A 121,713-nucleotide genomic window follows, 5' to 3' on the forward strand; every position below is an offset into this window, starting at 1 on the left:
TCTCTTTCAGCGCTGGGAAACAACCAATGGCTTTTATTGGATATATTGCCTCAGTGGGGAAAAGTAAATGAAAAAGACCACCAGTTGATTACAGATGCACTTGGTGCTGCCCAAAATAATGCTTCTCTAGCTCTTAGTTGTACCCAAGCTCAGCTGTGGATACAGTCTGTAATTTCTGCAGGTGTACAAGAAGGTGAGGGAGGCACCCTGCCCACTGAAATTCGAAAAATAATTTGGGATAATGCAACTAAATTTGAGAAAAAATTCCAGTGCTGGTGGTATCCAGTTAATTTCACCTATAATCCTACTGATGGCAAAACCACAGCTTTTGTGTTGACAGTACACAATGCTTTGGTATATACCATGTATCTAATCATTACGCTGGGATTAAATCACAATGGGGCCATACTCTACCCATTAGAACATCGAGCATGGGCCCAATGAAGAGCAGACAAATGGGAAACCCTTGATGTTGCTGCATGTGTTGTGCAGGAGCAGCAAGGATTCATTTGTGAGAGCAACACCATCAAAGCCCAAGACATTTGTCTTGACACTGAACAAAACATCTGCCATTTCGAAATACACCCCGATGAAGCCCCTGAAACTGTACTTGTATATATTGGGAAAGGATGTGCTTGTATTAGAACCCTTTGTGATTCTATAGTCGTAGACAGCATCACTGTAGATACTTATAATCACTCTAATATTTGTGTTTGTAACCTTACTAACATAATGGGATGTCACTTCAATTATTCAGCTCCCATCACACCCTACCAATTGCTACAATCTAAATACATGTCCTATCAAGACTTGCTACCTACCCCCATTGGAGTGAATCTCACATTGGTGAAAAAACTTGCAAAATGATGATCTGAACCAGTTGCTAGAAAGAATTCAGAACAACAGAAAAGAAACTCTAATTACTGTCCATCATGATGCAGAGGAGATACACCATGTCTTAAAAAGAGTGAAGAAGGATGAAGAACACTACTGGTGGGACACTTTATTTGGATGGTCACCGACCGCAACAGGAATTTTCAACAAGGTGCTGCACCCTGTCGTAATTTTACTAATACAAGGGAGGAACTCCTGCCCTTAGTTTGCTAAATCTCCAGCAATTTCCAGTCCAACCAGACCTTGTCCAGGAGCAACTGATACTGTGAAAGGCAGCCTCCTCCCTAACCTACAATCTTTCCGTTCAGGCAAAAGACACATTTCTCAGCCTATCCTGTTGCAACAAGTATTCAACAATACACACACTAATAATAACAAAAAAATGTTCCTGAAACAAGGCCCTCCAAGACACACTTGTTCTCCCAGGCAGAGAGGATGAGAGAGCTAAGACCACATGGCTGGTGTTACTGAAGGTGTTCAGCGATGACTGTGGTACACAAACGCACATAAAATAGAAACCACCCAGCTGACAATACTCTGATGTACTTTTATTCTCTCTAGGTTGTTACACTCTCACCAGTCCTCCAGTACCTCCCGCTTTCCTCATTTTGTCCCATTTGCCTCAGAATTCAGAGAAGCCGGTTACCTAGGCATGGGTTATATTGACCTTGTGAGATTGAGTTTTCAGGCATTTCAATTTTGTGATCACCTGTGCAGGTCTGATCCTGATCTTCTCTAGTAATTCTATTTTCTCCCTTGGGAAATTTCTGCCATCTGTCCCCTTATCCTCAGTAAATGCTTTTACTTTCTCTCACAGGCCCCATCATTCCTTTCAGTAGCCTGTTATTCCAAATGTACTGCAAGCAAATACATTTAATTCCTTTAAAAGTGAGCAAAGGTTTCAATTACCAGTTTTGTTCTTGCCCACTGCATATATTTATTTCAAACATTTATGCACGTTTCCTTTCATTCTCCATCTGTCTTTTTTATTTCCATTCATTCTTTCTGTTGTGGATTGTCATCTAATGTAGAGCATTGTAATGGAAGTCAGGTCTTCTAATTCAGCTGTTCATCTCTCAGACTTGTGGTGTGACCCCGTGTGTGTCATTAAGCCTCAATAAGCCCCAGCTTCATACCTTTACAAAGGATGTTGTCTGTTTGAACTATTATATTAAAATTGTTTAAATGAATCAGAATAATACTACTTTATAAATGCTAAGTACTATTTCTATTTCATGCCAATCATGCCATTCACATTAATAAACTCCTTTGTGTTTACCTCTGGGCTGATACATTTGCCATAATCGATTTTCAGGCTCTGGGTTCACAGTGAATAGATAAATTTAAGTCTGTGGAGGTCTCCCTTGCTCCTGAACCCAGTCCCCCACCATGTGACTTTCTTCCAAAAGTGCTTCACAAAAACATGCAGAGAAAACCTGTTAAAGAGAAACTGAATTTTTAAGCTGAGCAACAGATAATGCAAACAGCGTGGTCCCCTATACTGCTAATTGTTCTTTAGAGGTTTCAGTAAAGAGCATCTGAACACATGCATTTGCCCAAAGCATTTTCAACACAATGCAGTCACATTGAAATGAGGAAGGAGAATTTAGTACACATAACAGGGGGATGGATCCCGTCTATTTATTTGTGGCTCAGAGAGATGCAGAAAGCACATAACACTCAAATAATGTTAACAAAATAAAAATTGATACAATGTGTTTTGCTTTGGTTTAGTTGGGGTTTTGTTTGAGGGTTTTTTTTAACTTCAGTATGATATTATTCAAATTAATTGACAGAGATAGGCTACTTTTATTTTAGTTTTGAATGGTCTCATTAACATTCAGCTCCATAAATTCTACTGTTTCTTTTAGAAAAGCAAAAACATCATACTGAGAGCAACTGAACAAACCCTCATTGGGTTACTGCCACTGGAACCCTTCTAGCCACAAGTCTAGGAGGCCTTTGTGCTCCGTGCAATAATTTGCTAACACCTTTTACATGTTGCACCTTAGCTGCATTTCCCACGTGCCCAAAACTCTTCTCAACATTATCCGCACATAAGAATATTAAAGAAATGCAGGATCAGACCCAAGGATAGCAGAGGATGTGTTGTACAATTTATTGGGATAGAAACATCTCAGTCATCATTTGTCCTTGCTTATAGGAGGTTACATTACCTCTTCAGCTCTGGTTGCTCTAGCAGAGAGAATTGCCTATCAGTTGCTTTCTATGATAATCACAGAATCACAGAATCACAGGTTGGAAGGGACCTCAGGGATCATCTAGTCCAACCTTTCTAGGACAAGCACAGTCTAAACAAGATGGCCCAGCACCCTGTCCAGACGACTCTTGAAGGTGTCCAACTTGGCCGAGTCAACCACTTCCCTGGGGAGATTATTCCAATGTCAGATAGTGTCCAATGTCAGATAGCGTCTGCTCTGGGCACCTTCAGTAACATCAGTGGGAGACAGTGCATAAGAGAAAGAGTGTGAGGATTTTCATTATTCTTTTGAAATATGAAGGCTTGATCAATGGCTTGATCCTAGCCATTGAGAGGACTGGAGCAGAGCTGAGTGCCTATTTCATGTCTGGTATTTCTCTCCTCTGACCACATAAAAAAAGATAGGGAGAAAATGCAGCCATAATGCTCTGCCTCAGCAAACCTGTCAGACCCACAGCAGGAGCACTCCAGGAAACTCTGAACTTTTGCAAACCACAACTTTTTCTCTAAGATGCACTTCACCTCTTTTTTTAGTGATTTTTTTAGTGATACCTGACTAGGCTGTTACAAAGCTTAGCATGTGTTCATAGTTTCCATATATGCCTCCACAAGGATGCCACTTTTGTGCCCTGGCCCCTTAGACATTTCCTGCTACCCAACATTCACAATTTTTTTCTTGGATTTTGTTTTCTGAAACTTCTCCCTCCAGCAGCAAAGTTATCTACTTTTCAGGTCACTTGGTGCCTCAAGTGCTCACCACTAGTTTCTCCCTGTCTGATTGTCTAAACCTCCTGCAGAGATCTCTGCCTCTCATCCCATTAACCAGTACTAAAGAGTAGGTAGGGGCTGCAGAAGATGCTGACTTCTCAGGAACCACTTTGTTTGTTCTCAAAGACTAAATGACTACTATTTCTCATTCATCATCCAAAGATAATCATATGCATTTAACAGCAAGAAGAGTACTGCTACTCAAATATAAGTGTAATGTTACACAAACTGTTACATCTATCCAAGATGGATACCATTTCACTGTTGCCTTCTGCAAGCCTCTTTGACTTCAGGCCTTATTTTTATCTTCTTCCCTACATGAGGATATTTCCCTCCGTGCTCTGTTTCACAACAATGCAGCACTTTCCAAGAGATTAAAGATTGATTTGGCAACATCAGGCTCTTCCACCCCATCTTCCCCACTGGTTCCTTATCCCTAGAGCTCAGTCCTCAGCCAACAACCTGCTGAGACTTTCACACTGCAGGCTGCTCCATCTTCAGCCCATTTAGCTGGCTTCTGCTCTCCATACCTCTACCTGAGAAGTGCTAAGTAGCACAACTTGCTTGTACCTCTCACCTTTGTATTCATGCAGGTTTGGAGGCCTGGTCCCAAGGCACTTCCTCCTGCTGTGCAATATCCACCCCCTTCAGGCTCACACCTTGCAGACCTCCCTCTCAGAAAAAAAGGGAAAGGGCTTGTCTCCCCTACAGACCTTACAGGCTCAGCTGATCCTCTGGTAGAGGAAAATATCTAGAATATATATTGCTGCCATAAATTGTAGATAGTTAAAAGAAAAGGAACCCTGTGGAGATATCTGAAATCTAAACTCAGAGAGGCGGCAATCTAAAATAAACCACAGCCGGTGTTTCAGCTTTGATTCTGCTGCTACCAAAGGCAAATGGCAAAATTCCCATTGATTCCAATTAAATCATACACTAGATCCTCTTCTTACTCATCTTTCTTTTTTAGATGTCTCTATTTGCTTTTCAGTAGTAAGTTTTCCTGCAATATAGTGTGAGTCTCATGACCATGAAAATTTTTCAGAGAAATCCATAGAAGTATAAACCTTTGTATTATTTTTTTATAAAGTAGGTAAGACTTTTAAATCCCCTAATTAGTGGCATGGAAGAAAAAGCAGCATGGTTTCATGCTCATGGCTTCATTGGTTTCAGTTTGCTCCATAATCCATCCTAAAATCCAACATACTTTCTACACATCTCTCTACTTAAGAAAAAAAACATTCTTTCACGACACTAAGTAGTGACATAGCATAAACGCTAAAACGCAACTGTCACCTATTTTGCTGTGAGATGGGTATTTAACCCTTACACATCTAGCTTGACCTTGACATGCATTATCTCAAAGCAGAACCAACCCCCACACATTTTTAGGCTGCGCTTTGCAAGCATGCATACAAAGGAAGCTGTGCTGATGTGCAACATCCTTGCGTTGGTGCTGCCGTTCTTGTGGTAGTTGCATCGGCACAAGCCATGCAGCTCTTTTTGCTTCACTCTCCATTCCTACAAGGACAGCAAGAGGGTCTCCTGGTCTACATTTCAACCGTGACACAGAGCATGATACTGAACCTATGCTGTGGGCAGTTCAGTTTCAGCTGTTTTGAGACATTTGGAGGTAAAGTTTCAGAGTTGTCAGCTCCTATGCTTCGCTGGGCTCACAGTCCTCTTTCCTGGAGGTTACTACCTGCTGTCCTTGAAACTCTGGCCTTCCCAGCTGCAGAGAAAAGCCTGAAAACATGGAATCTTACAGTATGTTGAAGTGTGACTCATGACTTTTTACCATGAAGGGCACATGCTGTTGCCTCCTTTCAACTTCCCTTTGTCTCTTTGCATGCAGCCGCACCTGCAGATGTTCAGGGAGGAGTGCTTGCACTCATGCACCCTAAAAGCAGCTTCTGTGTATGCAAAAGTCAGCACCCGCGTGCACAGGTGTCACTATTCCCAACGGGCGGGTGCAGGGGTTCTGCTTGACAGGGCCGCATGTGTATGAGCAGTTGCCCCTTTGGGCAAACTAGTCTCTAAATATCACATTTTAGCGAAGTAGCATAGCTTCTTCCATGTGTTCCTTCCACAGCACATTTCTGAAGGTAGTTTTATAGTATTAGATATACAGACGTCTATCTTGGACACTTTTTTTTTTCCCACTTGTACTATCTGATGCTACTATGCAGAGCTTATGGTTTTATGCCACTGATGGGTCCTGGGATGAATTTACTCTCTTTTGCTCATCAGAGTTCTTAAAATAGTCAATGCAAGTTGTAAATTTTTAGGACAAGATTAGATCCATTTCCTGCATGTGTACCCAAGCAGGGCACAGGGTACAAAGAGACGAATTACTGTCTGTCAGGCACAGAACAAGATGTAAATAACAAAACATCATTGTCTATCATCCCTTCAAGATCCTCACTTCTCTCCTTGGTTCATTTCTGCCTCTTTTTTTGTGTGTATTATTTTATTTCTCATATACCACCCTCCATGATCAGGCCAGCCGCTATCTTTTCACATTTCCTTCTCTTTTGTATCTTCTGCCAATCTCCCCAGTACACAGCTTTCCCCTGAAGAAGAGGATGGGAGGGAGGATGACCCCTGTTTGACTCTGTGAATGCGACTCTGATAGCAAAGGGAAACAAGGACCATAATACAAGCCAACCTTCTCTCTGTATCCTGCCTGAGAGGCTGTGCCTCAGAGAGTGGCCATCTTGGGGCAGGAGATGCCTCGGTGTTTTTGATCCACACAGCACCATCAGCACCAGATCTCAGAAAAAAAAAAAAAAAGTTGCATAATTCTGAGATTTTGGCAGAGAGAAGGAGGATAGAGGATGCCAAGGTGGGCTCGTACATGATCCTAACAGCACAGGGCAGGGGGCAGGTAGCCCTTGCTCAGCTCCTTGGGGAGCTGCTGCCACAAGCCCCAGTCGCAGAGCCCCTTCACTCCCTCTGTATCTCAACCCTGCACACCTACCCCGGGTGGCACCTCTGGAAATGACAACTGTAATTGGTGCTCAGGCTATCTGTCATGCATAAACAATGCTGTTGATGAGGGTAATTTTCAGATGAGTTGAGATAAGTATGTTGTGTTTTACTCTGACCTTCACAGTTATTTCACACAAAGCCTAGAGCTCAGTTAACTGTTTCTAATGTTTGCTGCTGAGAGTGCTCAGTGCACAGAGGAAGAACGAGCCCAAGAAATGGCCAGGGAGGGAGGGCTTAGAAGTGCTTGTCCTCGTTACCACCAGTACCACCTCAGCTTCCTCCGAGCTCTCAAGGGTTGAGGGACCCATGGCCTTTGCCCCATACCCGATGTGGCTGGAATGCTGGCAGGACAGATGAGGACCAGGCAACTGTGCCCTGCAGACCCTCCCAAAAGAACGGCCCTCCTGACTTCACAGCATGACGGCATCATGTAGCAACACGCCACCAAAAACCTTCTTATTTTAGTTTTGTCTTAAGACGGATTTTTAAAAGATGTACCAACAAAAATGTCAAAGAGCACTATCGTTTTGCCTCAGAGGTGGCAGAATGGGTTTGCTCTTTCTCCACATCGAAAGGCAGGAGCTCTGTCCCTCCAGGTCAGGGTCACATCCTGGGACTCTGCTGGCAGAAGACCTTCTGCAAGCTGGCAACAAGTTTTTTATATCACGCAAAACACCCTTGCTGTTTTCAGAGCAGTACAGAGGGAGCACAGATCCTCATTTCTGTTTATACTCCTTGGATCGTTTCATCAAGAAATGACACTAGATAGAGACACCAGCTCTACAGCAGCCCCAGGGGAACCTGCCCAGAATGGCTTCAGCCACCTTCAGCATGAAGCTGCCCAAAGAAATCATCGCTCCAGATACCTTTAATAACAACAACTATGACTCAGATAGCACTTCTCATCAGTAAACGTCAAAGATAGCTAAGCATCATTACCCCATACAGATGGGGAAAACCAGACCCGCTGGGCCAAGTGATTTGCCTGCAGCCCCGTAGCACCTGGCAGACCTCAGAGCAGAAACCAGGGCCAGGGCCATGTTGTGCTAATTCACAGCAGAGAGCCAGTGCATCTTACCTGCCTCAGAGGAGTTACAGCCGGCTTGCTCCTCTGCATGCATGAGCTGAGTGTGACCCCACAAACTCTTTTGCCTGAAGACAGGATGAAATATAAATATAACTGGTTATTTTTGCCATTAAATGCATTCCACCAACCTAGTCCCACCATAGAGTATACATGAACACAAAGTAAAACAGAATGTTAAAAATTAAAGTGTAAGTAAGTGGCTGAATTCAGTAAAACCAGTAGTTGCACTCAATAAAGTAGCATATTTGTGATTATGGAGTTTTGTTAGAGACATTTTTAAGATAGCATCTTATTTGTACAATGTAGTTAAAATGAATGGTTAGGCTAATCAGTGAAAGGGTTTAAATAGTCTTAAGTACATTAGCGTAGTCATTCATGAAGCAAATGTAATTTATAAATGAATTAACAGCTACAACTTAAAGAAGAAATGTCTGCTTTTTTAAAGCATCTGCCCAATTTAAAGGGGGAAAAAAAAAAAGGAAAGTTGGGCATTCTGATTTTCAAATGCTTTCAGCCTGTGCACTGTGGAAATGCCTGCTTGTGCCCTTTGCTCCTCAGCCTGCCTGTCCCCCATGGGGCTTCAGGGGCAGCTCAGAGAAGGTGGGATTCCATGCATGAATGAAGCTTTTCAGACCCCAGTCCTGAACACTAATCAGTTCTACCTCACTCAAATTCAAGATTTTTTATGTTATGTTGTGTTGGAGTTAAACTGTTCTAGGTTTTTAAAGTACTTGTACCTTCCCAGAATTTAGAAAAGGTATATTTTTATTAATAGATTGATTTTACAGACCTATTGAGTCTTCTGAAGTGGGCAGGATGCATGGTTCCCAACCTGTGCTCCCTCTTCCCTACACCTCTTTCGCATGCTTTAAGCAAATGAGAATGATTTCTTCACTGTTCCCTGAGGTCAGACACCTAAACCAACCCGACCGCCCATTCCCCTTGGAGCTGAGGAAGACAAGTGCCTATATGACTGCTCTGCAGTCAAGGAAGGAGGCACTTTAAGCCTATGCTGAAGAAATCTCTGCTGGAAAGACCCTCTGCAGCCCCATATCGCAGCCTCCATTTAGCATGCAAAGGGGCACACATGATGGGTGTTCAGATTTTTCATTTTCTGGAATAGAAAATTAAGGGGTATGATTCCTGCAAAAAGTGACATAGAAAAGGTGAATAAGAAACGCTTACTGAGAATGAGGGACACAAAACAGAAATCAGGAGACAGAGCCAAAACTAGGAGAGGTACTTCTCAACAGAACTGGTAGCTAAATGGAGGAGCTCCTTGCCAAATGATATTGTGAATAGTACATGGTCTCAAGATACAGTTACACAAATTCACAAAACAGGCATCCACTGGGGTACTAGACCCAGACTTCTGTGGCTTAGGAAGGAAGGAAATTTATATGGAAATATTCCTGCATTTCCCCTGTATACTCTTCCCTAGGCATCTGCTTGACCATTATCAAAAGACACAACTGGACCAGCCATTTTATGTTCTTGTATTTTTTACTCCTAACTGGCACAAGTGGGAGTCAAGAACTGCATTTTCCAAAAGGGAAAGCTAGGGGGAACATTTTACCCCAAGGAGGCAGGATGTTTCCTTAGCGGTTTGCTGCACAAGATCACTTGAACAAGCTCATTAACATTCCCTTCCTCAATATCCACCCCACCCACAAAACACACTGGCAATGGGTGTGTTGGGGCTGTGGTAAACACCTCTTGTCCCCTCCCTGTCCACCCCAGCCTGCGCACAGCCCTGATGGAGGAGACCAATGGGTTCATTAGTCATGCTTGTGCTACAGTTTAATTGTGGGTAATTGTCAACCACTGTGTGTAGAGCAAAAATTTAGTAAACATGTTGCCCTTTTGCCTATACTAATACCACTTCTTTTTTCTATGAAAAAAGATACTACTAGAGCATATTTAGTCCTTCACACAAACTAAGTCATCAAAGGTGAATTTGCCTTGCATTTTGGATGGATACATTTGTTTTCTTTATCTTCCTGACTGACTGGTAACCACTGCAAGGCAGGAATCGGGAGCCTTGCACTAGAAGTCCAACCTTCTGGCTGAACTCCCTAGTAAATTTCCTGCTATTTTCATCTTAGGCTAAGGGCAGCCCAGTCACCACTCACACTGAGAGGTATTAAAAATACTTCCCCCAGTTCTCAGAAAGAGAATAATCTATAGTCTCAAACTAACTGAACTGAAAAAGAAAAAAAAAAAGAAAAAAAGAAAAAAGAGGAACCCTTAACGTGAAGAGCTATTATTATGTCTTCTCACATTTTGCTGTAGCTAAAAGCATGAGTTGTATATATAACTAATGCACCACCCACCCAAGCAAAAAATACATGCTTGAAAAAGTAAAGGCATGCCTGTCAGAACTCATCCTCTTCCATTCAGTCTTCATTGTATATTTTTTTTCCGGTGACAAATTAGCCCACTACTTCTCAGGTGATTCTAGCATTTCAAATTTTAACACAGGACATACTAAAGTAAAATCGTCAGTGCTTTTTTAAATTCACTAGCAAGCTGAAAACACAGGGCATCTAGTACTGAGCAAAGCAAAACCGAAATGTGAAGGTAACGGGGTGAAAGTTTGAGGCCTGCCCTCCACTTGCACTCACTCACACACATAAATGTTTTCATCCTGGCAGCTATAAACACTGTTTACCATCAAACACCTGCAACCGATTTCCAATACTCTCATGCTTGCAGCCTAGGTTAGGATGTAATCTGTTTTGTATGCTAGTACATAGCAGAAACCTGAGATTGCCCTGGAGGGTTACAGTTTGTAGGTGGAGCTGCCTGGTCACATCCTTCTTCTTAGTATTCTCATTTCTTTCTTTGTCCTTCAAAACTCTAAATGTTCTTCTTACTGTCAGTGCTGACTTAAATTCTTTTTTCATTAAGCATAGCTAACCTCTACTTGAGTCTAAGCTGTAGTCATTTTCTGGTGTACGCAGGCAGACCTTCCATCCAGTGAAAAGGAACACAGAAAGATACACAGAGACACCTCTCAGTCAGTAAAATAGCATCTTTGCACCAGCATCTTGCAATTTTAGCTCTAGAACCATGCTTACAAATACGGAGAGCCAAACGAGGAGATTTAACTTTATCTTTTCATGGAAAGATGGCACAGTCTGTGAACAATTATACTTCTGGAAGGCAGTAGTGACAAATTCTTGGAATTTCTTTGAATAGTAAAACAAGGTTGAGAATTTCTAGACAAGACTCCAGACATTCAAAATATTTAGCAACTTCACAGGTGGTTTTACAAGGATATTTCAGTAGAGCTTGGACCTCTGCTGTGTACCATTACTAACATCAGGATAGAGAGCAGGTCTTCTCAGTAGTTCTGCTTTCAGAATCTCAAAATAAACTCAAGTTCGACACAGTTGGCCCAGCTTCTAACTTCCATGCAAAAGGAAACTATTATCCTGTCATATAATGTCCAGGGAAAACCATAATGTCATGCACTACTCCTGGACCAAGTCACCTCCCCAGTCATCATATGTTTCTCCATCATGCCCTTATAATGCACCCTAATTCCTCCTTAACAACCCACCACAGAAACCTGGGTAGAGTGGGCTGTGAAGCAATTGCATCATTTCTAGGGCAACTGTTCCTCCAGTATACCTGACATATAGAGCAAAGCTGCATGGGCTCCAAGGGAGAGTTTTAATAGGTATCTGGGCTGAGTTAGAAAAGGTATAAAATTTGGGAGCAAGATGCTCCCGCAAGCACCATTATGTACATATTTTGCAGCTTGTAGCTGAGGTCAGTATTAACATGTTGACATATATTAACTGCTGGCATGCAAGGACAAAATAAAACATTCCAGAAGATCTAATACTAAGATGAAGTATTTGAATCTTCTCTCTAGAGCTGCAAGGTATAATTGCATACATGTATTTATGAATTTCATGAAGTTCAAAGCCATTCCAAGCCCATGCTGGGTTACAAGCAGTGATGGATGTGTTCATACAGTAGAAGAAAACTCTGGTCCAAGCCTTGTGTACTAGGTTGGTCTGAAACCACAGACATAGCTCCGCTCAACATGGGAGGAGTCCCTAGGATTATTCCCTATGTATATTTTTCCCTACAAAGCTTATGTTTCCTAGATTTCGGATGCACAGGAAGGCCTATGTGCTACTGAGACCTTCAGAAGAGTGGGTTTTAGTTTCCCTATGCTGATTTTTCCACCCTTGTTATGATACTAGTTTAACACTTTTAAATCATGCAAATGTGTCTAGAGATTGCGATGGGTGTGTGTTTGAGAAATCCAAAAATAAAATAATGTAATGCAGCCAAATACTTAATTACCAACATGTGCATCTGTTGTCAAACCATACGCTAAGTGAGTGGCACTGCTCATTAGTTCTGCTTTCAGGAGCTACCAGGCATTCGTGTCATCACTACCAAGAGTCTTCTGAGTCTGAATCATCTCCGGAAGGGACAGATTCTGTCACTCATGCAGTCACTGTTAACAAGAATGCTGATGGCGTAGCAGGTGTTTCCTCCACTTCTCTAAACCTGGAAAGGTTCTGGCACAGCTTCCCTCCAATTTTCCCTCTTCAGAAAGGAAAAACAATCTTTCTCTCCCAGCTCACATGAATAGGCAGGCATGTTCCAGTAACTCAGGTATTGGATTCAATTGCTCCTGTCCTCTCTGTTGCCTACATTACTGTGTGATTATCGTGTGTGCTAGGTCCACAGGAAAGACTGCTGGTTTATCCAGTCCAATCCCTCTTCATGTAATAAAATTCCAGGCCCAGTGAAATAGAAGGGGGTCTGTGACCCACAACAATAAAAAATTCCGCTCATTGTTTACCTGACCGATTAATTCTGCAGCATGTCTGAAATGCTCTTGCAAAGTCACTGACTGATAAGCCCTTTCAAACCTTTAAGGACATCTGACATTCTGAAACGGACTTGGAGAACTTTCTGCGCTCTGTCCACATCAAGCAAATGGCAGCTGGAATCCAAAGAAAAGAGCAGAGCATCACTACCAAGAAAACAACACTCAAGCACCAAAGAATAGTAGTGGGGGAGAAAGGACCTGAGCAATCCCAAATATGGGTCACAGCCTGATGAAACATTACAGTAAAAGCTCTACAAAACTGGCTGCTCCTTGCAGCCTGAAAAATCCATGGCTTTGGATAAGGGGCAAGAGGCATTAATGAGCAGTAGAGACTGAATGTAGCACCTGCTTAGCCTTTGTGGTACTGAGGGACTAGGGCTCACCCACTCCCTTCTGGGAGTTCTCCAGAGATGGTGCTGACCCCCATGCATTGTGCAGTCAGTGTAGCCTCCTGTGGTTTAGGGTGGGCTGTAAGAAGGGCGCTGCTTGCCTCGCACCTCATTCTGGCTACTCTCCTTTGGCAGCTAGCCATCTACCATGGTGTGCTAGAGCTGATCCAGCCCACACTGGGGATGCAGCAGAGAACCAAGGAGCCATCGCTGGGCTTCATCCCAGATGGGGCTTTGCTAGATGCCAGTTAAATCCCAGCCCAGTTATACTCATCTGTCTGAGCCAGCAAGGCACAACTTCAGTCTCTTCCGTCACTCGTGAAATGCCTCATGGCCACACAGGTCTCTTTACTCAGGGAAAATCTCAGCAGTTGGCCAACACTGAATGTGGCCAAGACCAGGCTCAGACTGTGGCATTTGTGTGGGCACAGCAATTCCAGGTTGCACCCGGGTTGCTACTGTGGAACTGGAGAGGACAGGGATTCTCCCTCCCTCCCTCCGCCCCGCTTTTCTGTGCAACAAAAAGCCAAACCAAATCCTTTTTTTCAAACTGCTGAAGATCGCTCAGGCACTCTTTTTCACTCATAATCAAACACGCATTTTATTTTCAGTACAGTGGCTCCCATGAGCCAAAGTCTAAGCTGGAATATTGAAACTCACATGGCTTAAATCACCAGTGGGACACCTCTGGTGCTGATGCTGATGTATCCAGCTTGGACCTGTTCAGGGCTTGGACAGTACTGGACCCCCGTGCTCCAGAGCTCCCCTCTGCAAGCTTTCCTGTCCCTGCCAGGTGCAACAACCAACACTGCCTACAGTAAATGTGTCACATGTAGGTAGGTCACTAAATATGCCCAAATGCAACACAGGACCAGATGCCATTAAAAAAAAAATCCTGTTGATGTAAGCACTATGCTTTTACTTCCCCAAGTCTGACAAGCCTCCTACACAGCCAGCAGCAAGCAGCTATTTCCCTTGTAATATCATCAGCCTCCAGTAATGTTCACTTGCCTGTTTTTAATCCCCTCTGCAGCCCTTCCTACCATCCCTTGATAAATTCCTTCCCCTCTACCGTTTCATGACTGCCCAGATCTTTTCCTCTCTCTCCCCACCACATCTGGCTTCTAGACTGTTCTCCACTTTTCTGTTAATATTTTTGAAGTTTATCTAAGGCTCAACAGGCTTTTTTTCCCTTCTTGGTGGTGGAGGGAGGAGGAGGGGGAACCTGCTGCTCAGCTGGCTTTGGCAAGCCTGGACAGCTGCAGCTGAACTCCCCAGCCCTCTGCCAAGAAGAGTCTAAATAGGAGCACCAGAAACATCTTTTAATGTCATTTGTATTCATATTTTTGGAATCTTCACATGCCCACTTGAAATGGCTTTAAAAACATAAAAAAATAGAGGGAAAGGTTTGGCAACCATGTGAAGCTCAGACTGTATCAGTATGTGTACATTCCCTATGACAGTACCGCACTGTCACAGGGAAGTGGCTACAATAGGATGAGGGTCTAAGCCATTTGCATCAAAGCCCTGTTTTTCCATCACTTTATTTAATAAGGTTGTTCTTAAACCAACAAGATCGCTCTTAGTCTTTGGACAGAAGAAACCATTCCTGTCTTTGCTCATCCTAGCAAGGTCCATCGACAGTGTACACGTTCTTGAGGAGAAACAGACCCTGTCTCCTTGAGGTATGTCCAAAAGGAAAAAAGGCAAACCAGAGTGAAAGGGACCTATGTGCCTTTTCTGTCTCTAGATCCTTTCCTTACTCATCTGCTCACCCTGCCAGGGAAGCAGGGTGCGTCTCTGGAAGGCCCCTAGCTTGCTACCTACTCACATCATCAGGCCCAAAGAGCCCCTCAGAATTTCACACTGTGTGCCTTAACTTTGGTTCTGTAATCACCAGATAGTTCCTGTGTTCTCACTGGACCACCAGCTTTAACATCTTACAGGATCTGATAAAGGAGCACTTAGCCTGCTGTTTTAAGGAGAGTGAAAGCCAGCCAGATTCCTGGCACCTTCCTTCCTTCTCAACCTTTGGCCTCAGAGGGGTAGTAGAGCCAGCACTATGGGATAGATTCAAAAGATCACCTTTCAAGGAGCACAGTCTGGGTTTCAGGCTGGTTTTCTGATGTCCAAAGCAGAGTACAAGCCAGGCCATGAAAATTTCAGGTATGAAGGAACTGCAGACACTTCTCATGCTAGAGGTGGGGCCAGGCAGGGACAGGGGTTGTGAAGCCTTGGACCTACGGCACTGCATAGTTCACAAGTTCATGCCACTTTCCCCTTCTTCTTCCCATATATAATGCAGCAGAAAGACTTCAGCCAATGCTGCAAGAGGGTCACATAAGATCCCCAAAGAGGTAAACAAAATGCCCACCATCACAAAGCTCTGCCAGTGACTATCCACAGATTGGGTCTGTGTCACCCATCTCCATGCCTGAGCTCCAGCTGGGATACAGCAAGCAGGTCTACTTGGGACAGTCTCCACAGCAACTTGCAACCACAAGTGAAAAGCCTTCTTACAATAGCAAAATATAGGTTTTGAAGCATGAAAGGAAGCAAAATAATCTCTGTGAGCAATCTACATATATATGCACACTTTAGGAGGGAAAACAGATAAGAATCTTTCAGGTGAATTAGAGGGCATATACTCACAGAGAAATAATGCTTCTTGAGTCTACAATCATTTCATGATTACATCTGCTTCCCTGGCCAAGGAATGCTGGTTTCTATTTTTCCACAGCCCAACCCTTGTTCCTAGCATCTAGATGGGCTTTCGCATTTTAGTTATCCCAGTAGGAGACATCATACTCATTCCAGCTCATTTTGCATTTAACAGATTTCTCAGGCTCTTATTTGTCCCCTTAAATTTATTCTATCTCAATTAAAGATTACAAACAATTAAAAATTGCTAGATTTCTGCTAGACTTCTGATCATCTGTCTTTCAGTTGCTATTATCAATATGGATCACAGAACAATTTTGTTGTTACAGGCAGAAAAGAAAGAGTCTATGAATTTCACAATTATTTGGAAGTCCCCGAAAGCTTGAAAGAGAACTTGTCAAAGCCTTTTAAGTGTTCTGGCCTCATCTTGTGATTCCTCCTCTCTGAGGTTCTTGCAAGACTGAAAAGTTCCTTTTTCTTTCATCAAGGAGAACACCTTTCTTCTAATGAAAAACAAAAGTTGCCACACAACAAGTATTGTTATTTGAAGGTTGGTTTGGGATAATGCAAAACTTGCCTTTGGCTTCTGTGACAAAAGGCAGCCCAGTTCAGGAGATCAGTTAAGTGCGTGTCTCATTTATGCAGGTGACCTAATAATCTGCAGTACTGAAAAGCTTTTCTTGCTAAGAGAACAAAAAGGTTGAACACTCAGGCCTCCTCCCATACTTCATGGGAACTGAGAGAGCTTAAACAAAATGACATAATCTGCACTTTTCTAGAAAGCAATGGGGTTTGGGGTTTGGGGTTTTTTTTTTTCCATTTCGTTCTGCCATATGCTAAAAGTTACTATCATTTTACATTTATTATAATATTTTTAGTTGGTTTTATGCACTGTACATTCTTTCTTCTGCAAAACAAGATCTGTGCAGAAAATGTGATAAAGTCATTTTGTCTTCTATTCGTTGCTACTAATTTCACTTGCTGACAAATTAAACTCCAGTGATCTGAGTCAGCCTTTAATTTCAGATCACCATGCCGTTTTCCCAGTGTTTTGTCAAATAAATACACTTGTATGTGTAACTACACACAGAAACCTACAGATGATCTACATGACACACTCTAGCTTTGCAAATTAGAAGAAATTAGTTCTTCTAGAATAAGTTATTTAGGTTTCATAATCACTTTCTGTTCCACTATCCATTACCAAACTTCTCTTGCCTTCTGCATACAGAATACATTTTATCAGTTGAGACCCACTTCCTTGCTTCAAAGTTATTACAGCCTAAGAGCTTGGCAATGACTGGGAAATGACAGCTCAAAGAATTCCCCTGTGAATGCAGCAGTATCGTGGCCCATACATGGACTAGTGTGTTGAGGCAGGGCACTGACCCTTTTACTCTTCACGCACCATCCAGCCAAACATACAGCCCTGCGCTTCCCACCGTGCCAAAGGACTGCATGTCTCCCTCCGCTCACTAAGCAGCCAGCGATGGGCTGGGTGATCTGGCCCACTCCAGAAGGCAGTTCAGATCCTGGCAATGCTGTTCTGAGACAAATACAACAATAATTCAAGCCAAGAATTCAAAGGAAGGGTTGAAGGAACAGTAGGATGCAGCCGAGAGTCAGAGACATATGGGCTATCTGCACTAGGCAACCAAAGAGGGCCAGGGCATGGGCCCAAGGACTGGCACACCATCACCCCACTGCTCAACTGTCAGTGCAGTCCTTGGCATCGATGTCCCATGGCAACCAGCTCTCTCTCAATGTCTGGATGGTTTTCAGCAATAGCCAGGGACCATTCCCAATGCACAGCCTGGACGGGCCACCTTGTTGGGGTAGGAAAGGAACAGAATTTATGGTCAGAAGCTATGACACTCCAGATGGCCTTGGGGCCAGCGAACAGTTCCTTGGCCTATTTTATTTACTAGCGTAGAAGTAATCTTGAATAACACAATTCATTCAGCACAGAGAAGTTCCCAGAACAGGCACTGCCTCTTACTAGGGCTGCCTTACTGCTCCAACATAGCAAACTCAGTTTCTTTGTATTCTTTTATTCCCTGAGATATTTCTGTAGATTCTATTTAATCTCCCCAGTCTTCATGCATTGTCTGGGCTGATTTTTAATTGACCAGAAAATTAGATTAATGCATCTATTAGGCCAGAGCACTATTTCACCTTGATCTGGCCCTCAAACTGAGATTGTAGATTGCATCTCCAAGCAGCAATCTACTATCTTACAAAGCCCTCCTCCTCTCTCATGGTCGTTCTGTCCCTGAATCTAAGCTTCTCCTATTGGATTTAATTCCAAATACATTAAGTACAAGCTGAGATCAGCAGAGGCAAGTTATAGGAAAGATAAAGATCCTGTTTAACAGAAAAACAATTTCTGACTGAGTTAATGCTACTTAGCAATTTCTATTTTCAAAGTGCATTACAAACATGAATTAATCTTCACAACATCCAAAGGAGTTAGGTATATAAGCATTGTTATGTATCTTTTACGGATGAGGAAAACAAGAAGACAAAATCACCTGCTAACTTAGGGCCCCTTGTTTTTGAGCACTTCCAAACAAAACCAAAGTGTCTCACATAGACCACGTGGAAAACACAGTTTTCTTGTCACTTTTCCATGACACTGTGACATCGCTGTCCTGACAAAATTTTCCAGTGCTTCAGAGAGACAGAAAATACAGAACAATTGAGGACAATAAAACATCAGGAGTTCCTGGTGCCCAGGCTACAGTTCAAGCCACTGGACAGCGTTGTCTCTCACAACTAGAGGGATTCACAGCTCCAAGGGGAGAAAGAGCAAGCACAAACTAGAGCAGAAAACTGCCTGCTACAGGGCATACAGTACATCTGCGAGGGTAAAAGAATAGGTATGTATAAACACTGGAAAAAGCAAGTGGCTGTACAAACACTGACTAATAAAGATGAGGTATGTTTCTGTGAACACTGACCAGGTGTTCTTTGCAAATCTGATCTCATAGGGACTTTCTTATAAAGTATCAAGGTGAAACAATATACAGCTTATAATATTTTTAGGAAATGCAGAACAGTCAGTTTTCCTGCTTGGGTGCTTATCATTTTCCCTCTCTGTGGTTGCAGTGGTTCCTTCCACTGCTCTGCTATCCTGTCCCACCTCAGCCCCACAATCCTGCTTAACTCTGCTGCTGCCTTTACTAGTCCTAATGCAAGAAGGCATTGTAACTAAAGGAAGGTGACCAACATAATCTTTCTGCAGACCTTCCTTCCTTCCCAGAGCTGCAACTCTTCCTGTGCTGCAGTCTCTTGCCTGCCTATGGCTTGAAATCATTATGCACTGGTTGCAAACAAACATGAATAAATTAGAGTAATATTCAAATAAGGGAAAGAAAAAAAGGAGTAACAGGGAGGGAGACTAAGAAATCAAGGAAGAAATGCTAATTAATTCAAATAGATTTATTTGCCCTGTTTGCTCAAAAAATTAATTACAAAAAAAATCATAAATTAAGAATTAAAAGCTCCCAATAAGAGGAGCCAAAAGGTTTTCCTCTGGAATCTATTACAAGTCACTGAAAAGCTGAAAAGGGATTGTGTCTAATTAGACATTATTTTGCATCAAGATGACCTCATATTATAATTAGAGATATGCTAAATTACTTGGAAATAATTATAATGATTGGATATTGTCCATGACTTCCCGTTTGGGAACTTTCATGTTCACATTGATTCTACCAACCTCAGTTTCTTTTGGTCAGGAGTTGGATCTAACCTGCAAAAAATCCAGCATTTTTCAAAACCTCCATCAGGTGTCACTTTTTTTAGACACTTAAAAACACAGGAGAGACCTGCAAATTTTCATGTAATAAAACCATGACCTAAACATGTGGCAGGTACCCAGGCATAGTTATGTGCACCCTGTTTCCTAAGCAGGGTACTTGCAATGCAAACATAGGTTATTAATTTTTATCTTTACAATGAATATATCCACAAACACTCCAGGTTTCTAAAACATACTGCTCTAGGACTTAGTTTAATTTTCATCTACATATTGCAAAAATATTAATCCAAGTTCTAACAGGTGTCAGTTGCTGTTTCAGTCCTATCGTCTGTCTCAGTGAATCAACTGAACTCCAACTACTTCACTGGCTACAGAAGGGGAGGCAAGACAGGTCTAGCACACCAGGCTACAGACATGCTAGGTTGTGTGATGTGGGTAAGAAAGTGCTAGTCATGCTAGAAAACATTCACAAAGAAGCTAGGTCAGAAAGTCAGGTCAATGACAAGGTGAGAAACTGGATAAGGCAGGGAACAGCTACTGGAGGTCCTCCTATATTTCAGCATCTTTCCGATCCACATGGAGAGCTGGATGGATCGAGCTGCAGTGAGCAAAAGAGACAGAGATAAAAGTGAGCCTGCATACTCTGAAGTGCGACCTGAGGAAGGGAACTGCTTCAAAGTTGCCCACAATGCCTTGAAAGGCACAAAGGACAAAGGCTTGCACAGCTACATCAGCCCCAGCATGGGGCCAGAAGATGAGTCCATCTGCAAATCCAGCTGGACAGAACAACTAAAGTCTCCTCCAGGAGGAAGGAAAATGACTGCACATCAGCCTTCACATCAGTGTGGCAGCAAAGTGGACAAGACGGGCAACTTCATTTTTGTGGGAACAGCTAAGGATGTCATAGGGTAGGTGGGTACAGCTGGTGGAACTGGTTTCAGGAAACATGCTTACAACGTATCTCCCTGATCAGTGCCCAGTTTTGAGCCTGTTTCACAAGGTGCGGATATAGATCTTCCTGAGGGCCAGCATACAAAGACAGCTGGCTTTGAAAGAAAAGCTTACAGACTCTGGCTGTGGTCAGCTGGAGAGAAAGCAGTCAAGCAGAAAGGGGATCCGTGTGAAACAGAATCATAGAATCATAGAATGGTTTAGGTTGGAAAGGACCCTTAGAGGTCATCTAGTCCAACCCCCTGCAGTGAGCAGGGACATCTTCAACTAGATCCGGTTGCTCAGAGCCCTGTCCAACCTCACCTTGAATACTTCTAGGGACGGGCCATCTACCACCTCTCTGGGCAACCTGCTCCACTGTTTCACCACCCTCACTGTAAAACAATTTTTCCTTACATCCAGTCTAAATCTACCCTCCTTCAGTTTAAAACCATTCCCCCTTGTCCTGTCAAAACAGGCCTTGCTAAAGAGATTGCCCCCATCTTTCGTGAGGTCCCCCTTTAAGTACTGGAAGGAAGGCCACAATAAGGTCTCCCCGCAGCCTTCTCTTCTCCAGGATGAACAACCCCAGCTCTCTCAGCCTGTCCTCAAAGGAGAGCTGCTCCAGCCCTCAGATCATTTTTGCGGCCCTCCTCTGGACCCGCTCCAACAGGCCCATGTCCTTCTTGTGCTGAGGGCTCCAGAGCTGGATGCAGGACTCCAGGTGGGGTCTCACCAGAGCAGAGCAGAGGGGCAAAATTACCTTCCTCAAGGCTGGCCACACTTCTTTTGATGCAGCCCAGGATACGGTTGGCTTTATGGGCTGCAAGCGCACATTGCTGGCTCATGTCCAGCTTCTTGCTCACCAGTAACCCAAGTCCTTCTCTGCAGGGCGGCTCTCAATCCCTTCATCCCCCAGCCCATACTGATATTGGGGCTTGCCCTGACCCAGGTGTGGGACCTTGCTCTTGGCCTTGTTGAAACTCATGAGATTCTCACAGGCCCACCTCTCCAGCTTGTCTAGGTCTCTCTGGATGAGATGCCGTCCTTCTGGCATGTCAACTGCACTGCTCAGCTTGGTCATATAGCTACCTACTGATGTGGCAATGAGGAGGATGCACATCTGCTCAGTGAAGGAGTGCACTCTTCTGTCTGAGGGGTGGCAGCACATGAGGGAAGAGGGAATTACTGAAGCTGTAGGGCAAAGCATGACAGAGTTAAGAATAGAACCCACCACCCGCTCCCACAATCATTGGCACAAAGGGTGGAAGGGAGGTCAGCAGGACCCCAAAAAGCTCCAGCAGACTAGCACCACCCAAATACTAAGCGAAAGTACAAGTCCACACAACTCAGACCTGCGGAAGCAACTGGGCACTTCAGTATCTGTGCTGTTCTGTGCCTCACAATTTCAATATGCAGAGTAAAAGGTGATATGATTTGTGCAATTATGAAGGAGGCCAGCCTCTGAGCTGGGAGGAGAAGGTACATTTCCCACATCCAGGCTAAGTGACCCCATCCACCAAACCACAGGTCTCTGATTCTCACCACTGACATATGACTGTCGGCACAGGCCAGTCACAACTGCCACATTCATTTCTAGCACGGCACCGTACATTTCAGCTGCTGCAGAGGTTCAGAAACAACACTTTTAATATCTTGTGGTATTGACTTACCCATTCATTGTGTAGTGACATTAGCACCCATGAATAATCATAAAATAAAAAAGGATAATTAATATTTAACTTTGCCAGAGGGATGTACTTAAGGGAGAAACCATGTTTTAGAAAGAGCAGCTGATATTTGTCAGCTGGAGAACAGGACTAATTAGATGCATCAGGCAGTGGTGACATGAAGTTGAAAAACAGCTTGTCAACTCTGAAATGACTTATAGCAAATGATTATATGTAAAGATGCTTTGTTATATACTCACACACAGGTGTGTTCCTCATTTTCCAAATACTTCCTGTGCCTTTTGTTCCTGTGATAAAACAGGTGCAAAGCAGATTTCCCACTCATAGATACACCATAATTATATTTTAGGTAGAGCAGATATGTGGTCTATTTCTTGTGCCCAAACCAACAAGGTGTTGAACACCAAAGCACCCTCCCTTCTCACTGCTTTCAGTGGAAGACAGTCAACAACTTATAGGATCAAAGGCTTGATGTCTGAATCACATAAGGAAAGTGATGTTGTAGGGGATGAGGCAATGAACCAGGAGGCCAAATTCATGTCTGTTGTAATGTTGGTTGACTGCAGCCAGACAGTTCATTTATCATAGCAAAGGATTTGCCCCAGGGTGTTTTAATTTAAAACAGATTGACATTAATCTGAAGAACAAATCACCCAAATCCTAAACTCTGATCTGATGCAAGTCAGATGCAATATGACAGCAACTCAATCTCCTGGGCAGCAGATCTGCTAGCTTCAACTTCATACTCATTTCCGAAAGGTGTCTGGAAGTTCTTGAACACTGCTGGAATAGGCCCAGCAAGGAATAATTTATCCCAGGTAGAGGTAAACATCCTTCAGGACATGCAAGAGCTATGAGGAAAGTGAAGCTTTGAAGGGGAAAGGAGTACAGGTACTGAGAAGGGAAAGGGGCCACTTTAGGAAATAAGTGCTTGACTAGTGAATGAGCAATACTAATACCAAGCAGGCAAAACAGAAGCATAAATTCTGCGACGCCTGTTAAACTGCAGTCGTGAAGTATTCTAAAAAGCTTATTAACTTACCTAGGAAGTTGAACACAAATGAATCGTTTGGATTGAGCTGCTCAGACAATAAAAACATTTGAGATGTCCTGGGAGTAATTTCTTTAACACAGTATTTGAGCTGTCACAAAAATAAAAGACAGTATTTCTCTCCATCCATAACAAAATCACACCAATACACACACTTTGGCACCAGAGTAGAATATTTAAGGCTGTACGTAGCACCTGTAATACATTGCTTATATTTATAGTCCTGGTATGATTGGTTTCTAAAGAAAAATTATGTCCACAGACAGCATGTTTTGTTCCTCCTCGTTGCTCATATGCAAGAATGAAAGATCTATTACAACATACTCTTCCTTCCACCTGCTTTGATGAACTGCCTCGAAGCTCTCTGGGGAGACTGCTGCAAAGCCTGTGACATAAAGCTTAGGCTCGGAAAACAGATACTGGATTGCAAGAGCAGACTCAAAGGTCAGTTCGGAGCAGCAGGGGCAGCAGATTGCAGTTCCATTTCTAAAAGCAAAGGATACCACTGTGGTACAGGTGATTCCCCTCAAGCCTATACCTTCACAGAGAAAAAACTTAACAGACCTGCCTTTAGGGACAAATGTAAAAAGTTCAACTTGAAACTCTAACACCTGTTGTACAGAGACTCCTCCAGATTGCATATTATTTAAAAATTGTAGTTCACCTCAGCACCATTTCTCACTAAGTCAGTTAACGATTTCTACGTCTACTCAATTTTCCAAACAGCATATTTTGTTCTGCTCAGGTTTGTGTAGCATGCCCATCGTTGTGATATCTCAACACCTCCCTGCAGTGTGACAACCCACTTCCCTGATGTGCATCTGTCACATGTTGATCTTTCTTTTTTTCTTTCTTCTCCTCCCAGGGAGAAAGCTTTATACATGAAAATAAATACGAATATATGCTATTCACTCTTCAAATATAGCTATATAATGCATTTACACTTTCATAAATTATATATAACTTTTTAAGAATATGGTTATTGATGTCTGCTATTATCTGTGCTTTTAGTACTGAAGGCAGAGTTGAAGAAATGCATCTTAGCAAAGTACCTAGCTGTCTGGTAGGTCATACATCTTACTGGAATTTATTCCACAGATCTGTGTAGGAGCCTGAGAAATTTTAGCAGAAGCAAAAAAGGGAAATATTTGTTACGGAGCCTCAGACAATCTATCAGGTGTTCATGCAACACACTTTGCAGATAAGCTCTGAGATCTCAAACTGGACATAGCAGATACCCAAATTTAACAGCAAGGAAGATAACATCATGACTAACACTGGGCTCTGTACTCGGTATTTTGATAGCACTTTTAACACTGCAGCACAGGGTGATTCACACAGTGTGGTCACCCTGCTTTGTGATGGCACTGAGCTGGAGAAGGTGAATGCTTTGCCCTTTGTCACATGCCAGGCCACTGCAGGGTCACAAACAGAAACTGGGGCATTGGGACACAGACCTGTGCTCTAATTATGTGGCAACCAATATCTTGCTTACACAGACTTACGTGCATCTGCAAAGAGAGGCGATTGACACACTTCCCATCACGCTTTTTGCAAGCATGCATGCAACTGCATGCCAAATGTGCAGCACCTACACATGGCTTTGAATATGTCCTCAAGCCTGTTTTCCTTTAACCCTTTCAAGCATGCTGCTGACTGTGGCTAATTACAGCTTTAGAGAAAAACCTATCAAAACACAGCAGTGTATTTCCTAGAGATAGAGAGATTTTAATATGCACATCTGCACAGCATTCATCATTTTCCTGAACAGTCCTGTACAAAACAACATTTCTGCCATTACATTTTTAATATAACAATTCCCACGGGACACTGTTGATGAGGACTGGGACACAGATGAACAGAAAGCAGAAAAAGTGCAAGATGAAGGGTTGTTTTCAGCCCCCAGATGAGTGATGGTTCTTGTACGGGCTTATCATTAAATACAAACAGTAAATTCTGCCATCTTTAGTAAAAATTACTAAACTTTAGTAAATACTACAAAACCAGGAAGACTGCATTTGATGGAAATGTCTTTTAAGTGAAGAACTTCCCAGAGTATAAGAAAATGTTTCAGGTTTCAGGTGTGGAAATCATCGAAGTCCACGGATACTACCAAGAACGACCAGAGCCAAAATGGCTCTTTGAGCTCCTTTCCCATGTCTGGATCTGCAGACCAGGTCTCTGAATCCCTCAAAACACAGATCACACCATAGGAGGCAGGACTTCGACACAGGACCACCAGTTATCAAGATCCTGTGGTGGCCTAAGAGATCAGCTGAGCCATGGCAAGGCTGTCCTAAGGCACCACAAACATGAAGTTTCGTGGCAGTTTGTACTGTCATGTACATCACTTGTGACTAGGAGCACGTATCCAGTGAGTTTTCACAGTTCAGCTCACCATCGGTAACTCATTAACTCAAATGCTTGCAACTGTCTATCCACAACACTATAGTTTGACCTTGGGAAAGCCACTCACACCTGATTCTGTTAATCTATTAATTGCTCCCTGGCAGGTGCTGATCTTCCTTGTCTTTTTCTGAAATTGAGACATGGTGGATTCAGGCTTTACACGGCTTTGTGCCTCAGAGTCCCCATCAGAAAAGCAGAGATAGTAACATTTACCTACCTCAGCAGGTAGTTTGGATGGTTAATTAATCCTTTCAAAGCTTCTTAAAATAAAGATAAGAAGTAAAAAAAATTAACTTTTCATATAATTTTCACTGTGTAATTAAAAAAGCACAGAAAGCTGTTTTCCCAAGCAATAAATAGCCTGTTTAAAAGAACTCAAAATTTATCAAACTGTTCATTACTTTAAAACCTGGTAAAAAAGTAAGGCCTTCTGAGTAGTTAATCTGACCTAATGTTTAATTAGAACAAATTCTAAGGCAACACCTCACTTGTGATTAAAATAACATAGTTTCTGCCATTTCTGTTAATCAAGTTCAGCCAGATTTCATATTTTGTAGTGAATAATTGAGTTGAGGACTGTTTAAGCTTCTGAATACAATCTAGCAAGAGCCAGCCCGATGAAGGCTTGGACAAAAGATGGCTGCACCACAAACTGTGTCACTGAGACAAGGCTGCTAACGCCACCAGCATTCCCATGCACTGTGCAAGATGTGACACACACCCACATGGGTGGTCAGATCAATCACTTGGTTAGTCAAAGTCATACAAATTGACTCGACTGAAATCAGAAGAAGGACATACATATACAAAGGGAGGGGGTTACACACTGTCTGTTCAAGGGAAAGGCCATCATTCAGGTCCACACCTGCTCTTCAGTGCAATACCTTCCATCCAAGAAGTCCTGACCATGGTAGGAAGCGCAGGAGACACACTCAAGGTCCTCTGCGCCAAGAAGGGTAAGAGGGTACGGTGTGGGGGAGCACAAGGACAGAGGCCATAATCAGGGGCATGTGCTCTTCGATAACGATAACTTATATTAGGTGTTTGTTGTTAATTATTAATATTTAAATATTATTTAACACCTTTCATAGTAACACTTCTGTAGGTGTAGAGGTAGGACACAGTTAAGATATGAAAGCCTTTGATAAAATTTTGCTTTTATCACACACGTACCAGCACGAGGTATGGTTGCGTAGGATTGTGAATATGAGACACAACACTATAAAGGTTTTGCTTTAAGACAAATTGATGGCAGGTGACTGTTGTTGGAGTAATAAGGCGGTTTAACCTTGTATTGCCTTAATGCATTGGTTTGAAGTGTCTGCAAACAAGATAAAAGGATGTTTTACTACCATGTCTCCTAAAAGATACATGCAAGGTCAGGCTATGTTTTTCAGTGTATTTGTACCATCAGTGTTCTAGGATCTAGCAGCTCTGGTGAGTTACAATGCGACAACTACAGAAGTGATGTCCACCAATAGACTAAGTTGTTCTAAATACAACACAAAACAGCTAAGTGGTGGTTATAGCACAACAACACTTAAAATATTAATGCATTAGGACACTCACTTGGTTTCAGAAATACTGCTGTTTCTTCCATGGGAGCAGTCGATTTTGTCCACATTAACTTTTACATGACTTAGCAAAAAGTGTCAGGCCTGTATTTAACTGACCTAGCTTTGGTTCACACTCTACATCAGCTTCACGCTATCTCTCAGTGAGAGAAATCACAAATGCTGAGGCAGAGAGAGAGAGGACAAGGACTGCAGAGAACCTTCTCCTGCTCCAGGCACCCATCGCATATGATCCCATTTCTCCAGCCAGGTAGCTGGATCACAGAATCCATTTTGCTTTGGTTTTTAATCAATCATGTTTCAGCTCAGAACACCCCATGAATGTCCAGCAGACAACTGATAATATAACAGGTAAGTGACTAAAGGATGACTGTATGTGGAAATAAGAGCCCAACCTTAGCTGCGGTAAGAGGGACATGATACCAGTGGGACCTGAGAAATCCACAACCCACCCCAGCAAGTCACCCTGTGACCTTTTAGTCATTTACAGCTGTGCAAAGAAGATACTAAAACCTCCTGCTTTTCCTTGATGAAGTTTTACATCTACTTTTTAAAGGTATAAATGATTCCACAAGGCTTGCAGCATTGAATACTCATGGCCTATATATTTCTTATTAGCTATTATAATAGATAAAAAATATTTTACTGATTTGACAGACTTTATTAGTACAGAGGTTAATTGCCTTTCTCTGACACATTTTCACTGCCTACACCTGTGTCATAACATTATTTGCTTCATTAGTTTTTAAAGTAGAACAGCTAAAACTCAGGTTATTGAAATAATGTGTCTGACTGTGCTTCTGCACCACACTATCTGCTTGCAATTCAAGTGATGAATCACCTATATTTCAAGCAAAGCTGGCCTTGCATTTGGAGGAATGCCAGGAAAACAGGTCAGTGTTATCAGCTGTAGGCACTGCTACCCCTTTTCATTTCCCTTGCCATCTTCCAAAACTAATTCTTTCCTGCAAGAAGGTATTAAGAGTTAAGACGACAGCAGCTGAAATATTCCTTTCTCTTTATTGGGAAGCTTTATTTCTTACTGCACCAATTTTTTGAAGTTTGGTTTGTGGTTTTAGCAAAATGCAAGATTTGGCTATAATTTCTGGTCTTTAGGCCATTATTCAGAGGCGCACGTTGGTGCTGACTGAATGATTAAGTAGGAAAAGGATTAGTTGTTTGTGCTGAAAAATCACCAGGAACCTCAGACACACACCAGCACCTACTGATCAAAGGACAAAACAGAAACATGGGTTTCCTGCTGTGAAAACGTGGCTGTCCCAATGGAACATCTCTATCTTGCAGCCCATGTCCAAAAAATGTCAGCGGATGTGTCTGAAGTGCCGATGTGATAGTCTGCATGATACTGGCCCACTGCAGCAAATGATGCGAGGACAAGAGCACTACTGCCCTAAGCAGCTAACAACCCAATAAAAGCCAGTAACAGAAAGCAGACATAGAGAGAGCATAAGGAAATGATGAAACAACATGGGCACAACACTGCTTTTTTATTTTTTAAGATGGCACTTGATCAGGAATTACAGGATGCGAGAGCAGAGGTTGAGCACGCTGCCCCAGGAGGCTCCTTCCTGCCCCCTCTTCCCACGTAAGAGGAAGGCGAGTCACATGCGGTACAGCAGCTGCCCGGCTATGGCTGTGTCTCTTACAGAAGGGATAACTCTCACGCTATGGATGAGTGCATGAGTCAGCCAGAGCATGTCCTTTCACTTTCTGTCCTAAATATGCCTCTGCGCTCAGCTCACTACCTAACTCAGACATGCTCATTTGGTATCATGCCCCTTCACCGCTGATGATAAAACACATTTTAGCACTCCTGACTTCACCCCCTTAATGACTTCCCTGTCAGAGTCCACCTTCCACCAATTCCTTCTCTCCTTTCTGTCCCTCACTGTCTTCCCTGTTTAACATAAGAAGTTTGGTAGGAACATTCCCTGACCTTTTGTGCCTTTGGTAATATGAGAATACAGAAGAAAAACAGCTGGGGGGAAGCCCAGATGCGACAGCCTCAAAAAGGTGCCTCTGCAGAAGCCGCATGGCTTGCCCTGCACGGCTCCTGGATGTGCGCAGTGTCAATGCTGCACTGGCCTGCTCACCCCAGGCTCCAGCCCCGGGCCAGTGTCTAGCAGGAAAGCCAAGCACAGTTGATGGGGACAAATCACCCGACTTGTACACCTGCTCCCCACGGATGCAGGTCACTTCAGAGCATGCGGTGTGGGTGCCACAAGCCTGTCCTGGAGTGACTTTTGCTTCCAAAAGTGTGGACATGAGCTGGCCCATGATAACTTGCTGACTGGGCAGGGCTTACTCCCTGCTGCTGGTCACAAGGACAATACAGACAACCTTGAAATGCCGCTAGCCAGAATGTCAGTGGTCTCATCCCAAACCACACCACAGCTTGCATGGGTGGCCCCAAGCTGGTTTTGTACAAGCTCGCTGTGGCACAGCCTGGGAGCACCCCAGGAGAGCAGCACAAAGCTCACTGCGACTGCCTGACCAGCTGTTTGCCCCCAGCTCTGAGCAACTGAAACAGAACTACTCATTGCTATGGCTACATCAGGTTTGATACCCAGCTCAGCACCAGCTGAGGCACAGCTAAAAGCGCACCTTCAGATCACAGGATAAACCCCAGCACAAGCAGCCCATTAACAGTGGCCGCTCCCCACTCAGCTATTCCCCTGCACACCCCTTCCTCCCCTTCCACTAGCTGCAGAACGAAATCACTAAGTACAGTGCACACAGGCAAGAAACATAATTACATACACACCACTATCTTGAGCCCTTCATAATTACATTTTAAATTGGTTTACTCAGAATCCTTTCAGTTTATCATTTTCACCCAACTCTAATCAACTCTAAGCACTAAAATAAATATAACAGCATCTTTACCTGGTGTTGCCCCTCTCTTCCGCCTTAAGCCCCCATACTCCAGTTTGTTGGGCATTGGGAATTTGAGTACAGCCAGTTTTAGGTTCAACTTTTATTATGAGCAAGCACCAGACTTTCATTCTAAGCCACCAAAATGCAGTGGCAAAATTCACACGTGCAAACCAGTGGCAGCTTCCGTCTCTGTGGAATCCCACAAATATTTTCTTCAGTTTCAGTTCCTGCGCCTCTGGATATCTCATAAATGTACGGCTGAAACAGAATGCAAAAACTCGATGCAAACAGACGCCTGATTCTTTTCCAGAATCAATAATTAGCTTACTTTCCCTTAAAATTGAGCCTGAACCAAAGATGGCTAAGCTCAGTCTGCATCAAGGGAAGCAGTTCACAGCTTCTTACTTGCTATGCGAATGTTCTTACACACACAACTGTAAAATCTGCATTTTCATGAGCAAGTCAGCATTTTTTTGAGTTGTCTCTGGCCTATACTTGCCTGTCTGCAGCTTGCATTCACAGTTTAGGAAAGGAGGCTTGAAAATTCAACCCCGAGGATCTTCAACTTGTCTTACCAGAGCTATGTATTTCCCATATCCTTCTAGCTGCCCTTCATGACATGACCAGTTTCTCTCTCTTTTACCTTTCTGGGTGAGTCCTGTGTTGGCTGGAGCCAGGCTGCTCATGTAAAACCTTCAGGGTTGTTAAGGAGAAGGGCAGTCATTTTCCCTCGGTTCACGCACACCCTTAATGACTCTCAGCAGCACAGCAGTGTGAATCCAGCTCTCGGCAAAGCTTTAATAGCAAAGCTGAAGGCGTGAAGCTTCATTACTTTTAAAATATACTACACAATTCTCCATCTTCACTGGTATACCTAATGCTCCATCTTACAGCACAGAGTGCTTTCCAGCCACCAAGCTCAGTGCTTTATTCATACTAAGGAATTAAGTTTCCCAGAACTCTGTAAGACCAGCTACTATTTTTAGCTTCTCTTTGTGGGTGGTGAGGGAAAAACCAAGAGGTTAACTGCCTTGCCAGAGGGCTCGGCATAGGTACCATCATCTACCCCCACATGGCTGTCCAGGACCAAACCCAGCAGGGGTGTCCCTGTCCTTAATGCCAATTTCTGAGGCTTCTCTGGTCTGGGGGAGGTGGGAGGAGAGGGTGATTGCTGTGCTCCAGAGACAGAAAAATATGTCAGTATTTTAATCACTGGACAGAAAAACAAGTAAGGAGGAAATTAAGTTTCCAAAAGACTTTTTTTCTGTCCACATCATGAATCACCTCACCTGCTACCAACGGGCTCACAGGAATCATTTGCCTTGGGCTTTGCCTTCTCTTGCCACATGCCCTCCTCAAGCAGCTGTGACCACATCACGCTCCCCTCAGCATCGACTCTCTCTCCCTGCATCTCCACAGGACCTGAGCAAGCTATTTGCCCTCAGTGAACTCTTGTTTATGGGTTCTGATACAAAAAACAAGTGTTCATATGGCATACTGTATCTAGGAAAATGTCATGCTTCATACATTCAGTTATCAACCACTATGCCAAGTGCTTTATGTTATCTACAAAAAGCAGACTTCAGAGGGAAATGAACTACGGCAAATCAAAGTCTATTACTGTGAAAGAGAGGAGAGTTGTAAGCTAGGCTTGCAGCGTTCTTCCAGCTGCATAACTTTCTAAATAACTTTACCAGCCAAAGAGTCAATAAATGGTCACCCAGTTGCAATCAAAAATAACAACTCACCTGCTGTTACCTAGAAGGGCTTTTCTATGTCACTGGGGCACAACATCGCATGCACAACTGCCGCACACGGCAGCACGCTGGTTCAGAGACAGCAGCGAGAAGGGTGAAAAATGTCTGACACCCCCCACAGCAGCTGGGAGGGAAGCAATGGGAAAGTCCCACTCATCCCACCCAACATCTCCAGATGCCACTGCTGCCCACCTCCAAACTGAAAGCAGGGCAGCACTTAGGCTTACCCTCTATCCACACACCCAGGGCTGAGCACTGCTGCAAGTGACTGCTCAGCAGGACAGGGAGGTAACGTGTATGGCCTCAGCCCTGATACAATTCATTCATTACTTCCCGCTGTCCCTTTATCTCCCATCTGCCCATACTGCAGCAGCACCCAGACCAAGGCACAAGAGCTTGGCCTCCGTACTCAATAGCTGCTCCCCGCCGCCAGAAATCCTCTAGTAGCCAGTTCTGCAACAAGTTTGTGCCCTGCATGGGAGCAGAGGACAAACAGCCCCATCTACCAGTTACCTCTGTACCCAAGTCCATACTCACCACCCAAAAAATAACCCAGATATTTTTGTCTTAGTACAAACCAGTTCATTCCTGGTTCACAGGAATGAAACAATTCTTTTTTTCCTAATCTTGATGCTGAAAGTCTGAGATTCACTGAATAAGAGGTGGCTTTCTAACATGCCAGCTCTTCTGGATTCAGGGGAAAGGGATATGAAATTCAGAAATTAAACCTCAATCTAAACTTTATAGCTGCTTGTTTGTATTGGGTCAAGACAAAAACAGGGGTCCAGATTCATTAAAACTTCGGTGGTTTGGATTTTGGACTTGCATCTGGATTTGACAGTGTGTGTACACATATCAGCAGTGAGGAAATTACCATAGGAAATTAAAGGCACCAACACACAAATCTGCAGCCAGTAAGAACAATAAAGAGGAACTGTTTAAATGTATCAGGAACAAACAAAATCCTAACAATGGGATAGCTCCACAGCCAGATAGGAATCTCAAAATTGTCAGTCATGATTCATAAAAGCAGAAGTATTTAATAAATATTTCAGGTTTGTATTTGGAAAGTAGCAGGATGGTGTATTCTTATCTCACAGTGATAAGGAAACACTTTCTATTCCATCAGTTACTTAGGGGAAAGTTAAACAGCAGCTATCAAAACTGAACATTTTTCGATCGGCAGCACTTGGTAAGTTGCACCTCAGCATATTAGAGAAATGCACCAAAGGGTTCTCTAAAATGTTCATGTTGATTTTTCACACATCCTGGACCACTGGAGAACTTCCAGAAGACTTGCAAAAAGCTTATGAGGCATCGCTATTTACAGAGGACAAAACAGGCAGCCTGGGCAATCACAGGCTGTTTAGCCTAACACCGATCAAGGAATCAAATGGATTGATGGGAAGGGTTAACAAGGTAACAGTCTTTTTCCCCTCATCCTTTCATGACTAGTACTACCCAGTGCAGCTCCTGGCCTGGAGATGACATAGCTCAGCGAGTGCCCTCTGCCCCCATGTCACATTTACATTGCAGCTTCATCCCATTCAGACAGGCTCATGTGGGTCAGAGTTGAAAAAGGCTTAAAAGATGGCAGCGTAATTAATAGTAATCAGCATGTGGAAAAGTCTTGTCAAATGAGCTTTGTGTTGCCTTTTTAGTGAAATTACAAGTTTAGCTGATAAAGGTATCTCTGTCTACATCATGGGTTTCAACATCTGTGAGGCATTTAACACAGTCCCATATGGTATTCTGATTAAAATAATTCACACTATTCAGAATGAATGTACCTCACATTAAATGGATTAAAAGCTGGTGAGCCAATAGTGCTCGAAAAGGCAATCCTAACCGAATCATCCCCATCTTCAGAAGATGTCTAATGGGATCCCACAGAAACCTCTTCGTAGCCTAGTGCTGCTCACTATCCTTAGGAACTACCTGGAGAAAATTTTAAAAATGTCACTATTGAAAGTTAGATCTAATTTTAAAAATTGCCAGAGTAGTAAATAATAGAGAGATGAATAGTTATACTGGCAGATCTGCATCATTGGGTCAAGTGGATTCACTGGAACCTGAGTTTTTATAAGCCACATGCATCAGTGCCTTAAAATCTGTAACTCCCTAAACACACGGCAGGAGCCCCACAGCAGGCACAGAAAGATCTAACAGGTAATTTCCATTTTAGCATTCTGTGGTGCTCAGCTGGACTGGATTTTTCCTAGGTATGTCTACTAAAGCGACTGGGAGAGAAGCAGGCAACAATGCTGAACATTGAACACGGAGTATTCACACATGCTCGCTCTAGGATAGTGAGACAAACCTCTCGAGGCATCCCCAATGTATTGCTGAGATTGATACGCTCCTCCAGAAGGTGTTTCAGAACAAGAACACAACCCTCACACCCAGCTGTCATGATTAGGTTTCAGAATGAATGCTTAATGGGAAAGGATGGAAGCAATCTCTCCTACATTTGGATGGCAGGAAGACACCTCTGCTTTGCTTCTCATTTGAGAGACTGTGCCATGAATGTTGGGTCTCCCAGAAGGCCAGCTGTTAACTCCACTGTATGAGCCCAATTTCTTCTTCCCCTTGATCTTCCATGTGGTCTGCTTCAGCCTTCGGCCTAAGCACTCCTGCTTCCAGGCGTGCAGTTAGCCTGCATGGTTGAACAGGACATGGTCATGGTCTTACAAGAAAAAAGGAAATTCTTTGGGCAAGGCTTTGAGCTCTTTTCCTCTTTTCCTTCCACTGTTTCAAAGCCTTTTTTTTTTTTGATAGGCCAGAGCCCCAGAGGCTGGGGAGCTAATTTCTGCCCCACTGAACACTTATCTCATTTGGGGCTGACTGGGGTGCTCCTGGAAAGCGAGCTCCCACCCAGGGGAAGTCAGGGTGGAGACAAAACCCTCACTCAGTAGCCCTGAGCTCCAAAGACTTGGTTGTCCCAGAGCAGGTGCCTCCCAAAATAGCCCCAACAGCCTAAAACCTGACCTAGCAGGAGCAACAGGAGCAAGGGACAAGTCCATTAATACTGACCCTCCCCAGTTGCTGCACCCTGCTGTGGCAACGGGGACACCTCCAAACGGAGCTAGGCACATGAACCATGCTTCAGTGCTGTCAGCTTGGTCACAGCTTGGGGAACATGCCATTTTCCAGAAGGCTTAGGCAGAGGAATTATCATCCTGTAAAATACCAAATTCTGGATCCAGAGAGGGGACTTGTGCCCTCAAGTGCTTTAACTTCTCTGTGAGACAACTCAGCAAAGGAGGGAAGAAGGATACCAAATGCCGGGCTCTGTGTGCTGAGGAGATGAGTTTCAATTGTTGTTAGAAACAATTTTGTGCTTGTCCAGCCTCAGCCGTAACACTGCAACAATGCAAGAACTGAAATAAAATTAATACCGTGTCATAAACAGGAGGCGTATTTCTTAGAGAGATATTCTTTAATTGCCATGACACTACATATGAAGAAATCCTGTATATAAAACTGCAGAGCAGCCTCTGCAAAGCCTACATCCAAGAAATAACATAGCGAAAGGCTCAGAAAGCTCACCATTGCCTGTATGCCTGGCAGAGCTGACTAAAAGACCAGTAGCAGCTGGCAGGAAATGGGTAAGAAAGCTGACCACAGATAAACTGTAGGATGCTAAAGAGTAGCAGAAGATATACTCTGGGAGAGGAAGCCAAGCTGTCAGGTCACACTGTAGTCTAGTGCATACAGTACATACAGTCTGCTATTGAAGTATGTGGCCACCAGATAATGGTCAGGGGACACAGCTGTCAGGCGACGATGAAGTAACTCCAAGGAGCCTGAAGCAGTGTGTGGTACAGCTGCGGATGTTTCTGTTGAGCAGGATAAAGCCTGCCTGTCTCAAGGGTACCGTAGCAAATTCAGTGTCATGTGAGCAGCACTAAATAATTAGGTCCATGATGCTTATTTAAATCAGCATTGATCAAAACAGGGTACCAGCAAAAGCTCCCGGGAGCCAGGCCTGATCTGTGCATACATGGAAGCACACAAATACTTACCGTGTAGCCTAAATAAAACAACGTTCAGGTTTCACACTCATTTTGCAGGTAATGCTGCCAGTAGCATCAGGGAGGGTTTTTTTCTCTGTGCTGCAGAACTGGGAAGTTGGTGGCTGTGCGGAGGCGGTGAGGGATTTACCGTCACTTCAGTGGGAGCAGGACAGGGCCTCAGGTATCATTTAACATTGGAAGGCTGTGCTTGGGCTGGATGCTGGCATATCCGCTGTGGAGATATTGAGCTTTCCTCATTATATGAACAAGGTAATTATGGGTCATTAACCTGCTGGGTGGCAAATGTGCTGAGCGGATCCAGGAGAAATGTGATGACAGAGCAGGGCACATTTTGCCGCTTTTGCCAAACGGCCAGAAAGTGACTGCTGGATCATACAGGGATCAAAGAGTGGATTTTAAAATACACCAATTAATGGCTTATAAACACTAGTTCTTAGTCACGCAGATCTCTGGGAGGGTATTTCAGACAATCCCTTGGCTGAAACCTTATTTCAGGCTCAGGAAGCTCCTAAGGTGGAGGAAAAGACCCTCATCCAGATCCACAGATGTGTGTTTAACATTTGCCCAGTGAGAGAAGGCAGGGACTCTGACAAGTGACACTGGCCTTTGGAGCACTCCAGGAGACGCCTACACTCACCCCCAGTGCCCGAAGAAAAAATTAACCACGCTCCAGCTGTGCAAAGACGTTTTGGCACAAGGGAGAGCTGCTGCCTCGGCAGCGCTGCCACAGCTAACGGCAAGGGGAGGCTTACGAGGCCACTGGTCAGCCCAGTGCAGAAACTGCCCTTCAGCAAGAGGGGTGAGCTGCTGGCAGTAATGAACAGCTTTTCCCTCCTCACTCTGCAGAGTGAGAGGAGTCAATGCACTAACTAATGTGATGTTTGCTTTGGTGTTGGTTTGGTTTTTTTTTTTTAATTCCAAGCATCCTCTAACTAATGGAAGCGATGGGCCTTTGCACCTGGGAAGGCCGTTGTGCATTTCTCTCCGATAGGCAGGATATCAGGGTTAGCTAAATATGAGTTCAGCTGTGGGACTGACTCACCGCTTGTTCCTGGAACTGTCTGAAGGAGGGGAGGATGCTGTGGGCAGGCTCTAACTGTATCATCTGGGTTAGGGCCGGTAGCAGATGGTCCTAAAAACATACTTCCATGTGGGTTTAAAATAGCGCAGCACCCACAATCAGCTGAATGGGGAAATGTGAAAAAGGCTTGTCACACAAGGAATGCTGCTGTGAATATCTGCAGTCAGGAGGGGATCCAAAGCTTCACCAGCCCTCGCAGCATGGAAGTGCCTGAGGCCCGACTCTCATCACTCACACCAGCTCACACCGCTGCCCCATCCCACCAGCCCTGCCTGGGGGATTCTGGCCTTCCTATTGTATTTCATGCAAGAGAAAGATCTCCTTTTCCCCCATCATAAAATAAAACAAGGAAACTTTCCCTTAAATCAGCTTTTCTACTTAAGCAGCACTCCCTGTCCACTGCAGTGCAAAAGCTCAAGCCTGAAAAACTACATTTAAAAAAAGAACCCCTTCTCCTTCATGAGTCAACCTGCTGTACGTGTTGGCCAGCAGCGACGACGGCCCTAAATAGCCTGAGTCTATAGTTACATCCTGATGGCTGCTCTGATGCCACACACAGAGTAAAAGAGGTGGTGACATGGAAGGAATTGACAGTCAGCTCCAAGGCGCCGAGAGGCTGGCTCTACCGAGGAGCCAGCCGAACTGCCCAGGGGGTCAGTGGGGAGCACCACCGAGGAGCGCCAGAAAGATCCCCCAAGCGCAGGCCCTACGGTGAGGTTTCACACTGTGCAGCAGCCCGAGCAGAGGGACTCGATGGCTGTGAGGGAGGCCCAGCAGCGCAGGGACCACTGCAGGGCTGCCCTCTTCCTTGCCCCAGCCTACCCAAGGTCGACCTGGTGTAACCGGCAACCACTAACCTCACCTCGGAGGTGCTCATCTTCCCCAGCTCCCTCTGCAGCCAGCACACCAAGACCCCTTCCCGGTGCACATCCTGGGACCCTGCCGTCTGACATCTTCTGCTTGAAGAGAGGCGGGATGACTTGCTTCTCAAGGCTTAGGTTAACTCCCAAAACTCCCAGCACCCGAGCGAGTGGGCTGAGGTGAAAACCAAGGAACTTCATTGCTGTTTGTGTGCCTGGCTTCCGTGGGCTGATGGGAACAGAGAAGTGGGGAAGAAAAGAACACCCTGCCATTCCCCCAGCCTTCCCCCTATCCTCCCTGCTGCAAGGGCTGCTACTGGGGAAAAAAAAGCCTGATTCTTCCTCAGGTTCCCTGTTTGTGTCTCAGTAGATGTGCAAACACACTAGCAAACGTTCCTTGCTCCTTCTCCTCTCCCCTGCCTCCTGCCTTTTTGCGATGCAAGCATGAAGAGCGATCTGGGCTGTAACCTTTAGAGGAAGAGAAATATCAGAGGCACATCTGCTTTTACAGCTAATTGGCCACAGTTTTTGTAATGGGCAGAAGTGGCTCAGATGAACAAAAAGAGATCCCTGAGAAGCCCTGGCCCCTGTGGGGGGCCTGGCTCTATCTCCTAGCACAGTTCATGGCAAATGTCCCACTGATGCCAGACACATGCATCGAGGTTAGCTTGAGATCGCACCAACTGCTGTTGCAAACAGGTTCAGCCCCATTTGCTCTGCCAGAATCTTGCACGACTACGCAGCAGTGAGTTTGGCCCTCCATTTAAAGCACATTTTGAAAGCAAAGATTTTCCTAGGCATTACCCCAGTCTTAAAAAGCAAACACATGGTATCTACATCTCACGCTTTGTTTTCAACATCTCCTGTAAACTGTTTTTAGCACTGAAAGAAAGCATTTCAGAACACATTTTAAAAAAACTATTTTCTGTGGTTGGCTTGACTGGGTTTTTATCAGTACAAAACTATTGGTATATCACTGGCTTGTTATGCACTTACTGCAAATACAATAAAGGCTGTAACAAGAGACGTTTTAAATTAAGGTTATTTATTACTGCCAATGGTTGCAGAGAAAGTGCTCATTTGGGCCAAGTGGGCTGAGGGAAGGAAAGGCTGTTCTAGTGTTCACTGCAGCTTTCACTCATTACCTTTCCAGAAACCATTAAGCTTCCCACTTGCACTTGCAGTACATATACCAGAGTTTTATCAGGAGACGGTCTCCAAAAATCTGGACTCGGAGATTTTAAGAGATGGGAAAACTATCTGAGTTCATACAGGGCTGCCCTTTCCACCCATGTTTCCACATTCTGGTTCTAGCCAGCTGCAGCAAAGGAGCTTCCCTCCACATTCACCACCTGCTAGAGCCCACTGAACAGACACAGTTGCGCAGGAATTGTCACTACTCTTCTGCTCAAACTGCAGTTGCATGAATTGGGCAGGGCACTTTCTAGATGCAGAGGAAAGCACAAAGGTATGGTCTTAAAAGATCTGAATAGCACTTCTGTTTCTGCCTCCAAGTATGCAGAGAGGAAATTCTCCAAAATCTCTAAGATAATCTCCTTCCTTGTTGCTTATGCAAACTACATGCCCCTTTAACGGGCAATGATCACTTCCCCAGGACCCTACTTATTTTTACTGCCTCTCTCATCTCCCCCCAAGAATTCAACATACAATAGTGAAATACCAAGCCTAACATATGCCACAGTCTAAGTACATAATATTCTGCAATAAATGTAAAATCTATATATATATATACACAGAAAAAGCATGACTCTGAGAAAGAACAACCCTACCTTACTTCCCATTCGTGTTATGCAAACACCTTTCACATGTCTTTGCTCACTGAATGCAAACAGTGAGTATGTGTACAGCCATGCCCACAAAGCACACATTCCTCATTAAAACCCATGCAATAAATTTGTATCTGATTGACTTTTAAATCCTTCACCTTCCCACAACTCCATCTTCCCCAGATCTAGTGATCCAAATCCTGTTCACTTCTTCAGGCAGCCCGTCGCAGTCAGGGTCTTCCATCTCCATTAGCGGAGAGCATCCTCCCATCCCTACCAATGTTACCGCCCTGAACCCCAGAACTGGTCACACCCAGTCTCACACCATCGGCAACAAGTTAAAGAGGTGATACACGAAGTCTGGTATCATGCAAAGGGAATAGACTGTGCTTCCCAATAAGGTGCTGGGTTTTTTGAAAATTGAGGCACACGAGAACATTAACATGCTTCATTTTCACATAGGGGAAAGTTTTTCTCAGGTTATTTTTAGAAAGATTTACTGGTTTTAATTTTGGTCGTTGGATCCTAAAAAAGGAAGCATGGCACATGGCCTCTTAAAGAGTTGCAAAACCCACTCTCAATAAAATTTAATATGTCCTGCCTTGGCTTTTCTGTAATGTGTACTGTGTGGAGTGCAGCGGTACAACATTTTTAGCATCGATCATTTCGGCACACTCCTAAATAACGCCACTACCTCACACCTCTGCAGATAGGATGTTTATTCAACAGTACCACTTATTTTCTCACATATGCACATATGCGTACCCACAAACACATGTATCTGGCAGCTTTTCCTTGCTCTCAGATGTTACTGCCCAGTGCAGGAGTCACTAAGTGCATGGAGATCTAGAGAACTGTGCTGACATAAACTCTCTCTAACAGACCAGATCGTCATGCCTGCAAAACAGGAGCTCTGATGAGCACATGCTGGTATGGACCCTGGGTGTGCACTGCTGTGTGTCTGCGTGTACATCTAGGTAAATTTCCCATCCACTCATTCCTGATGGAAGAAAGGTGGCCAAATCTGCTGCTGCAGTGAAGTGATGGAGTCCTACGTAGCTTGATAGAGCTGTAACAGGTTACTCCAGCTAAATGGTTGGCTCAGATGCTCTGGAAAGCTGCTCCAAGAAAGAATTTTGCTGCCATAACTATTATGCGAAAGCAGTGCTGCTACAGATTGTATTATTTATTGCATATATTGTGTCACTGGTACATGACACATGACGCGCGCGCATGCACACATATACACACACACACAAAAAAGCACAGACCACAAAACACTCCTAACAACCTGAGAAAAAACCAAAACTTACTAAAATAGATAAAAACCATAGCATACCACAGGAAGCATGAGAGATCAAAGTGTCACCAGCATCCTACGTCCCAGAAGTAACACAGAATTTGCTCCCATCTCCTAAAAATGAATCTGTTTGGGTACCACCATATATCCTGGATGCCACCTGGACCTTTGGCTTTGTGAAGTTAAAATGTGCACAACAGTGGAGTGGACCAATCATGGCTGATTATTTATTCAAGTAGACACTGACTGCTAACATTTTCACTAACAACACAGACCTCCTTGAACTGCAAGCCCAACTTTCTACAGGTGGGTTAAATACCAAGACTGTACAGAAGAGGACTTCAAGAAGCCCTTGTTAGTCAGTATGGCCTTTGTTAGTCCTGTTAGTCAGCATGTCACCGCAAAACTATATAAATAAGCTCATATTTACCCATAGGTAAGGTGGAAATGTGAAAAGTACTACTGATTTAAAGCAAGCATTCCAACTTTCCTAAATCTAGTTTTCCTTTAGGGAGTTTCTCATAAAACACAGAGACCCATAACATTTGGGTTTTTAGTAGAGACAGTCAGGTTGGTACAGCTTTGAGCCTCCCATATGAAATATTCACAAAGTTTTTCAAAGGAACAGGTGGATTTGAAAGCAGAATTAGACACTTCATATGTAATCATCCGGAGTTATCACCTAAGACTGATTTTCAAACAATTGGATGTGAATTGTCCACAGGACATGGTTAAAAGGAAGCTCACAGAAAATAGAGCACCAGTGAAATCTGGATCCAAAATACATATGGCCTAATTTAAAAACAGGATTAAAGGAAATTCACAAAGTCATTTTGCTGCCAGATTTAATTAGTATGTTTAATATGTGAGATCACCTGAATCTACTTTTACTTGTTTTGTGTCCCATTAGGAGTTTCACAGGAACAGTAATATGATTGAGTGGCCCTTGTGAGGGATGAAGCTTAGGCTGCTTTGAAACAAATTGAATTAATTTGAAATGATTCTTTCCAGGTATGACATTCTTGGAAACAGATGTGGGGATAAGGAGGGAGGGCATCAAAAGTACAGATAGAGCTATAACTATACCTGCTTTTTTGTATATACATTGGCACCTTTTTAAACATTTGCAGAAATATTGTAACACTGCAAAGCCTATTCATATAAGATTACAGTTGATGGTACTCCCTAGAATTAGGTTAGCATTTGAGATACTACAGTGCCAAGGGGCCTCACACAAATTTTTCATCTCTACCAGTTCCCTAAGATGTGAAAGGTGTGGGGACTGGGTCATGAGACTTCTGGAAGATTTTAGAGGGCAAATTTGCACCCAAAGGCTTCACAGTGAGTTAAATGAGCCAGATTCCAAGTTGCTGGCTGAGTTAGAGCCATGGTGGAGGAAAGACAGCCTTATTTTGAGTGACGTCCACAGCCTTGCCACTTGATTTCACTGTCATTGATTGATTTTACTTGGAAGTCACTCAGGGGTTCACACTGCTACTCAGCAGTGTGAACCCCTAAATTGGATGGATAGAGCAGATTTTATACTGTTTCCCAAACAAACGGTATCATAAATGGTTTAAATAGTACAGTTCCATAGCTAACATACAATAAAACAGCAGATGAGAGGGAGGCAAGGCTGATAAGGATAGTATCAGGGGAAAAAAAAGAGTTCTGAGACTGATTTCTGGAGACTCAGAACATCTAACACTTGCACCCAGCTCTGCAAGCTACAAGTGCTCAGCTCGCCTGAAAACAAGCCCATGCATATGCATTCTCATTTTAACCTACAAAAATATTTCAGAATCCAGGCCCTGATCTGGCAGGATGCTGAATGTTTTCCCTTTTCATCAGACAAGCCTCTAAAGAGATACTGAGCATGTGTACTGTAGAAGCCGGAGCACAGCCACAAAGGCTGATTTACTGAGCCAAAAAGCAGTCATTGCTCCCGCTGCCATGCAGACATACCCGTTGCCTTCAGCAGAACTTCCGTGAAGACTGAGGGCACTTGTCGCTTCACAGGGGGCACTCAGTGTCTCCCAGCCTCACATTGGGTCTACATATGGATGAACCGAATATTTTTCACTACAAACACTCTTCCCCTTCCAGGCCTCCTTTGCTTTCAGTCCTGAAGGGTGAATTCATTGAAAACATCTGCACTACTAGAAACATTCTGTGCTTTTTCCAAACCTCATCCCCATGGTGGCTGTGTAGTAACAGAGAATAGACAGAGCTGCATAACATGAGCCTGCAAGCAATGAACTGCAGTAGAGAGGGGATGCTGAATGCTGGAGCTTTGCTTCCTACACCTAGGCACTACCTAGGATCTGCTTACCTTCTGCACTGCATTCTGTTCTCCACCATATAGCCAAAAGGTTTCCACAGCAACTGCCACATCACATCGCGCCGCTCTTACCTCGGTGATACAGAACACCTCTTAAACGAATTTCGCTCAGCAGTCTGTCGTGTTAACTTCTGCACACCTACAAGTGGCTACATGCTCCCCTTGGTATCAAGGCCAATTCTGGAATTGTTTTTTTGGGATCTTATGTAATATGTATTTCTGTATCTTCTGTCCTTTTTCCCATTTTCATATTGCACATTTGCAGCGGCGAGGGAAGGGCTCTGTAACCATGTCACAACAGCAGGGTAGAGGCCCAAATGGGACTGATCCTGTGTCATCCACAAGCAGAGGAGATGTACTCGGGCAAAGACTGCAAGAGCATGTTCATGGCAGTAAACTTTAATGAGCCACATGAATTCTTCAAACAAGAGAAGGGAAAAGATTTATTTTTGTTTGGGGAATAAGGGATGTGGACCAGCCTCCAGCAGGCCTACCAGGAAGGCATGCGTAAGGGCTTGCGTGGCCATCTGTTTCTTCTCCTTATCAGCGCTCCAGTGCCAGCTGCCTCTGTGGCTGAGCCATCCCACGTGCGGGCTCCCCTGCCTGGTCCTGCGCTGCTGTCTGTCTGCTCCTCGCTAATCCCACGTAACCGTATGTGCTTGCTCCTCACTGACCCTACTTGGCCACACCCCACCATAAACCCCATATAAATCACAGGAGGGGAAGCTGGCCGTCTCCTCGATGGTGCCAGTTAGCTATGCTGCTCTTTTCCCTTGAGCGGCTTCTGAGGCACGTGAGGGGATGCTGTGCTCACCTTCTTTTCCGCATCACCTATCCCCACGGTTCTCCGGTGCACCAAACCTCCATTTCCTGCAACGCCATAAAAACAGGGTCCAAGCCTGAACAACTACAGGATTTATGTTTGCTGACGTAGCGCCCACATCCCAGCACTGCTGTGCCCAAACTGCAATTAAAAATGTGATTAAAACTGCAAAAGCAGCCCAGAAGTCGATACCCCAGATAGATGGGTAAGATAGAAACGTAATACCAGATAGACAGGCTGATAGGCAACTTTTAAAGCTGCAGCCACCTGGGAGACATGCATGGTGATGCAATACAGCAGTGGCAGTTGCCAAAGTCATTCTGACAGCGGAGGCCAAAGGCGGGCAGAGGGCCTGCAGAGGCACCGGGGAGGGGAGTGGGGTCCGCAGCCTCCATCTGCAAAGAGGTGTGAAAACAGGCAGGGCCACAGCCAAACTCCCTTTGGGGTGTCTCACAGCACTGGCAGCGTAGCTCTCTGCTAAGCCTTGTGCTCAGAGACCATGAACAACCAGGATTGAAAAAATATGCATAACCTGGCTAAAGGACAGCAAGTTGCTGGGGGAACGGAAGGGGGAGGCAGGAGATTGTGGTAGGCTGTGGATATCTGAAGGATGCTGACCCAGGCGAGGCTGCGGAGGCCTAGTAAGAAGGCAAGAAATTATCTAGGATGCTCAGTTTAACATTACTGTTTCCTGAATGAATTACAGGATTAAATTAAGAGACAAACAATGAAGCCCAGCCAGGCAGGACAGGCTGGCCTACGCACTGGCATTTCTCCTTGTTCTCATTCCAGTACCTCAGTAAGGAGGTTGGCAGAGAGGATGGCTCACCCAAGGACCAGCAGCCATATCTGGCCTTCTCAGGTCACTTGCAGGGGTAGAGAGGATCCATCTGTATCATCTTTGAGCCCAGAAGGTGTGGCCACAGACCAAGCAAGGACACAATTCAGAACGGAATGATGCCACTCCCTGAAGAATTTACCATCAATCTAAGTGTAAGAGAAGTAACAGCAATTGGTTGTAGTCTATCTGCCAAAGATTTAGAAGTTTACAGTGAGTTGCCACAGCACTTTCACTTTCAGCCTCCTCTTTAGCTTTACTGCTTTCCAGCCAACAAATCAGTCTGTACAAAACCCAATATTGAACACAATTTTCAATTTAATCTACATGTTGAACTTCAATGTCTTCAGTAAACCCAGGGTTAGAGATGGACTGATGCACTTTTCAGGATGGGATTACAAACTCAAATCTGGCCCAGATTATTATGGACTAAAATCTGTAATAATAGCAACTTCATCATTTAACTGTTTGTCTGCCAAATGTACTACACAAAGGCTATCTCCTACTAGTTCCCTAGTATTGCTACCACCACAGCAGGCTGTGGCTTTGCAACTGACCTCCAAGCAAAATTAAGGACTGCGCTGGACTGACAATTGAATTACAGGACCCTGCTAGAAGCATTTGCTTTTATCCCAGTGTTGAAGGATCTGGCAAGGCAACACAGCAAAGGTCACACCATTATCATCAACACTAGCCTCCAGAACAGAGAGCTCCTCTTTCCTGGGATGTCAACTGAACTAGCTATTACAAACCTTTGACTGCCTCTTGGAGAAGAGTCAGTAGTCCATCCAACTTATTTCTCATTTAACTCTTAAGTAGTGATTTGTATTGCAGAACAAGATATGATCCCACCCCCCCTTGTGCTAGGCACTGCACAAAGTTTTTTGAGGCATTTTTTGTGAAGGGAACCTGGAAACTAAAAATTGATTTAGGAAGAAATGTAACGAGAGGGAGAGGGAGAGGAGAGGCTCTATAACTGTATCAAACCTAAATTCATACTGAAGAATACATTCTCACCTGAAGAAGTGCTTACAAAGCCTACTAGAGTCCCTGGGGATTCTACTGAGACTGAGCACTAGAAGTATGAATTATTTGAAACAGACAGCCTAAAACTTCCTAACCAAACACCCTGAATAATGTACAATGTGAATTTGAGATAATTCAGGCTGGATCCAGTCCCATGAGGGTCAATCCCATGTCACACAGTACAAAGCATAACTTTGAGATTAAAGAGAACTGAAAATAAATCCTTGTTCTGCTTTGGCAATTTTCATTTACAGAGATGCAAAGCACAAATATTTATAAACAATATTCTTAGAGGACTTGGAGGGTATTCTTCCCTTTCAAATAATTACTATTTAAAGAAATTCTGACCTCACTTAAAATGAGATGCAGCATGTGAGCATGCAGAGCTTTGTTGGAGAAAATAAATACTATTAAAAATAAAATTAGCATTGGAAAACCTCAGGCAATATTCACAACCAATCAACCGGCAGGCTTGAAGGCAGACATGCAAGAAAGGCTCAGATAGTGCAGTGATGCAAGAGGCAAAAGAATCTGCTTGCTTGGGTAAGATAGAAGATCACTGTTTAACACCTCCAAGACAACACCTCCAGGCTCTTTTACTGAAGTACTGAGCTAACCTGGCCCTGTTTAGCTCTCAAAGTCTGTTGGGACCAGATGATGATGAAGTCAGAGGCAAGATAACTGGTGATTAACCTTTACAGATATTTCTGTTCCTGAAATTACTTCCCTTTCTATACTCTGCTACTGGCTTTGGCTCACAGGTTTCTTATTCCCTCTTAATAAAGTTAAAAACAATTCACCCAGCTGAGGATCAGGCCCTGTATTTTTGTTGCCCTTGATATTGTTCTGTTAGAAGCAACTAAAATCAATGGTGCTCATAAAGCCTCCAGAAGGTCAGTGAGAGGTGCACAGAGCACTCTGTGACTTGGTATTAAAAGGAAGCAATTCCAGTCCCAGTTTCTCAGCCACCTTAACTTCAGAGATACAGGAGACATTGTATATATGCAAAATGCTAATGAGGAAGGGCATGTATGTCATGGATTGGAGGGGGTAGGTAGTTACTCAATAGTACGAATAATAAGTACGAAGAACAGCTTATGAGTACGGCAGTGGAAGAGGTGCTTTACAAGTGCAAGGAGGAAATGCAGCTACAAACCCATTGTAATATCAGTGCTGTCTGCGTGGTTCTGTGGTGAGTGTTATTCTGAGGAGGTGAGGAATGCGAGGCAGGGGGTCTGTGGTCTACGGTTTGTTTTTCCATCAATACATATGTCTGACTTCGAGTAAAAGATTAACGAGACAGCTAGCAAATGTCCTAGGAGACAAATGGATAAAATGCTGTTTGTACATGTCAGATGAGGGAGGGCTCATTCTCATCTCTCACTCTCTGAATGAATCTGCTAGGATGCACACCTGCACCAGGAAGATTTCCTTGACAAGGTAACCCTTTCCACTGCAGAATGCATGAGCACATCAGCATACAGCTTACCTGACATGTACATTCTTTCGGTCAATGTGGTTTGGAAAGAACCTTCCACCTACTTTTTTTTTTGCATGTGACGTACATTGCTGCATGTTACAGAAAAGCCCCAGGTAAAGTAAATGGAAACTCTAACCAGCAGCTATGCACCTGGTGTTTTTGCATTTCCCAACAGATATTACAGTTGCTGGAATGATGTGTGAATCTTCTACGACACCTCCTATTGACAATTTAGTTTAGGTGTGGCATGAGAGAGATCTCTGTTATTGATACTAATGACCCACAGCTTGTTGCTGAAGAGAAGGAAGAAAGGAACTCTGTAGTTTAAAAAAACCCACAAAAACATAAAACCCCACAAATATTTACATTCTATTACATTTGACAGCAACAACTCTGTTACAGGCTGAAAAGACTGCAGGCAGGTGTGCTGACACTTTCATTTTCCGGGAACGGTCATAGCAGTGGACAGAACAGCTAGACTGTCGCTAAAGCTCATCCTTCCTAGGTATCAAGAACTCTGTTGTTTTCCTCTCCTGTTGGCAATCTGTGCTATTGGTGATCCCTCAGAGTTGATGGTGTAATGTCACTGGCCAGAGTCCTGCTGCAAGGAATGCAGTGGCACCCAGTCAACCACCAGCACTAACCCCAGTCTCCCTGTAGATCTTACTAACCTGGCAGCTCAGCTCTGTGTAGTAACATCCACAAAAAATGGGAGCTCCTTTTCCTTTCCTCACTGCCCTTCTCCTTTTTTTGTCCTTTTTTGCTCTTTTCTGGAAAAATCTGAGGGAGTTAAGCAGATTCCCTAAGGAGAAAAGCGACTTATTACTTTTAGCACTGTCATAACCTTCAACATCTCTCATGTTCTGATTTCTGCTTTACCTGAAACCTGTGAAGTGTGAGTCACATCCATTTCCCTTATGCCATGATGGGGAAAAATGCTGATATGTGGGAACTGACAAAGCAGCATGAGGGAACTGATGTTCACCTCTTCATCCCAACAAAATCTGTTGGTGAATCATAGGGTAAGAACTTGACCTCACCCATGAAGTTGCGTGAAGATTAAAAGAACTTCCTTGTATCTCTCTGCTGTGCCCTTGACTACTAGATTTATTGGCTAGAGATGAGCAGTTAAACAACCCCACTAAGAGAATGAGTTCAAATCTCATCAAGGGCCACCCTTGACAACCCAGCTCTAAAAAACATAAGCTATTCCTTTTCGTGAGTCAAGAGCAACCGGTCCTGCTACTGAACACATCAGACAGATGTGGTTGGCTGAGGAAAGGGACATACTCAACCATCCTGGACTGTTTCATAATGGTGACATCGGATGTATTCTTGTGAGAAAAGTTTGGGCCCTGAATAAGAAGGTGATGTTGCAGGAAGTTAGCCCTCAAGTAATGTTTCTATCTCACTTAAGTCTGCCAGCATGCAAGGAAACATGGAATAATCTTGTCCAAAAAAGCTGAAAAACAATTAGAAATACACTAAGGCCATCTACAGCCACCTCTGAAAAGCAGGAAAAGGGAACACCACGAAATGAACGTGATTTGTTATGAACTGAACAGCCTTCTGTATTCAAGCCCCTTTGTCACCTAGCGATTAAAATAGTCTTAGCTCTCTTTCCACTCCTGAGTGCAGTTCTTGAACTCTTGAGGATTTGGCCCATAGTCTCTGCCAGGGTGCCGTGTCCCTCCCCCTCACGAGTGCTGCCAGAACGCAGGAAATAAGACACATGCTGGCCCATCCTGCACTGTACTCTTACTTCTATTTTTTTCCTTCTTTGCAGCTGCAAAATACAACTGAGCAAGTTAAATTCCACTTCCCTTGAACACGGAAGCAAGCAGTGCATTTTGTCACATGGTCACATCAGCAGACCGCAACAACAAGCACAGTCACCTGGTGAAACAATCCACTTGGAGATTTGGAAGGAAAATTTCCTCAGGGCAGGTGACACTGGACATCTGGCAGCCCTCTACTTTTGTTCTGAGAATAACACCTACGTTGTAGGGCATGTTGCCAGGAGCTGCACCCACCTGGGATGTAGCCAGCCCCGGATGAAAGGGAACACTAAATCCAGAAGGGATGATTAGTTTTTACTGATGTTGTTCCGGACAGAGGTACCTGGGAACATGCTAGTTCCCCTTAGGTGTTCAGTACTATTTGGTAAAGCCAGGGAACTAAGAAAGTTAATCAGGTCAGAGCCAGGTTTGCATATGCTTTCTCCACAGGGATTACGAACTCCTTGCCAAATATTCAGATTGGGTAATTGCTACCTGGATTACTAAGGGTATGCAGCCCAAAAGAAAATTGCTTAGAGTTTCTGATAGATTGCATCACTCCCTGCCAAAGTATACGGCAGAACAAGAATCATCAACACATGATGTAAGGATACAAGCCTGCGTGTAGTTCAGATGGTAGAGCCGAACCCATTGTGGCTGGCTGAAGCAGAGGAAACATTAACCCCCACAGTCTGTTTATGGGAAAGCAATCAGTTGATTCTGAAGTCCAGAAGCATTTGTGGAATCCAGAGATTCCCCGAAATAACCTTCCCTTTCTTAGGACACATGGGACAAGCATTCATCCCTGCTCCAAAATGTAATTTTGACCAAAGCTAATTTTACCCCAGCGTCTAGCTATGAGGTCATTGTTCTACCAGCATACAAGTTTAGCCTCACGCTGCCACATACTTTATGACCAAGTGCAACTTGGAAGAGAGCCTGTACTGTCTGTCAGGGGTGCTGCTACATGATAAAAAAATCCATCATCTGTTGTATTTAACTATAAAACTCTGGTGAAACTCAGGTACCGTCTAACAAAAATGGCTGGGTGATACCAAGATATATGGAAAAATCAGGCATCCAGAGTATTACAATATCATTCCATGTGAGAGTATGAGATTCCCAAACCATTTTAGAGGTGTTTTTCTGCCCTGCAACCAAACAGCAATACAATCCAGGGAAGAGAACAGAAATTATTCAAATTTTCATTCTAGTCTAGTCAGCCATGCATACAGTGCTGACTCAGGAGCAAACATTAAAAAGCAAGAGCTATGCGGGAACTTACAAATCCAATTGTACGTCTCCCAAGGGGGGTCATTACAACAGTGTCAAACAGGCCTTAAGCAGGAGGAATGAATAGACGGGGGGAGATTTGACAGCAGGGGAAAAACAGTGCTGGTAGAAAAGGCTCCAGTAACAACAGGTCCAATCAACACGTGCAGCCTTCAAACTGAACTGTGATCCTGAGGTTTTTAAGGAGGAAAGCAATAGCCCATATCAAAAGTTAGTAAGGAAGACATGGTGCAAAAATAACAAGGAGGGAGAGAGCATCAAAATAGCCAGTGCAAGGCCCACCTCTGTGTGCCAATAGAAGTTTACCCTCCTCCTTGCTTTGTTAACTTTATAACTAAAATAGTTAATTTTAGACATAATTGCAAACAAGCAAACAGACTCAGAACTACGTCCCTAAGAAAGCTGGGAGATGGCAATATTATTAGGGCTTATTCAAGGTACTTAGTCTGGACATAGATGAGAGATTAATTGAAGCTTGCATTCAGTGCCTTCAGAGAATGATTATTCAAGAGAGCAATGATGTTTTGCCTAATTGTGTAATGAAGTTTTATCATACTGTGCAGTAAAGCTTGGACCAAAATGTTAGTGCAAGAAGTTCACAGAGCTTTAATAATGGGCTGAAACTTGGGAAAGACATGTGTGTATTAATATTTGACTTCAGAAAGTACGCAAATCACTTCAATAACACTGTGCTTGTCTCCTATATGAGATAATGGATAAATAGTCAACAGCCTTTATTTCATTGTTGGATAGATCAAATTAGTGTCTAAATTAAGGATCCAATTACTGTATATTAAATAATTTGTCAATACAAATAAAATAATTGCAGTTGAAGATAATGTTTGTTTGTTGTGTTTTTGTTTTTGTTTTCTCCTATTAGCATTAGGAATAGGCTTTTTTAATCAAGGCCCAAATTGCAGCTCCCTTAAACTGTGAGGTATCCAAAATACAGATCTTGTAGCAGGCCTCCCTCTCCTACATATGCATAAAAATGCTTCTTTACCTTTTGTGAAAATATCTTTTTTCTTGAGACTGGAACTACAAGTTCCACTCCTCCCATTCACACTGAAGAGAACGTTGCTCCCTAAACAGCGCCACTTAATCCAAAACAAACAGCAAGATATCTAAAATATCCCTTAGTTTACTAAGGGATGTAAGGCTTGGAGAGAGAGTACCTCTTCTTGTGACAAAGGAGGCAGAGAGGGCGGATTCAAAGGGACCGTATTCGAACAGGTCTAGCTCATCTCTGAGTACCATGGTCAAATTTATGAGTGTTTCCACAGAAAGAAAAAAGTGGCAGAAGGACATCCCGGGTTGGAATGCAGCAGAACTGATTTCCACAAGCCGGGGAATGTTGCTGGTTTTCCTGACAGAGCTTTTAATCTTATAACAAAGTAACTTTTGAACATATTTTGCACTTGGCAATGAGCTCTCCTAGCAGTGACCTCAGTGTGAGCAGCCCTCCCTAGTAATAGGGCTGTGGAAATACTGCTGGAGGTAGGTCTTGCGCTGCTTTCTTTTGTCTCTCCACTTACTCTTTGCAGAAAGATACTACCAGAAGCACAGAAAGGCCATAAAACTGAAGACATCATTTTAAATCAAAAGGCTTTTAGTGGTTGTATTAAAGGGGCTATCTGTGTTCCCAGTAGTGACTACAGCAATTATGTGGTGAACACTTCTAGACAGGTGCATAATTTGAAAAGAAAAAGGAGGTCCCCCCTTCTTTAGGAAAGGTCAGGCTTTATATTTCAGGTCTGTTTGACTAAAGAAGGAGAAAAAACAAGATCAGAGTGAAAGGAGGAGTGGGGTAGGATAGAAAAAAGACAAGATGAGAGAAAAGATTGGGCGGGGAAAAAAAGCAGGGAGAAGGATGAAAGAGAGAGATGACATCTGACTTGGACAAGGGGTGAACCACAAACCTAGTCATTGCCAGTATCCAGGAACAAAAACAACTCGTTTGCCCACCAGTGGCAGGGCAGCTGCCAGTGTGGCGGGACAGTGTCTTCCCCGGGCTGCTCTGCGTAGCACACCCCCAGCCTGCTTCCAGGGCTGCCCCTTTCTCTGTGCTGTGCGACAAAACTCAGGGTGTTCTCGCAGTGGTTGTGGTTAGGAAACTGCTGCATGTTCGGTCTCAATAGAAAAAGTATTTTAATACATGAAAAACAGGAAACTCAAGCACGTTTTGGGTCTAATTCAATTTCAGTTCCCCGATTCCTTTATTTTCTATGGACAAAAGGCATGTAACAAAATTATGAACTGGGACGTGAAGAAAGCAGAACTGTGCACATGACAGATAAAGCTGGCTCATTATGTGAAACTGAAGCCATGCAAAATATAAATTCAGAGCAGATTAAAACACCTCTCATCCAAAAACCAGTTAGGACCAGTCAAGCAAATCCCAGCACCCCGACAGAGTTTGAGCAGAATGTATATTAACTGGCACAGGTCATGGTTTCACAAGAGTAGACCAGATTATGAAGAAATGCAAATATTCTTTCTTCATTCTAAGCTGAAAGCAACCTCTGGTTTAGGAATCTCCAGAGATGAGGTATAAGGTACAAGGTACCAGCTCAATGTCAGCCACCCTACACTCTTTGCAAGGCCATCAGTGCATTTTAGTGCTAATGTACTAAAGCATAACGCTGGCTCAAGATAACCACATTCTATTGAGAAACATAACAATAGAGATAATGGAATAAGCACTTCATGCAATTTGCTAGGAATGTAGTTTGGACACCAACAGCCAAAACAAACTAAAATGGCAAATGCAAGGACTCTATTTTGAAACGATCTGCAAACAGACTCAGCAGCTTTACAGGGGGTCATATTTTCCACAAGGATAAACTGTCCTTGAACAATATTTTCAGTGTTCTGGGTACTAACATGCTTTCTTTTCATATGGATTGTTCTCACCTCCGCTCCTTTTCCTTGAACAAATATTTACTGTGACCAATAAAATTCTGCTCTCCATTTATGAGTTAAATAGCATCGCATTCCCACACGCTGTTTTATATACCCATACATAGAGCATACATGCCCACAGAAAATGACATCTCTAAACTGCGTCTGCTGGAATTATTTTTAAGCAATCATATTCACTGTAGATTTCAGTCCTGATTCATCAATACATTTAATTCACTGTGGTATTAGATTCCACAAGTGAGAGGAATGAAGCATTCAGCTCAAGAAAGGAGGTGACATATTTCACCAGAGATAATGTGTTTCTGCGAGTATGTGAAAGAGCAATGCCTGATACAGTGCCTGTAAGAATGGGAGTAAACACATCATCTTCACAGGGAACTACTGACATGTGTAATTTTAAGAAAGCAACCAAAAAATATTTTAGTGAGATTATTCATAAACCTCTAAATGTGTTCAAGGGTTTTACCAGGTCAGAGCTTAAGTAGGCAAATTAAAGTATGCAAGATGCCAGCAGACTATTAGTGATAAGCATGCTGGACTACTATCTGTTATTCATTCATTATTCACCTATTATTATTTGCTGCTAATCGTCTTGAAAGCTTCAGTAAACAAGTCAGGAATGGAAAGCATCCTTACATGTGAACCAAGAACATCCAGCACAATGTATGTATGAAAAAAAGGGTAAAAATTTCACAGGTTAACATATATAAATGGAGTGTGTCATCTAAACCTCTTTTATTTTTCACAAGGGGGGGCACACCCTCGGCGCGCCAGGGCCTGCCGGCGTTACTGCTGTGTTTATATAGCTTTGGGGAAGTCGAGGACCGTGCTCCACATGCGGGTCGTTTTTGCTGAATTCCCCTCCAGGAGCACAGGGGTGAAGAGGAACACATCTCTCATGAACACCTGCAGTGAGCAGTTCCTTCCTCAGGCACTTAAATAGATTTTCCTCATGCTACCGTAAAACAAGATACCGTCTGTTCCCCTTCATACACCCCAAAACATAAACAGTGGTAGTAACAAGAAAGAAGAGTGTGCCAGCAGGTTCCTCTGGGATGGAAAAGCAGAGTTACATAAAGCATTAACATCTATGCTGGATTTCGGGGTTACTCTGCAAATCCCAACTGGTCTGCAGTGCCCCCAGAAGAGGCTGAGGTCTCTCACATGCAGCAGGCACAAGCACCCTTGCATTCAAATACCTTCTGTTTGAGTTGTTCCTAGCCTTACAGATCTCTCTCAAGTTTTTTGTCTTTACAGGGGAGGCTCAGTGGCCTCAGACCATCTGAGACAGCCTGTTGGATGGTCCCTCGGTGGAGGAACAGGTAGACACAGACAAGCACAGAGACAGCGACACAGATGGATTGTGTCAGTTACGTACAGTTTCCCAACAACTTAATTAGTACTGGACTTAACTTGGTTTAGGAACTAGATGAGCCTGCATTTTGAAATTATTAGCGTAGGCATGTTCTATTTTCTATTTTACACTTACGTTGGATGTGGGCAAGCTGAGGTTTTAGTCAAGATAACCAAACTTCAGGACAAGGTGAGGGCCGCGAGACAACCATCAGGCTGAGCCTGATGGTGAGGGAAGCGCCGACTTCCCCGTGGGTGGAAGGAGGAGAAACATATCAGCACAGGCCCTTGGTCAAAGCATAAGGGGGTGGGAATTCCCTTCCAAAAAAGAGACATCCGGCCAGCATGAGCAAGGACATGTTAAACAGCTCACACTACCTGGTCCATACTAGGAGATGCACGCCGTACGGTGACGTCCTCAGTGTCAAATGCCAGTGAAGTGTCAAGCAACGAGAAAATAGTCTCAGCCACCAGCATGCTGGAAAGAGCAAAAACTACTGGGTTTTGCACATGTGCAAAGCATATATGCCTGGGTTGCCTAGAATAGCAAGAGATACACAATGCAGGACTGCCAGAAGTGTTGGTGAGCGGGACTGGGGAGATGCTGCACTGCTGGGCATAAAAAAGGATATAATCCCATGTGCTGAGCTCAAAGGAAATCCAGATGGTTTCCTGATAATCTTGAGAGCGAGAATCTCAGATCCATCAAGCCAAGACAGGGAAACTACATGAGACAGAGTCATATCACAACGTTTAGGAGACTTTCTTGTTTACTGGGTTGCTAGGTTGTAAGGTGTTTTTTGTACATCATAGCAAGTGTTTTCAATACTAACACCTGTATGACAAACAATTTGATATTTGAAAGCTGTGTCATCTGAAACCTTATCTGCCTCATTTGAGCAAATTTACCTCCTATCAGATACCAAAGATCTTTACCGTTACTTTACCATTACTTTATTTCAAAAATTGTAAACTGTGCTTTACAGAGAAAACATATTTTCATCAATTATTTGGCCACTATCAAGCAATTATCAATAATAGCATAGTACAAATTGTACTTGTCTGCACACCGTGCAATACATCATACAAAAATTTCTCTCTTAACTAGTCCCTAATCAAGTCACAGTGCCGGTTTCAGGGGCTTTTCAGGCACTTCTGAGAATAGGCTGAGTTAGACAGCAGTGGCAAGCAGCCCATGTGCAGGTAAGACAGGAAAGAGAGTCCTACCTTGGTCTGTGCCCAGCATCCCCTTATGCTTGACCCCTTCCAGACTGTATGAAGATTTCACCGATTTTTATAAAGGCGATGTTATTGAACAACTACTAGGAAGTCATTAAGCATTGTAAATAACTAAAATAGAGATACTGTTGTCGAAATACACTGAACAATTGCAGTTTGTGATGCATGAGTTTTGCTGTGTTGTGTATGTTAACTTACTAAATTGCAAAATTAATTCAGCCACAAAGGGTCTCCCAGTCAACCATGCAAATTGACACAGTTCTGTTGCAATGCTTTATATTTCAATACTGCCTTTAATCAGAGGATCTCAAAATATATTTGTGATCCATAATTAGTAAGATATACTATATTTCCTTGAGCTATGTAAGTACAATTACAGCATGCACTGCACTACTCTCATTGCAATTTTCCACATCTGTAACACTGTTGAGTGGGCTCATGCAATGGCAATAAGCTCTGACCATTGCCTTGTTTCTAGTTTACAAATGTGCTGGTCATGCAAACATGGGTATATACATGTGTCTCCACCGCTATACGTTCCCCACCTGTGCAGGTGCAAAAGATACAAGTTGGCAGGAGGACAGAAAACTTGCAACAGTCTTTTCCCTACTCTTGCAATGCCTATTTCTTGCAATTTTCCGGTTGAATCCTCCAAAGGAGGAGCAGCAATAGAACTGAAATGTGAATGCATTTGTGTACACATGTGGATGGATGCATGAGCTGCAAATCAGTATATCACACTGCAGAATCACGTAACATCTGAGAAGCAGACAGGTAAGCCTAAAATCTACCATTTAAAAACAACGGCATACCTAACTTGTCTTGCTAATCACACTGAAGACTATTCATGGTGAAAGATATTTTAAAATCCAATTTAGTTTTAACCATGTATTCTTATTTAAAGGCTAGAAGGAAAGTAGTATTCCATGGATAGTGATCAGAGACACCAGGAGACTTACTCTCCCACAGTTGCATTGTAGGTCTGTAGCCACACCAGCAATTGCATCCACTCAAATTACTATTAATTCTGCTTACAACATCAGTGCCTAAGGAATACTGAGAATGGAGTGCCTTCGGTCTTGTTAGGCTCTGTACACACAGAGCTGCAGCCAGGCCCTGCCTGGAGCTCTCACAGCCAAAACAAAGAACGATGGAGGAAAGGCTGGCGGAAAGGCAGTAACACAACCAACAGATTGTGTGATAGAAACAACTTCAGAGGAGGTCCATTTGTGTTTTTTCTTAACAGGGTTTAGATAAAGTGGGTTGTGTGGAACCAAAAGAAACAAAGGACTGATAAGGAAAGATGCGAGGAGAAATAGGCCAGGAGAGCTGAACACAAAACAGAGCAGACAAGGAGCAAAAATGAAGTGAAAGGACTGCAGGGAGTGGGAAATGCAGACAGGAGAGAGACAGAGCTCCAGCGAAAGAGGATGGGGCACAGAAAATCCTCCAGAAGTGCAGCAAGCTTTCACAGCATCTAACAGTCCCTATTTCAGCAACTCTGGTAGCTGTTCCTCTCTGTGGTTCAGTGGAGGCACCACTTGTGTCCTAACATCCTCTGAGCAAAAGAGCTCCCTGCACAACTCCGTGTTGAGGGAAGGGGGAGGGATGGGCACTGGGCAGAGCCCATCTACTTCCCCATCTCCTCACAGCCAGCTTGGCCCCGGCTGCCTCTGCAGCTGCTCCACCAGCTAAAGAGCTCGGCCACAAGGCCAACCACAAGCCCAAACTTCTTCTCTTGTTAGTTGGTTCACCACTGGTATCTCGCACAACAGGCCTGTGGTGAGCATGATGTGAACATGTTGAACACTCCTGCTTCTCTTCCACATCCACACCGTTTCCCTTTCTGGTTCAGATTAGCAGAAATACATGCAACAGATGAGCAAGGAAGAGAGGAAAGAGGAGGAAAGATGGATCTTTTTGGTTCATCACCTAGACAGCCTTTTAGGCAAGTGTGCTGACAAACATGCAATCCCTCTAGCAGCTGTTCCTATTAAACCCAACTGAATTTGCAGGACAGGCTTCTATCTTTATTACTTTTTTGTGAAAGCTTTCAAAAACCAAAATTTCTAAGTCTACTCTACCAGAGAGTTATGTTGTGCACCCTTTTCCTGCAGACAAAAGGACATCAGCATACAGCAGATCATGGTTTATGATAGCTGGAAACAGAAGATGGAGGCACTGTCACTTACCTCCATACCCCTGTCCCCTGTGGGAGGAAATGTAGTTCAAGGAGATAGATGTACAACCATTTCTCATGGTATCTTGCCAATCTTCTGCCCCTGAATCTATTATGATTAATGCTGATCCACCACCTGGAGTCTGTGTTGGCCGTTCATACTGTTTTTCATGGCGAGTAACCATAGTAAGCATGTGTAATGGATCTCCACCCACATTTTTTAAGAGTTCTGGGACTGCTGGAAAGATGAAGTGAAGTTAAACTGGGCTCCAGACCACACCATGTAACCGAGTCCCCTGTGGATCTGCTCTCTGTTGAAGGGCTTGTAGCAAAGGTTTCCTCTCCCTTGCAGATATATTAGGAGTAGCAGCAAGAAAAGAGTTACAGCAGGGTCACTTCTCAACAGGCAGCAGGTAAAAGAAGACTTTTTCTGCTCCTGAGCCACTCTGAATCCTGTCCAGCAGCAGGTTTCCAGAACCCTTCAGACAGTACGACACAGCTCACTGTGAACTTCAAACACGAACATCACAGGGTGACGTTCAAACAAGAATATCAAAGTTAGGGCAACAGGTTTCTGAAACATTTCAAACAGTTGCTTGTGAATCATCACTAAATGCCCATTTGTGGGCAAGAACAAAACCCTGAGCAAAGGTTAGCCCTCAAATGTTCTTGAAAAGCCATGTGCTGTGTTAAACAAAACCATTACAACACAAGCTGCAACTTATTTCCAACATCCAGAGCCAGAGATCATACAAAACTATCAGATTAGATTTGTATTGTAAAGTTTCTACTAAAACAAAATGTCTGATAGCACTAATATACTACACACTATATGTAGGTAAATCAATATTATCATTACCCCCCTGAGCACAATACTCAAGCAAGGTTTGGTAATCAAAGCAGACTGCATTTAACAGAATATCAGAAATATTTATGACATCTTTAAACAATTGCAAGCCTAAATGCTAGATCTCCGATGATTCAAAGTATAAAATTGGGATTTTGACAGCACTCCATGGAAAGAGCATTTTCTTTCTCCTTTTGATACACCACCATCAGACCCTCTGCATGCAATCCAGCCCTACAATAAGTATTCAGGCCACACACAACATACATAGGCACCCCCAGGCACCCAAAGCTTCAGCTGTTGCAAACTACCATCACTTGCTTGACTTCAGCACAACTGTCCACAGCGTCTGAGGATTTCATCCAAGGAAAGTACTGCATCAAAAACTGAAACACAACAGTTTTAAAGTAGCTTTTGACAGATGAACAAGGTTGGTGTAATTTTTTAAATTAACATCCTTTAGTTCATGTTATATTTTTATATAACAACCATTTAAGCTCATCTGCAAGGTGTTCAGGCCAGAAACTGGCCGGTATTGCCAGACACTGGTGTTGGGGTTTATAAATTATTACATTTCATTGACCAAACTAGGAGCCTAGAAACTCAGTTGAGATTTTAAACTTCACCCCACAGAAGTGCCAATTACGAGCTGGGGCTGAGACTGTGGCTGTGACAGAGAGGGTCTGGCTTTACAAAAAGCCCCACTGATTCTCACACCTCCCTCCTCACCTAACTTTCCCAGATAGACACTTGCTTCCCTGCTGACACTGCTGTGAATGTGATGAATAGGCTCTGGTTTAACAACAGAGTTTTCTTGTCATTCTGTCCAATTGCTAAAGTGGGTAGGTCAGTAGGATCAAAAATGTAGTCAAGTTTACAAAATAAAATCTGCTATTAATACAGTCTGGGTGGGTTTTTTTCACTAAACTGGTTCATAGGAAGACTCATCTACTCATCTGTTCATTCTCAAGAAATGTAAACTCCTTAATTCACCGCACATTTAATGGGAAAACCCATGGCCCTGTGATGTACACAGAGCCGTGCCACCCAGAGAAGCACTGCAATTTGATGACACATTAAACAGTGTCATTAGTTGGAGCAACTTCTAGGTATAAACACTGAAAACCTTTACAAGCAGTCGTCAACTGCTCATTGAAGAAACTGGTGTTAGAGGGTCCCTGCTTCAGCTGGTTTCTACCATCCCTCTGAAAGAGGTAGGTGCCCCAACTGCAGAGCTCCTCTTCATTCCTATTACAAAGGCTAGCAGGTTAATTTAACCCAATGAAAGCTCTTTACTTTAAGCTGGCTGACATTGCCCTGGAGCAGATTCTCACTATCTCTTTCCAAATGGCTCTGCTGGGGCAACAGCATTATAAAAAGAAAAATGAAAGAAAAAAAAAAAAAGATGAAGATGTTGGTAACCAGCAACAAAAAGGAAAGAACATCTGAAACCAGTGTGCTGTTCTACAGTGGATGTCTACTACATCCTAAAACACAAAACATCACTCAAAGATGAAATCTGCAGGCAAAACTAATCTTTGCCTGCCAATGCCTTTCCTTTGAAAGAGATTAAAGAAAAAGCAATTGCAGTGAAAAAACTACTCCTCCTTTAGTTAAACAAAATCTGGGGAAATTCTAAGAATACATACCTTGGAGAAAATTAATACTTTCTGGAAATAAAGTTCTGGAAATTATTAACAACTAGTCAACTTCTCTTAAATATTAGAATTTGAAGCTAAGGAAAAAGACAGTAATTTCAGCAGATAGATCTGAATTACACTTCTTTAAGACTCAGATCAGAATGACAATTTGATAGCAGAATTTGGCTACAGCAAGTTTTTTGCCCTGATTTTTGTTTCTTTCCTGTGAAACTCTGGAAGTGTTTTTTCTTTTTTCATTTCAGGCTGGTTTATGTTCTTCAAATTTTATTATTCTGTATAACTGCCCAAAATGCTGAGTGTTCTGTTCATACACACAAATTTCAAATTCAGTTTCTACGGCTTTCTTCTGGAAAATGCCAGTTTCCTCTAAAACACTCCTTTTCGATGGGGGAAAAAAAGAATTCTGAGCTGCTTCTCTTTTCTCAGGATGGATCTCACTTCAAACTTGCAGTAATTTGTTACCTTTTATTCCAAATCTTGGAAGAGTTAGTCAAGATGATTTTCCAGTTAGCCAGATCTTGAATTAAAGAGGAGGAGGCACTTCCACGGAGCTTGCATTGGTCTGTAGGTTCCCCCTGTAGCTGTTGATGAAAAACACCTCTTGATGACGGCAGTGTTGGATTTTGCATGAAAGGAGGCTTGAAAGTGTGGGAATAACCAGTAGAGAATAAAAATATTTTCAAAGAACTTAAGACTTCTATTCCACTCTGCCAGGTCCTTACTGTCAGCAAATCTCAACACAAATATAAATTGTGCTACTCAATACTGTTATAGTTGCTTCATGTTCCCCTCATCCTTCTTCTTTTAATATTAGCCCCACAGAAAATGAAACCAAGTAACTTCTGTTCAACCTAGGCATGGAAACCAACATTGTATTACACAAATGAGCAAGGATCTCCCTGATTTCAAATGGGAGCCTGCAAAATCAGGCGAGACCAGTCCAACACAGTCAGCCCCCAGATGACGTTCCCCACTGCCTGCGCAGACGTCCCTCAGCTGCGACCTGCCTCTTCCCTGCTGCTGCAACCCTGGGTCTTTTCACACCAGAAAACAGCACTTATGCCAAATTGTGAAGCGGTTTTACGAGGTGGAAAGGCACCAGCTAGGGGCTAAAGAAAGGCCAATAAACTCCTCTAACTTGTAACAAAATAACAGGTTTAAAACCAGGTCAGCTGAGGTGAAGGGCAAGTGCATTAATCGCCTGTATTAACAAGGCTCTGTGTGCCTGCGGCAGCACTCCACTGGAAAAGACAGTCTGTCTTGCTGTAAATAAGACAAATAAACAGCAGCTACAACAACAAATCTTCCCCCAATTTCTTTTACTTTTCATTAAATGAGTAATCTGATTTTTATTAAGTCCTCTTCAAAGTCCACGCGAACCACCCTTTGTAACTGCGCCTGTTTACGCTGCCTATATGCTCTCACACATACATTACAGTCTGACGAATGCCTGGAAAGGAACTTCAGCCAGTTTTGTTCTTAAGTGATAATCAAAGAAATCCTCCATCACGTGTTGCGGCAGTGTGAGCTGGCCATACCAGGACGAAGAGTCATACAGATGTTACCCAAATGCTTCCATTAACTTAATCTTCCTCAGAAGAGCCCTTCTGCTGCCAAGTACTTAAGACTGTCACTTGGGATTTAGATGCCATTTTTGCTCACTACTGAAGACTGGTCATGTGTAGGAATCTGCAGCCCTGATAATAGGGTTTACAGAACACCATGAAAATAGATTACTGGCTGCTGAAAACATTTTAAAAAGACAATGTTACCTTTTACTAGTCTTAAAGTGCTGTCTGGCATGGAAGACTTGATGGCTGTTTATTCCTGTATGTTTTCTAGAAAGCCAGCTTAGAACAAAATAAGGATTATTATAATAATTAGCTGAGATGTTGACAATATGATACAAGAGTCTAGATAATTAAATGTTTTCTTTCACATCATTTTAAAAAATAAAACTGTATTTTGTGATCAGAAGATGCATCAGACTTTCAATTGTCCTAGCATATGCTGTTATCTCTGTAATGAAAGCAGTTTTACTTTTTTCCCTTTTTAACTCAGTTGTTATGTGGGAAGATGTAGTAGTATAAAATGGCAGGAAATAGTATGAGTAAATTTAACTTGAAAAGTTTAGTATGTTTTAGAGAAAAGATTAACAAGTCCTATTTTTTTTTCAACTGCCTTTTTATCTCCATTTTTTTTCATCTTGCATTCGCTTCAGCCAAGCAATTCCAACAGTTCAGAAGGACAGATGTTCCATCTCATTCTATTCCCAGACAAGTCACTCTGTAAAATTACATTTCTTTTGAAACATTAGTATAACAGTTTAAAGACCATCAGAAGTTTTAAAGGAGAATTACAGAGGAATAATCAGCAATGTGTTTGGATCCAGTTTCTATACTAGATTTTTTTTAGCTGCAGTACCACTCCTCAGCGAGATACAGTTTCAAATTTATTTTCCACCTTGTGGTCCTTCCTGGTTTGCATCTATACGAGTACCACAAGCCTCACTGCAATCCACGCAGTGTATGTGTATTTGTGATATTCAAGGGTGACTTGTTCAGGTATGTGTTCAGTGAACCAAGGCATACCAATACACTTCACATGGCAAAAAAAAAAATATTTAAAATACACTACTATGCTGACTGGCTAATCAAAGCCTACTCAGCAAGGACATTCAGAATACGTATCATCACTGCTAATCTGCTCACGCTGATATACTTCTACAACAAGGCCAGAGAGGTAGAAACCTTTGGTCAATGGTCTCAGAACCACACGCCTGCATTGGCTCTTCCTGAACAGGTTGGGGATGGCAGAAGAATGAAAAACAAAGTCTCAAGAAAAGCAAATTAAGATTTAAAAGCAGTCACTTAATGAAGTGAGCAACTCTAGTGCACAAATCACTCTATGTGAATGCATCTATATTACTGCTTTAGCTGGGATCACAAGCACCCTTTGGAGTCGAACCTCCCAATCATCCCCATTTACTGCACTTGAGCTCACATTGCAGGGTAGTCTCAGAGCTAAACCAGAAGGATGTTGTTCCCAAGAGCCCTAATTTACTCACTTGGATTACTGACATTCAGTCCCCAGGACTAGACTAGCATCAGCCTGAAGTACCCTCCTGAAATGTGCACAGCGAGGGCACCAGGTTCAGATCACCGACAGTTCCCTTCTGCAGATGCGTCGCTGTAGGTCTGCACTGCTCACTAACGGGGACACACAATCTGTATTGCATCGGATGCAAGGCATATCACTATTAGGGCCTTCATTTTCAGGTTCTTCATAACACACGAATGCTGATGCTTGTGTAAACTGGAAATAACACTTTATATACACAGGTTTTAGGAAAGTACAGAATTCGGCCCAGTATCTCAAATCTTAATAATTACAGATCAAATCAATTGACTATAACTTGTATGACCTAGTAAATACATATTTGAGTCTGGCACATAAAAATAAATTTCAAATTAGATCCTCAGAATCCTATTCAATATAGTGTCTTCCTCGGCCAATTATTTCTCAATAAACACAGATTTAACTTTATTGGTGCTGCCAGTGTGAATTTGTTTCTTAAAACCCCAAAGCCGCAAATACTTACACACAAACAAAAAACTCCTTGCAGATGAGCATTTTATGTAACCCCAGTATTGCTTATACTTAGTAAACCTTAAGGCATACTTCATCATTTCAAGATCAAGACACAGAATCAAGATCAAGAACTGCACAGAGAAAGGCTCATGCATCCTTTTGTTCAGTTACCAAGATTCACCATATGAAATGGTGATAGATGAGCTCAGGCCAAAATATTCAGCTTAAGCCAGTTCATGCAGCCTCAGAGAGATGCGTGGCTTTACCCACCTTCCCATATCAGATGCAGCTTGTTGAAGGCACATGGAAGAATTTGACTCCTAGCTTTTGAACTTCAAAGAGATAGTGGCAAGATACTTATTTAACTGGGCTGGTTTTCTCCAATTGTAGCTATTTTGGAGTTAATCACCTCAGTTTCCTCTACTGTCAATGGAAAGAAACAGGACCCTTCAGGATATCACCTTTATGTGAGCTGAACCCCACTTTTACAGAAGGACAGTTGACTCTGAAAATAAACAGACACAACAGCAGCAAAATTCCTGCCATCTCAATGTCACTAGGAATTTTACTATTGATTTCAACATAAACTAATGTTCTAGGCAATTGTGGATACCCTTTAGTTATTTAGCACTATTTACAGCAGCACTTTGTCTTCTCTCGTTTTTCTAGCAGGAATTAAAAGAGAAAAAAAAGAAAGGATGCTCATGCTTGAGTGCAGAAAATAGAAAATGGTTATTGTGCTAACCTCTCTGAAAAGCAAGATAGCATCCAGTGAAAACTATATTAGGTCAAATCCATTTATTTAGTAACTCCAAAGAGGTCAATGGAATTGCAGCACAGATTAATTTGGTCCAGTGTTGAAAATTAAGTAAATTGAGCTAAATTCTGACCAAGGTATGTGCAATGAAGTAAGACTACGCATTTAACAGAGGAAAAAAATAAACTTACACCACACAGGATCAAGTCATGCTTCCTCTGGCAGTCTAAATCTCTTACCAAATAGAGTGGACCTACTCCTCTAATCTGGAGAAGCAAGATTTGGGTTTTTCTTTTTACAGAGTTACATATAAGAATGTGATCACATTAGGAATATTTTCTGTCATCACTTTTCCTTCAATTACAAAACAGAGTACAGAGGTAGGGGATATTAAGAAACCACAGTATTGGACTGTATCCCAAAACAAGGATTATATTAAATGAAAAAGGAAATACAAATTTGTTTCATGACTGTGGTGCTTCAGTTTTACTTAGATAACTCTAACAAAAGTGATCACTCGTGCCGGATTTACTCAAGTGCACATGCCGAACGTGGGATGGAAGATCTTACTTCCAGGAAAAATGCAGAAAATACATGCTCCCTAATAAAAACAAAAACTGCTTTTATTATATGACTAATCTTATTCATTTAATATCAGTACAAGAATGGACTAAGATAACCTGTAGCTCCAAAACACAGGAATAGCCCCTTTCTTCACTCATTTCAGTGTATTAGACTTTCGTCTCTACAAAACCTGTTGCTCAGCTAGAAAGCAAACTGCCACCTAATATTATCTTGTGCGGGCTACACCTAACGCTCTACACTTAGAAACTGCAAAACGACTTCCTTTATCATTAAATGCAACAGAGCTTATGAACATTCAAAATCCTGCAGGTATCCCTAGGAATTTGCATAATTGAAAGTGCAAACTGGGATCCTGAGAGCTATCCAGCCACCCAGCTCTTCTTGAATTCCATCGAACATGGTACTTAACTACTTTTGAGGATGTGGGCCCCTGTATCCCCCAAAATAATCCATCAATACTCACAGAAAGAGGATACCAATGTGTGTTTTTCAGGCTGAGCCCTGAATGAAAAATGTGGGAAAATCTTAAGGAAAAAGCTTCCTGCATGATGATACCAGTTTATCTTCAAGTATCATCTGCTTTTTAAATTTTCAGACACTAGAAGGACTAAAATATCACATAAATGTTACATTTTAAAAAAGGAAAGTCCTGGAAGTATCATAAATAAATGGAGTTCCAGGGGCAAATTCTGCACCCTTTCAGTGGGAGCCAGCCTGAGGGAGTGGGCGTGGAGTCACGCTAATGGGTAACAAAGTCATTCAGTTCACTCCTAGACTGGTACTAATTTCATTATTACACTACATAGAAAAGTGTAAGTATTTACAAATAATTTCACAAATAAATTTTCTGAATTTACACATGAATAATTCAGCCCAACGTTAAATTTTGCTCTGGAAAAAGCATTTTTCAGTCGCTTACAAAAGCCCAGTCTTTAAAAAGAGGATCCGATGCAAACATTGCCTCTGTATGTTCTGTTGATCTTACATGAGAATTGGTTTAACGTTAACAATATACGCCGCACAAAAACTCATATGTGCTGAACATTGCCAGGCTGCCAGTTTAATTTGAAATGACTTGACAGAAAATCTCTAGGCCACCAAATGCTATTATAAAGCCCTGTATTCTCATTAAAGGTCTGAGCCCTTTTTCTTCTCCCTGAGGGCAGACTCCTCGTGAGGCTGTCCCTCTGGCATAACATGTGATAGAGCTAATCTGTCTTCACTTGGACAGCATTGCGGATATGCAAACCCAGGTGGCACTAATAGGTTTACAGTAATAACTATGGAATTGGATACAGTATGTTACACTGTGAGAAATTCCCACAGATCAATTTTTGTGGTGAAGGTTAACCAACAGACATAGAGCCATAATATTCTTTTTTCATGGGTCTGTTAACAATTTTATGGTTTTAAAATAAAAGAAGAAAGACTCTCCTATATTTGGACAGAATATAAATATTTAACTTTTCAAACATACAATACAATGTATGTGCATAAAAATGTTCTCTTGGAAAGACAGCTTCTGTTGTCAGTTATTCCAGCTCAAATCTGGAGGAATTCCATTAGCTTCAAAGAAAGATACCAGTATAAATGAGAGCAGAATATGCCCCAAAAATGTATTTAACATAATATCATGTCAAACCGGGGTTTTTTGTACATTTTAGTGGTACTTTTGTAACTTTATTATTGGAAATTACAATGAGAATAAAATTAGCTGCATAATTATAATGAATGCACTATACAATTGAAAATACCCTTGTTGTAGTACAGCATTATAGGCAGAGACATAAAATTGTGATCTGACCATTTGTGGTCATTAGAGATCCCATGGTACTCTTTGTAAGATTAGGGGTTTTAATCTCAGTGTGCTGGCCAAATTCCAGCATGGGTAATTACATTCTCTCTACCTAAATTCTCTGCATTTTACCCAAGGTGGTTGCATTTCCATGGTGTTCCTTGCACATCGATTTTAAAATTCTCTAATACCCGTTAGCAGGAAAGGTGTTATACAAGATGTGATATCCTTGGTACAATTAAGTTAGAGTACATGCATTCCAGAAAATAGAAAAAGCCATCTGTCAATCAACTACAACGTTTAATCTACCGATTAAAAACATCATTTCAGCTCAAGAGGCACTCCTGTATTGTGGTATGTTATAGTCTTTGCAGTCATAAATTCCATACCCACGTTAGCTACCACAGATGGAACATATTGCGAAGTTAAACACACAGCACTGGTGACTGAAGAGGATGTATACAACCACACTGCAAATTCACCCAGCTTGTCAGTCCCCAAACAGCATTATTACCAGCTCAAGCCAAAGCATCTGTCTTGCTTGAGACTAACAAAGAGAACTCCTCGAAGGATTGTAATCATCTAGGGGAGGGAGTTCTGAAAATTAAAACAAAGCCAGACAAAAGAAATACACTTCTCAACAGGCAGCCACCTGAGCATTTCAAAAGTAGGGTACTTGTCTACCTGCCAATAGGATGATGGGCAATTGCCTACCCAAGCAATTTATTTCTCCCTCAAATAATTCAGGTAGTGCCTCCTACTTCAACACCTACTCATCCTCACTTATAAGCAAAGACATATGGAAAGAGGGGCAATGTACTGTGCAGCACTGCAACATGGTTTTCCAGCCCAGAATGCCACCTCATGCATACATGTTGTGCTTCTGATTGTCAGCCATTTTGGTTCATCTTTCACAAAAAGAAATGGACTGGAAACAAAATAACACAGCATCGCAAGAAAAAGCAGTCATGAAAAACACTTCCTAACCTTCCTTTCACCAGCATCTCTTTGCCACGTTTTTGACAGCGTCAGCTTTTCCAGTAAAAGGCTTGATATTCCTCAAGCACATAATGAAATCATTAAAGTGGATTTGAGTTTCATACACTTAATTCATCTACTAAGGAGTAAAAAAGCCTTTCAGGCTTGTTCTAATCACTGATTCAGTAAGTCATGAGCCAGGTCCAGAGATGCTCACTCTAGTAAAATGGCACCTTCATTTGGACTGAGACTGTTGCCCTCAGACTAGACATGTACAATTCAACATAAGTAATGTCTCAGAGTCCAGCCTGGTGAAACCAGACTTTTATATATATATATATATAAAGTGGTTATAGACAAATCACTTGTGTTGAGCGGCGCCATGTGCAATGATTGTCACTAAGTGCAGCTGGAAACAGGAAATCACTGATTTTCAATTGATATTTAAGAAGGAAATCGTTTACTATTTATTGTTATTAGGCAGACACAGTTGTACTGAATTAGTGCAAAATGATCTGATAAATGAAAAAATCCTGTCATTAATCAAGGTAATATTAAGTGAATTTAACTGCATACTTTAAACAGTTCTTCTCGTTTGTTCAAGCCTTCCACATCAATCCACACAGCCCACTTACACAAGATACAGTTTACTGCTAAGATTAATGTTGTTTTCTGTATTTACAAAAAGTCTCATGTATGGGCACTCAATCAGAAAAAGGCTTTATACAGCGGTTTCTGCTAAAAGGTTGTTTGACAGCTGATACCATGCAACTGCCACAGCCAACCCTTTTTCTCACTAGAGAAAAGTGGAGGTATTTCAGACACAACATCTGATAACAATTTCAATAGATTGTCTTTTTGATTTTGAATCTTCAGATTACCATACTGTATCAGTATGATTTTTGTGGGTTCATATTCAACCTGTATATGGCTAACCGTGATATCACGACCAGTGTAGTGTCCAAGTTCAAGAGAATATCATCCCCTTCAGATCGCCCATAACTCAAAGCTTTCAGACCTGACTCCATATGCAGGCAATGAAGAGAAGTTAAATTAGGGTTGTGCAACTTAAACACTCCAAGACTGTATTCCCATTTATGTTTTGCATTGCACAGACACATTAAGATCTGATCTGACCCTAGACAAAGTAGGCATCTCTGTGAGGTATCCAGCCGGAATACAGTCACCCTTTGATCCCTGACTTGCCAATAAGGATGGAAAGATACCTCAAGAGCATCACTCTAATTGCTTCAGATATAAATCAAGTCTGGAGATGCAAATCTCTTGATGAAGTAAGCCAAATCCAAGACAAAAATCTCCCTGGGCTCATATCCTGAACACATCAAAACATGAATGAAATCAGAAATAAACTATTATTCCTATTGAGTATGAAGAAATGAGACACAGAAATGGTGACTCGTCCAAAACCCCACGAGACACCTAAGGAAGAGCAGGAATGGTTCTCAGTTCTGTTGAGCTCTGGTCTGGTGTCTTATTTTTAAGATGCCTTCTTACCACATGTGCTTGCAAAGATGCAGGATCCTCGATGTCCTGTTGATCTAGGGCTTCAATTTTAGCAACACCTTCAAGCAACAGAGGAAAAACGTATTTTCCATCAAGAATTTTAAACAAAAGAATTTCAGTAGGAGATTTTTCCTACTTTACTTCTGAGGAAAAGGCCTGGCTGGATGTTCCAGATTCTCAGAAAGGTCTGACTGAGTTTAAAGCCAACAAATAAATTGGTTAATTAATGAATTGGCAGCTCCTGAAATGGCTGCCACATTTTCAGTTAGCCACATCCAAACCCAGACTTTTATCTCAGTTGTTCTTCCCCCTTCAGTGAAATTTCACATTACCTGTTCCTACAATATCACAACATCAACATCTGAATTTCCGTTACCTCAAACAGTTCTCTTTTCTCAAAACTGATATCTAATCTCCTGTATTACACAGACTCTTGAAACTACACCTTATGCAGCTTTATTCTTCACCAACTTGTCTTCACCTCTCCATCTTTTCTCTATCCCCAGACACCGTAGTCATCATTTTCCCAGTTAGGCAACCCACTAATCTCTGGGCATTTCCCAGTACAAATCACAATGCTAAAATCACTGCTCTGCTTTGTTCTGTACCCACTTATCTTCCTTTACAACTCCCTTCCCTCCCTCTATCATATCTGTCAAACAGTGCAAGTTACCTAACATCTCCTCCCTCCTTACAAGCTATCTCTAAAACGCCCCACGTGAAGCCTCCTCCCATTCTCATCTTTCTGCTCCCCTCTTTTAGGGTTTACTCTTTCTTTTGTTATTCACCAAGTTATTTTTCTCCTCATTTGTCATTCACTTGCAGTGCATTCCCCCCCCCCCCCAAAGCATCTTAATCACAATGCTATAGAGAGATTTTTAAATTTCTGTTAATAAGAAAGATGAATATTCAACCTGTGCATTTCACACAGCTCAGTACCTATTGTCTCGTTCATCCAAGCCTATTGTAGGCTCCATGGGGCAGTAGCATTTTCTCCTTGTATATCTGTATAGTACCAAGTACTCTCCTGGAGCTCAGCAAATAATAAAGCAGTTGTGTATCTTAAAGGAAAGAGATAACGCAGTAATAATGACCACACACATATGCAGTAACTTTTCTCCAGATGGATCCCAAAGCACTCTATACCATTTGCCAATTAACAGTACAAAATGAAGTATTTACATAGGATCATTTTACCCACGAACAATGGCATAATGCCAGCCATGCCTTAATTGCATGGAGTTACACAATACAAATTTAAGACAGGAAGTGAAGACTCACGTCATATTTCCAGGGAGAATTAAGGCTGGTGTATTATAATTACCAGAACTGGTTGTAAAATGCAAATAAATTCTTAAAAAAACCATATATTTTTGCCAGGATTTTGGAAACATCCAAACCATTTTTATCTGGTCAATGAAGAGAACAGTTAAACACACCCCAAACTCTGTACACTTTCAAAGATTGCTGCAATTTAGGAAAAACAAAATGCAAAAACCAGTGTACTCCTGAATAGTTTTAATAATACTCAAAACTGGAAACTAACCAGGACCTGAGCCCTCTTCAACAATTGTTGTAGGATTTTACTCCTCATTAACTGGGACTTCAGATGGCCAGAAATATCATGTTGTGGAAATATAAAAAAAGCAATTTAACTCTGCATTCACATATCCAGATTCAAATTATAACTTAAATGAATTATAGTAATAAAAGTTGAAGTAATTCCTGCTCATTTTGTTCTGCACATCAACAAATTCACAGGCAAGTTTACCACTAATATTTAAACAGAAGTTCCGCAAGTAAAAGAACGCTTAGCTCTCAAAAGACTTAATTGGGTCAAGTCCTGGCATTGGTCAAGTCATTCAGAATGTTTTCACTAACTTTAATGTAGTCAGAGTTTCACCCACAGTCCATGGGATGGAGGACTGAATAATGAAAAAATATTTTGAATAAATTATTCACTGACTGCTCATAAATTATGAATAATTTATTTGGAGAAGAGTATTCAACCATACATAAAGCTGGTCAAAGAGGGGCAAATGTGTTTCTGAGTCATTTATTCAACAATTAATGGAAAAAAACTATTCACAAATGTCATTCAAACAGCTCTAGACTACAGTAACTTGGTTTCCAATTGACTCAGTATGTCTTTTAGAAAAGTGCCAGGTTTTCATGCACACTAAGATTTATTTCGTTATTTAAGATCCTCTTGTTTCTGTTTTTCCCTTTACCATAGCAAAATAACCTCTTTTTCCAGTACCACCGCCACTGTTGCAGGCCTCGCCTGCTTTGACTGCAAGCCCAGTATGCAACTGCAGTTCTGGGCTTTAAATAATCTCTCCCTTCGCCAAGAAGCCTGAAGCAAAGAAAAATGAGCATATATACGTTTGAACTTCCGAATACGTACTAGGTGGGGAGCAGAGAGGAAATCCACCTCAGAACAACAGCATGAGTCAGAGGAAACGCAAAAGAGGTGAGACAGAGTAAGTACCCGCGCTCCTCCAAAGCCCCTCTTCCACCCACATCCACGCTCGGACCCGCGTGCCTGGAGGGACCTGGGAGCACCAGGGCACAGCCTGAGCAAATTTCCATTCTCAAGCCACAACGTGATTCATCGCAACCACTGGCCAACTAGGTTGCTGTTGAAAAGAAATCCTGGCATTTGGTGTAATTATGCTTTCTTAACTATATCGATGTTAAATGCAGGAAATTCATTTTGTTATCATTGTTTTTCCAATATGCATTTAAAATGTAGCGTTGTGAACACTGGCTGGTGTTACAGCCTCAATGGGATTTTCTCAGTGCATTAAGCACAGCATAATGGAGTGCACTCATCTTTCAACAACTTGACACTTTCTTTTTTTCCAATGCAACTTAAACAATAAAGGTCAAATTTAAAGACACAGCAAGACAAACAGCTCTGCTTTACTTTTTTTTTAAAGTTATTCGCTAGCATTTAGTGAGGATTTCCAGGGTACTATAAACCATTGAGGTTAAACAGAAATGAACTGCTAAATAGAATTTACCTGAAAAGGAGGGAGAGGTGGAAGAAGGGCTGTACGCTGCTCTGACAAATATAGAATCAGTCCTCTTCGAATGCAAGGTGTACAGAAATCAGTGACATATTTGTTGTGTTCTGAGTAAGAACAAAGGCAAAGTGAAGTGAAAAAACGCAGAAAAGGTCAGAGCACAAGGCTGTACAATAAGTATTTAAAAGCAAAAAAAAAAAGCCAGTATTTTTCATCCAGATCTGCTTTAAAATAATGGTACCTAGAACTAGGTATAATATTTTCTTAATTTAGAATTTTATAATACAATCTGATTTGGCATCTAGAATATATAATCATCATCAGAACGTAGATACTATAATCCTTGTGACAACATCTATTCTACCTACTCTTTTTGTTGCTATTTTGGCTTGATTCTAAGCAATTTTACCACACCAAGTATTACTTTTATTAATAAGGGCTAAGTATAGCTGAGTACTGCTTAGCAAAATCTCATTTACCTGAATAACTAACTCCCTAGCAATGATGAATACACACAGTAATGTGCATGCTTTCATCTCCACATAATATACATCCATTAACACCCACTGTGCAATATAAGTTATCAAAGAGCTATGTGCCCTGTATCAATTGAAAGAGATTTATTTAGCAGACCATGGTTTTATAGGTTAGCACTTTTTGAATCCTTGGCCTGCTTGCTGGCCTGTACCAGAGGAGCAAGGTCTGGAGCTGGAGAGAATCCCAGGTAAAAAGTGGGTGGTGTGGCTTACAGAGCAAGTCACTCCTGCAGTGGCATCTATCCATCTGAGTCACACCTGAAGCCTCACAGTGCCAAGGACAAGATACCGCTGGAGGTGCTGCCTTTTGGAGGAGGTGTACAGCCCGGCGTTAACCTACACGAAACCAGCAGAAGGATGAGGAATGAAAGGCGGCATTCAGAGAACCCACCCATCACTGGAGCCCTGGAGCTTAGCACAGGCTTGGCAGGATCTCCAATCATCTGACCTCACAGATTAGCAAGATGGGAGAAGGGAGGAGATGGAAGGTGTTTGTAGGGGAGATGAAAGAGCAACTGAATCCTGACAAAAACAACCTTCCTGAGACCCCTGTGTCTAATGTCAGCAGTTAGTTTGTATTTTCATATTTAATTTGGACACTGCTGGACCAAAGTCTCCCAGGCACAACCTGTCACCACGCTGGTTTCAACAGTGTTAAAGTGGGATACATTTGTCCTGTTGATTACATTTTAAATTGACATCATCTCCTCTTTATGCTTGTAGCATTGCACTAAGATTTCTTTTTCAGGATTTATTTCAAGCATCAGCCTTGCCACACATTCAAGCTACTGACCATTTAACCACTCAACCCCATGAAAGAAAAGAAGCCTTTTTCTTTTTCCCTCCCCTCCCTAGCAGATCAATGTTCAGGTCTCATCCATTCCCTATTTAAATGACCCCTCTATAAATACCCTGTTAACCAATATTTACCACACTGGTGCAGAGTCTGAAAAGTAAATTTGAAAAGAGGTGATTTCAGCCCTCATAAACAACTAACCAGGAAATGCTTCGGGAACAGCAGGCAGGTAGGATTCATTAGCTGTAGCAGGGCTACAAAAGCCATTCACAACACCCTTGTTGACACTGCTTTACTTCTTCAGGACTCTGCTTGCTAATAAACTGCAAAAGGATTAACCAAGGAATTTCACCGAAATCGCCACGGAATTTATAACCTTACTCTTGCTGCCCTGATGCAGTCAAGTTCCCGTACAAATCTATTTGGAATACACAACATTTATTCCTAAAACAGAGGAAAGGGGCAGAAGTCAGACTGAATTAATGGCAACCAACAAGGTGATAACAAGGCATTGAATCCAAAATTACAAAGGAATAATGGAAATTAATATCTAAATAAGCAAAATAAATCATCCCTCCCAGATCACAAATTCCTGATGCTACCTTGCCTTTCTAAGAAGAGAGCAGGATGGCATAGCTACCAATCGGTAGGTAAGGTACCAAAATGTTTCTGGAATAGCAGTTTTGATATAATGACAGCTGCTGCAGCATTCTACATTCAAGTAGTGGAGTAAAACCAGCTTTGCTAAAATACAGTTTGTATTTATCCTTCCATGGTAATGTTTTAAAACTACTTCCAGAAGAAGGCAGATGCAGGAGCAATGGCTCTAACCAGGGTACCTTGCCAGAACTGAACAGAGAAGAACCTTTGCAATAGGTGGGCATGTCCTGTAAACTGCAAGTGCCGGGGATGAGCCTTAGTCCCCAAGTTTCAGAGGGTTCCCCCTTTTTAGACTAGGTGTCATTCAGCAAATCATTGCAGTAATGCTAGGGCTTTTTGTAAAAGTCATCTACACATGAAGAGTTTGCCTGTGTGAGGAGGCCAGGACTGGGCTCCTCTTTATATCCTCTGTTCCTGCTTCAAGCAAACATTCTAGTACATGATCCTACTACATTACACACCTCATTAAAAAAAAAAAACAAACCAAAAACAAAAACAAAAAACCACTCCGTTTCATTTTGCTTTCATGAGCAATTTACATTTCATTTGTGATTTTTAAGCAGAAAACCCTTGGCACCGATTTTACAGATGACATAGTGAAAAGGTTGGGGGTTTTTGTTGTTTTTTTTTTTCCTCTTAAAGAAAATAGGATTAGAGGTAGAGGCTTTTATATTCTACCACTTCTGAGACATATGTTCTGCTCTCCCACCAGTTATGAAGTGATTACTGGAGTGGCACAAACAGATTTTTTTTAACAAAGTGAAGGTGTGATTTTCTCAGGTTCTGTGAGAACAGGCACACTTATTTTTACCAACCCAATCTGTTTTCCAGTAGTTTAATGTCCGCAGGGTTTATAAGGCTATCTTCGGTGTTGGATTCAATGCAGCTTGCCAGGTGCTACCTGAGTATGGAATTTTAAAGAAAAAGACACAGAGAAAGCAGAAATTATACAAGACTCAAAGTAATTTGGAAGCTGATTTAAATATACAAAAAGATTGACCTTTTTTGCCACTTGCCCATATACGGTTCTCTAAAGCTTGAAGGCCGTCATATCATACTCACTTTGTTCTAGAAACCCCACTGACGATCTATCCCTAAATAATTTACCTATATAGCCTGACTTTTAAAAGTACTATTTTTACTCCACAAAAAGGAATTTGATCTTATAAACACTTACTGCCAGGAACAGCGATTCCTGGGTGGAAACGGGACTCGATTTCTTGCACCTTGCCGATTTGAGCTGCCCTAAAATGTTACCAAAGGAAGAAGTGAAGAGATCTGATTTGATATCAGTTCACACCCATTTTTAAGGTATATAAAAACTGAGACAAGCAGATTTACCTGCAAGGCAGTGTAGAGAAAGGGTTCACACCTGAATTGGACTGCTCACCTATTCCAGATTCTCAGCCAAAAATCTATAAATACACCAACAGAAGACAACGCTCCTCCAAGCTAAATTTTGGTCTGTTACAGTGGGACAAATTTAGAATAACCACTTCAAATGCAGTGAAGTTACTCAGGACCAGAGGAAGTGAGAGCAAAATTTGGCAAGGACTGTACAGGGAAGTAGTCAGTTAACATTTAATCCTTGGTGAAAATCCTCAGGTCTAGTGTCTGTACAAAGAATTTACACTGGTTTAAAAAACAGTTTATCTGAAAATCCCTTCATGGATGTATTTCAAACTACTGATGTATCAGTAATTTAGCTTGTAATTTAGTTATACAAGCTAAACTGTAGATTTCCAGCCTGGTTGAAATGTATACATTTCAGCTCCTGCAAAGTTTTGAAGCAATTTTAAGTATCGTACTTCTGAAAAAAAATGCCTGTTTTTAAATCACTGAGAGTTTACAGGTAGACAAAAAGTCTTGCACAGGACAATATGCCTTAAATATGTTTGTGCTCAATGGCTTTACTTTGTCAGTGCTATCGAGACATGGGGTTTGTAGGGTAGCTTGTTGACACAGGACGGTTCAGCCCTCTTAAGAGTCTTCATCCTTACCTCTACGCTGAGGGATCGGACAGTGAGGTCAAAGTCATTAGTCCCTGACAAAAGAGGCCCCACCAAGCACACTCGGTAGGATTTTTTGTTGTCATTGCTTCTTATTTTGGAGGAACAGTACCCCCTCCTTGCAAACTGGGATTTTCAGTGCAACATCATAGGAGTTAATTTGGCCACACTCACAGGAACAGCAAGATCGTGCATTTAGCAGCAGAGGTGGTGGAGACCCTTTGGTACAGCAGTACAGGTTTCGGACTCCTTTGAAATGCAGCTTTCATGAAATCAGGAGTTTAACTGTCAAGCTGAAAGGAAAATGCAGACTGGGAAAAAATCTACACATTGAAACTTAGAGAAGAGATAATCCTTTTGTAGGAAGTATCTACAGATAGCCTTGGTCTTTTCACCTGTAGACCTCTTACAATGCCAAAGGCCCTTCTGACTTCAAAGTTATTCTTAGAGCTTTGTTTTTCCTTGCTTGCCTGTTACAGTATTTCCTGCTACTGAAACAGCTCCTCAGTGATGGAATCAGTGATGTTTCACTCTTTTTTTTTTTTTCACATAAGCTCCCCATCCCCTCTTATCCCATTGCTTTCTTCCCTGTTGGCTTTACCAGATTTGTATCAGACAAAGCTATGAACAAATAAACATTCCCTTTTTTAAATTTACTATATATACTGTATTACCCTGTAACTATACGATGGCAATCTCAAGCATCTTGCATGAATTATAACAAGTTATTTTTATTTATTTTTACTATCTGCTTATTACCATCATTAAAAAAAACCCACAATAGAAATTAAAGTGCAATAATCTATGGCAATGTAAAATGTTAAGTATCTGCTTTAGATCCACAGAGGCAAGGAAATTAAAAGAGGCTTAAACTCTGAGCTAATGCTTCATCCCTAATTCATTCTCTTGTGCCAGTATATTGAAGTCTCAGCACAATGAATCTGTGAAAGGCCACATTAATGTGTTGTGGAACTGGTGTACAATAAATTGATAGGAAATTTAATGTAACTCTGATCAGAGACTGGCCAGAGATCGCAGTGATGAGTAATACCAGGCAAAGAATTTACATTTTAATTCAGGCTTTCCTTGAATTTTTGGCTTTAATTCATACTCCAAATACTTTTGGGAAAGAAGGCTTCTGCTGAGGCATCCTATACAAGGCAATGAATGTCTGACAGCAGTTAGTACTTTGTGATTTAATTGCCTTGGTATTTCTTAAAAATAAGAGGTCATATGTCACCAAGCAACATCAGTGTCTGAACCTCCTCTCTTAAAGACTACTAAAAAATATTAAGTCCCATTTACATCAGGAGGAGCATACTAGTCCTAACATTGCAGAGTATGTTTGTACTGACAAAGAGCTCCTAAGATCTCATAATCCTATATTCTAACGAAGCAAATATATCTTACATAGTATTAACATTAAATCAAACAGAAAGTCATGCTCTGCAATAGATTTTTTTCAAGAAGAAAAGCTTGCTTTTCAAAGTTCTTTCTGACCCAAGTTTGCTCTTTAGGTTTGCTATGAAATGAAACAAGATTTTAAAGAGTGGAGATTCAGAAAAATTCAGAACCAGTGTAATCTTTCCACTGTAAATATCCATGCTGAAATGACAAAGGAAAGTAGAAGGTGTATGCAAAATCACTGCAAATAAATTGCTACATGTGCCGTATCTCGTAGAACTGCTGAACAGTTTTTATTACATTTTTGTTCATTGGAGATTGCTATAGAGATCTCTGCATTGCAAGTAGCCACACCATTTCAGTGCTTTGCTGTTTCAGAAGAGCAGATTTTCTTGATTAATAACAAAAGGTTTTGTTGGGATCAGAGCTGTTTCCCACCATCTCTATGCAAACCCGGCAACACAAACTGTGTACATTAGCATTTCAAGGAGCCTCCTATTAATGATGGCAAGAAAAGCTCCTCTCGGTGGGTAAAATCCATTTTGTCCTCTCTTGTGACATCTGTTCTAACTTTTAAAGCCAGAAAGGAAACTAGATAATGCCAGAGAGTCTTTTGATTTACTGTATTGGCACTTGTGATGATGCTTCAGACTATAAAAGCATGTAACCCTAGTGGACATACATGACTGTGTAAATGTGAACATCTGCATATTCCCACAACATAGGGTGAATTGAAGAAGTAATTCCAAAGTTCTTTGTTAAACTTTTAACTAGGTTTTTTTTTCCAGATTTCATAATTATGCTTTCAATTACTTCTATACCATACAAAATTCAACATTTTCGATTGTATTTTTATGTAAATGTTTACTGCTACATATGTTTTTTGAATTAATTTCATTTCCCGAAAGCTTTTCTTTATTTCACGTTTTTTTTGTAAGTAAAGACATTTAAGCAGATAGAGTTGGAGAAACCGAAATATGATTAAAAAAATAAAATGCCAAACAGTGTAGGAGAAGAGAAAGTAAACTAAACCCTGCAGATTTCTTACCTCTTTACACCATCTGTGCAGTATTGCTCTTAGGCCTTTTACATTGGTCATCCTGGGAACAAAGCTGAAGGCAGATTCCAGCAGTTTTTCCATTCACTATTCATTCAGAGGTTCATCAGCTCCATATGGATCCAGCCAACTGCTGTGTTAAATCAGAGCCTTTTCCCAGAATTGACATGGTAATGAAGTCATGGTATTGCTCACAGAAAAGGCCTCCATAGGTATTTTCCTCTCTAACAAATCCAGCCTTTTCACCCCATTCACTCCCTAAAATTATCTCATAACGTTACAACATCTGTGAACTGGGTTTTTGCCTTTTAATGTCTAGCATGTTTTATTACATGACTATGCATTACATACTGGTTAACAAGATTCCTACACAACCAAGGAAATAAAATAAACTTGCAGTCTTCTCTTTCCAGCTCAGATTGTTTCATCCCCATTTAATTTATATCTGCTATATTTATTTCTCTCCAAATAGAGCTGTCCAAAGTAGTGATGTACAAGATGAACTTCAATTTTTCTGATTTCTATCAGAAAGTGGTTTTAGAAATATTCCAGGATGAAAAATTGTTTAACCACAAAATGGTAAATCCATCAATACAAGAGATTGCTGAAGAGAAACTGTGTTAATGGCAACTATGTTGTAACAGTTTCTCTTCAGTTCATCAGATGTATGGATCTGAACTTTGCTTTAATGGCAATGGTTGGATATTTGTTAATGAATAAATATGAGAAAGTTTCTTTCTGTAATACACCATCTGCAATGAATATGTAGGTACTGCCTTGATATGACTTTATTGGAAAACTATGTCTTTCTCATAACAAAAACATACTTGAACAAATATGATCTCTAAAACCAGGTATCATTATAGATGCGTATGTCCAAGGTTAGCTATATACTGACTAAAGAGAAGATAATAGATAGTTACTTACAGTAAGTGTAGGTTTTTGAGATGGTTTGTCAATATGCATCCCACTTCTGGCCTGCATGTATCCCAACACTTTATTTTGTATGAGTCAACACTGTGCCCTGGTAGGCTCTAGCATTTTGGATTGGAAAGCAGAAAGATATGGCACACACAATCCCCCTCTTGCACCCTAGAACAGCATCCATCCAACTCTGTAACTTGGAGGGAAGCAGTATGGCTCAGGATCAGAGTCACAGTGGATTTACGGGGCAAGTGACTAAAGAGTCTTCTTAGAGAAACTGTCTGTGGTATCCCTCTCAAATCTTGAGTACTCTTCAGAGTCCTGGACCCGGCATCTCAGGATGGACGTAGCACAGTTATTGCATGTCCAGAGAATGGCAGCGAAAACAATCCAACGAGTAGAGCAGTTGCCTTAAGAAGGAATGAGCGACTGAAAAAGACTAGGGCTCGGATTTGGAGAGAAGGTAGCTGAGAGGGAATATAAGTAAGGTTTATAGAATCACAAAGGTGGTAGAAAAGCTGACAGCAGAACTCTTCAATAACTTTTGCAATGCTAGAACTAGGGGTCACTTGATGAAACCAGTAGGAGATTGATTTAAAAGAGATAAAAGTACTTCTTTACACAGCACGTAGTGAACTTCTGGAACTTGCTGATGCAGAAGGCTGTGGAGGGAGACTGCACCTGTAGGATCACAAAAAAAAAGTGAGATAACTTGATGGACCAAGAGTCCATAAGCAGATACTGAAAGGGCTACGCAGGGCTACACACCAACATTCCTAACAAAACTCTTCTGGTTGCTAGGGAAATCAAGGGGAATGGACTGCAGAAAGTGGCCAGGCTAGTATGGCCTTCCTAAATAACATCTCCTGTTTCTGCTTTTGGAGATGGAACACCTGGGCAGCTGGACATTGGTCTGACAGAGACAGTGCCATTCCCAATTGTTCCTGTGAATGTCACTCAGCCATCACTCAGATCCTAGAGCTGTGTTCCTTCTACTTCAACAATGACTACAGGGCTGCTGTTCCAAAACTGGCATCAAACATGGACCTGCTATTCAAAGTAAAGCTGTCTAAAAGTAGATGGAGCATATGACCGTGTCATAGAGAATCAGGAACAGCTTTGAAGCAGAAACTGTGAGCTTTCTTATTCTCATCCAACAGAAATATTTCATAGTGGCTCCAGTAACAGAAGACACACTCGTACTAGTGAGCAACAGTTTATGGTTGTCTTATGGGGGTGCTCCAACTGGGTATGAGACAACTGCCTGGGAGATATGGAGCCACATATAGTCACTGATACCTCAACTAGGTGACAGTTATACTGTATACTGTGCTGGATCAGTTCCTGGGAAAAAGTGTTCTTGTCTGTGCTTAGTGCAGAAAGGTGTACCATCATGATTCTCGAGACGTATTTGTTACTCAATTGGAAAAGGAGCAACAAAAAATACTGGTAGGACACATGTGCTTCTTATGGGTGAATTAACTCAGAAGTATCCATTATTAGTCGGACTAGCCAAACAAACACGTCTTTAATCCTGACATCTTTAAGTCTGCCATATTTAAGGATACAAAGGTCCAAGTCTGAGGATATTCCCTCTATACTTTTAATTCTGGAGGGCTAGACAGCTGTAAGGCACAGTGACAGCTCCACCAGCACAGTTATTCCAAAATATTACCCTGGGTGCATTCAAACCTGTCCTGGGATGCATGACAACAGTCCCATGAAGAATAAAGGAGCACCTGATGTGCATGTACAACATCCTTAATATACTGATGGCAATTTGGGGAAAAAAAATCTTTTTGTTTGTACAGAAATAGAATTGCAAGAAGAAATAACATCTGCAAAGAAGCATTATGAAGAAAAAACCTATGGAACTTCTATTGTAGATTATGCAAAAGAATACCCTTCCCGCAATGACTTTGTTTTACCTATCCATGAGTCAGCATCAGCCCACTCCATTGGTCCGCGCTTTAGTTTTCAAGTTAACTGGAGTTTCTACCACCTAACGTAAAGTTAACTGTTCGAGCAGGACATACAGAGCAAAGACAAATACCACACTACCTACGGGCCTCTCTGGTCCCTCTGAATTCAGACAGGACCCCATCCTGTGAAGTGATACTGGGCCTTGACGCAACAACTGCTGCAGCAAAAATGTGGAACTGAGAGCAAAGCCCTGGCAAGTTTCAAGTCCTGGTTAGTAAGTGCTGCTGAGGCAGGCTGCTGTGGCAGGCTCGCACATCAAATGGATGGTTTCTACCAAGGTTTTCTGCATGCCCTCTGGCACCAGGCAGTTATGAAGAGGAAATGTGATCAGCATCCTCAAGAAATCACACATGCTGTCTCTGCAGCGCAGAATGTCTCCTCCTCTCCAGGCAGCAGAGTTTCCAAGTTGGATAAAACCAAGCTCTCCTGCATAGCAAAGAGCTGAGATGTCGACTCACCCCTCGAAGAGCAGGGGGAGGGGAGACAAATCCTCAGTGCTGGTGAGGAATATGCACTTGCTCAAGTCTCTGAGGGCAGATGATAAAGAAGTTGGGCATTCTCTGTGTCTGGGACACCTACTGACAACTGATCTCATCCTTTCTTGGAAAGAGCTTTTTAACTATTCAGTGCACTTTAGAACTCTTTATTCCCAACTCAGGCAGGATAGCTGTTTAAATGCAGCCTGGGGCATGGATGTATGGCATTGTGTTGCAATTGCTTCCCCAATATTTGCAAAGGGATTGCTTATCTATTATCTAGGTATTATGCATCTCCCCTGCTTGCTTCTTCCTACAGGCTACTATGAAGAACAATGCAATCATGCTTGAAAGTCTTTTAACCCAGTATACAAACATTTACCTCTGTGAACAGCTCACACAGTTATTTACAAAATCACTACACCTAAGACTATGATGTAGCATCTCCCTGTCTGCCACCTAGCTATAAACCCTTGGACATGTATGCCAAAGGTAATGCTGATCGAGGGAAAAGACCGCTGGTTTGAAATGGGATGCTGGCACCTCCTCAGCAGTGTTTATTCTTTGCTCAGCCCTGCTCAAATGTAGCACTGCTCTAATCATGAGAGGGTGAGGAACTAAAAGGTAACTGTCTTCTCAGCCAAACAGACCTATACTTGCAGGTGGAAAACTCTATTCCAGCTCTGTCTTGCATTCCTGTAACAGTGCTTTCACTGCAGCTTCGGTACTCGGGCTATGGGCTGTTTGATTTAGTGACACTACACAAGAAAGGAAAAAAATTCCCTTCCCCTTCTCCCACGAGTTAGAGACACTTTGCTCCTCTATTACACTTACTAGAGTTGTAATGAATGAAAACAAATGAAAACATCACTTTGGTTGGAATCAGACTCACAGGAGTTTGTACAGGAAGGCAGAATCCTTTACAGCCTTGTTCAGTGCATCCCACCCTGGGTGAAACGGCATCTACTTCACATCTACTCAGGGATTTGGTCCAGCAAGTTAATCAGTTAATTCCAGTTTTACTAATGAGTTGGAAAAGAATCACCATTATGAAGAACAGTTTTGCTAGCCCCACAGAAGAGGACATGAACTAACAGACACAGAGGCTAGAACATTTTCCCACCTAGAAGTAGCTGCAGTTTGAGGCCCAAAAGCACAAAGTATGGAGGAGACTATGCTGCTGTTACCAGCGAAGGAATGAGGAAAGACACTGCGGAGTCTTCAGTCTTGAAAAATTTCCTAAGTATAAACACTCAATTTACAGAATGTAAAACATCATATAAATCACATGGGTAAATTCTGGACCGCAACAAGATAAAAACATTGAATTTTTTTTTCTCCACATCTCACAGAAGGTTCAATGCTCTAATGAAACCAGCAGAAATCTGCCTTTGCCTTTCAAAGGGCGGACACATTCTTTTACTCTCCCCTCAAAGAGTCCTTCGACTTTTCACCTCCCTTGCTTTTAGTCCACCTTTCAACAACAGTCACTTAGTGATTCTTGGAAATCAACAGCATTTCTATTTTTTATCTCACTTCTTTTAATCTTTCCTGCCTACTGCTGGTGGGGTTTGGTTGTTTTTTTTCATTTCTAGACAAGTGTTTTCAGCTTCCCTTCATCTGTTCCATTCTGGAATTGCTGTCCTTGCCACTACTTTACATTCTTGCTTTCCACTTGACACTTGTGTTCAGGTACACTTCATCCACATCGTTTCCAATCAAATTACTACCTGCAGCTTTTGTTTGCATTGACCAACAGCTCCCTAACATTTGCGGCCTCTATATTTAATCCATCACAAGCCACAGGAGACCTACTTTTCCTGCGCTTGTCCAGCCCTTGAAATGAAGATTGGAGGTAACTTGTAGAATTATAATCAACTGATACATAAATCAATAAAGAAATTTAGCTCAATTAATGACCACCTACACTTTCCAAACTAAAAAAAAACCCAAAGTAGTAACATATTTCACTGGTTACTTCAGTGTCTTTTTTGGCCCTCCATAAGAGCACAAACAGTTCAGATAAGCATTAGTGCACAGAAAAAGAACACATCCATAAAATAAGGTACTCATTAACAGAAAATTTCAGCATCCAGATTCCTTACCAATATGCCAAGAAAATTGAGATGAAGGACTGGCAGGAATTTCAGGCCTGCTGTATATATTCTTTTGTAATTTCTTTAAAGATGAGGTGGGAGAAAATATGCTTAGCTGTTTGTAAGACTCTTTAGAAAGAAGTAAAGTTTGCTTTGAAGTTCACAAACTGGCAAATACTTTAGCTTCTGGCTGTTACATTGAACTGCTTGTTAAGTGCATCAGGAACAATCTGTTGCACTATTAATGTAGGAGGTCTGTATAGCTGCGCTACTAATGATGTTGTTGTTAAGAGAAGAGAGGGTGCTTCCTTCATAAGATCTGATCCTGCCGTAATTCTCAGGTTGGCAGGTTATGCATCAGTCTGGAACTCGCAGCTGGATCAGGTACTGAGCCCCTACTTTCTCTTCTCTATAGATTGTTTACATCCTTTGCAACTTACTTAATTTCATGTCACCTTAGAAACCTTAGTTGGTCTCCAGCTGATCACCCAGCTAACAGTCAGAGGTGTGTCAACAAGAAGATACTTGAGTTCACTCGCATTTAGCTGATTTAGCCACGTTAACTGCAAGCATAGCAGAGCCCAGGTACCTGTGCCAGGGCTGCTTACTAACGGCAGCAATACCAGAAGAAGATAACTAGACAAAAAATTCCAAATAAGCAAAATGTTTGAGAAACAGCAGGGTGTCACATGGCACAGGAGTGGGTGCACAGTTGGGTATGCACTGGCCCATCTGCAGACCAATGTAACAGATCTTCGGTTCAGTTCAGCACCTTCTCTGTGTGCTGGGTGCACAGGCCATTCCAGAAAGGCATGATACAGCAAACAAATGACATGTAGGGTGGAAATTAGCTTCTGGAATAAGAAACAATTTTACTGTCTATCTGTAGGTGTCAATTTGCAAGTTAGTTGTCAACGACTACAGAGCCATTCAACTGACTCAAAAGTAGACATGTACATTTGAGCAGTTTATTAGACACTCCCTGGAGACTCCTCTGCATGTACTCATTAGATGTCCACTGACATGACAATTGTTGTCATCTGAGGTGCAAGAGGGCATCCAAGATATCCACGAGGGCTGGCAAGGATGGCATACCATGTATGGGACTTTACCAATACGGAGCGGCAGCTGGAGTCCAGATGGGAGACTTCAGCACTTCAAGTAGTGCTGGATTCCTACATATCAGGAACTAAATCAAGCCTCTGAATGTTGGTGTCTTAATCTGCAGGGTGAATTCCATGCTTACTTACAATAAACCTGCACAAAAATATGTAAGAAGATCTTAGGGCGCATCTCTCTAAGTTTCATGGGACACAGTAGACCTCTGAGAGACAGCAGGAGTCACCATAGTTTGGGTGGTTTGAGGGGGGATGAATGTCCATTGCACAATTAGCCTTTATAATTGTTTCATATTTTCAAGGGTTACTTAGTAGAAAACAGACTGGAAATACCTTTTTAAAAGAATCTGGAAAGCCTAAACACTTTGAGAAGCACACAAACACAAGGAGTCAACACATTTATGTGAAGCGTCTCAGCTGAACTCCAAAAACATTGCTTCTGAACAAGTAAACCTGGAAGACTCCATTATAGTCATTTGGACTTTCTGAGAGCCTGAAATACAAAAACATATGTCCTACCACTGACAAAGAGACACCCGGTGTGGTTGCATTGCAGGGGATGCTGCTGCAGAAGGTCTTGCAGACATAAGCTGCAAACCACATTTGCTGGGCTGTAAAGCCTACAACCCTGCCAGAGATATTCAGAAGTAAAGGCAGCCTTTGAACTCTATGTTATACGCAGCAGGTTGTTGCTGATGAGCCTCAAATGGGAAAGCACTGACAGACCAGGCAGCTTCTCTTCTAGCTAGCAAGGTACCTCAGCTGCTTTGGGTCAAGAGAGATCCCCAGTTCTGTTTCTCACTGGAATTGACTCCTCACAATTAAGGCTAGTCTTTCATTTGACGTTTACTCAGTTTACTGCCTCTCTGCATTCTGCACTGTCCACATCTGGCATTACACTTTGTATTTATTCTAGCCAATATACATTTATTTATCAGCTGTGTTTGTTCTAGCTATGGTTGAGATAGCAATTTCATTCTAAGTCTCTGCATGGACTGATGGACACATTACCTTTCAGCTGAACTTTCTCATGCTTGTTCTCAGGCCAGACTTACTTTTTTTCTGAAAGTTAGAAGAAAATATGTAGTCCTTTTCAAACCTCTCAAATTTAGATATGAGAACACAGAGTTTAACAAAAATGCTTTTGGAGACAAAGTGCTTTTTTATTTCTGTTTTTGAGCCCTTCCATTTTAAAGCAACTCTGAAATTATGGGCACAGGTATTTCTTCAAATGTTATAAACGTTAAAAAGGCTCAAGATTTTGTTTAGGAAAGGTAAGGTTTGTAAGGAGAAGGAAAACCACCGCTCCTGTTTGTGCATGAACTCCAATGGGAGGGTAAAGTGTGCGACTGTGAGAATGTTCAATGAGTCACATTTGCATACAAATAGTTACAGAGCACTCAAATGAGTCATGAAAATTCACATAGTTTCTAAAAATGAGTGGATATGTTAATGTAATGGTAAGGTTGAGATTTCAATTGAAGATAAGCAAAAATATTTACTGTTCTGATTTCAAAAGAGACTTTAACTTCTGCCCATTATTCCTACCTACTACAACAGCCTATGCAAAATGTCTTCGATTCAGATTTTGCCAGTATTTATCTATATAGAGCTCTGAATTTTTTTTTTAAGGGAAAGTAGATATTTTTGGTGTGATCCAACTTTTTTTTCTTGCATTAATGGTAAAGTGTATTATATCTCTATCACTTTTCAATAACTGCTGACTTTCTTATCCTCCCTTCCAAAGAAACTGCTTAAAAACAGCACTATGAAACATCTTGAAGGTTATCAGAAGTAGGGCACAGAGCAGTGCTAACTCACTGACTGCAGAAGACACTGCAGAGACAAGGCCCTTCTCTTGAAGCTTTGCCTCCTGCCTGCAGGAACCACCAAGGTGACAAATAAGCATATAGGCAACCAGAACCTAGCATTCAGAGCAAGTAATGGCGGCAGCTGAAGGAGTAACTGGACAAGATTTCTGGAAGTAAAAAAAACATATGAGCAAAGAGAAAGCTGGGGCAGTCTGACACCCAGGGTAGACAGGTTATGTATTTATGAAGGACATCCAGCAAAGGGGTAACAGCCACATCTTATCAACGAGTCATAAATAAACTTAAATTCTGTGTCCTGGCAAAAACAGGCACTTGGTGTACTGTGCTGTTCAGGAAAGTAAGGAAGGTGTCAGAGAGCTGGGCATTGTGCAAAGAGAAAGATGGGAAGGGGAAAGAGCTGCTGCTTATTGGAAGAATCCTTACTTGTAGAGCTGTGTCAGGCAGAATTAGAGGACGATTGAAAATGGTTAGGACGAGCACAGTCTTTTGTTGCTGTAATGACAAAATTTTTGTAAAGAATTAAAATATTGAGCGCTGTTCATGTCCAGGACCCAGAAGATAAAGCAGCAGGCTTAACACAGCTTGAAGAGCTCACTCTCCATTACGGTGGTTTAGAAAAGCTAAGGTAATGTAAAAAAAAAAAAAAAGGCAGCAGAAAGAACAAAGGATTTTTCTTTCTCCAGTTCTAAATGCAACAGCAAAACAACTCGGGAAGATGACTCTCTGACAACTCTGCTCCCATACCAGCTATCACAAGCACCTATCCATGCCACGGGTAACACTTTTATTGCTCTAGGAGAACACATCACGTGAGGACTACAGGAACTAAGTACTGCCTAACTTTTGCATCTGTCATTCTCGCAAGCTGCCTGATTTTAAAACATTAGCAAAAATGGCAAGGTAACAGCTTGTGTTTGTTCTGTCATCCCCCCACTTCAAGACCCCTGACGCACTGAGAGACAGACTGCGGGTCAGGTTCTGCTCTGCCCTGTTCTTTCTGTAGTCATTTACACCTGTACAAACTGAGTGGAAAACATGCAAAATGGTACCATTTTGTTTTGATAGTGTTTTACCCTCACTTCGCAGGGGTGAGAATGAATAGACAGGGTGCAAGGCAGTGGAGAATCAGGGATTCTGTACATTAAAAAACAGCACAGACAGCCGCAGAAAGTGTCAAACAGCATACAAAAGGACTGTTCATGCATTCATGCTCAGCATCTGTGATCCGGACAGTATAAACAGAAGTCAGTATCTTTGTGCTATGTGGGGCTTATAGGGTTTTGTTTATATAATTTAAAAATCAGCAGACCTGCAAGGCTGAATGTTGCAGGGTGCTTTGCAAACAGCAATTTCACCCGTTCACAGCATTTCAGAAGCCTCTGGAGCATACGCTGAGGAATTCCCTTATTGTTGGTAGATGGTGAAGGCTATTGTCAGATGACTGATACTGGCTCTCTGCCACATGAAGCTGGAGCCTACAGTTTAATTAAAAACCCTAAAACAATTTGAAGAATTGCCTGTCTGAAGCTCTGATTAGCCAGGATGCTGCCCCTTCCACACACAGTTAGGGAAGGAATAGCAACTGGGAAGAAAGCCTTCTGCCACACTAAAGGGTTAAGATCTGTGGCTCCATGTGCAAGAAAGCCACCCCCTGCCAAAAACAGACCTTTGATGCTTGGAGCCAAGATGTGTTAACATATTCTGAAAGGGTGGACTCTGCATTGATCCCTCAAGGAGGCAAGAGAGCTAAATTCACAGATGTGCAAGAGTCATGAAGAATGAAAGAAGCATGGTGGCTGAAAAGCAAACTGGTAGAGTTGTGACTGAAGGAGAGAGAAGGTAACAACCAGTGGAGCTGAGATCTGCTTTTATCTACGTCAGCTTCCAATGGCAGCTGGCGATTACTAGAACAGCATTATGGCCTTGTCTTCCCCAGGAGGAAAGGGGTTGATAGTAAAACCACAGCAGAAATCATGTGAGGATGTTTTCATGTAGGCTGCCTAGAAAACAATTTAACTTCCACTCTGCCTAGCTATTACCATCAATGCTCCAGAGGCATCAGGGTCGAAGCGCATCTAAGGAGTGATTTGAAGGAGAACAGCTGGAGAGAATTTTCTAGACCTTTGTTCCATGCATGGAGGAGAGGATGCAGGAAAGCATGAAGATATCTGGGTGGGAAAACGACTAACGCATGGTAAAGGCAGCATTGCTAGCAGACCAAAGGTCATGTTCAGCAATGCGCTAAGTTAATAGAGCTGGGAAGAATGGATAAACAGACCCCCAAAAAAGAGCAAGGTTCTTTTTTGCCTGGAGCACAGAGGATGTAATGTGAGGTTAGTCGCTGTAGGTGCAAGTTTTCCTCTTCAACTATCTGGTTTGTGAATTGATGGCATTTTTTGACTGGAAGAAAATCTCGTGAGTCCTGAGATTTTGTTGGTCTCCCTCATACTGCAAGTATTCTTGAGAGCTATTAAGTTGAACAGCCACTAGTTAAGCAGTTAAAGCTGGGCTCTGACAGGCTTCCCAAGCTGCTTCTGAATGTATTTGGCAAATAAATTCCTCCTCATCTGCTAATTTCAGACTTTTAAAATAATTTAGCTCTCAAGTACATAACATAAAGTGATTATCTTGTTCTTTACAGTCTGAGGGCAGAATCTATTTAGAACCTGAGCAGGCTGGCTATGTGCAAGTGAAAAGCTTCAGATAAAATTCACTTGCCAACCCACAGCAGTGAAACAAATTCCCTCTCCACTCTCACGGGCAACTGCTATACTAGCCAAATACCAACTATATCCCTCACATACATTCACAAACACACCTGAAGCTGGATCCGAAGCGGTGAAGCTGACAGGAAGAGTCTTCCTGGGTTTCACTGGCTTTGCATCAGGCCCCATGTGCATAAAGCATCAAGACTACTGAGTCTCCATCAAAGGAGTTTCCATGGCCGGTTTCATGTCTTACCCACAGCCACCCCCGTAACAGCTGATCCACACAGACAGCCTGCTTATTCTATACAGGAATGTACATTTGCAGCTTATACACATGCGCTTAACTCCACAAAACACTACCAAAATAGCAGAAAAGAGAGCAATTGGCGTACTGCAGATTGCTCCCGAAGACAATCTGCAAGGTGTGTCGCTGCTCTCAGCACAGAGCAGAAAGTATCTTTACCCCAAATGGCAATGCCTTTGCCAGATTTAAAAAAGGAACATCTGCATTACAGCAAAAAACACCCAGACAACAAAAAATTACCTAAAACTTTCCCATGGCATTTGGTTTTCCTTGACAGAATCTATACAAACACTATTGAAAATAAAGCAGAAGCTCACATTAAAAAAAAAAAAAAAAAGACAAAACCATTGAAGCAGAACATGGCCACTCTGTATTAAATAATTTCTTCAAATTTAGTCAAATACGACCAAATATTCATTGGAATTTTAACATCAGATATGCCTTTAAAGTGATGCTGGATCCTATGGAAAAAATCATGTACCTCAAATAATACTGAACAGATACAGGAAGAATTATTTTCCCATTTTGTGAAGCTTTTGAGGATTTCAGCAGTCTTACTATTATGCTTCAGAAGAAAACCAAGAGTATTCTCCTGAATACTTTCTCAGAGAAGCGGTCTGATGTTTAAAAGGCCTGTCAAAACCCAAGGCTTCATATCCCATTCTTCCCAGTTCAGGCTGCAACTCAGAAATCAAAATCATTGCACCAGGTGAATGCCCCAAATCACCATTTCTCGGATGTCTCTTATATAAGCATTAAAAGGACCTCATTGGATCAGTTTGAACCTATAGCTCCCATAAGCTAGAAAATTTATCTAGCTCGGGCTAAAATCACTGCAGTTTACTTCACAAGTTGTCTTGTCTACAACAGGAGACAGAAATACAGGAAACGTCTTCAGAAGCATTCACTTTCTGGACTGTATTGCTTATTTTGGCTTGTCATTTCAAATGAAAGAAACCTAAAGCAATGAATAGAGATCTGAAACTTGAATTCTCCCACTCCTCTGTTCTGCTTTAATCCTTAGACTTCCTTGTTCCAGCTCCAAGTCCTCACCCAGGTGTGACTGGTACTGTCCCTGGTCCTCTAGCCCCATCATGCTCAAGCCATACAACCCAGCATTGTCTTTCTTCTCCCCCTCTCCATCAGCATCACCTGGTCCCTGACAGTCACCTTACTGGCTCTGCACCACCTTCTGAGTTCCCAGATGGAGAGCAGGAGCTAAAAGCATCCTATGGGCCCCGAAAAGCTTACTGGAAAGGAGACTGGAATGTCCCTTATTACAATGAACCTCTGCCACACAGAATCATTTCCCACACTTACTAGAATATACTCTGTCCTACCCTCAGAAGGGATATTCCCTTTTAAATGAGAAAAAAAAAAAAAAGCTGTTGACTTTAAACCAATGGTCATTTGTGAAGCTGCTGACCAGAAAACGTACTGGTTAATAACTTTAGTTTGGCTGCTGAGCTTGTGATTGAGGGGACCTGTTACTTCAGAGTGCTTGGTATTTCCATTACGCTTCAGATATTTAAGAACAGCTCCCATTAACTTCCCATTTGGTAGACAGTCTCCTGACAAAAGTCTGCTTTAAATGACTTGTCCATCATCTCACAGAAAACAATTTGCGGCAGAGGCATGGATTGAATTAAGTCCTCCACAGCAGAACTCAGCTGTTTTATGGGAGCGTCTTGCCTCTTTCACAACCCTTTGCATACCTTCTGCAATAACTGAGGCAGGGCTCCCACGGAAAGCAACCACCCTCACTATGTAAGTCGCATCTATGCCGCAAATGAACAATCCTGCAATCGAAGATGATCACAGCTAAAAACAGGCTGAAGTATGGCACAGGAATGCACAAACCTTACAGCTACAAGCATCTAGCCTAGAGGTTACACACTGTGGCCTGTAAATCCCCAGTACTCCACAAGACCACAGGCAGAACAACTTCTTGGTGAAAGTATATTAGTCACTGCACATTTTCTCGCTGCTGTCAACTGTTTTAATTAAAATGTCTCAAGTCACACAAAAAAGAATTTGGAGAATTGTCAAGAAAGTCTGAGAGCCAACCCTGGCATAGACCATCCACATCAAGACCAGGGTGTCTCGTTAAACCATATGCTGGCTGGGCTAAAGACAGCTGGACTCAGAAGTCAAGGGAGTATCAGGGTAGAGTCAGAGTCTTTTAGACTATTAGGAAGAAATAAGCCAGCACAGAAGCAACAATTTTCTCAATTGTCTGTAAACGGAGTCTTGAAAGATGGGCTTATACCTAGGCATCAACCAGGCACCTGCCTTAAGTCAAGTGAGGTGAATCCCATCTCCAGATCAAAGAAACCTGTAGAGCTGTGAAAGAAAATAAGGAACACAACACTATTGCTACTGAAGTGAAACCAAAGCCAAGTGAGAAAGCAGCAAATTATGAAACTGCAAGAAGTCCAAATTCCAACTGTTCAACAGAGAACAACTGAGATCTTCAGCTAGGTATAAACCAGCTGTTTCTTTCTGGCCCAGAATTTTCTAAGAAGTTTGTGCATCCTTTTGATGTTTTCAGACCTCTTGTATCTGCTGGAAACAATAGCTTGAGACCTTAAGTAATTTAATTTTGAGTCCATTCCCAATTACTTTTATGTTGCCAAATTCAAACATCGTGGGTGCACATACAATTTCGGTATTTTGATAAAAGTAGAAGGGTTTCTCAAGCGTGTGTTTTGTTACAGTTGAAGGCATTCTGCCTTATGGAGCAATTGACATGAACAATGTGGTGGAATCATCTCCAATTATATTTGTAGCTAAAAACCCATCAGGAGAACACATGACTGTAATTTTCCCAAACTGGACACTTACTGTCCACCACTGCCTCTACAATATAAGTTTTGCAAAATGACTGGACATAACCCTTTGATGACCTTTGACAGAAATTATAAAAACACATAGCTTGTCTTTTCCTGCAATCATCCATTTGCAAAGAATGAATGTGCACCAAACTTAGACTAGCACAAAAAACCACTTGCACTCCTGAAATCTGATAAGAAGGCTGGGTGACCTTTTGCTGATCTCTGATGAAACAAGGAGGTACATATTTCGGATTTATCCTGTAGTACACTTCAGCATTACTCCACATTATCAGGAACGAAAAACTATAGCTTTTCAAAACTGAAAATTACATGCTTACCTCTTCAGGGCTAGGATCAAAGGTAACATTTTTAAAGGCGTCCAACCTCCAGTTTTAGAATTTATAGACAGATTTTTCAGAGTACGCAAGTGCGTAAAATGCAATATACACTTAGTGATATTTTCCCAACTACTTAACTGTCACTGATTTAAATAAAGAGCCTTTCAGCTTTCTGAAAATCCCAGTTGTAGGCTCTTTGTACCTTCAGACATTTTTATGCTTATTTTTATGCAGCTGGCTCTCCTCTTAAAAATAGTATGTAGTTCCTCTAGTCACTTAGACCATCCACAAAATAAGTTTGCATAATGACATTTAATAGTTCCACACTTAACTTTCAGACATCCAGTGCCAGGATTCACGAGTACAAACTAGGGGCCCACACAACCTTTAGGCTCTACAGGCTCTGGGAAAGACTCACATCATCTGAGGACAATTGACCCCAGCTATCCATCTCCAGCCTTCCAACAGAAGGAATAACCATGGTACAGAGACAGAACTCAAATGATGAACTTTGATTACATGCCCAATTTTTAAAGGCTAAAATCAGGTATTATGAATGAGAAAAATTAGTCATCTACAGCGGAATTCACCTCACTTGGCATCTATAAGTCAGGCTTCTGGTCGAAACTGGTTGTCTAGCTTCTGCCCAGAATTGATGGGGAGTAACGGCCCTCTGCGAGAAGATTTGTCCCATCCAGAGAGAGGTGTTGAACAGGCACTGAATGAATCATGCTCTGCAGGTGTCTCTTGTTCTCTTTTCCCATTGACTGCAGAGAAACAAAACACCAAACCTCTGAATAGCTAAGATAAGGTGAGATGAACCTCACCCTCAAGAATGGGTGAGTATGCCATGCCCAGCCCAGCCCAGCCCAGCCCAGCGTTCAGGCTTCTTGCCATCCAGGAGATGCCTCTACCCCTGAGCTATGGTGTGAGGCTCCCTCTTGCTTATAACCCCTCTGGCCCTTTTAAATTTGCATCTGTTTCTTTACCCTGGCAAGCTTGAACAGGATGGGTGTGTGTCCTCCACCTTAGCTTTATCTTTGGTCGTTAAGGGTGCTTTGTGAGCAGGAGGGAGTTCTGATGAGGAGAACACTGAATGTGAGTGTCTCCCTTCCAGGGCAAGTGCTCTCCTGAGAAAAATTGCTTATAAAAAAGCAGCAGTTCTTTTCTTTCTCTCCCCCTGAACTTTCCGGCAGCTACAGCTGCTGTGCTTTGTGCTAAGCTCCATGCTGTCAATGTGCATTTAAGCATGATCTGAGCACACCTCCTGGACCAGGCCTCTCAAGAGATTTAGACACATACCTATTTTGTGATTCCCAGGTGGATTTATGCAGGCGACTGTCACTAAGTAAGTCAGTTTAACCTAGATAACGCTCATTCTGTGCCTATAAAGAAGCAAAGTTTTAACAGCCTAGGAAACCTCACTGGAACTCACATAGTTCAGCAGGACTCTTGAGGGTGCACTTGCATTTGGGATGTGGCACACACATTTTGCTAAGCTGCACTTTCAGTATCCAAACCCTGAGTCAAATTAGGCTCTCCCAACCACAGAAAATTTTGCTCTATACATTAGTTTAAAAGGACTGAGAATGCTGTGGGTCCTGTCCTAACATAATCAGTCACAACAGCTTTGGGAAAGCACTAAATTAGTACAGCCTGCTTAATACTACAAGGCTTTCCATCATGTAACTGAGGTATTCTGCCTGGAGTGAGCAGGAAGGCGAGATTATACATTCACCAACAATTAGATGACAGTCGCAGTACAGACTCCGTTTCTCCTCCACGTTCATGACACGTTATTACTGAGCAAGAACAAACACACAGAGCATACTGTACAAACACATCTACACTTGATTATAATTTTACAATTTGAAGGGGGGGTGGAGTGTTTAAAGCCATACCTGGAACAGATTTTCAAAATCTTCTCCCACCAATCCAATTTCCAAATCCCTCCTTTTTTCCAATGAAATTAAGCCAAGCAGTTTGTGATCTTATTCCCAGAGGCCTGTACCTCAAAACCAGTTAGGCCAAAGAGAGAGGCCGAGGGCAGCTGGACCAGCCAGCCAGATAATTTACAAAAGAAAGAATAAGCCCATTTTTTTTATTTCCTAGTGCATGCGAGGTACTGTCACTAACCTCCTGCCTGGCCCCTCTCCCTTTGCTGTTCTAAATGGGTTTTCCAGGGAATTGTTGGGGAGTGCAAAATTTGCAACATTTTAGACATATACTAATTTAAAGGTATCACTAGGAAAGGTACGGTAGATGAAAACCATCTGCTATGTAAGCCATGCGCCAAGAAGGGAACTTGTTTGATCCCAGATTTTAGCACAACCACAGAAGTTAGGGAGCCACCTAACTGGTTCACGAAAAGCACTTCTAGAAGACATGCTATGTAACCTAATTAAAACAAAGATGTTACATTAGTAAAATAGTTGAAGATTTTGAAAAAGAAACGTATTTGCTTTTGAGTAAAGAGGTAAGAGTTAATACATGGATTTAATACACCTCGCACCAGCAGCACTTACTATGCCAGAGAGACACTGCTTTCAGAAAGATTTCATGGCAGTTTTCTTCAAGTAGCATCAGGTAAGCAATAGCCCTTTGCAGGTGGCAGCTTACGCAGAAATGCCTTCAGGGCACTGGTCCTACTTACAGAAATGAGAAACCCTACAAAACAGAAGAAAACATTAGAACTGAAGTGTCTGAATTGGGACTTGATTTAAATGTCCCAGCAAAACCACACAACTTGTGTAGAAACACCCGTCTTTGCAGGGTGGTGCTAGAAAATACAGCTTGAGTGAACGGCATTCCTGCAGAAGAGCAGAATTTGGGAGTGTGATCACAAAACAATACACGTGTCAAAACTGAATCAGAGCAAAGGCTGGTCCATCTTGTAGTCCAATGCTTTTGGCCAAAAAGCAGATGTCTAGGAAAAAGGAGAAAATATGCGTGTTTCACCACAGTACTTCCCAAGTCCTAAATAGCATGCAGCTTGGGAATACAACAGCAGCAGATGAGGGATGTTCAGAAGGGGGGATGAAGAGAATGACACTGTACAAAAGCAACATTATTCAAAAGCATGGCGGGGTGGGGGGGAAGGAAACGAGATCTTAGAGTTGGCAGATCCGTGGCATTTGGAAATCCGGCCCAGAAAAGAATGGAGTTCGGAAACAGGACTCGGAGAAGGTGCATCCATATGTTCCTTGAAGAAGAACACAGAGGTGTTCAGAGCGGGGTGGGTGGAAGCAAGCGCCCGCGCATCCTCCCGGCCGACTGAGGTACCTGGAAGTGAGGGGAAGCAGTGACGCCAGCCCTGCTGCCCTGAGAGGTGCTGCCGGCAGGGCGTGAAGAGCCCTGCCACGGGCGGCACGGGGGTGCCGGGAAGCAGGACTCACGCTTCCAGCAGCACGGTTGTTCACAAATAGCCCCGGGAGCAGGAGCAGAGAGGTGTCACCCTGCCGCTGCTCCGGCGCTGCCCGCACAGATGGGGCGCACCAGGGCCCCGCTTCCCAGCCGGTGGTACGCAGCAGCGGCGGCCCACCGGCAGCTCCGCTCCACCGGGACCGGGCCAGGGCCAGCCGAGCCACCGGCAGCGGTCACACGCAGCAGCACGCGACGGGCGCGTGGCAGAGGGCTTGTGGCCGCAGCCGCGTCCCAGCGAGCGGGCACCGAAGCGCTGGGGACTGGGGGAACAAGAACAAGGAGGGCCTGCTGCTTGCGTGGCACGGAGCTGAGCACTGACGCAGGGGAAAGTAGAAATAAAATAAAATTAAGAAAAAACAAAATCCCTTCCCCCAAGGCAGCTGCAGAGTGCGATGAAACCCCCTTTTAGGCACAATCAGCCCTGAGCATCTGGGCAAGGATGAGGTGGGTGCAAAGTGCACGGGGAGGAAATGTGTCAGCTGCAGCATCTGAGAGCAGCAGAGCAAACTCAGACGGGAAATGAGCTTGCAAAGTGCACCCAACAAGATGATCGCGGGGATAAGTTGCTTCTATGGAAACTGCAGCCCGATGAACCAAAAAACAGTTTGATGGCAAAGTTTTAGCAGGAGCCGGCTCATGCCTGGTTTCAGCTACATTCCCCACCCCCTGAAGAAAAAAAAAAAAAAAGAGAGAGAAAAAGCTGCACAATGTGTTTCTTGTTATGGACAAAAAAAAAAAAAAAGAAAAAAAAGAAAAAGAAATGGGGACACAGGTTTTTTCCTGTATGGGCTACATCATATTAAGCTGTAAGTTTAGTTCTGGACAAACAATCTCTTGTTGCATCTCTGGGATGGAGGTTAATGAATTCCCACAGATTATGTTGGCCAAACAGTGGTCGGCTTGTGACTTGATTTCCAGCATCATGATGTGAGGGGATCAGTATAGAAAAGCACTTTGAAGGGAAGAGGCTGCCTACAGCAGGATTGTTTCTACAAGCTAATTGTACTGAGTGCAGCTGCACAAAGCTGGATCAACAGTAATAGAAGGCGGCGCAGACTTCCTGACGCCAGCCCCGCAGAGCTCCCACCAACAGCCTGGCAATTCCAGATTGTTTTCCAGACCTTATCTCTCCCCCAAGTTTTTTTTTCTTTCGCCTTTTTTTTTTTTTTTTTTTAATTTTGTGACCGGAACAAAAGTAACAGGAAAATCCTTTGTGAAAGTAGAAAATGCCGTTACAGATCGGTGCCTTTCGCAGAAGTTGTAACTAAATATTTTGCATGCATTACCCTCTCCCTCCCGCTCAAAAGAAAAAAAAAAAAAAAAGCCAAACCCCAAACTTTTAAAAGTTCTGTCTTTGAATGAATGGGAAACGTGAGGCAAACAAAAGACGCCGGGTAGTTAAAAGCAGCCGGGTTTAGCGAGATATTTCACCTGGTACATTGAAAACTCCAGTACCAAAACAGATTTGAACACCCCGCTTGGATAGGTTGGATGGTGTCAATGACTTGGAAACGGGCCAATTTTAACAGATTTTTTTTTTAAAAAGTGTGGTTTGATGGCTTAAATACGCGGCAATTAAAACCATTTAGGTTATTACTAGATGTTTTAGATAAATAAATTTCATTAGAGGCATGGGACGGGGCGGGGGGGTGCGCAGCCACTTCGCCTGGTCACAGGCACCGGGGGCACCGAGAGCCCCGGGGCTGGGCTCGGAGGGACGGGCAGCCGTGCGAAAAAGCGTCCGCTTCTCCACGGAAAATATTTTTTGGGGAGGGGGGGCGGCAGGGTAGAGACGCCCCCCTCCTGCCACCCGCACAGCAGCGTGCCTTGGCCCCGCGGGGGGTGAGCTGCGCCGACACCTCCCTCCCCCCCCGCCCCGCCCGGTTTTGCCCGTTTCCCTCTTTTCTCTCCCCTTTCTGACCCACCCCACCCCCCGCGGCATGGCGGGGCGTCCGGCGGCGGCCCCCGCTGCAGGTGCGCCCGGGAGGGGGAAGCGGGGCCGGGCCGCCGCCCTCCCGCCCGCCCTCCCTCCGCCGTGGCGGCGGCGGGCGCAGCCCCGGTCGCCATGGCAGCCGCCTTAGCGGCGCCGCCGGGCCCGGGCGGCGCGGGCGGGGGGGCGGTGCGGGGGGCTGATGTCACGGGGCTGGCGCCGCGCGGTCCGGGCCGGCCCCGCGCGCGGGGCGGGGACCGGGGGGAGGGGGGGGGGCAGCGGTGGGGGGACCCCGGGGCACCCACCGCCGCACGGGAAGGAGGGGGGCGAGGGGCCGGGAAGCGGCCGCCGCCATTTCAGGGGGTGTCCCCCCCCCGGAGCCCGCCGGCTAAGGGAGCTGCGGGGACGCCCCCGTGGGACGCGCTGGGCAGCGGCTGGGGGTGCTCGCGGGGCCGGGCGGCCGAAGAGCAGAACTGAGGGAACGCAAGGTCGGGAACGGCGCGCTCCCCGCGCAGGAGGGGCCCGTGGCGGCCCTCTGAGGGGACAGAGGGAAGAACCAGTTTTAACGCGCTCCCCAAGAGCGTGCGGAGCCCGTGGGGCGGCGAGGCGGGGTCGGCTGCGCAGGGGGCCCGCCACGGCCGGCGGAGCTGCCGCGGCTCGGTGTTACCGCCCAGGAGCGACAAATAGCGACGGGAAGAGCACGAACAGCGCTCTTCACGGCGGCTACTGTTGTACCAAAAATAGGGTCAAAATTCCTTCCCCCGGTGCATTCGTGAGACAGAAGCACAGCGAAGAGCTGAAGCTTGTGGCCGCACATCGAGCGCCGGATAAGCTTGAAATCGAGGTTTTAGTGATGTGAAGGACTGAGCGGCGATTCTAATCGGGTCGTTAATCGACGGGGTGTTTTTTATTATTATTATTATTTACTCTAACTGCACTTGAACAATGCCTCTGCCTTCCGATCCGACGGAACGCCGAGATTCACTTTCACCCTCCGCCTTTCAAAGCGAGTGACTCGCTGTTCCTGTCAGCCCCAGCACCGCCTACAGCCCACCCACCCCGGAGAACGGCCCCGGGCGAACAGCCGGCGGTGACAGGCACGCCAGTGTCCGGCCGCAGAGCAGCCCCGCCGCCGGCCCGGCCACCCCGGGCATAACGCCCGCGCCCGAGGGTCCCCCCAGCCCCGACCCCTTCAGCGGGGCTCTGCCACACCAGCGCAGAGACGGCCAGTCTTTGCCGGCTTTTAATAGTTATGACTGATTTTATGGCCGTATGCCGTTACTACGGGTGTGCTTGCAGAGAGCGACAACTCGCTTTAAGCATCTGGGTGCTTGTTAACGGAATTGCCGCGTTTTGTGTAGAATTCCCTACGTTATCATTTATATATGTATATACACAAGTCTACGCTTTTGTAAGTTTAACTTTCCTCAGGTAGTGCGAGAAATGAGGGGTGAAAGCTACGCCGGTACGTTACACGGCCGTTATTATAGGCAAAATCTACAAAAATACAATGGAGCTCAACTTCAAAAAAAAAAAATTAATCTAGAGTCATTACTCCCGCTAAACAAAACAAAACAAAAACCTCCCCAGCTTTTTTCCTCTGGAATGTTTCTGGAAGATGTTTCATTGGCTGCAACCAAAAGCTGCAAAAAGTACAGCGTGTAGTATTTGCATTTGTCACCAGAAACAATCTACGCATAATTAATGACGGTGCCGTGTCACAAGCACTGATGGGGTGCAGACGAGCAGCGTTTCAAGGGTAATACATGTAAATGTACTTCCAGTATGCACGTTTGCTTAATGATTTCCAATTAATAGCATCATCTAAAACAGCCCTGTCCTCCCGGAGCAGCAAGCGAACGCCGGGCTCCGTCAGGGCTCTCGGCGCCCTGTTCTCCCCAGGACAGAGAGCTGCCCTTAGTTTTACAGGTTTAATCATCTTTATTCCTGACGCTTCTATCTCCTGCTTCCATCTGCAGCCGGCAGTCCCCCACTGCCCACCCAACCCCTGATTTACGCTGCCGTATTTTCAGAGGGTCGCTTTCAAAACCCGCTCGACACCCCGAATTTCACGGTGACTTTGGGTGGGGGTGGGGGTGACCCCGCCGTCAGCCCTCTCGGCTCCGGCGTTACCGGCCGCCCCACTCCGCCCGCTGCCGCCAGCCCTCACCGCTGTCACGCGCTCACCCCCACCTCACGCGGCGCTCCGGGCCCTTACAGAGAAGGGGAACGGCGGCAGGGGACGATGCCCACCGCCGCAGAGGGAAGGAAGGAGGGCAACAATGGCGCTCCAGTCACTACCCACCCCCGAGGACCGCAGGTCCCTCGCCTCAGCGGCGGGACGGGCGCCAGCGGGACGGCCGGTATTTACTCCCCTCAGCTGTGAGGCGCGGCCACGCCCCCTCCCGGGATTGGCTCTCCGGGCGGAAGGCCCGCGCTGCCCGCCCCACCAGTGAGGGGGCGCCCCGGGGTGATGGACGTGCCGGCGGCGGCCAATGGTGGCGAGCGCGGGCTGGGCTCAGCGGCGGCGGTATAAGAGGAGACGGCGCAGCCTCGCGCCTCAGACCGAGCTCCGGCAGCGCCCAGAGCGGGAGGGCAGTGCTAGCGCTCCCGGCCTCCCCCGCCGTCCGTCCCTCGTTCCGTCCATCCGCTGGAACCGGCTCTCCCCGCCCGCCTCCCAGCATGAAAGCCTTCAGCCCGGTGCGGTCCGTCAGGAAAAGCGGTCTCTCGGAGCACAACCTGGGCATCTCCCGGAGCAAAACCCCCGTGGATGACCCCATGAGCCTGCTATACAACATGAACGACTGCTACTCCAAGCTGAAGGAGCTGGTGCCCAGCATCCCGCAGAACAAGAAAGTCAGCAAGATGGAAATCCTGCAGCACGTTATCGACTACATCCTGGACCTGCAGATCGCCTTGGACTCGCACCCCAGCATCGTCAGCCTGCACCACCAGAGACCCGGCCAGAACCCCTCCTCCAGAACTCCTCTGACCACCCTAAACACAGACATCAGCATCCTCTCGCTACAGGTAATCCCCGAGCTCGCCGCTGACCCGGGAGGGGGGGGGGGGTTAGGGCGGCGTTAGGGGTGTCCTTCGTGCTGGCGGCGGGCGTCCCACGCGTGAAGCCCCGCGTGGAGCCCCGCGTGGCCCTGGGCAGCGGCCCCCCGCCCCGTCCCGGGCGCCTCGCCCTCACCTCTGTGCTGTTTTCTCCTCGCAGGCGTCCGAGTTCCCCTCAGAGCTCATGTCGAGCGACAGCAAAGCACTTTGTGGCTGAATCGAACGGTGAGTGCGGTGCTCCTTGTTCGCAAACTTCAGGTAAAAGTGCCTCCTGTGGGGAGCGGGAGGCGTGGTGGTCGCTTCTGAACATCCGTCCGAAAAGTTGGTTAGGAGATGCCCTTGTGATCAGTAGGGAACTAGACCGGCAACAGTTCTACAGTCCAAAGTGTATTTCGTTGCTAAGGTTCATTAAGCAGCACAGGCTAGTCTGATAGTACTTGCTGCTTAATGCAAATTCTCTCGTTATCTCTTCTTGGGAGTCTTAACTTCCTGGGCCAAAGTGACTGATTAAGTTGGGAATCTTGGCACAATTCCTTAATTCTGTGATGTGGGATTGTCTGTGCTATCGGTTAAGTGACTGCTTTTAATCAAATAATTGCTGTAAGAGGCAGGCTGGCGCCTCTGAGCATTGCAGTTACGGAGATCTAAACCGAGATTGGACTCAGAATCCCCCTTCTACCCTTTCCCTTGAGTGTATGTTATTTTAATGTTCAATTTGCGCTCTTGAGAGCGAGTGTGTGAGCGTGTATGTGTTGCATCTGGACGCCAGGGTTTGCCCAATCTCTGAGTGTTTGGTTAAATGTTCAAACTGTGGCTTCCTCTCTGGCGCCAGTCTGTCCGGATCTCTGCCCTGTTAGCATTCTCCTAAATATGTCTCTTTTCAATCTCTTGCAGGTGTTCCACTGATGAGGTTTTTTTGCACAAGAAAATGTCTACAGGATTTTTTTTGAGGTGCTGAATTTATTTTTCAGCTGTATCTGGAGGGGAAAATCCACATCTAACTAAAAAGGACCTTTTAAAATTAATAAAGAAGAAAAACCAAGAATGATCTTTATCCCCACCCCGTTCTTCAACTTGGACTGAACTTAGTTATTTATGAAGAGACTCTTAAATACCCTTTCCCTAGTTGGAAGGCTTCCTTTATATACTATTCCCAACGTGGGGAGCGAAACAAAAATCTCACAAGGAGTTGCCCATTTTAAAGCAGACTTTGCCTTTTTTTCCAAAGGTGGAGCGTGAGTACCAGAAGGATCCAGTGTTCAGTATTTTAGGAAAGTCTGTGGTCAGAAATTACCTTTTTGACACAAACCTAGGACTGAATGCTGTGTATATATTTATATATAAATATATATATGAGTGAAACCTTGTGAACTCTTTAATTAGAGTTTTCTTGTATAGTGGCAGAAATTTACATTTCTGCAAAAAGTGTAATGATATACTTAATCATGCTAAACTTTTTATAAAAGTTTAGTTGTAAACTTAACCCTTTTTATACAAAATAAATCAAGTGTGTTTATTGAACTGATTGCTTGCTTTATTCTTTGGGGACCAACTGTTCACTGCCTTTGATTTGTGTTGTGTTCTTGTTTTTTTTTTTAATACTTATGCATTCTGTTATGACTTTACCAAGTAAAAATTCAAATATGTAGAGAACATAAAGAATAAAATTACCTGAAGTGAATAATTCTTGTAACTTGGAAAATCTTATTTGAGTGTATATTGTAAACCTCTAAGTAATCTGCCTGTAAACAGTGTGAAAGGAACTGGAGAAGGAATTTATTACAGAAGGGGGGATGCTATTGACAAAGTGTTTGGAAACATACAAAAGCAGTTAATCCTGAGATGTTCCCATGGAGTATTGCCTCTCTTTTTTCTTCTCCCTCCCACCCCTATGGATGATTCAGTTCTCAGTAGTAACGGCCCTGATCTGTGTTAATTTGTGTTTAGAATAATCACTCAGAATTAAGGGTTGTGGGTGGTTATTAGTCCCCCAACTATTAAATTTCTCTGCAAAAGGCTTTGAATGTGAGAGTTGGTGATGCGTTAACAGGGTATCTAGAATGATGAAGTGACTGTTGCCTTTCCACACTGGAATCTTCATGCTTCCATGCAATATTTCAATGAAATGGGGTTTCTAATCAGTTGCAGCAGCTTCTCTGTATGACTAAGATACTGAGAATTGAGCTAAATCGCTGTTGTGTTACTGATTAAACTTTGGCTGCTCCTAAAGGGACTCTTTCTCCATAAGAATTAAATTAAGTTTGAAATAGGAGTCTATATTCCTGAAAGCCAGTAACAGCTTATTTCTTTTTTCTCTTTTGCCCTCAGAATCTATGCAATATCCCTTACTTACTCAAGGGACACTTACGGTACCCTGTGAATCCATTAGAACTATCACTCCTCATTAGCTCTGTTCAGCTGTCATAAGACAGTGGATGCAGGAACTGTGCTTTATCAGATGACATTCTAATTTAAGCTCCCTTATAAACTTGCCTGAAATGGGAAGCTCGGTTCTGAGTCCTGCATATGAACTGAAGAGAACCACTTGCCCTAGGAGCGAAGGAAACTTCACTGATGCTCCAGGTAAGGCCAGCTCTGGCAGGCACCTCACTTTGGGCCTGAGGGAGCATGTTTAGGGCTCCTCCGATCCGGGGCCTCCGGGAGTGAAAGGCAGGAGCCTCACCTGGGGCCAGTAAGACTTTCACCAGCACACAGGTGGAGTGGGTGGTGTGCTGGGGCAGCAGCAGCTGCCTTGCCTTGCCCTTGACACCAAATCCATTCACGTAGGCTGGGAGAAAGCCAGCCCTGATCTCTTTAATACAGAAGCCGCCCTGCCTGAGCAGAAGCGCACCCTCTCAGAGGATCAATGCAATCAGAAGACAAGGAGGGTTAGCAAAAGCTGGCACGGGGACGGGGCGGACACTCAGGACAGAGCTGATCTGCGGTTCTCACCGTGCCCCCGCACCCCAGCAGAGATTAAGGAAATCTCTCCAGGCAGCACATGCTGGCTGTGCCTCCTGTGGCCAAACCGCGCTACTGTCTCCGCACCCAGAGCGCCCGGTTTGTTCCAACTTCGTGTGGTGAACGTTTAACCCTGACAGCCCAGTAGTAAAATATTCCATCGCTGCAAATCAGCACGCCTCAGTGCCTAAAATATTCCTTTTCGTGCGTATTTTACTTAACTCTCAACAGCAGCAGGTTCGGGGATTTAATCACAGCATTTGGGATCTTCGTCCTTCCAAAGCAGTAACAAACTAACATAATCGCCACCCAATTTCTCCCTCAAAACTGATTTGTCTCACCGTATTGTTCGTTTTAGGGTGAGACCACAGTAAGCGCCACTTTAAACCCACAGTTCAGGTTACGGACTTAAAGACCTACAACAGTCAGATCACTGTCATTTTAAGACGAACCCCTTTAGAAACTAAGGCATTTGCGCTTTGATATTTTTAAGCTACAGGATGATGAACACACTTGTAGAACTAAACCAATTTCCTTATCATGCGTAGCCAAAAGAGAAATTCACAATTTACAAGGCGTGGGGAGCTGAGCAGTAAAACAAACAAACATGTTTTTTAAAATGTAGATTAAGAAAGGAACAAATTTTTCCTCTTTCAGGTTTAACTAATTCATCGTCTCAACAACGCATTCTTGCAACCAGAACCAGGGGCTTCAGCTAGGTGCTCTACTTAGACACCCCACTCTTTGAACAACAAGGTCTTAAGAACAAAACCAAAGATAAACAGCAAGGTCAGGGCTGAGTGCCCAAAGCCTTTACACTAATTCTTGAAGTTTCCTTCAAGATGTGGGATTTCTTTATTGCCACTGCCTCTCCAGAATACATCAGAAAAATCTGTGGTATCTTCACCACTGTCCCTGGCCCAGTTACTGTCACTGACTACCGTCCTGCTAACTGACTAGCTGAACTCAGCAGACCGAGGGGACCCGTACTCAAACTACGTGATAGCAAAATAGTTTTGCCAACAATCGTATTTAAACACTGTAAAATCTTTCCAAGTAGGTAAGTTGCAAATGCACCTATAGACACTTCCCCACAGGGGAAAAAAAAAAAAAAACCCAACCCAAACCCCAGAGAAAGGATCCAACCCAAGAACGAAGAGGACTTTCCCCTCTAGAAGAGAGGTTTCCAAACCTGGCTTTGCTAGTGCATTGCCCTTGACATCACGTGGCCCAGCCCAAGCTGCGAACGTGCGCCGGAGCGCCTTCGTAGGACCGAGCGCGCGCTGCGCCGCCGCCGACCCGCGCGACAGCGGCGCGGCCGTCGCCGGCCTCGCGCGCAGGCGGCGGGAGCGCCCGCTCCACCACCGGGTAAGGCAGCCGCCGAGGGCCGGCGCCCGCGTCGTGTTTGCTCTCTCCTGGGCAGCCAGCGCCCTGCCCGCTGCACCGAAAATATCCCTAAGCCGCTTACAAGAGCCAGCGCCAATACTCGGACAAAACCATCCGGGCGAAGGGCGGCTCGGGCCGCAGCGGGCCCTCGGAGCGGCCCCTCTCGGCGGCGGGAGCGTGGAGGGCCACTGCCACCCTCCGGGCTGGGCGCAGACAGCAGCCGCGGCGCCACAGCGACGGCGCGTTCCGCAGGGGAAATCGCTCCGTCCCTCGCTTCTGGTGAACAGCGATCGGAGCGCAGGTCTTGCACGGATTATTTAAAATCAGTTGCATCCGGGAAATGTTGTTTGTTTTAGCTAATTCAGCCCTGCTAGCTGGGAATTTCACTCCCAAGAAGCAAAGTGGTTCGTAAAAATCTGAAGAAAAAGTTGCGTTAAAATAATAAATACTTTGCTTGTACTGTTACGGGGAAAGCACCATTTGATTAGCGCTAGTTTGTATTTGACTCTGAAAAGCAAAACACGTTCTCTAAAAATTCTGATATGTGTTAAGGATTCTCCTATACAACAGCTTGCAGCCTGGATCGATTCATGCAATGTGGAAAAGATACAAAATACACTACTAATGAGAGTTATCGTATTTGCGAGTAAGCATCTCTTTCTGTTTACCGCTGTCCTTGCGTGCTTACAAGCAACAAGAAGTGATATACACAGCTTTTACTGGAAGCTGTAATGGAGAGGGACAGAATGCAGCTGTCGCGTGACAGAGGACTGAGTAAACCGCATAAACGCTGGTATTGAATTTTGTTCAGAAAAAGGTTTTCGCAAATGTACTCTTTAAAACTACTGTTTCGCAAAAGGATGAGTATTTTCTGATTCTACAGATAACTGAAAATGTTTGATCTTTGAAATCCAATTTCTTTTATCCACATTACTGTTTCCTCTCCAAAACAGCCACCTAAGTTATCATAATTCTAAAGCATAAGAGCCAACTGCAAACACTATTTCAATAAAACAAGGCTTATATTGCACAGCGAAGTCACTGATCGTGTGAGCCACTTGCTAAAGTAAATCGAAGGAGAAAACAAAAGAGGAAACAAACAAATGCAGTTACTTCTGGAGTCAGTCATAGTAACTGAGAGGAATTCATATTTCAGATGGTTGCTTGCCTTGTAAAAACATTAAAAATGAGGGGCCACGAGGCAAAGACTGTGAACAGGGCCAGACTGAGAAAAATGACTTGCACAGAAACTGCTGCAACTGACTTACTGCTGCCAGCTGCCCTAGAAGACAGCCCTTTACTTGCTCTATCCTTTACTTGCTGTCTATCCTTACAAGAATGTGATGAATGTATAGATAATACAACATTACATGAAGTTACAGGACCTAACCAGATTTGAAAAAATTTAACTACATTACTTGCCAAAAAGAGTACATCGTTATCACTTCCAATAAATATCCCCACAAATTACACCAAGTCTGTGGCGAACAGTTTTATTCTGTTAACAGATCAGGTATTTCTTCTTAAAACTAAGAGCTTGAGCTCTTCTTCTTCTTAAAACTAAAAGCTGGAGCCAGCTCTTAAGTTTTACTACTGAGGGCAGAACTTCAAAAGCACACATGAAGCGCTCTATTATTTTTTTTTTTTAAACAGAACTAGGCTGTAAATCTGCTGAATTTCTCTTTCATTTGGAAGAGAACAAATTATTTTGATACTTCCCGTCTTGCATTTGACCAGGTGCAGGACCAGCAGTGTTGCCCCACTGAAGCCCACCTCATGCAACCCTCTCACTGACAGCTGCTGTAGCCAATGCCTATGGAAGAACGTAAGGCCCGCGTTGGGTAATGCTTCCTCCAGGTACTCTCAGCATCTCCTGTTCTCTGAGAACAGCCTTCCTGATATTTTTGGCATGTAGATTCACTTCGTTGTACGGTTTGTCAATACAGAACTTGAATATTCACAGAATCAGAGGTTTAATATTGAATATTGAATATTCTATCTAAGTTATGCCTGTCACCTTATTTTTAGTCATCCCAAGAAGAGGTGTAGTGTTCTGAAGGGGGGGAGAGAGGGCAGGAAGAAAAGGCAAGGACAGAGATAATGTAAGGCTAAGTATCTCCCGCATATTAGATTGGGCAAGATCAAAACAGCGTATCTTGCCTTAAAAAAGCAATGAGGTTGAAGTTCGAGTTGGTTTTCTGTGTTGTGCAAGTTTCCTTCACCTGGACTACAGAGCCCAGCCTCCTGCCCAGACTGACCTAAATCTGATGTCTGATACCAGCACCCGAGGGAAATGCAATGTAGCAGACCACTTCTGGAAGTGTCTTTCAGCCGTATTTTCTGTAAACCTCATGCTCATCCACAAGCTCTATGTAATCTTTTAGAAATTTGTGCAGTACTTGAAGAGAAGGAACGTGATTACAGTCTACTGGAAACCAGTGTAGATAGCAGAGAATACAGGAGAGCTTGTGCTTGTAACAGGCGTGGTGCTGAGATTGCTGCCACATTCAGACAAGTAGCTTCATACCCAGATACGAAACACAGTAACACACTCCAGGAAAGACAAACTCACACAGCATCAGGCAGGCACAGAGACTTACCTCACTGGAAACAGGAGATGATGTTACTCATGGACGTAGATATGCAGGAGGTTACCTACGAGAGATGTGGAAGATGACAGAAGATACCCCTCTCCCATTTGTTAAGGGTAAGAGAGATCTGCTCCCAGAGCAAAAGTGTGCAAAAAAAGTCCAAGAATATGAACATATAAGTATTTTTTTAAGATCAAATTCAGTTTCAACATGAGTTAATACACAGGAATAAAGTGATGGGAAGGCTATTAAAAAAAAAAATGGTTAAGCTACTTTTCCAAGAAGTTGTGAAATGTATCTCACTTGTGCTTTTGTATTTCTGCTCATAAGGATATGAAAACAGCATGCCACTGCTAGGGGTTTGTGTTTTTTTTAACTAAAAAGCTTGTGTAAAACACATTAAGTAAACCTCGCATTACTACTTTTCAAAACAGTTAGACGGCTGAGCAAATTACATGCCAAATCTATAACCTCAGCCTAGCTCTTGTTAAAAAGCTGGTTTACTGCACAGAGGTGTTTCCACCCAACAGATACAAAGTAAGGTGCTACACGTGGACACATGCTGTTTATTAATCCTTACTGATTCTGATTTTGCTTAGATAATCCCATCACTGCTCTTCCCACTCTTACAGAAAAAGCGGTAAGTGCTTTTTCTCGACCTGTAAGTATTAAAACTTCACAGTACCTGTAAAATTAAATGTCTAAATTCCACTGTAAATCTGCTCCTTCCTTCAAAAATTTTACAAGTTCCTTGGAGATTGAACTTTTTGACTGAATTTGTTTGACTCATGCACCTACCTAAGGATCTTTATATCCTTCCAATCTAAGTCTCATTTAGAAAAAAAGCCATGCTTAGAGGAAAAAAAAGCTTAATTTTTTAGAAGCTTGGACCTTTGTAATAAATATGTACATAAGAACTGTGTGCATTATGTACACATCACATCCAACATGCAATTAGCAGTTTATTGACAGCATGATGAAAATTCTCATAATCTGAAAATCTGAAACAGATTGTCACTAATATTGAATGGTATGGGTTTTTTTGGCAGCTTTGAGTACTTACAATTATTTTTATTACTGTTTTAGGGGACTCTGAGGTTGGCGATATTGTCCAAAAAGATAAAAGAAAGGCAGATGAACAGGATTTGCCAAGGGAAAGGAAGCACTTATGGAGAGATATCCAAAGGCAGAAACATACCTGGACTATGACAGACCTGGAGGAAAGAAGGTTTGTGACTTATGAGCCTAAAAATAACTGAAATTCTACAAGTGGAAAAAGAAACTCAGAAGCCAGGCATCAGAGTGAGAAAATAATGCAGGTAGTTGAAGATTTACTGGAGTTCCACTGGAAAATGTGAGGTGGCAACAGCCTGCCACAAAACAATGGAAATGTGACTAAAAGTGGAACAAGAGGGATACACTGGACAGAAAGAATGAGTAATATTGTACTCTCCCCCCCTAAGGAAACCACCATGATTCTATCAGGGGAAGGGAAGAAAAGCAGGTTTTATGGAAAAAATCACAGGTAAAGAAAAAGTGGAAAATAGAATGAATGAGACAAAGAAGAACTGTCCAGGTAAGAAAGAGGCAGAACAGAAGAAAGCATTTTTACAATGTAGAAAGTGAGGGCAATCACAAATTCGACAAGAAAAAAATCTAAGATATTAGAACAAAGGTCTGGAAAACTTATTTATCCTATCAACTAAGGGGATGGACAGATTTATCCTCCAGCCTCACTGAAGAGTTTTAACAAAAAGCTAAAAACCCTACTGTAATTCCATAGAATTTACAGATAAAAAATACTATTTCCAGCTGGTCTTGAACCTCAGTCCGAATGTAAATGATTCCACCCCCCCTATTTTTCAGATTATTCACACTGCATAACCTTTGGAAGATAAACAGGGATTTTAGCCCTTGATTCTTACGCCTGCCATAATTGACCAATTTTAACATATTTTTAAGGAAGAGAGAGATAATTACCTGTGTAGAAGTATTTCTTTAAAACTTCCTTTTGCAGGTTCATTTGATAGGAAAATTATGAATTAATCATCTTCAGTAACTCAATACCTGCCACGCATACTGTAACAACAAAATATTATCATAGGAAGCACATAATTCACTTAAGACAGGGAGAGGAAAAAATAGGTCAACTTTGTCAACTTATTTTTTTAGATTCTATACTTGATTTCATTGAATAGTGTTATTTCTGATGAAATCCCATGTATTTATGACATGCATGACCTCACATATGATTTCAGGGGTTTACCAATAAATGCATAAGTAAGCAATCAGGAGATTTTTTTTTTTTAATATTGTTTATATAAGGAATAAAAAGTGGGTGTTTTCCTTCAGACCTGTATGCAGCAAAGGATAAAAAGGTCTATTATTATATAAAAAATAATAGACATAATGAGTAGAGTTCAGTCAGTGACAGAGAGGAAAGGAGGACTGACACTAAAATGAAGAGTTCCGTGATCTAAATTCCTCTATCAATCAGATTTGCCAATGAAAGTCATTCACTAAGAAACAATAACAGCAGGTTCTTTTGATATACAATTTTCAGGTTTACAGAGGAAAACCAACTCTATAAATGCTATTTTTGGGGGCACTAATTCATGCAGCAACCCAAAGTAACGTTACAGAGGGAGTGGATGTGCAGATGCAGCATTTTTCCAAACCTGAAAACGGATACATCTGTAGTGCAACTGGGAAGCATGACTGCAGTATGTGAAGATGGGCCTAAGCAAGCTTTGATCCTGTTAGGTTGGATCCCAACACCAAAGATGATTGTCCAGTACAGACATCAATGTAGGAGACAACCACGGTACATACACAAGGCTGTACTGACAACGAAATCTTTGCAACCTGACTGCCTCTGATGCTTCAGACAGCTGGTTCAGTCATAATCCCCTGCGTGAGCTGACCTAGCACCAGACTACAGTACATACCCACCCAAAAGCAAATGCCAGAGGGCTTCAGTGCAGGTGTATTTGCAACTATTACTTCACACCATCAATTACCAGATACCTGTCCTTATCTCTGAGACGCTGTCACACTGAGAGGTAGGATGTAAAGGTAAATGTAAGGTAGTTGTGTGAATGTAAGTCATAACAGAAAAAGGTCTCAAAAAGGAACACTTGCAAAGAGACCTTCAGATAGAGCCGCCTCTTTAAATAACTGTTTCACCGAGCAGGCATTTATAGACATTCTTCAGTTTTCCCGAGAGAAAAGAAAGCTTTATAAATGTAATAAATTTCAAATTTAAAAAGGTAATAGTTTACTATTTCTTAGGCTCTGAACTATTGCTGAAATGTATTTTTAAGATTTTTGATTAACTGATGGCTTCAATGCATTTCTTAAGCACTTAATTACAAGTCAGGAAAGAAAGCCCATTTAATTTGATGCCTATAAAGTTGGTGCATGATTTAAGGCGTCCATGAAAACACTTAAAAGCTACAAACACTTCTTACCTTTCCCTTCAAAGTTCTGGTGTTTAAGAAGCTCAAACAAGTAATTTATCAGCTGCTGAAGCTGATGAAACCGGGCTTCACTGATGTGGGGGAAAATAACGATCTCGTGGTTAAGACTTTGAACTAGGAGCTATGAGACATAACTCTTAACCCCAGTTTCCCACAGACTTTGTATGTGACCTCTACAAGACGTTTCACTCCTTCATGTTTCTATGCATCCGTAAAAATGGGAAATTTAGTTATTTCTTTCTCTTGGGAATTCTTATGAACCAGCATGTCCAAAATGGTATGATACTGGGCTACCTCTGTAATACTAAACAATGGCAGCAACATTCTTGGGCATTAAAATTCATCATTTATCATACGAAAATGTGCCTGCCACACACAAAACAATTGCCAGTCATGACTTGGGAGTTACGTGGCCTAGAAGCCCTCCCAGAGTAGCCACTGCTTTAAGTATTATGTTTTAAAGAGAATCAGTATCAACAGGAGAGGTTCCATCGCAACAGGCCAAAGAATGGTCCTTATCCTGTTGGAAGTGTTAATGTAGATTCAAGCCCTAGTTTTGCTTATGTTACTAAGCAAAAACATCAGGGAGAAAGCATAAGCACTGGGTACCCACACACCTCTGTATAAGAAAAAAGCTGTTTCTTTGGGCCTCAATGGAGATCAGGTAATGTGATTTTATGTAGATTGCACTTTGCTTAAATGAGCACATTAGATACAGTCTCTTTCTTTTCTTACCACCCTATAGTAGTGAAAAGAAGATTTAAATTTAGCAGACCCTTGAGGAACTGAACATCATAATGTAAACTGCGAAGAGACAATTACAACAAGAGCCTGAATGATACTGTGACAGAGACAGGACATTGAAGTGCAAAATTCCTTAAGAAGTTAAAAAGTAAACAGCAAACCATTTTACTTGGATTCTTCCAAGATGCATCCATTTAAGTGTTTACGTCAATAACATTATAACATGGAAGGAAGAACCCAACACGAAGGTAGACTGGGTGTAAGGTCACTGTGCAAAATACAGGAATGACACTTGTGACTGGAAGCCTGGCCATCAAGGGCATGAACAAGAAGCTATTAATCCGATATCAAAAATACACCAGTTTGCCTCTCTTTGAGCTAGCAACCACCGTATCCCATACAGCTGGAGTGATCTGGGGTTCCCTGTTACTGTTGCCACTGCCTTTTTGCCTCCAGCCAGCTTTGTGTCCCCTGGCACTTTCCATTTCACAGTATAGATTTAAATTGTGAGCTTTGGCTATTTCTGCCCTGCTGAGGAGGAATTTTGCAACTCTTGCTCTTTCACGGGTATTTACACCCAGGCCTACTCCATCAGTGAGTTTCCCAGGAAAACAAATGATTTGGCACATGCTGCTTTTCCTTTAGGAGTCCCATCAGTGGTGAAAGATGTAACATCTGCTGCTTGAAACAAATTTCTGTGCATTTTGCTATGTAAAACCAAAAATTGCAAACCAGAGCAGCAAGAGGTCATCCTATGATTCTTTCTCATTCACCTACATTACCCTCAAGTGCTCCCAGTGAATGAAATTCCACAACTTCCGTAGGTAAAACTAATATTGCTTTACTAGAAAGCTTTTCTTTTCATAATATTGGTTTTTTTCATCATAAATTAGAAGCTGATTAGTTTGTGCTCCACTAATGGAGGTTCTTATAATCTTTCTGTAACAATATTTTACATATCAAGAAGTTACGTCCATTCAGCCTTCCTTCTTTTAAACTCAAACCCAACTCTTTCAATATTACATAGCTATAAGTCATGTTTTCTAAATGTTTTGCTGTTCTCCTCCAGTTGCTTATTAAAGGTGCTCAGGTCTGGACACAGTACACCTTCAGCAGCAGGGCATACCTCTCCTGGATTGTACGATACTCCTATTAATATAACCCTTAAGAGATTTCCTTTTCTTCCCTCTACCTTTGACAGTATCACTTACCTTTTTAGCTTAGTACTGGTTAACTAGCCAAGCTAAAACCCCATTCATTGTCTTCTGCAGTATTTCAGTGAGTGATACTCCATTTTGTATTTGTGCAATACTTTATACCTGCCTTTACTGAATGACATCATGTTGATTTACAGTCCTCTATGTATCAAGTAATTCTGTCCTTTGGGTTAAGGCAGATGTGAGTAAACTTTGAAATTCCACCAATAAGGTTGCTAGTAAAAACACTGAATAAAAATGGATGAAACAGACCCCCAAGTGACCCTACTTTGTCATGAGATAACCGATAATCACTCCAAGTCTACCTTTTCAAGCAATCTCCTTTCACTTCATTGCATGATTTGCTTAAGCTTCAGTGATAAAAGTCTTAATCCAGTCAAGCAAATCACGCCTGCTGTATCCATCTTCTGCAGGCCAGTTACTCAGCCAAAAGAGGAAGTTAGAGCAATTTTATAAGGGTCATTCCTGAAAACTCCATATTGACTTTCATACTTGAAGTTTAAACACTTGATGAATAACAAAAGCTTGATTGATACCTGCAAGAACTTTATTCAAGTAAAGATGACTGGTAATTCTCCAGACCCTCCCTTTTTCCCTTAAACATGGTTCCAGGTAGTCCTCTGCTATCTTCTAATAGCTGTATCTCTCTGATACAGCTGTCTCTCCTTTTCTCCAAGAAAACTGATCATGGTTTGTATGTTGTTTTGACTGGATCTTTAGCTTCATCAGGACATGGAGCTAGGCCATCCTGACTTGAGCCAGTCATTGAAAGAAAAACAAATACGCTTAAATTACCATCTGGACAAAACACTGTTGGTATGCTGAATGGGTCTAAGTGTTCAAAACCCCATTTCTGATCTCAAAAGTTTTCTTTTTTTAATAATTACTAATTTCTTAGGATTATACAAATCACCTGCATAATTTAGCTTTTTAAGATAAGTGAAGAAAAATGTACTTGAAAGGTAACACCCTGGCACTGTTCTTAAACAAGCCAAACATTTATGTGGAGTCAGCTTATCCTGAATTATTTTTCTCTTTCTGTCTGTTTTTCTTCAGAGCATTAAACAGAAGACCTTACAATAGCTAAACATGAATGCGTGTTGATGTTTATTTAGGAGTATTTTTAAATCCAAATAATTCTAAGATACCTGAATCAAATAATTTTCAGTTCTACAAAGCATCAGTTTGGAAGATTGTAATGACTAGCTTCAGTAATTCTTTTTCTGAAATCTCTTTTTCTATAGCTGTGATTTGCTTTCTTCAAAGTGTTGTTCATTTATATATTTATATAGTAATTGCATGTGTTCCCAGGCTATTAAGAATTTACAACCTTTGCACTATCCATGGCATATGTTCACACCACAACCTCACCTCACACTTTAGATATAGGTGCTGTGTCATCTCAGTCGGCTCCACTACAGAATCCCAGGGTTCCCTGAAAGACCTACCCTTCAGGGTAACCTACGAATAGGTTTTTTTCTCCATTTTTAAACACGTAATTAAACATCTCCATACATGTCATGGTTTTAGCTGGGATAGAGTTAATTTTCGCCACTGCAGCTGGCACAGTGCTGTGCTTTGGACTTAGTATGAAAGTAATGCTGATAACACACCAATGTTTTGGTTGTTGCTGGGCAGTGCTTGTACTAGTCAAGGACTTTTCCAGCCTCCCATGCTCTGCCAGGTGCACAAGCAGCTGGGAGGGGAGGGAGCACAGCTAAGAGAGCAGATTCAAACTGGCCAAAGGGATATTCCATATCATGTAATGTCATGGCCAGTATGTTAACTGGGAAGAGCTGGCCGGGGGAGGCAGGCAGCAATCGCAGCTCAGGGACTGGCAGCGTCAGTCAGCAGGTGGTGAGGGGTTATATCATTTTGTGGTTTGTTTTTTTCTTTTTTCCTTTTTCCCTTTTCCTTTTTATCATCATTATTATTACGATTATCATTATTATTTTAATTATTGAACTCCTCTTATCTCAACCCACAAGTTTGGTTTTTTTGCTTTTGCTCTTCCAATTCTCTACCCTATCCTGCAGGGGCAGGGGGAGTGAGCGGCTGCGTGGTGTTTAGTTGCCGACTGGGGCTGAACCACGACAACGCATTACTCTCAGTGACCTGGGAAGGGGTATCCAAGTCCTCATGCTAAGACTGACAGATCAAACTTACAAGCTTAATGTTAACTCCTAGATAGCTGTGTTTGCAGAACTCTTGCTGAACGTCGTCTCCAAGTGCGTTGGCTCTGCTAAGCAAAGAGCTTGACAACTATCTACAGTGGAGACTCTCCTCAAGGGTTACCAGATTTCTGCATAAGTGTGGCACTATGAGCAGGTTCTACTGTAGACATATACTATTATCCTGTTTAACAGCCTTTTCAGGTAGCTTTGCTCAGCTATTAACATGGTCCTCTGACTTGATCCTGTGAAGACAAAAACCACACCCTCTTAAGATCCTGGTTATGGAAGAATGGCCTAGGTATGAGAGTCTACATAAAAATTACATTTCCTAGTTAAAAGGGAATCACTTGGGAAGAGGAGAAGCTATAGGACTTCACATACACTTCATCCAAAAAGTGGAAGTTGCAGAGACAGCCCTAAGTGTAGATTTCACTTGCTCTCCTGAACAACGTTGTAACTTGAAAAGAAACATGAAAGGCAATGTTGTGAGCTCCACTGAGGTTCTGTCCTGCAGTCCTAGGCCTGATCATTACCCAGTTTGTTTCTGTTGGTCTTCCACACTGCAAACAATTTAAACCTAGAGAACCTTTAGGAATACTGAATGAACACTGTGATTGGTGCACCAACATAACTTTGCCGAGTGAATGTGGAGCAAACCATGGGATGGCTGAGCTGCTTCAGCTCCAACAGAAAGTCCAAAGACTGGACCTTCAGCCACGAGAGAGAACAGAGATAAGGCTTCATAGATAACTCTCTCATGGAGCCTTTTCTGCTCATAATATGGATCTCTCCCATAGCACAGGAACATCAGTACTCTAACACTGACGGACATCCAGTGTTCACATCAAAATAGGAAGGCTGAGTGGACCTCAATGTGGATAGGTAAAGAATTTTTCATCAGATCAGAAATCAGAAAGAGATGCTATTTTGAGATTTGTTACTAACAGCAAAAAATTCTGACAACGTGGTGCGAGAAATCCCAGAAATGTACATACTGAATTTCTGATCATAGACCTGGGAACATACTGAACAGGGATTAAGGTTAAGGACACCTTAGGAACAGAAAGCTCTGCCTCTTACATTAAAGACAAAATATGTATCGAAATAAATCAGGATATATATACGCATGCCCACAAAATCCAGACAGAGAAATTAGGATCCTGTTCCCAATCATGACTCAAGTCGCCCACCACACATTTAAAGCACTCAGGAGAGGAATGGGCAGATGAATGTGCTGCTTAACATATAAAAAACAAGCACTTCTGAACTGTGAGGAGTAGACCGTGTACCACACTACACATTGATACGTCACTTGAACATGCCATCTCTGAATGTGAAAAAGAAATGCACGGCACATTTTCAGACAAGTTTTGAGCATAATTTCTTCCTCTTCAGTCTGAGCATGTCTCCAAGACGTGATATGTTATGGTCTTGTAATGAAAATATGTAGAAAGAGACATCTTTTTGCATGAAGTGTTTGAGTTTCACTGTCATAGTCAGAGATTTCTCAGCTTCTGGAAGTATGCCGTGTGATTACACAGTTCACACCTAGACCTCAAAATAGGTGCTGATAGATATTTTAAAAAAACCAACAAACCTCCAAAAAAATGAAAAAACCCTAAGGTTGTTTTTCCAAGTATTACAGAAAGACTAGAAAGGAGCTCATCATAGTAGGAGGATGAGTGTTCATCTACTTTATCCAACTTTTCACAGTTGGATAAATGAATCCTGATGAGAAAAAACTCTGACAGGTTTCTTCCCTCCCTGCCGTCCCTTGAGCTTCAGAGGCCTTTTAAATACAGGTGGATTTTTTTGTCTACTGGTCCTTAAAAAAAAAAAGAAGAAATAAATTGAAGAACCATATAGTTTACAGAACCTGAGCAAACTGGTCTTATAATATGATTTTAGAAGCTAGTCATTCAGACAAAGGACTCTTGGTCTATCTCAGATGAGCCATCATCAGTGTTGGGTCTTTGCTAAAAGACAAAAGTAATACGGATTTTTTTCTGAAAGTCCAAATATTTTCAAGGACCAGAATAAAATAACAGTCCCCTTCCTATACCAGAAAATAACAGAAGTGGGACTACTTTCCTGAATTTGAGTTTTAAGCATAAATGCCTTCTATTGCAAATCTAGGATGAATCACCATTGTACTTTCTGCTTGGTAGTGAAGTGTGTATTGTAAATGCAAAAAATTAGTTCTATGGGTCCCAGTATTACAAAGAACCTACCAGGTGCTTAAAGAAGAAATTACTGTACAGAGAGCCCTGAAAGTTGATGTGAAGACTATGGGACAAAAAAACCCATAATTATTGAACACTGTAGCCATGGACTACAAAATTAAAGACTCCATATTAGCATATAAAAAGATCTGAGGAAGCAGAGCTAGTCTGCCATCACAAGGAAGAGAGGCAGAAGGTAGCACAGATGGTGAAGACAGAGGAAATTATTCATGGTTCCTCACCACACCTTGAAAGCAGCTACTGAAAAGATGATGTTGAAAATTAAGACCAGAAGGCATCCAGGAACAACAAAATCTCTAAACCTTCTTTTATATTCCAAAGGTGTAGATATGTCCTGAAGTTAAATAGGCTTATGGTTTGAGGACTGGTCTTTTGATCACTATTTCTTTTTATGTTTCAGAGTAAAAATACCTGAACACCAAAGGTTGGCTCCTGAGTCTTTAAACAAATGTAAAACCTCACAGATCCTGGCATACTAGATCAACACTCATGAACACAGGTCTTCAAAGTTTGTCTGTCTTTAGATTACTTCAAAGCATAAGCTAAAATGTCCTGTACATTACACTATTCACAGTGCCATTTAGACCTGCAGCAAAGTGTAACTTGAAGGAACTTGAGGTCCATGAGGATTATGAACCATTCCTGAGTGCAGCCCTGAAGTTCTTCTAGAATATTAACAGACTACTTACAAAGCAGATGAGCTAACAACTGTGCTTATCTTATGAGCAAGCATTGCCTGATTATTTATCAGAGATAGCTGCTAGGAAAGCTGTGTCAGAATAGCTGTAAGGAAACCAAGAAGCAGACTTTCCCCTCACTTAACAAAGTTTGAAGGTTCTTTCTATTGACAGATATAAACTAGTGTACTTTTTTTTTTCCCCTGATGTGTCCATTACTGTCCACAACAAAGACATCAGACAATTTAAAACCAGTTTTGTGAACTGTGGGTATGTATATCCTGTGAATTTCCCAAGGCATGAGGAAGAGGATGGAGAGAAGCGAGGAAAAAACTGATTGGAGAACCTAGACCCTAGCTAGGTTGTAAAACCTTCCTAGGGTAAAAAAACCCAAACAAACCAAAAAACCCAATCAAGCAAAAAGCACCACCACCCGCAGTAGAACAGGATTTTCCGCCACTGCTGAAGTGGGAAAAAATTGCACTGTACAGCACTTCTGAGGTTATGATGAAAAAAGTTGAGGAGAAGGTAAGCTACACTGTCAGCAACCAAAGCCCCAACTACCAGTCAGGTTGCGAGGCAGAAATGAAACAGTTCCAAGTGTTCAACACGATGTACTCATGCATTGAACATGGTGACTAGGGGCAAGACAGAACATAAGCATGTCCAGTAGGAAAAAGGGAAAGCAAATTTACTTAGTCCGAAATGACTGGCATGTCAAAGACACTCCAAGTTAGAATCTTAACTTTTTGCCAAAAAAGGAGAGGACCACAAACAAGCTGCAAGGTTCACAAAGAGGCAACATCAAAAGGATGGAAAAAAAAGAGCTGAGTGACGACTGAAAGCTAACTTAAGAGTAATCTTCATTTTAGATTTCAGGACTTCTCATGGTTTAAATGAACATAAAATAAAGGGGGCCTCTGATATCAATAAAGGTCCAATTTGACTGGCAGAAGAAAGCTCAGGAATCAATTCTTGACTCTCCTAGAGAATATGTATAACTCTCTATTTACCACTGATGAGGTGGGAAAGGATTTTTCTGGTGTCCAAAATGAGGCTAGTAAAATTTTGCTGCCTCTCAAAAGTACTATGACAAATTCAGAATGATTTGAAGGTGCCAGGGTATGTAAACAGATTCAAGAATATGTATTGCCTTTAGCCAAGCACAAAACATCACGTTATTTCAGAAGAGAGAAATATTAAAAAACAAAAATGTTAAATCTCTGCTGATTGCTTCCCTGTAGTTTAATTAGTGAGGAAAGGCAGTAAGGCATCACAGAATTTCCATTTTAGTTTTACTGTTCCCCACAGTCAATATTTTATGCCTGTGTTTTTATTCCTAGGTTCCAGGGACGCATACAAACCATTCAGAGTTTGTTCTTTTGTTTTCTTTCATGAGAAACCATGGACACAACTAAAATCTTATAATGGACCACTATTATTCCTCTCCTCCCATTCTCTTTCACAAACAACAAACACGTTGTACTCAAGTAACGATATCCAGACACTGTTCGGTTTACTTAAAAAGATAATGCTCCAATCCAGGTTACTTCTGTAAGAAGCAACGAAGATACATGATACCAGTATTCAGAAAGGCTACTTGAAACATAAAAGAACCCTATACACCAGGCTATGTAATGGCAACACTAAAAATTCATATAACAAAAAGTATGCTCTGTTGCCAGAATCCTGTCTTTAAAAGAA

The 121,713-nt window shown here is 42.7% G+C and overlaps 1 protein-coding gene and 1 long non-coding RNA gene across 15 annotated transcripts; one reads left to right on the forward strand and one right to left on the reverse strand.

The window, feature by feature from the left end:
- Window positions 1–7,952: 7,952 nt before the first annotated feature.
- Window positions 7,953–102,760, reverse strand: LOC135312670 (uncharacterized). Of its 14 annotated transcripts, XR_010372344.1 has the most exons (14): window positions 97,407–99,423; window positions 96,650–96,791; window positions 94,715–94,891; window positions 80,439–81,116; window positions 79,503–79,644; window positions 76,219–77,335; window positions 75,857–75,942; window positions 74,583–74,825; window positions 73,799–73,921; window positions 73,047–73,156; window positions 70,960–71,081; window positions 70,012–70,079; window positions 12,793–12,936; window positions 7,953–8,026 (listed from the first exon to the last, which is right to left on the reverse strand). It is a non-coding gene; the product is annotated as an uncharacterized LOC135312670 (long non-coding RNA). The 14 variants fall into 14 exon arrangements; XR_010372348.1 differs by lacking the exon at window positions 12,793–12,936; XR_010372342.1 differs by lacking the exons at window positions 7,953–8,026; window positions 12,793–12,936 and having other exon boundaries at window positions 66,748–70,079; window positions 76,219–76,286; window positions 76,383–77,335.
- ID2 (inhibitor of DNA binding 2) lies at window positions 102,028–104,221 on the forward strand. Its single transcript, XM_064448001.1, has 3 exons — window positions 102,028–102,507; window positions 102,698–102,762; window positions 103,432–104,221. Exons 1-2 carry the CDS (start codon window positions 102,160–102,162, stop codon window positions 102,752–102,754), a joined length of 405 nt encoding a protein of 134 aa, XP_064304071.1. The 5' UTR covers window positions 102,028–102,159; the 3' UTR covers window positions 102,755–102,762; window positions 103,432–104,221.
- Window positions 104,222–121,713: the final 17,492 nt, after the last annotated feature.

This window comes from Phalacrocorax carbo, chromosome 3 (genome assembly GCF_963921805.1).
Source record: "Phalacrocorax carbo chromosome 3, bPhaCar2.1, whole genome shotgun sequence".
Classification (NCBI taxonomy): domain Eukaryota; kingdom Metazoa; phylum Chordata; class Aves; order Suliformes; family Phalacrocoracidae; genus Phalacrocorax; species Phalacrocorax carbo.

What these genes read in the sequence shown, in the direction of transcription:
- ID2 (XM_064448001.1), top strand. Translation starts at nt 102,160, where the DNA reads ATGAAAGCCTTCAGCCCGGTGCGGTCCGTCAGGAAAAGCGGTCTCTCG. An exon ending in TCAGCATCCTCTCGCTACAG is followed by an intron (nt 102,508 to 102,697) that starts GTAATCCCCGAG and finishes TTCTCCTCGCAG; the next exon opens with GCGTCCGAGTTCCCCTCAGA.